Here is a 122,821-nt window from a genome sequence, read left to right on the forward strand (position 1 = left end):
TTGTAGATTTGAGTTTGTGGTTTAGAAATTAAGATCAAAGATTATTTGTGGATAGTTGAGTATTCTTTCAGATTTTTCATCAATATGTTGTATTTTTAATAATTTCTTAAAAACTGCTATTTTTAGAAAGTTTTCATTTTATAGAGAAATATTGTAGATTTGGTTTGTTATTTAGAAATTAGAATTAGAAGAATTTTGGGATGTTGAGTATTCTTTCAGAGTTTTTCATCAATATGTTGTATTTTTAAATAATTTTCTTAAAAACTGCTATTTTTGGAAAGTTTTCATTTTTTAGAGAAATATTGTAGATTTGAGTTTGTGGTTTAGAAGTTAAGATCAAAAGATTATTTGTGGATAGTTGAGTATTCTTTCAGATTTTTTCATCAATATCTTGTATTTTTAAATAATTTTCTTAAAAACTTCTATTTTTAGAAAGTTTTCATTTTCTATATAAATATTATAGATTTGGGGTTGTGATTTAGAAATTAGGACTACAAGAATATTTGTGGACAGATAAGTGTTCTTTCAGATTTTTCATCAATATCTTGTATTTTAAATAATTTCTTAAAAACTGCTATTTTAGAAAGTTTTCATTTTTTAAGGAAATATTTTAGATTTGGGTTTGTGATTTAGAAATTAGGATTACAAGAATATTTGTGGATAGTTGAGTATTCTTTCAGAGTTTTCATCAATAGTTGTATTTTTAAATAATTTTCTTAAAAACTGCTATTTTGGAAAGTTTTCATTTTTTTAGAGAAATATTGTAGATTTGAGTTTGTGGTTTAGAAGTTAAGATCAAAAGATATTTGTGGATAGTTGAGTATTCTTTCAGATTTTTCATCAATATTTTGTATTTTTAAATAATTTTCTTAAAAACTGCTATTTTTAGAAAGTTTTCATTTTATAGAGAAATATTATAGATTTGGGTTTGTGATTTAGAAATTAGGACTACAAGAATATTTGTGGACAGATAAGTGTTCTTTCAGAATTTTTGCATCAATATGTTGTATTTTAAATAATTTTTTTAAAAACTGCTATTTTTAGAAAGTTTTCATTTTTTCAGAAAAATATTGTAGATTTGAGTTTGTGGTTTAGAAATTAAGATCAAAAGATTATTTGTGGATAGTTGAGTATTCTTTCAGATTTTTTCATCAATATGTTGTATTTTTAAATAATTTTCTTTAAAACTGCTATTTTTAGAAAGTTTTCAATTTATATAGAAATATTGTAGATTTGGGTTTGTGATTTAGAAATTAGGATTACAAGAATTTTTGTGGATAGATAAGTATTCTTTCAGAGTTTTTCCTCAATAGGTTGTATTTTTAAATAATTTTCTTAAAAATGGCTATTTTTGGAAAGTGTTCATTTTTTTAGAGAAATATTGTAGATTTGAGTTTGTGGTTAAAAAGTTAAGATCAAAAGATTATTTGTGGATAGTTGAGTATTCTTTCAGATTTTTTCATCAATATCTTGTATTTTTAAATAATTTTCTTAAAAACTGCTATTTTTAGAAAGTTTTCATTTTATATATAAATATTATAGATTTGAGTTTGTGATTTAGAAATTAGGACTACAAGAATATTTGTGGACAGATAAGTGTTCTTGCAAAATTTTGCATCAATATGTTGTATTTTTATATAATTTTTTTAAAAACTGCTATTTTTAGAAAGTTTTCATTTTATAGAGAAATATTGTAGATTTGAGTTTATTATTTAGAAATTAAAATTACAAGAATATTTTTGGATTGTTGAGTATTCTTTCAGAGTTTTTCATCAATAGGTTGTATTTTTAAATAATTTTCTTAAAAACTGCTATTTTTGGAAAGTGTTCATTTTTTAGAGAAATATTGTAGATTTGAGTTTGTGGTTTAGAAGTTAAGATCAAAAGATTATTTGTGGATAGTTGAGTATTCTTTCAGCTTTTTTCATCAATATCTTGTATTTTAAAATAATTTTCTTAAAAACTTCTATTTTTAGAAAGTTTTCATTTTATATATAAATATTATAGATTTGGTTTTGTGATTTAGAAATTAGGACTACAAGAATATTTGTGGACAGATAAGTGTTCTTTCAGATTTTTTCATCAATATCTTTTATTTTTAAATAATTTTCTTAAAATCTGCTATTTTTAGAAAGTTTTCATTTTATATATAAATATTATAGATTTGTGTTTGTGGTTTAGAAATTAGGACTACAAGAATATTTGTGGACAGATAAGTGTTCTTTCAGAATTTTGCATCTATATGTTGTATTTTTATATAATTTTTTTAAAATTTGCTATTTTTGGAAACTTTTCATTTTTTTAGAGAAATATTGTAGATTTGTGTTTGTGGTTTAGAAGTTAAGATCAAAAGATTATTTGTGGATAGTTGAGTATTCTTTCAGATTTTTTCATCAATATGTTGTATTTTTAAATAATTTTCTTAAAAACTGCTATTTTTAGAAAGTTTTCATTTTATAGAGAAATATTATAGATTTGGGTTTGTGATTTAGTAATTAGGATTACATGAATATTTGTTGATAGATAAGTATTCTTTCAGAATTTTTTATCAATATGTTGTATTTTTATATAATTTTTTAAAAAACTGATATTTTTAGAAAGTTTTCATTTTTTCAGAGAAATATTGTAGATTTGAGTTTGTGGTTTAGAAATTAAGATCAAAAGATTATTTGTGGATAGTTGAGTATTCTTTCAGATTTTTTCATTAATATGTTGTATTTTTAAATAATTTTCTTAAAAACTGCTATTTTTAGAAAGTTTTCATTTTATAGATAAATATTGTATATTTGGGTTTGTTATTTAGAAATTAGAATTAGAAGAATATTTTTGGATTGTTGAGTATTTTTTTCAGAGTTTTTCATCAATAGGTTGTATTTTTAAATAATTTTTTAAAAAAACTGCTATTTTTTGGAAAGTTTTCATTTTTTAGAGAATAATTGTAGATTTGAGTTTGTGGTTTAGAAGTTAAGATCAAAAGATTATTTGTGGATAGTTTAGTATTCTTTCAGATTTTTTCATCAATATCTTGTATTTTTAAATAATTTTCTTAAAAACTGCTATTTTTAGAAAGTTTTCATTTTATATATAAATATTATAGATTTGGGTTTGTGATTTAGAAATTAGGACTACAAGAATATTTGTGGACAGATAAGTGTTCTTTCAAAATTTTGCATCAATATGTTGTATTTTTATATAATTTTTTAAAAAACTGCTATTTTTAGAAAGTTTTCATTTTATAGAGAAATATTGTAGATTTGAGTTTGTTATTTAGAAATTAAAATTACAAGAATATTTTTGGATTGTTGAGTATTCTTTCAGAGTTTTTCATCAATAGGTTGTATTTTTAAATAATTTTCTTAAAAACTGCTATTTTTGGAAAGTGTTCATTTTTTAGAGAAATATTGTAGATTTGAGTTTGTGGTTTAGAAGTTAAGATCAAAAGATTATTTGTGGATAGTTGAGTATTCTTTCAGATTTTTTCATCAATATCTTGTATTTTTAAATAATTTTCTTAAAAACTTCTATTTTTAGAAAGTTTTCATTTTATATATAAATATTATAGATTTGGGTTTGTGATTTAGAAATTAGGACTACAAGAATATTTGTGGACAGATAAGTGTTCTTTCATATTTTTTCATCAATATCTTGTAATTTTAAATAATCTTCTTAAAAGCTGCTATTTTAGGAAATTTTTCATTTTTTAAGGAAATATTTTAGATTTGGGTTTGTGATTTAGAAATTAGGATTACACGAATATTTGTGGATAGTTGAGTATTATTTCAGAGTTATGCATCAATAGGCTGTATTTTTAAATAATTTTCTTAAAAACTGCTATTTTCGGAAAGTTTTCATTTTTTTAGAGAAATATTGTAGATTTGAGTTTGTGGTTTAGAAGTTAAGATCAAAAGATTATTTGCGGATAGTTGAGTATTCTTTCAGATTTTTCATCAATATGTTGTATTTTTAAATAATTTTCTTAAAAACTGCTATTTTTAGAAAGTTTTCATTTTATATAGAAATATTATAGATTTGGGTTTGTGATTTAGAAATTATGACTACAAGAATATTTGTGGACAGATAAGTGTTCTTTCAGAATTTTGCATCAATATGTTGTATTTTAAAATAATTTTCTTAAAAACTGCTATTTTTAGAAAGTTTTCATTTTTTCAGAGAAATATTGTAGATTTGAGTTTGTGGTTTAGAAATTAAGATCAAAAGATTATTTGTGGATAGTTGAGTATTCTTTCAGATTTTTTCATCAATATGTTGTATTTTTAAATAATTTTCTTTAAAACTGCTATTTTTAGAAAGTTTTCATTTTATAGAGAAATATTGTAGATTTGGGTTTGTTATTTAGAAATTAGAATTACAAGAATATTTTGTTGAGTATTCTTTCAGAGTTTTTTATCAATAGGTTGTATTTTTAAATAATTTTCTTAAAAACTGCTATTTTTGAAAAATGTTCATTTTTTAGAGAAATATTGTAGATTTGAGTTTGTGGTTTAGAAGTTAAGATCAAAAGATTATTTGTGGATAGTTGAGTATTCTTTCAGATTTTTTCATCAATATGTTGTATTTTTAAATAATTTTCTTAAAAACTGCTATTTTTAGAAAGTTTTCATTTTATATAGAAATATTATAGATTTGGGTTTGTGATTTATAAATTAGGACTACAAGAATATTTGTGGACAGATAAGTGTTCTTTCAGAATTTTGCATCAATATGTTGTATTTTTATTTAATTTTTTTAAAAACTGCTATCTTTGGAAACTTTTCATTTTTTTAGAAAAATATTGTAGATTTGAGTTTGTGGTTTAGAAGTTAAGATCAAAAGATTATTTGTGGATAGTTGAGTATTCTTTCAGAATTTTTCATCAATATGTTGTATTTTTAAATAATTTTCTTTAAAACTGCTATTTTTTGAAAGTTTTCATTTTATATAGAAATATTGTAGATTTAGGTTTGTGATTTAGAAATTAGGATTACAAGAATTTTTGTGGATAGATAAGTATTCTTTCAGAGTTTTTCATCAATATGTTGTATTTTTAAATAATTTTCTTAAAAATTGCTATTTTTGGAAAGTGTTCATTTTTTAGAGAAATATTGTAGATTTGAGTTTGTGGTTTAGGATTTAAGATCAAAAGATTATTTGTGGATAGTCGAGTATTCTTTCAGATTTTTTCATCAATATCTTGTATTTTTAAATAATTTTCTTAAAAACTGCAATTTTTAGAAAGTTTTTATTTTATATAGAAATATTATAGATTTGGGTTTGTGATTTAGAAATTAGGACTACAAGAATATTTGTGGACAGATAAGCGTTCTTTCAGAATTTTGCATCAATATGTTGTATATTTATTTATTTATTTTTTAAAACTGCTATTTTTGAAAACTTTTCATTTTTTTAGAAAAATATTGTAGATTTGAGTTTGTGGTTTAGAAGTTAAGATCAAAAGATTATTTGTGGATAGTTGAGTATTCTTTCAGAATTTTTCATCAATATGTTGTATTTTTAAATAATTTTCTTTAAAACTGCTATTTTTAGAAAGTTTTCATTTTATATAGAAATATTGTAGATTTGGGTTTGTGATTTAGAAATTAGGATTACAAGAATTTTTGTGGATAGATAAGTATTCTTTCAGAGTTTTTCATCAATAGGTTGTATTTTTAAATAATTTTCTTAAAAATGGCTATTTTTGGAAAGTGTTCATTTTTTAGAGAAATATTGTAGATTTGAGTTTGTGGTTTAGAATTTAAGATCAAAAGATTATTTGTGGATAGTTGAGTATTCTTTCAGATTTTTTCATCAATATGTTGTCTTTTTAAATAATTTTTTTAAAAACTGCTATTTTTAGAAAGTTTTCATTTTATAGAGAAATATTGTAGATTTGAGTTTGTTATTTAGAAATTTGAATTACAAGAATATTTTTGGATTTTTGAGTATTCTTTCAGAGTTTTTCATCAATAGGTTGTATTTTTAAATAATTTTCTTAAAAACTGCTATTTTTGGAAAGTGTTTATTTTTTAGAGAAATATTGTAGATTTGAGTTTGTGGTTTAGAAGTTAAGATCAAAAGATTATTTGTGGATAGTTGAGTATTCTTTCAGATTTTTTCATCAATATGTTGTATTTTTATTTTTTTTAGAGAAATATTTTAAATTTGGGTTTACGGTATAGAAATTAAGATAACAAGAATATTTTTGGATAGTTGAGTATTCTTTCAGATTTTTTCATCAATAGGTTGTATTTTGGGAAATTTGACCCTATAACCAAAAAAAAAACTATATTTCATCATCTAACCATATAACCCTCTCTCTCTCTTCATTTCCCTTCCTATCTCTCTCTACCTTCTTACTACAAAACTAATATTTTTCCCATTATAATCATCTAGCAAATTAACCCTTGTATTTTTAAATAATTTTCTTAAAAACTGATATTTTTGGGAAGTTTTCATTTTTTTAGAGAAATATTGTAGATTTGAGTTTGTGGTTTAAATTTTAAGATAAAAAGATTATTTGTTGATAATTGAGTATTCTTTCAGATTTTTTCATCAATATGTTGTATTTTAAAATAATTTTCTAAAAAACTGCTATTTTTAGAAAGTCTTCATTTTATATAGAAATATTGTAGATTTGGGTTTGTGATTTTGAAATTAGGATTACAAGAATATTTGTGGATAGATTGATTAAAAAAATCCCAATATCTAATTATCTGATATAATATTTTAATTTTATATTATTATTATTTTAATAGTATATTATTATTATTTTAATAGTATATGTCAACTTTGTGTTATTTTTATAAATTTATTTTTATGGATCTGAATATATGCAAATATTATAGTGTTTAGGGAAATATCTGAAATATGTGGATGTGAAAACCACACATTCTAGTTCAGATAATTAAACTTGGATTTAGATATCTAGAATTATTTTGGATTATAGATCCATCCCCTTCTACTATACACTCTTACCTAATTTTAAATTTTAAATTATCAAACTTTATTTATTTAATTATTGTTTGATTTTATATTAATTTCAAAACATACAATTATAAAATTTTACTAAAATAACATGATTTAGTACTTTTAATATTAAACTATGCCCACATATAATGGAAGAGACAACAAATATACTAGTTGAAAATTATATTTTGACAATTATAAAATATAGAGTTTAAAATATTCTTTCAGACCACATGTTAAAATCCAATTCCATTATCGTATTTTACTATAAAAAATTGTTTTGGTACAAGAGATTTTAATAAATTTATTTTCTTGTCCATTTATGGTCAAAATGTATCCATAATTTATTGCTTTTCTAAAAAAAATTTACAAATACTTACTTGGAATAACAAAAAGCTAAATTAAATATATTGACGAAAAATTTGTTTTCACAATTGTGCACAAGAAACTTGAACATGCTTCGAACTTCGCTACAACATTCAAGATTCAACTCCTGTATATGCAAATATCTTTTGACTTTCCTCCAACCCATAAGCCACATACAACTTAATATTTTACATGCTCACGCTCACATTCAGATCGAACAAAATACATCATCACATTTAACTCATTCAAGCCACCAACAAAGTTCTTCACTACCACAGCTTTAAGTGTCTTTCTTTGACAGTTACTTGAAGTGTGCAAAACATGGCATATAATTGTTTGATAAAGACACTTAAAGTCGTGGTGGTTATGGACTTTGTTGGTTGCCAGAACTGAGTTAAATGTGTGATGAGGTATTTCATTCTGTCCAAGAGTGAATGTGAGCTGTTGTTAGAAAGTATTTTAGTTTTACGTGGGTTGTATGCGTTAGAGGATCTACAAAGGAAAGGAAAGACAAACACATGAAGACATTTATAATTGGAATACAAGAAAAACTATATGTATACTAATTTACAGTGGTCAGGGTTCTAATCTTTTGTTGCTCGGTTTTTGGTTGTACAGAGTTATCTATTTTTTGGTAGGGTGTTTGTGTTTACGAGGGAGGTTGATCCCCTATGGTGGTTTATGGTACTGATCTGTTGTATTGTCTTGGAAAATCAGTATATAAGAACTTTCAGATGAAAAAAAAACTGATTTACAGTGATTTAGGGAAAAAAGTATGCTGAAGTAAAAGATAAGGGTAGGTTCATTTGAATATGTTTTTCGTAACCATATGTTAAAAATCTAATTCCATGTTCATCATTCCACCAACCAACCTATTATATATAGACTGTATATATGTATCTGTATTCATTATCTGGTTTTCGATTTGGGCATTTCGATTTTTGGTTCAGTTTTCAATCCTTTTTTTTAGATATCTATGATCTTTTCGGTTATTTATAAAATTCAGTTTGGTTTATCATTGGTTATTTCGGTTTTCAATTTATTTCAGACAATAAAATTGGAATCTATAAAGTTTGTATTTAATTTCATTAATTTAAATACTTTCTATGGATAATTTGGATTTCTTCCAGAAAAGTTATCGGGTAATTCAGGGTTTTTAGACAATATTGGGTAATTTAGACAATTTTAAATATTTTGGATAAAAAAACATTTGGATAATTCGATTTTTTTTGGTAATTCGGTTTAAAAGTAAATTGTTAAGATATTTGGTTATTTTAAAACTAAATGACTTAATTATTTTAGGTAGATAAACTACTATGTTTGAAAATTTAAGTATTCATTCAGTTCTAATTTTTTTATTTCGAAAATATAAGATATGTGCAAATATTTATGAAATTAGTTTCGATTTCGGTTTGGTGGGTAAATGTGTCCATTGCCTACATGCATGATATATAGTTATTTTGTAAAAATGTTAGAAATTTGTAAAAGCATTTTCCCTATGCAATCGATTATTCATAGCTTATGTTGATTCAATCAATTTCAGCTTTGTTAATCAACAAGCCGATCAACGAAGACCTCTATGACATTGCAGCTAGTTTAACCAACTATAATTATACTAACATTTTATCTCGAAATTCATGCTTGATGTTACATTAGAAAAAAACAACGAAAAGGTCCAATTGCTAGAAGACATATATCCGCATAATCACGACATAGCATCTGCCATGGCATCTGCAGTTGACATGTTCCTCTTGTGATCCTGACGCCTAAGAAAATAAGTACAAGTGTCTTACAAATAAATTTAATAAAGTGGTGACTTTGATGAAGAAAGCAATCAATAGTTATGCAAATTGCAAATTCCGATAGAAAGAATCTTCGCTTAGTATATTCGTCTCTGCCTCTTATGAAATCTCAAGAGACATCTCTTTTATCTTCTTTCCCACTGAACCAAATCTAATGCCTCTATTTTATTCGCAAGCATCAACATTACTATTCTTTTCTTTTGGTTGAAAACATCACTTATATTTAAAAAAATTGTTCTTCAAAATTATTCTCCTATTAGTTTTAAAAAAAAAATTATTCTCTTTGGATTTCTTGCTGATAGAATAGTACTTCTGACAAATGAAATACATACAGTATGTTGCTGATATCAATAATAATCATAGAAATCAATAGTCCTGACGAGAGCGGTCCATGAAGCTGAACTCCTACTCACCTGGTCCACGTACATTGTTATTTCTAAGAGTTTGCGTATCCTAGATCTTTCCATCTTGAAGATCTCAGGCTCGATCTGGTTTAGTATCCAGTTCTTTTTTTTTCTATATGCAATATGGGTTCTCATGCAGCATTACAACGATATAGTGTTTCAATGTATAAAATAACATGCCACTCGATCAAATATACGTATCAACAATAAGATACTTATCAATAAGATCATGCATATTTGTAAAATTGAGGATAATCTCGAAGTTATTCTCCACTTTTTTATATAATACTTCTCACATTGTATAGGGGGGCGTCTTATTCTCAAGGGGACAATTTCTATCTCCAACTTTAGTTACAGAGAGGCAATCATCTCATTTCCCCAAAGTCAAACACTCGAATCCAAAACACTCGATTTTAAAAAAAACTGCCTAACACACTAAATCTTGTCTCGTCTCCATTCTCATCATTTTTTCTTCATTATTATTGAGAACACATATCTACATCAAGCCCTTCACTCCCGCTTTTAACCGAAATTAACGAGCTCAACATCGGACCGCAACACTCCATGTCTTGCCTTATCAAAGCTTTGCCTGCATGACAACCGGTTAAAGAAACATTAGAACGAAGACTCCAGATCTTTGAGTCTTCAACTATATTGCTCCAGAAGCATCCCAAACCAATGAACTAAGATGGTTCTTAATAATGTCGAAGAAGTATTAAATAGTCTCATCATGTGGCTGTGAGGTGAAGTCAAGAGACACTTATAATAGAGGGTATATCTGTAATTTTAAGGTTTGTGTGTTGTGTGGTATTACCTGGGAATACAAGAAGGTTCCAAGGATAGCAATGGCAGCTCCAAGAGCATTGACGGGCTGGACAGGAGTACGGAAGATAATGATGGAGGAGACGATGACTGAGATACGCTTCATGGTGTTACCAACACTAAACGTCAAGGGAGAGATTTGGTCTAAAGACATGTAAGACACTTGGTTGTAGAGGTGATAGAACACACTCTGCGCAGCCACCCACCTACAAAATTTAATAGAAACATGAAAAGACCGAAGGACTCTTAATGATTCGGATGAAAACAAGAGTCTTGAGAGATAAAGACAAGAACTTGATAAATGGGTCTTTTCACAACGCATTATAGGAACAGGACAAAACGTCAAACATACACTTTGAGTTTAAAAGGGTTCCTAAGAGTTGTTTAGAGGGAAGTTACCCGACAAACTGAGGTCCGATGTCGGAGAGAGCCTTCTGCCAGCCATCAGCCCACATCTGAGGTCCTTCAACCGCAAATGCAAAGGGCGTGAGGATCAAGAGTGATAGCATTGAGAGACATGCGTAGTAGTTCATTCCGCTCACAGACTTTCCCTTCATCCCCTTCTTCGAGAAGATGTTGCGGAAGACGAATGCCAAGTTCGATATCATCGCTCCCATGAAACCTGAGAGTATAAACCATTTCAATCATAACCAACAACAATTACAAAGACAAAACATAACATGTGAGTGTCTAAGAATATATATATTACCAGTCATGTTGAAGTTAAGCTCAGTAAGAGCAGAGAGAGCACAACCACCAATAATCGGAATGAGGGAGAGGTAAACCGAAGCAGGGAAGGTTTCACCCAAAAGGAACCTCGAGACAAGAACGCTAAACGCCGGCTCACCACTCTTGATGATGTGTGTGAATGAAACCGCAACCTTTGACATACTCACCGTTGCAGCCACATGACCAATTGTATGCGCCACAGCAACCTTAAACCAATCCAAAAAAAAAACACTTTCAATACAACAAAACACCAAAAAAAAATTAATACTTTCACCTATGAAATTAACACAATAATATGAACAAACACAGCCAAAAAGACACATCGTTTTCTACTCTCTCTCTCTCTCACCCAGGAAGCATACAAAACTATGCATATCGTTCAGGTAAAAAACAAAACAAGAAATATTCATGCAAGATCTAAAACTAAACCTAAGTACCCATCATTGTAAACATCGATACGTAACCTAAAGTTTCAACCTTTACTTCTCTAAGCAACAAACCCACAAGTACCCATCATCGTAAACATCGACATCTAACCTAAAGTTTCAACCTTTACTCCTCAAACCCACCAACCCACTTACCGGAAAAAGAGTTTTCCAGAAATCGAAATCAGTTTTAGGAGTCTCAACGATCCCAACGGCCCAGGAGATGAGCATCATCAACGAACCGGCGGCGAGAGAGAGCGTCGAGGTGAGCCACGGGTAAGGGTAAGCGTTCAAGACCTTCTTGTTGTAGATGTTGAACACGACGTTCAAAGCCCACCAGGTCGCGAAGTAGATTCCGATCTTCAGCTTCTTCGCCGCCTCCGACTTCGTTTCCGCCGCCGCCGCCGCCGCGTCGGTCGGCTGAGGCTCGGACTTGTCGGCTTCGTAGGCGGAGCATCTCACCGGAGACTCTGCTGTTAGAGAGGAGAGGCGAAGCGGCTTGGAGAGGGATAAAACGGTGCGTTTTGGAAGGGCCGTCGAGGGGAAGGAGAGAGAAGGGGGAGGTCGTTGGAGTGAGGGGGATGATGGGTTACGGCGTAAAAGGGGATTGGAGAATCCGATCTGCTTCGCCGCTAAAACCATCGCCGGAGTAAAGGAGGAAGCTTTATCGTCGAATTTAAAAAAAAAATTAAAAATATTTAGAAACTTCGAACACGTAGAAGCGATCAAGGGTTTGACCTAGAATCTAAAACGGAGAAGAATTCAAACAAAGAGAGATCTTAGGAGAGTTAGGTGGTCTTGTCCGTAATGTTTATGGAGAAAGAGAATTATATAAGAACTATTGCAAGTATCGAAAGTACATTATATGCGTTTATACGCTATTTGTCGTTTTTATTTTATTTTTAATGGAAATAATTATTTGCTGACGAATACAAAAATAAATTGTTTGTTATTTATTTATTTTTCAAATCAGTGAGACTGCCAGACAGGGGAACTGAGTTTATAAGAAGTCCCCCCTATTCGAGTTTAGGTTTTTTTTTTTGGGTCAAATTCGAGTTTAGGTTTAACTTCTACTTTTTTTCTTTTGTCATCAGGTAATATTATTAACAAACAAATTTACAACAATATATAGAAGAACAAAGACGGAAGAAAAACTTAACTCTCTCAAACCTCATATGTATCCTGAAGGGTTTGGTTTCGTGACTGTGGTCCTTCTGGTTAGGTATGGGCATTCGTATAACTGGTTCAGATCCATTTTTTTCAAAATGCTTATGTTTTTTGTGATAAAAATTAGTTTTTTACCAGAGGTTGTTGGACGTATAGCAACCCAAAAGTTCCCAAACTATAAAGATAACAATCATCTACAATTCTAATTTACCTTCTATTTATGTTATAAATATTAGTTTTCTCTAATTAATATATTAAAATAGAGATAAAAACTTTTTTTTTGAAACACAATAGAGATAAAAACTTTTTTTTAAATTTCTCGTTAAAAATATTAAATATTATTTTTATAAAACAGAAGTAAAATCTTTAAGCGATACTATTTATGAATAGAAAGAAGTATCTGTTATTTTTGTTTAATAAAAAGTGCTTTTTAATTTTAGTTTCATACTTTTCACATGTATAATAAGTGTAAATATTTAGGGTGTATATGGTTTTTACACAGTTTCTGAGAAAATAATAACAATAATGATATTTTGTAATTATTTGAAAAAAAATAATATTGTATTATAAATAAATGGTAAAATAGTAAATAGAAAAAAAAGACAATTAGCTTTGTGTTTGTTTTCAATTTCTAGGTCATTTTCGCAAATCATTCTTTAATGTGAAGTCAATTTCTACAACAAAAGAAACAATAATAATAGAGTACTAGAGCTTGACCCGCTCGCCCGAGCGGATGTTTATTTTTATTTTTTTATAAGTAAATTTTTGTTTTTTATAAATGGTATACATATATTTATAATTTAAATGTATGTTGGTGGTTGACCCATAAACCGCACATGTATTTATTTTTACATTTTTATAAGTAATTTTTTGTATAAATGGTATAATATATGTAATGAATCAATCGAAATAGTTGAGGTATATGTATATTTAGTCGTCTGCCTAAATCAATAGTATTGGTGATACTGTTATGAATATAATTTCTTGCGTGACCAGATTATAGAAAGTATTACCTAAAGGGTAAATCTATCGGACATGGTTTCATTTAGAATAATAATTTATTGGTAAGATAGATTATAAAGAAGTTTAGACCCAAATATATAGAAAGATTACAATTTAGCTAACAACTGATTGAGTTTTTAATAAATAGGAAATATTTTTAAATGTTTTTTGTGATAAAAATTGATTATGTTTGTTATTTACGATTTTAAATAAATAGCAAAATTTTGTAACAATAAAATTGCCAGTTATGATTTTAAAGAATGAGTGGAGGGATATTTTTCCTTGTTAGTTATAATAAGGGTAACCTAAATGAAGAGTAGTATATAGTACTTAATACTTTAAACACACATATAAAGAATAATAAATTTGTTATAACATTTTTTAAATGCAAAACATATATGTGTGAAGAAGAATAGTTTACGTGGGTGGACATTTGCAAAGAAATTCAGTTTTATTAGGAAGAATAGTTTGGAGGAGCTTGGCAAATCTTAAAATGTAAATACAAATTTTATATAAAAAATGTAAATACAAAATGAGAAAACATATACTAAGAACATTTTAACGCTATTAATTTTTTTTGGTCTGAAAAAAAAAATTAAAAAGCGAATTAATCGCGGGCTGCCACGTGTCGGTGGGGTCTGCAAACAGTGCAAAAACCCAACCAAGATCGGTTCTTATTTCATTACTTTTGTGATCGGTTTTTATGGTTTTTGTGGGACTCCCGGGTTAAGAAACCCCCTAATAACCCGGGATAAAGATGGTCTAATAAGACCGAAACTTTAAACATTCTTCTGTTTTGTTGGAGTTCACGATTTGGACCGACTGCAGGGTCTATTGATTGCTATTTTAATTTGTATTTACATTTGTTGTTATGAATTTGTGTATTTTGAAGTTGTAATGGTCGACATATTTAAAATTGAACTTTTGAAAACAACTTACAATAATGTTTTATTTGTGGACATAAAATTTTAATATTACTATATGTTAGTAAGATAATTAAACCAAATTGATTGTGTATTAGATTGAGGATATTATTTGTCAAATTAGGAAAAAACAATAGTTGCTTAAATTTAGGTTTGGTTATTACTTTAATGGCATAGATTCGTAAATAAGTTGTAAGTCTTATGGTTAATTCTAAATTGTACTTTTGTTTTAATAGATTAGATATAAAAAATCAGCCACATAAATTTCGAAAAACAATTTTATTCTATTTGATTTGAATTTTAACCTAAACTACTAACCTATTTTTAAAGAAAACTACTCAACCTAAAACTGGATCATCAACCATCGGGATTGGCTACCACCAGGAAAAGTGTTTTCATATGGCATGATCGTGTGCTAGAATTGTCGATATATGATGCCTTTTACAACTTGCCCTGTCGAGCCCATTAAGCCCACCAATTAGTTTATGTTCACTTTAATCTAATATCAGTTTTACTATCTTGAAGTTGCTTGTAGAGATATATTGGTTTTTTTTGATAAAAAAAAAAAAAGAGAGATATATTGGTTAAACTACTTGGTGACTAATTTATGCCAAAAAACATTATCTTTAACTTTAACCCGCAACATTCCTACACTGCACATGAAGGTCCAGTGGCTTCACTCAAAGTGTGATTTGTGGCTAGCACTATCTGTTCGAGTGCGTATAGAATATGCATGAGTATAAAAATAAATAAATAAACATATAATTTTTCTTATCGAAGTTAAATTTTCTACATCTCTGAAAAACAAATCTACTAGAACAAGATTACGATTACCATTGCTATGGTATCCAACACTACAATGCTTACTATTATTTTTAGATGGATGATTATTATTTTTTTTGAAAAAAGGCTTACGATGATTATGAAGCAACACTATCATTAACTACCATCCTATACATCTTGTGTGCATATCTGAGAAATACCCTAGACAAGTAAGCTTTCATGAGATAGAATTTTATATTTGTACTGATTGTTAAGTCCTAAGATCTCTAAGCAATCTTTCATTTTTCACCTTCTATAAATAAAGAAACTTTTTCATAATCTTAACTAAACTATTCATGATGATTATCCAGCTCAACATCATGTCTTGGGTTGGTCCTAATCGACCCCGTGTTGTTGTCCACTGATGTATTTCAGCAGTCACATAAGTTAGTATCTTGTATGACTTATTATACCCTTTCCTGTACTATTTCAAGATTAGTACATCAATCACTACAGATAACTAATACATCTTCTGGTATTTATCATGACCCGTTCAAACACCTTCTCAAACCAGGAGCAATACATCTTCATTCACGAGTTAACTTTCGTCCACCTTGACTGATTGTTGAACACTACCTTTGATAAAAGTCTGATTGTTGAACACTACCTTTGATAAAAGTCTTTTTGAAGTTTAACAGAGAAACCCATGACATAACTGTAGCTCTCAAAAAAATTATATTCACTATCAAATTATATCTTCAAATCACCACTGGAACATAAATTGTACCACTAAAAACAATTTCAATTAATCTAATTTTTTTTCTTATAAACTGACGAACGTGCATTTCCACCCTAATTAGCTAGTTTTAGATTTTTTATAAAAAAATTCTAACCTAAAATGCAGTAGTTTTATTGTCTGCAACAATTAAATAAGTTTTGGTAGTAGAAAATCTTTAAAAATCTAGAACACAAGAAACACACACATTCAGTAAAATATCACCGTACAATTGTATACAATTCTAGAATCTAATAATGATATCTAAGCACCATGGTAGAACTATACATAGATGATGTTAGAAGTTCTAGATTTTTGTAAAATTGTTTTAGGGGGTATAAATATTTTTAACGCTTTTTACCCAAAAAAATATCTCTTAATGCTTTTGTGTGTAACTTAATTTTAAAAAGAATCAAAGTAAACCGAAGCAATAAAATAATTTTGTTCTATGTTCATATATATTAACTCAAATGTTTTGCTAAGAGTTTTTCTAATATTTATCTTTATATTTAGCAGCTTTAGTCTCTTTGTTTCTTTTATATGTTTGGATATTAAACTGTTGAATTAGTGCTATTCAATGTAGTTTTGTATAATAACTGTTATAAAGAATGCAAGAAAATAAACATGAACAAATTAAAAAAAAAACAAAAAAAATTGCTGAAAAATAGAGACTAAATATATATTCTGATACACTGGTGTAATTTAAACACATACAACATAAATTTGAAACTTTAAAACTAATGAATTCGCATAAAGAGAATGACTTATTTATGTACTAACCAATTTGGCAATAGAAACTAAGTAACCATATTGATTTTGATGTATAATCTAACATTTATGCCAAAAGTCATCCGATTTTAACCTTTCTTTTTATAATTATCCGACTATGTGCAGAAGGAAATGACGTGGCCGATAGAATATATGGTAAAGAACAACTCGAAACTATTCCATATGAATGAGGAGGAGCCAGCCATGTCAGCCTGATATTTACTGCATATATATTTACTGTAGGCAGTGAAAGGAGTGATTTAAAATATAAAGATGTTGCAGTAAATGGTTTATTCCATTTAATAACATACATATGCACCGTTATATTCCATATCGCTGAAGTAGTATAAGATTATAATTCCATCCACAATTTTTAAATACTAAACATTACTTCAGCTCCTAAATACTAAATCCAAACCAAATGTAAACTATAATATATATTTATAATATTTAAATAAAATTAAAATCTGGAATAGCACATAATATATTGTAATATTAAACTATATTATATAAAATGAAAGGTAGAATAAACTTGTGAATTACAATCATTTGTTTGGATGTGGTTAAAGAAATGATAAATTGAGTTTGTAAATCACTTGTGTCGGTGTGGTTAACTCATAAACCAATATTCATATCAAGGATACAACTTCAAAAAATAGTACATACTTATTTATGATAAAATCACATTTATATTTTACATTCGTCAAATAGAATAGAGCAAAATATTACATTGAAACATTTAAAGGAGATGAGGAGGCTATAGTAGGTATGAGGTGGAAGAAGAGAGAAAGAGTGGCAGCAATAAAACAACTGGAAGAAGAGAGAAAGAGTGGCAGCAATAAAACAACCGGTGGTAGCACCAATGTTACAGGTGGAATAAAAACAATCATAACATATATTATGTTACACATCTATTTTATTTGTCTATAATATAATAGAAAAAGAATCAGTTATCTTCTCTGATATTTTATCACAGACAGAAATAACTAATACAAAATTATAGAATAAACATCTATATACAGTATAGTTTTTTTTCTGATCAACGGTATTCGACATCCTAGTGGCCATAGTTTTTTTTTTTTTTTTTGAAAAAAGGCTTCCTAGTGGCCATATATAGTTGATTTTCAATAATATATATCATGCAACATCTCCAAATGCTCGTTCTATTTATATCTGTTCATATGACATCAACATGTGCTATTCCATTTACAAGTACATACACAAAATAGAATGGAGATATATAATCGATGTGGAATATTTTTTTTAGATGTATTTACCTTTTCTCTTCCAATGGAATAAATAACGATTGGCGGAAACATGTATGTCTAACAGTGGTTGAAGAAGATATTTTGTTGTTGATACAATAGGTAGAAAAAGAAGAAGAGACAGTAGGAGAAAGTGAAGAAAAAATAGGTGACGACAGTGGTGGAAGAGAAGACCGGTTGTGACGAGTAAAACAATTAGTGGTGATGGTTCAATTATACAGATGGAGGTCATTATGGTGGAAATAAAATTGATGGAATAATGAAGGAGAAGAATCATTGTTCGTGGCTTCATCTTTTGATAACCTAACTAGATGTAAACATGTGAAAGAAGAATAAAACATGATGTAATGATTATCATTATCTAGAATATGTTGTTTAGAACGGACAAAATGACAATTATATAAAAAAATATGTTGTGTACTTTAGCTTATTAGGTAAAATTGTTAGATTTTGTATTATAATTTTCTCTTGGTTATACAGTCAAATTTCCTTAAGAAAAATGACTAAAAAAGAAACCATCACCTCATGGACCCTGACTTACCAAGTACCAACCGAACAGCAAAATTCTTGATTATATGCTTTAATGAGTCGTCAGTCGTCACTAATTCAAAATATATCAACAATAGCGTTACTCGTAAATTCAAAATTCTCTTTGTAATTTTTATTGTATTCTTGTAAATCTCATAATAGGTTTTTCAAGAGGAAAAAAAAGGTACACAACTATAACGAAATAAAAGTAAATAAAAGAGATGTTTCTCTCGTTCCTTTATTTTTGAACAATTTTTTTTTGGTAAACAAAAAGTTATTTTCACCTCTTTATCGGAAATTCAAACATTGTAAATAGTCATTTCTACCGTGAGTTGAATCCAAGTAGCAGAAGTTACAGCTGCAACCCCTTTACCACAACGTTGGGTTATTTTTGAACAATTCCTAATCCCTAATCATTGGATTTGACTTTTATCATAAATCATAATCATGTTTAGCTTAACAACTTGAGAATAATTGGTAGCTCACATGCGGATGTTAAAGCGGCATATACGTGTCTATTTGCAATTTCACTCTAGCATGTAAATCAACGCGATGTACTTACATGTCGCGTTATTCTTCGTATAAAGTCGATTTTGGTTAGGGTAATATTACATGACACATGAATATATTGATCGCTAAATATTACTCTTGTTATCGTTATTCATATCAATACACGTAAATGAGACAAGTAATTTGTTTTTCTGTTCTTTTAATCGCGAAAGCTGATTAAGTGAAAGCTATTTCTTTTATTTTCTTTTCAGGAGACTGAAAACTATGTTAATCTAACCGTATGACGTAACAAATTTTATTTTAATCGGAAATATATATATATATATACAAAAAGCATTGACCTATCTGTTTTTTTCTGAAGCACAAAGTAATATTCCGTTGAGCGTCATTTATTTATCTTTTGTAGCTTTACTGGAACCCACTAATTCGCCACGTAGATTTTATTGTACTATTTATCTTAAACACATCGATTATTCTAGCTATATTATATAGTATATCAATGTGATATACTACAAACGTATTATATACTTATATAGTATATCAATGTGATATATTACCTTAAACCAATAAAAACAAATTTTAAACTATATAATTTATTTTAAAAATTAAACAAAAACTAAATGTTTAATTATTTACTCGATAATATAAACCTATAAAGCGAAAAGTTTAATTTTAAATTTTTTTAAAAATTTGTGAAATGTTATAATATCTTTGAATATGACAATAAAACAATATTTTATTAATCTTTATATATATAGTTACAATTTTAATAATGAAATAATAATCCGAAAATATATATATAGAAAAAAATACAAATACATGTGAAAGTCTCAAACAATCTATTCAATGAAAAAATATATACAATAAACTTATTATGTTTTAAAAATTTATAGACACATATATATTATAAAATATACTAATTTAAAATTGAAAAAAATATTTATATAAAAATAAATGAAAACAAAAACCCGCGCGGTTGCACGGATCGAGATCTAGTAAATAATTTATCCTTAAGTTAGGCAGCTCAATAATAGAAATAATTCATTTTTAAATGAAATAAATCTTTGTGAGATCTTCAGTTGACGTATGTCAAGGAGTTTTACAAAGTCAATGATATTTAAGATTATTAAACTGGAAGTTGACAAATTCTAAATCTTCTTTGTTGGTTTAGTTTATAATTTTGGTTACCTAACTCTCCTGTAAATAACGTTTTATTTTTAGTTCTAGGATATTATTAGAGAAATTGCACCTAATAGCTAAGAAAAAAAACAAAATTCAATACACTACACCCAGTTAAAGTTGAATATGATATATGCAGTTCTTCTAGGATTTAACTCTATTAAAATTTTTTTTTTGGTAATCATGTTAAATTTTATATTTGGGGTATTTAACTTTTGTTTTGAGTGACGTATGCTATTTTTTTAAAATTTAACTGTAATTTGATCTTATAACATATATTCAAAAAGTAAATGTTTCAAAAAAAAAATGTTTCCATATAAGTGTATAACCCTTGAAAAAGGGATCGCAGGGATTCACATGCATAGACAAGAGTTTGCACAGAAGTACAAAAATGACGATTAAGATGGTGCAAAGTAGGGTTGATCGATTTGCTATATGTTTCTTTTTATTTTAGGCTTTTTAGCTTAACATGTAACTTTCTTTTTATACATTATACTCATTCACATAATTCATCAAAAATTCCGTTTTGTTTGGAGTTTGAACGAAAAGGTCTCCAAAAACGTACTGCATCAGCATGACTGCATTCGATATTCGTCTCTTAAATCATGAACCATGCTCCTCATTCCTCAACTCATTAACTATTTAATATATTATCTTCTTATGTGAACATTAAATATATATTTTAAATAAACAAACTATTTGAAACTCTTGTAATAAGTGGCTTGCCACAATTCTAAAAAACTGAAAATCTTGGTATAAATCTTAACATTTAAACCAAAAAAAAAAAAAAAAAAACTATTTGAAACTCGTCTACTTGTACCGTACGAATAACTAGTTTAGTAGTCATGTAGTTTTCTTAATATAAATTTTTTGGATAATGTGAAACCGGCGCATTTGCTCGTTGATTTATTCGTAATCCAGAACTTAGTGATAATTACTTAATTATCGGTTTCTTATGGACCAACACAACCAAAGTGGACAAACAAGAAACTAATTTAATTAGGAATCTAAAGAAAAAAAATGTTTCCGTCCAATCTATTCATTAACTTAGTAGGAACGAGCGAAAATGCGACGTAATAAAATTGACGGCAACTAAAAGCCTTTTCAGAATATGGAGCAGAATGTGACACATCTTCCTCGTCACACATAAATTCATACAAGATTATTTACCGGCTTCGCTGTAGATATTAACATATATACATTATTCTTAGGGATAATGCACCAAACAATTATTCGATAAAGAAGATAAAGTAATCACAGAGCAGTTCGACGGAATACACGTCTAAAAACTTAGATCCTAGAGCCGAGCACCATACTATATATAAATTAAAACAGATAATTATATACAGTATTAATGAATGACGCATATTAGTTGATGAAATAAGAACTTTTTAAATAAGAAATTTTATATCTTTTTAGTTATTCAGAAAGCATTAAGAATAAAAAATACTGTCAAATGGATCCAATCATAATATATACTTTCTTCATCGTATTTTCTTATTTCTATATTCTTGATTACTTATAAATTACCAAACAATATTTTAATTTTTTTAACCAAAAAACCAATATTTTAGTTGTTTATGTTTAAACAATTTAACTAGTAGTAATAGTTTGTATTATTCAAAAGATTCAATTTCAGATTTAATTTTTAATTATGTCTTTAAAATTCGTATTCATGTTTAAATCTGCAGAAGTAACAGTGCTAAATTGGTTTGAATATTTCAAATCAACTTTTTTTCCAACCAAATAGAGGGAAAATACAGATAGAGCGACCACACAAACCAGGATTCCAAACCAACATTCCCATCATTTTTAGCAAAATAAAAATTAATTCAGCTTTAAGTATTGTATATTTAATATTTTATTTTATCGGATGTCCGAGAAGTGACATATTTGATATTTCATTATATACTAATTTGTGCTTTAAAAGAAATACATTTTATCATGTATATAATTAACCCTTACGCATGTTTCATCTGTCGCTACCAATTAACAACCAAGAAAAAACTCCATTTCTTTCTCTTCGAAAATATTCATGGAGAGCTCAATGAACAATGCTTTCATTATGAGCAAATGCGAAACGTTGAAGTTTTCAAGCGACCAAACCCCGGAGGAAAGTAGCTGGTCAATGTACTTCGAAGATTTCTTCGAGGCTTCTTCAAGTGCTGTCCATATCGGAGATTTCAGTTCTTCCTCCGTCCCCGATGCAATGTCTTTCGTCGCGACTAAGAAGACCGTTGACATGTCTAAACAAGAAGGGCCTAACTATTACAACAATTTGAACTTCAAGAGGACAAGAAATAGAGAGGTTCCTTTTGGTCGTCATTGTGATCTTGAAGACACTGCATCTTCTCCTTCTCGTAGTCTTAATGTAAGTCTACCTCTCTCTATTTATATATATATGTGTGTGTTGTTCCAAAAATCATATTTTTAGAACAAAACGATTTATTCTTTATAATTCTTAAGAAAATACTTAAAGCGGTATGTGTAAGGTAGAATTTTCTATGTGTAAGTTAGAAAATATCAATCTTTTCATAATTCTGATTCTTTGGTTCTTTCTTCGTTGTTTTGCACTACTAACAGTCGAGTTTGGTAAATATTAAAGTGAATAATGTCATGAAACCGATATTTATAATCTATTAGTCAAATGCTGATTATATCTTTTATGGGACATTGGATCGATAAGGTTAGACGCCATTGAGACTCATAATTGAAATATTCTTGAAATGAACCACCCAAAAAAAAAACTTGATGAAACAATCAGTGCCATTGTGTAAGTTCCTATTTGACATTGATGAATATAATGAATAATCAATTTAACAAGTCAAACCTACCTTAATTAATTTGGTCCATAAATAAATAAATCAACTACGAACGATTTGTTGTTTTTTACAGGTCAATAGCATAATGAACATATTGGAGAACAACACGAGACACGGGGGTGGCGTTGGTGAAGACACAAATAATGTAAGAACCACACTAAGTCACTAACTATAACTTCCTATAGCTAACGTTTGAGTTTATCAATCAAAAGTTATACGAACTATTTTCTATATCTCACAGTAACTTACCATGCGGTAATTTTACATAGGTGAAAGGAGAGAGTGCAGTGCAAAACGAAGGTGAATTATCAGTAGACTTGAAGAAAAAAGGGCTTTGTTTGGTTCCCATGTCTATGGTCACCAACTTTCTTGGTTAATCATACATAACCCATTCATTTTTACAAATTTGTTTCCAATAATTCATTCCCACTTAGAATATTATTATTTTATACATTTCTCCAATCATGTGTAATGTATGTTATTCAGTTAATTTGTAACATATGCATGCATGACTTCCAAATTATATGCTACATGTGCATGAGTTGTATATATGGGCATTCCTGGTATTATCGGAATAAATTGACTCTCACTAATGAATTATAATCCTTCATACCAAAAATATCAGCATTTTTTAAATCAATAAAGTTGATTGCTTAGAGTTAATAAAGTTATCAGATTTTTTTATACCAGGAATTGAATAAAGTTAATCAGAAAAAATTGAATGCTGATAACTTAGAGTTATATATTTCTGGTATAAAAAAATTCCAAAAAAATCCCCAAGTTTTCTAATCAATATATAATTCAACTTTATTGATTAGAAAACTTGGGGATTTTTTTGGTTTAAGTGTTAAGATTTATACCAAGCTTTTCTGTTTTTAACAAAGTATGTGGCTAGCCACTTATTACATGCAAGAAGAAAACATTTAAACTAAAAGGAAGAGAAAGAGGAAAGGGAAAAGAAAAAGAAAAAGAAAATCTGCAGCAATGGAGGGGAGCTGGCAAGGACAGCAGACGGTCTCTCGGTCTACTCCAGCTACAATCACAGAAACAGGGGAAAAAGACTCCCGGAATATCCGAGAGTTCCACTCCCGCCAGGAAGTACACAATGACCTTCATTAGAAGCTTAGCGAAGGTACAAAAACCAGAAGAAGAAGAAAGCTGCGGCTGAACCAATAATCTAGAGACAGCGAGAAGTGAAACCGGAGGTGCCGTAGTGAAACCTCGACAGAAATGAGACCAGATCTCTGTTGAATAGGAGCATTTGAAAAACAAATGCTGATGAGACTCTTGCTCAGAATTTAATCCTCACATACAAAGACTACACATCTTTTTAACTACTACGAGACAAAACATGCAAATGAGTAAAGCATACCAGAAGATAAGTGAGCTGGTTTTACTAATAAAACCAATAAAGTATCGGAGAAGAACAAACATTACGAATGAACACATGAACACAATAGTTAACCGAATAAACATTTTCCTCCAGAAACAGAGACACCAGAACATTCAGAAACATAAATAGTCACTTACAAGTTTTAAAACCTAAACTCCTTTATTGCAACCACTTCCACATCAGAAGAATCAAGGGAAAAAAAAATTTCATTAAAAAACAGTCTTTAACCATCTAAGGTTTCAGTTGAATCAGCAGCGGCTAGAACCCGCCCCCGGCTTAGGTTTAGAGATTGACATTGAGACAAGACAAAAGCTTTCTCATGAGTGACAACGTAGTTGTCTACTTGCCTTGTTATCGTAGAGTCAGGGTACACCAATTTTTGTCAAAGCACAAGTGAGCTGATTTGCGCACAATCTGTTAAATACGAAAATGCAATAATCTCCGTTTAATAATAATCATTCAGTTTCAGTTCTAGACATAACTCATACATTTTAAAACTCTAGAATCAGAAGAAATTAACAGATCTCATATGCAAATCAATCTAAATACGACAGACCTAGCTCTTAAGAGAGATAATTTCAATTAAAACACAGAGGGAGAGAGAGAGAGAGAATGCTTATAATACAACCATATGATAGAAAAGCAGATCACAAAGCCACGGGCAAACAAATTGTTCGATGACTGCGACCTAAACCTTAGGGTTCTTTTTAACTGTTTGGGATTTACTGTAGAAAAGCAGATCCCAAAGACGACGACATCACCGTTTGGGATTTACTGTATTTGACTGATGTGTGATGTGTAAACTGACGTGTAATATTTAAATGATTTCATTGGTTTTCTTAGGTTTTTCATTTATTGACATGTCGTCTTCTCAAAAAAAAATTTGTGTTAATTTCTATAACCATATGATATTTAATTAATTTTTTATTAGTCTGGAGTATTTCAAGCCTATGAAAAGTTGAAAACACCTATACTAATTCTCAGGGGTAGGTGTAGTCCATTGATGAACCATCTTTTTGGGTATTCAAATAAAGTTTAGAACATCTCCAATGATCTCTGATAATATCTTACTTTGAGTATAAACAGAATTTAGAGTAAATATGTTATAATAGTACTCAAATTTTCATTTAATAATAGACTGAAAAATAAATTTATTCTATAAATAAAGTATTTTTTATTCATCATTATATTTTTTACTCTAAATATAATACTATTAGAGTATAAATCAACTCTAGTATATATATTTACTTTATTTAAAAGAAAAAATTGAGTAAACTATTGGAAATGATCTTAGAGTATTATCTTATATCCACGTGACAAAATAATAAAATATATTGGAGAGCTTTTAAATCTGGATTACTTTGTTGTCCAAAGTCTATCTAAAAGACCACCACCTTGTGGTTTATTTAGTTTTAGTAAATTACTATCAATTAAATTACAAGATATGAAAATAAGGATGTGTTAAATCTTTTTTTTACATCGATGTGTTAAATCTTTTGTTGACTGGTTCTTGACATTTAAATAGTCTCTAATATTAAAAATGGAGTAGAACTCGTTAATGGAGTAGTATGATTTATCATAAGATTCTCAATTAAAAGTCATTTAATTCTAACAACTCATGCTTAAGATATGCTGATTCATATAATATATACGTGCTCAGAACTATTAAGTAGTTTCTATATTCGTGGCAGGGAAAATCTCCTAGTCTATCTATAAATTACCATATTTCAAATTTAAATTAGTTATATAAACATCTTCTTTTCGGTTGAATCCACATCTCATAACAGTTCCATTACATACAAGAAGAGAAGTTACTATACCTCAAAAGAGACGATGGGGACCTGGGGACTAGTGGCGGTTATAGCTGTTTTTGCATGTTTGTTAATCTTAATATGCGCCGGAATATATGCATATTATTTAGACTTTTGGAAAAACGATGATGATTCGTAGTCATGATTGTAAGGGTAATTCAAATGATGTTTCTCTTTTATTTCTATAATAATATTAATATATTTTAACCAATTTAGTGTTTTGATCTATATGTTTTGTAGTGTGTAAATTCTTTTTCTCGTCAATAGTTTTCATAACCAGATAATTTGTTTGTCTCTATAGAAAAAAAATGAAGTACGAACAATCAAATATCACAAAGTCTTGTCTTTTCCCTAACATGACAAATGATTTCAATTTTATTAGCAACTACTGTCAAAGTGCTTATCTGTTGCATACGTCAAAAGTAAACAAATCAACTCCGCCGAAATTCCACGATTAGATTAGGGTTAGAATGGAAGAGCCTTCGAAGCGCACTCGTAACTACGCGCGTGTAGACGTTTTAAACCGAAATCCAAAACTAAATTGTACCGAATCAAAAACAAAAGATACCGAGTTGATTATTTATAAATATCTAGATGCGGTTTGTTTTTATACTTAAAATGAGTTAAATAAGCATCTGATTATCTAAAATTTGATTTATATTTCTAAATTTTTATATCAATCATCTAAAAAAATTGTTCAAAATTACCAAAAATTTAAATCAATTAAGAATCTGATTATGTTTGACCTGTTTCGAACAACTTTATTATTCAAACCGAAAAATAAAAAGAAGCTAAAACTGGATTAAATTTCATAGATATCTGAATGAACTAAAAAAATCAAACTGGCGCCATGCTTTCTAGTTTCTCGTAACATGTAACTTAATTTTCTAATTTGACTAGTATTTTTTGTGCAAACTTCTAATCATTAACGTAAACATTGGTTTACTTTTATAGGTAGATTTAAACTTAAGATTATCTCTAACTTATTTTGCTATTTTTACCTCTAAAATACAAGAACTCTATAATAGAAGTGAAATATGCTACAATGTATTAGTCTAAAATAGCAATCTCTAAATATAGAGTAAAATATAAAAGAATATTATTTTTCCTCTATAAATAGGTGAAAAACTAGAGATCTCTATTATAGAGAAAGAAATAAAAAGGGATTGAAATAATTTTATCTCTAAATACTATTATAGAGGTAAAAGTAACAATAGGTCGGAAATGCTAACTCCTTGGTCACGACAACAAAACAAAAACAGAGGAAATGGAAATAGAATAAACTCTCCACATTGCCGTGAATTACTTAATATTGTTTTTTTCTTACGAATTTTTTTAAAAAAATTTATATCACCAAGTCATCTTAACTTGTGAATTTAACAACCAATCCATATTTCGGAAAACATTTTTTACATAAAAACTTTACTCTTTTCATGTTGTGTGTTAGTATGAATTTTTTAAGCTAAAAATTGTTAGAAAAACACACAATTTGCATTAGAAAATATCTTAAAAAGAAATAATGGATTGAGTGCTCCTTTAGTGAATAAGGCTATTCTTTAGAAAGTATTGTCAAATTCACCTTTTATGTTGTACTTTTCAATAGAGGAAGTTCTAAATGTTGATTTTGTATTCTTCAACTTTTCATTAATGAAATTTGTTTTGCTTGCCATAAAAAAAAAAAAAATTAAACCGAACCAAACTAAGACATGAATAATTCTTCTCAACCAAGATATTGGAACTGAATCAGTATCAAAATATTTATTTGAACTATCCAAATTATTCACTTTTTTGTCTGAAATCAACGAAATCAAACCAAACCATAATCAAACTGAACTCGCGTCAACGTCCATGTTTACTCGTAACGTGGGACCTGTTTTTTCAAAGAACATGCAAAATTGATTGGTTTATTATTTATTATTCTTAAGAAGGAAAAAAAAAACCCAATATTGGTGTAAACCAAACCGACTCAGATACCGAAATCAAAATTGGACCGGGTCAAACATTGTACCGTCAACAAACACAACGATTCTCTGTTTCCTAAAAACGGAAAAGAAGAAAAGTCTAAAGGAGGAGGAAGGAGGATGGATCAACGAAACGATACACCAGTCAAAAAAAAAAAAAATCAATTGCATCTCGAGAGACCACTCAATTGAAAGGAGAAAGATGATTTGGTAGTACATTGAGCAATCCCTAAAAGAAAAGTTTGATCCTCCAAAACTGGACCCCCTCTTAAAAACTCCAAAGCAGTAGGACAATTGATCTTTTTGAGAGGGTTCCAGTTTCTTTATTCTTCTTCTCCAATCTTGTTTCCTGGGTTTGTTTGTTTTTTTTTTGTTTTTTTCCCGGGAAAGATTTCATTTTTATTTTTATTATAAATGTGGGGAGCGGCGGCAGAGCCAGCAGATTCTTATTACCAGATTCGCCCTGAGTGCACCGATGTCCCCAATACCAGATTCAAGATCAAAGTATCTTCCTTTTATATGTTTGGAATCATTTCTCTGTTTACCAATGAGATTTTACCATTCTCTCTTGTGTTGTTTGGATTCTTCTTGAACGTTTAAGCTGAATGTGTATCATTCTTTGAAAGTCTTTTATCATTTAGTAGCTATTTATTTATCATGAAGAGAACATTATTAATTTATTAGTTGTGAATTGAAATTGCCCCATGTTGATGTCTTTTTCTGATTGTGTGATTAAATGCCGAGGATTATTGATTCTTTCTGCTCTTTTAACTACGTTTGTGTTCACAGAAAAGCAGAACTTCTCATTTAATTTGTAAGATTTTTATGTGTTGTTAATTGTCATCAGGCACAAGATAAGATAGTATAACTAGTTATGAGATTAATGGGGGGTTTTGGTAAACACTAATACTATATTGTTGATCTTTGTGCTCCTTTTAATTCACAGATTTAAGTTGGTGATCTTTGCTTAGAAGCATCACATGATTAATGCTTAGAGAAAGGCAGAGTCTACTATAATTGCTGACAATACCTGTCTTTTTTCTTGATTGCAGCCTGGCAAAACTCTTAGTGTGAGGAAATGGCAGGCTGCGTTTACACAGGAAGGAGTCCTTGATATTGGCAAGACTCTTGGTCGTATCCAACGTGGGGTAAGTCTCTCAAAACATTGTCTACAAAAATACTGTTGTGATAATGCAAAGATCACTTGACTTGTTGTTTATAGGGGATCCATCCATCTATTAGAGGAGAAGTGTGGGAGTTCTTACTTGGTTGTTATGATCCAAAGAGCACATTTGATGAAAGAGAGCAAATCAGACAACGTAGAAGGTGGATTGTCTTGCATTCTCTTTGCTACTATTATATCTTTTTACTTAAAAAAGTATTTGTATTTCGCTTGAAGGCTGCAGTATGCTTCTTGGAAGCAGGAATGTAAACAAATGTTTCCAGTTATTGGAAGTGGTGGATTCATCACCGCACCTGTAATTACCGAGAAGGGTCAACCCATTCTTGATCCTCTTGTACTACAAGAAACAAATCTAGGTAAAAGAGTTTGTATCTTTTTTTGCTTGAGGACATAGTAGAACGTCATAACTTGGTAAACTTAAGCATTTCAAGAATCATGATCATAGGGGAGGATTCTGATTTCTTCAAAGAGCTTGAAAGCAGAGGACCTCTGGACAAGAAAGTTATCCAATGGATGCTAACACTTCACCAGATAGGTTTGTCATCTCACAACACAAACTAGTTCTAAGATTTTATCATTCATTTCACTTACCTAAGCTCTGGTTTCTTTCTTCAGGTCTTGATGTAAACCGCACGGATAGGACATTGGTTTTCTACGAGAAGAAGGAGAATCTGTCTAAGCTTTGGGACATTCTAGCTCTTTACGCCTGGATAGACAACGACGTTGGGTATTGCCAAGGAATGAGTGATCTTTGCTCCCCTATGATCATGCTTCTTGAAGATGAAGCTGATGCTTTTTGGTGTTTTGAAAGATTGATGCGAAGATTGGTACTTTGTTCTCTATACTTAAGTGTTCATAGTCAGTTTTGATTCTATCTTTTTTTTTTTAACTTTGTTCGAAATTGATAGAGAGGAAACTTCAGGAGCACGGGAAGATCAGTTGGAGTTGAAGCACAGCTTACTCATTTGTCTACAATCACTCAGATCATTGACCCTAAGCTTCACCATCACTTAGGTATCTATCTATTCAAGCTTTTCTCACCTCACTCTTTAGCAGATATAATCATATATTATCTTGAAATGCAGAGAATCTTGGTGGAGGTGACTATCTCTTTGCTATCCGGATGATAATGGTTCAGTTCAGAAGAGAGTTCTCTTTCTGCGACTCCTTGTACCTTTGGGAGGTAACGGTTGTTTTTATAAACTCAGAGATATGTTTTATTTGACAGGACACTGATAAAGACTTGTGGGCAGATGATGTGGGGGTTAGAGTATGACCCAGAGATGTATTCACTGTACGAGGAGCCTGAGTTCGAGGGAGAGAGAACGGAAGGTTCATCCAAAGGCAAACCAAAGTCGATAAAACAATGTGGGAAGTACGAGAGAGAGAACATGAAGAACGGTGGGAAAAGCAGCGCAGAAGGTCCATTGCCTATAGCGGTTTTCTTAGTGGCGAGTGTTTTGAAAGACAAGAGTTCTAAGCTTATGACTGAAGCTCGAGGTCTTGATGATGTTGTTAAGGTAATGCAGTGAGATATCTCATGGGAAGTTTTGTCTCTTTGACAGCTTTCATTTCATTTTCAATGAAGAAGCAAACCTCAGTAGTATGTGTGTTTTGTTCAGATCTTAAACGACATAACTGGAAACTTGGATGCTAAAAAGGCGTGTGCTGGTGCAATGAAACTACACAAGAAGTATCTAAAAAAGGTTTAAAATCTTTTCCTTCTCTCTTAACATGTCACAAAGTTTCTACTGAGAAGCTTGTGTGGGATTGTGTTTGATCCTTCTTTAACTGTCTTTAAAGTCTCTCTTATCGTTCTGCTTTGTGTTATTGCAGCAGGCCAAGAAATAGCACTGGAGAAGAGCCATGAGTAGCGTTTTTTGTATGTGTTTTTTTACATACTGTATTTGATAACTCGCAAAATCTGGCGACAAAAAAATTTCAGAGATTTATGATTCCTTGGGAGACAAGCCTTCAAAAGAAAAAGAAAAAGCAAGAGTCCTACACGCAACAACTTTTCGTTGTACAGTGTTCATACAGATCCATGTTGTAATATTTTATTTAACAAAAACTATGATTACCTCTTGGGTTTAAACTACATTTTTGTATTTGTCGGATTATTATGTAAATAAAGATGAAACATGTGAACTCCAATCAGAAATAAGATTTGAGGATCTTAAGAGTAAGTATTTTCGCAGCCACCAAAAATGTTTGTAGACTCTGTTGCAATGGGACCAGTCGTGGTGGTGGAACGTCTGTCTTACTTTGGAACATCGTAACTTTAGTCCTCATGTTAACGTAAAGGCAATGGAGAAAGCAACTAGGTCAAACAAGTTAATTGAACTAGAGAGGCAGAGCAAACTGTTTCTCTGCCTCTAGTTAATTTCATCTGTTTCCTACGGAAACCAAAGTGAAAGCAAAAGAGAGAGCGAGACTGAAATTTTTTAATTCTAAACATCGTCCTCGGATTTTGAATTAAAAAGTTATAATCCAAAGGATTGAAACCCCAAGTTGTTAGATGTAATGAACTTACGAAACTATAGTAACACTACACCTACACGCATACATGTTTGCTACGAAACAGAACATGCAAACAAACAAGTACAGCAGACCAAAGCTAAGTGAGCTGCTTGTGCTAGTTAAAACCAATAAAGGATCGGAGAACAACGCACATTAAACCGAATAAACGTTTTTATTGGGAAGAAACAAAGACACCAGAAAAGTTCATAACATAAATAGTCACAAGTTTTTTTAAAACACTCCTTTATTGCAAACTCCTTCCACATAAAGAAGTATCAAGGGGAAATTTTCTTAGTTAAAAAAAAACTTGTCCTTAAGCATCTACGGTTTCAGCTGAATCAGCAGCTGCTAAGACAAGCTCCGGGCTTAGGTCTCCGACATACGATCCATCAATAACATTGGGCTGTCCCAAAGCTTTCAGAGCGAGGTGTGCCGCCTTCTGTCCCGATATCATCATAGCTCCGAACGTTGGTCCCTGCATCACATATTCATTCACTCAGCATATCATCTTATTATAAATGATTGATTCAAGGAAAGGGAAACAAACTCACCATTCTTGGTGCACCATCGATCTCAGCAACTTCCATACCGGTCACAATCATACCGGGTACAACCTCCCTAGTCAACCTCACAATCGCATCCTCAGCTGTGTTCATGTCAAGAGCTTTCATCCCGGGAACATGGTCGATCAACCCAATGCTCTTCAACCTCTTCACACCGGTGGCTCCAAAGGGACCATCGTGACCACACGAGCTGACAACAATCTTGGCCTCCATGACGTTAGGGTCCATGCAAGACTGTGTGTCGTGGTTCATCGACACAAGGGCCCAGTTAGTCACCACACCGCCGACTCTGTTCCCTTTCACGATCAGATCCTCAGCGGCGACAGCGTTGAAGAGCTTGACGTTGGGACGAGCCAAAAGCTTGCTCATGATGGTGGATGTGAAGAGAGCAGCGTGCTTGATCACGACGTAGTTGTCTTGCTCATCGTAGGCTACACCAATCTCGTCAAGGAACAAGTGAGCTGGTTTGCGCACAATCTGTTAAACACGGATATACAATAACTTCAGTCTACTACACATTACCAATCACATGCAAACCAATCTATGTACTTAAACACATAAGAAGCTCTTAACACAGAGAGAGTTCGGATAAAACATTATCATGGGACAATCTGTCCAACACAAACACACACAGGGCCCGCTAAATCCCCCAGTATCTTGATAGCTTAAGGATCAAATATTTTTTGTATATACAAATTTTTATAGAGAAAATTTTAAATATTCACTAAATTTGGTTGAAAAGTAGGCATATTTTATGTGTACATAATTTGTTTTCATCACAAATTTTATAAAGATGTTGATGATAAAATAATTAAAAAATATTTTAAAAAACATAAATATTAAAAACTTCAATTTTTTTGCGCATGTGTCCAAATAAATATTGAGCCGTCCCTGAATATACAATAACTCCAGTCCAGAGCATACATATTCGCATATGACATCCAATATATTAATGGTTAGTATGTATTATATCATTCAGTCCTAAATGATTTTAAAATATATGTGTTTAGTAATTGTTTAAGCCTAATAATCTCAGAGCCCGCCTTGGCTTCCATGAACACAAATTAATTAAACCAAACCTTAGTAGTTCCTCAGTAGTGTGACATGCAAGTTAGTCTAAGTACTGAAACACTATATAGCAAGCTCTTACCACAAAGAGAGTTCGAATAAAACATTACCATGGCGGAGAAAAGCTGACCACCGAGCCACGCGCCACCACCAGGACTGACAGATTGCTCGATGATTGCGACCTGAACGTTAGGGTTCTTGCTGATCTCGTAAGCACACGATAGTCCAGCGGAGCCAGCACCAACGACGACGACGTCGGTCTCGGCGTAAGTGATCATATCAGTCATGTACCTCCTCGTCATCTCGCGAGACACGATGGACTCCTTGATGGGGTCAAAAGTGAAGGCGTTCAGATCGTAGCCAGCGGTGGCGCGGACGGAGAGGGAGCGCGGTTTGAGACCGACGGAGACAGGTGCGGCGGAGGAGATGGATGAGCCATGGAAATAGGAGTCGAAAAGGCGCTGAGGCTTGGTGGAAGAGAGGGAGAGAGTAGAGGTGATGGACGCCATATTTGAGAGGTGTGTTTATGTTTTGAGTGACGATGAAGATGATGGTGGTGAAGTGAAACTGTGGTGGCTGTTGAATATTTAAATTAGAAGATGAAGAAATATCTGGAGAGTGATGGCCACGTCAGAGATAAGGCATGAAGGGTCGTCGATTTTTTGTTTTATTTTTTATATAAATGAAATTATTAATTTCTGCCATTAATGGAAACATTGGAAAGTAACGATCTCCTTCCTTCACGGTTCGAATTGAATGAAGGAAGTTTTGAAAATTTTCATGACTTTTGAAAAAACCAAAGTTTAGTGAGAAAGTTAACATACTTATTTGTTTTTGTTACCCGATTAAACCAGAAATATTTGCTTGTCTAAGAAAGAAATAAATCGTTTTGATATATGTAGTTTATGAAACAATTAGATTCATATATTTTGTATTAAAATTCAGTTTGTGGTAATTAAGAAATATCTCGAGACTTTTGTCTGGAAGTTTCTGTAACCATTTGCACTGAGTGTGTGGTGACACGAACAACACCAGAAAGTGAGATATCTGTGTACGATAGATATGGATTTGGATTTTACTAGTGAAAAGATAGTTCACTATTATGGTGTCCAAATAACAAAAAAATATTACTACTTTATTATATCAATATTTTTTATTTATGAATTATGAGCGGCATGTTCTTTTTGGTCATAGAATCTTTTTTTCTTGTGGACCAAAATAAAATCTGCAATTCAAAGATTTCAAAATAAATTTGTAATCGAGAAACCTTAGTACTAAAATCATCACAATAAATTTGTAAATATGCGTTTTTTCTTCTATATTTATATATCATATGTATCATGTTAAACCTCTGGTTCCAGACCAATAACTTCCAAGTTATTACATACTTGCAGGTTTTTTTCTTTGTGCCTCTCTCTAAACCATACATTAGTGATTCGGTTGATGTGTGTGAATGTCCATAAACAAAGGCTAGCTAGAATGTCTAGTGAACATGTTGTTATAATTTGAGTCATTTGACAGCTTTGTGTTTTTTTTAAACTTAATTAGTAAGTTCGGATCTTGAGGTACGAGAGAGAGAGAGGATAACTTAAGATTACATGGTTATCTTTTTAGCCATGCAAGCCTGCCAAGTAATCTGAGTTTCAAACGTATATGTATAACGGTGTCTTAGTTATTTTGGCATCAAGAGTTGAAGAGGTTGATATAGCCCGAGCAAGGAAACATAAATGCGTATATATATAATATACTGTATATATATAGCTCTAATGTAAGGAGTGTTGTTGGAATTCAAAATTTGTATATACACACTCCAAACAAAACAAAGTCGGATCGAGCATGCACGGTGTTATGCGTGCCAGAGCGTCATCTCGATTATCCCCGTAACAACTTGCACAAATTTTGAAACTTAACAAAACTCTCATACCCGTGTGCACATACACCATCTCGTGCTCATTACACGTAAACACCATGCAAAACTCTCTCTTCCATAAATAAACTATTTCTCTTCACTTCGCTTCATCATTATCACTCACCAAGAACCTCAAAAACTCACACAAAATGGCTAATTAGCTCTTTCTCGTTTTCGCAACTCTCTCCCTCTTGGCCTTCTTAACCAACGCTTCCAATATTAGAGCTAATCATAGGTATCAATAGTTTCTTAACTCTTTATTAAGCATAAAACTCTCAGACTCTCATGTGTGTGTTCTAAGAAACTATTGATAACTATGATTTTGACCTAATACTTGGGACGTACCTGTACTGAATCAGGATAAGATTTACATGTCTTCTGTATTCGATTGAGACCTGGACATGGTTTTTGTTTACAACAAAAAACAAGAAACATGGTAAGGTTGTGTCACGGAAGAGCACTAATACTATAATCTGTATAGAAATTAAAATAGTCTTTTTGATCCAACAAATTGTCCTATTAAGCAAGTGTTTACAGTAACGAAGTGTTGATACATCCTAAACTTAAGAAACAAGACATGTGGAGTTCTCTTTTGATTTAATGGTTTAACTACCGAGTTTTTTTCAGCCAGAATCAGAAAGGGTAGGATACTATTACTTCACAGTTGCAAATTTATAAAACTGACCAACTGGTCACTGTTAAACTTACAAGAATAAGAAGCTAATCTTGGGGAGCTATATCTTTCAGGTAAGCACATGCACAGCTTGAGCTTGAGATTGCGGAATTCAACCACAGACATTCATGCCTAGACACAAGACAGAGATTCTTTCCTTCTCTTCATTCCAGATACTTGAATAGGACCCAAGCCTCTACATTATAATTATAATACATCTAAAAGGTAAATGAATAGAGAAACCATAAACATGGTGTGGAAGACTTCAAGCTGAACTGATAGATACCTTAGTTGATGACTTTGAGCTGTCAAAGGAAGATTGTTGACTGCTGAGATGGACCAATAAGAAGGACACTGCTGAGCTGAACACATAACCCACACCTCTCCATTATAAGAGCACTTCCATCAATAGGACACGAAGGTGGGTATCAAACAATTATTAAATTAAAAAAAGAGAGGGAAGTGGGAAAGTGATACGGTTTGGAAAAGTTAATTGCGACTCTTTTGCGTTCTTACTTTATAAGACCACGATTAACGCTGAAACCCCAAATGAATTATTTAAATTTTATTTTTTATTTTTTATTTTTATCTGAATAAAAAAATCAACTAATCGCGGACTGCCACATGTCAGTGGGATCCGCGAACAGTGCAAAAACCCAACTAACAGGGTTCTTTATTATGGATTTTCTGGCACCGGTTTTTTTCTCCCTGTGAACCACTCCCCCCTTAAAAAGCCCACTAAAACCCCCGATAATCTTGCTCTAAGTGGCAACCATTCATTTGATTAGTTTATTACATACAATTTTTTTAATTATTTACTAAAAAATGTACTAAATAATAATATAAAGAGGGATGAGAACCCTTGTGTATTTCTTAACCAATAATGTACTTCTTACCAATAAGGTTGATCTAATACATTTAAAACCTAAATGAATAGAGAAACAATAGATATAATAAGTTGATGATGGTGTCATGGTGAGCTGAAGACTGTTGACTGCTGAGCTAGACCAATAAAAAGAAGATTGCAGTTGGAGCTTTCTTGTATTGGTTGATTACTATAAAGGCCTTGACCATACCTTTCTTGTAGAGGATGGAAAGCTCATAGGTTAGGTGTGTGGGCAATTTTAGGGTGGTGGTCTCTAGAAATTGAAGGCAAAATTAGAGTGTTTTATTTCTTGAGAATCGGTTCCCCAATACTAGTGTACTTGGTTTCTTATCATCAACAAAGAAAAACATGAAGTTAGAATCCTCCCTTTGAGCAACTGCCAACTCCACATTCTACCGTTATGATTCTTTACAAGAAAGTGCTTATACATCCTTAACCTAAGATATAATGTTTTATATGTGTAGCATGAAAATCCAGTCGTTCAAAAACATAATTGAGTCATTTTGCTAGCTTTTCCAAACACTTGCTCGTTAAACTACGCTTTAAACACATTTTGATTCTTATCTCTCAGTACAATGTAAAGACTCAAGACTCACAGAATGGCAACATGCCACAGAACAATGACCGGTCAGAATATCCAACACGAGCGCAAAAAAGGTTCAAAAGCAAATACCTATTAACATATACAAATTTCTTAACCTTATCCAGTAGAATAATTGAAGTTTTAATAGAATACGAATACATAAAACACTTGCGTTCTCTTTCTTCTGTAAAAAAACAGCATCAGACTCTAAACTTCTCCCTCTATGAAGCCCACAACATGGTGGTAGTCAATAATAAAAGAAAGAAACCAGAGATCTTCGGTGGTGGTTGCAAAAACTCAGATTCCTCTGGAGAAGATTAAAAACCTGGAATTTTTTTTTTCAGTCTCACAACAACGCAAGATTCACATTTTCTTTTCACTTGGATGATAGACTTAGCCAATCTATTGGAGAACACACCTACATTATTTAGTTTAACATGGAACGACCAGCAGATCCCCGAGGACAAACAACAGATCTTACATGCTCCGAGATCTGTTGATGCTCCATGTTAAAACAAAATAACGTAGGTATCAGCTATCCAAGTGAAAAGAAATGAGAAACCAAGAGTTGCTGAGAAACTGAAAAATAAACAGTTGTGAAAAAAACGGAAGAGAGTGTAAAACTCGTATACATCTACTTCGCTTTTGTACTGGCTATACGGAACCGAGGAAGATTTCATCGTCAGCTCATGGAAAAATCTGACGCCATCAGAACACCACGCAGACTATCGCCAACATTATGATCATTTTATAGCTTAACGGAATATTCGAGGAAAGAAAGCTCCTTAGTGGGCCCTTACATGTCCCTAGTCTTTTTTGAACTCAAGTCTTTTTAGTCAGCTTTCTGAGCTAATGATATGTTTTACCTGGACCAGTCAAATTTGTATTAAACCAAGTTGAACCAAATTAGTCTATCTTAATTTTTTAAACCAATAATCTAATTAAACAAAAATATAATGAAACTCTTCATCTAATAAAGAGTAGTAGCGCACGTCATGGGAAATAATAACAAAAGACTGGCGCTGGAGCACGTCGAACTAATTTTGGTGGATTTGATTGGTTTGGCACGTCAAACTAGGGCTATGCTTGGTAATGGTTTTATGCTTTAGAAGAAAAAAATCCATCATGTAGTAAGGAAAAGTGGCTTTAAGTCTTTTTAAAAGGCTTTAAAAGCTTTTAGATCAATAAAGTCTAATTGAATAGTTAGACTACAACCGTAGAAATTTTACTACATAATTTAGTCTTTAAATTTTTTTGATAATGTAACTAATATAGTTGTAAAAATTTAATGAGAAACATAATAAAAAAGAAACAGATTCATACGTCAATATCTTTTTACTTTAGAAAAGAAAGTTCATATAATTTTTTCGTTAGTTTTTTTTGGCTCTACCTTTAAAAAGTACATAAATCATGATTGGTAAACTTTATAGTTATAGATAGAAACTAAAACTAAATAACAATCCAACCAATCAACTCGAATGACTTTTAAGGCTTTAGAATTATCTCAAAGCTTTGAGACATTTCACAACTAAAAACTGATTTTTATTTAAACAAAAATAGGGAAAGGGAGACGTGTCAGATACTAAAATGTGAGTCTATTCTTCTCTGTTAAAGTAAAAAGACTATACGTAAAAGAAATCTCAATCCGCTTTTTTGCATTTAAAAATCAGATATAAATAAGAAAGGAAGAAAGAAAGAAAGAAAATCATTAGTGAAGAAGTTTAAAACAGCTTTCGTCTCTTCTTCGCTCTCTCTATTATCCTTCAAATCTTTCCCCTTTTCTTCCTCCTCCTCCTAATCGTTTCCAAAGTCATAATCAGGTTCCTGCTTCGGGACTCGCTCTTCTTCTTCTTTCTTCCAATTCTTATTCTCAATTGCTGCTTCATTTGTTCGTTCTTTTCTTTCATCTTCTTCTTTAGCGCGATTCAACTTAAGCATTTTCAGTGGGTTTCGCAAATTTTCAATCTTTTTTTGCTTTGATTGTGTTTCGGTTGGTTTCTTGCTTCGTCACAACTTGAAGAAGCAAATTGCGATGTTCTGTTTCTAATTTGAGATTCCATTTATTCGTTTCTTGTGAGACTCCACCATGAAAGATTTTCTTGGAAAATTCTCAGGCGTACAAGTATGAGTAACACCGACGACGATCCTCAGACGAAGCCTGAGACTTCTTCCGACGGAGCTGTCTCGCGATCAGCTCGGACCTCCTTTCAAGCCGTCTCTGACTGCCTTCGTGCGATTTCCTCCGGCGCTTCCACCGTCGCTCGCTCCGCCGCTTCCGCCGCCTCTTCCGTCGTTAACCGAGACGCCGACTCTCTTCACGACAAGGTATAAAAAAAAAGTTGACAACTTTGATATAATGGGTCACGATAAACTTGCTTTAGGTGCAAGAATCATTAGGGTTAGGGTTGATAGCTTTTAAAGATTGAACCTTTAGTCTTTGTGTTGCTCTGTTGAGAAAAAGTTTGATAGCTTTAGGTGCAAGATTCATTAGGGTTAGGGTTGATAGCTCTTAAAAGATTGGACCTTTAAGCCTTTGTGTTGCTCTGCTGAGAAAAAGTTTGATAGCTTTAGGTGCAAGATTCATTAGGGTTAGGGTTGATAGGTTTTAAAAGATTGAACCTTTAAGCCTTTGTGTTGAGAAAAAGTTTGATAGCTTTAGGTGCAAGATTCATTAGGGTTAGGGTTGATAGCTTTTAAAAGATTGGATCTTTAGTCTTTGTGTTGCTCTTTTGATGCCTCAGGTACTATGGGCGGGGTTTGATAAGCTAGAGAGAGAGGATGGCGACACTCGGAGAGTTCTTCTACTTGCGTTTCGCTCTGGTTTCCAAATCTGGGACGTTGAAGACACTGGGAACGTCCATGTCATTGTCTCTGCTCACGACGGACACGCAGCCTTTATGCAGATGCTACCTTACCCGTTAGTCTCCGAGGAGATAGACGATGCGTTTGCTGAGAGCCGTCCGCTTCTGGCTGTGTGTGGTGACAGCTCTTGGGTGGAGATTTTAGATATAGAGAGCGCTTCTGATAACACTGAAAGTGAAACCATAGTGCCTACGCATGTGAATGTCTACTCGTTAAAGTCAAACTCTTATGTGCATAAGTTGAAGTTCGAGTCTGTCATCTACACCATCAGGTGCAGTTCTCGGATCGTTGCTGTGCTACAATCAGATCAGGTTCGAAGTTTTTTGTCATATTGTGTTTGATTTTGTATCTCTTCTGAAACTAACAAGTGACTTTTGCAGATTCATTGCTTTGATGCTAAGACGTTGGTGGAGGAATACAATATCCACACTAACTCCATCGCGTATGGCTCATTGGGTGTTGGATATGGTCCTCTTGCCGTTGGTCCACGATGGATCGCTTATAGCGGGAGTCGTATTGATGAGTCTAGCTCCACGGTTTTCACTTCAGAGCTTCTCCCACTGTCATCATCACCCGGTGTTGCACAGTTTGCAATAGAATCGAGCAAACATATTGTAACTGGGATAGCGAGGCTTGGAGGCAAAGGGTACAAGTCATTGTCTAACTTCTGCGCAGAGGGTCTGCCCAATCCGTATCTTCCTGGCTTTAAGGGCATTGGAGGCGGTGCTAGTGAGAAAGCGCAAGACGCTGGTGACATAGGAATGGTAAAACTCTCAAATATTCCCTCTCAAGTTGTGTTGAGTTTCCATTGATACATAGACTTGGTGGTGTGTGTGTGTGTGTGTGCAGGTTATAATCAGTGATGTTATAAGCAAAAGCGTGATATGTCAGTTTAAGGCACACAAGAATCCGATTTCAGCTTTGAGCTTTGATCCGAGTGGGATGCTTTTGGTGTCTGCTTCGACTCAGGGCCACAACATTAACGTGTTCAAGATAATGCCGAGAATCTCTAACACTAGTGATGCGCCGCCCATAGAGTGTTTTATGCATCTGTTCAGGCTCCATCGTGGCTATACTTATGCGGTAAGCAGAGAGCTCTTCACTTTCCTGTATTTTAAAAAGTATTATTATTGATATTTTTGTTCTTGCAGGTGATACAAGACATGAGTTTCAGCAATGATAGCAGTTTGATAGTGGTTAGCTCGTCAAGAGGGACAAGTCATGTGTTTGAGATCAATCCCGAGAGAGAGGCGCATATTCCTGTAACTCTGTCACCTGTTATTAGGATAAGAAGCCGAGACATCAGCGGATGGATGGGGACAGTGAGCGGTGCTGCAGCTGCGGCAGCTGGAATGGTTGGAGGAGGAGGAGGAGGCTCTCTTCAGGGTTCAACCACATCAACTTTCAGCTACTGCGTTGAACAGCAGAATAAGAACACTCACTATGGTTCTACTGCTTCTGATAATAGTAGCGTAACGAGGAATCTACTGGTTTTTGCTCCTTCTGGATGTATGACACAGTATGCGTTAAAGGCTGGGGAGGGTGGTGAGGCTTTGGTGATGACGGGGATTGATTCCGAGTCTGGTGCAGAGACTGAAGGACCGGTTGTGAGGATACGAAGGTGGTACATGGTCCAAAACCGATCTAGAAGAGAGATGCAAGATCAGCAGAGGGACGTATATGGAGGAGGTGGAGCAACTTCGGGTTCTGGAAGTAACGTGTTTCCGGAGATTGTTAGAAAGGAGAGTGCTGAGGAGGAACCTTGGAAAGCAAATAAGAAAGGAAAGGCCCGTCGTGTGGTGGATAACAACCATCAGCTGTACGTGTCTCAAACAGAGTTGCGAATGTATCAGCCGTCTCACCTACCCTTATGGGAATGGGACAATGTAAAAGTTTCCTTCCTCTTCTCTTCTTGTTTTTTTTTGTTAAGGATGTGTTGTGTGGATGTGGCTGAGACTGTGTGTTTTGCAACAAAACAGTGTAGGTTTGAGAAGTTGGTATTGGATGTGGATGAAGAGAGTAATGGGGAGATGGAGATTGAAAAAATCAAAGGTCAAACGATTGAAGCAAGAACAAGAGGTTCGCATCCAGTCTGGGGTTGAAGAGGAGGAGAGTTGCATTAGAAGAAGGAAGGTGATATGCTGCTTTTGGTTTTATTGTTTCTTCACCATAAACTCAGCTTCAAGTTCAGCGATAGGACTACAAAAATAACTGTGGAAAATTGTATAGAAAATTAGAAAAGTTGGCATACCTTTTAGATGTAAATAGCTAGCAGTATAGTCTTCTTTGGTTACAGGTTGACCCCATTATATTGATTCATGAAGTGCATCTTCTTTGGATGTAAGCGTAATAAGAAAAAGAAAAAAAAGAAGGTTTTTGCCATTTTTGCTGCACCTTTATAATGTGTGTGTGTGTGTTTACAAAGTAAAAAAAACAACAGAAAAGACTGTTACAAAATGAATAGAACAGACGCAAACAAGTGTTCCGTTGGGAAGTGAACTTCGGCAGCGCTATGAGCCATGGGGACAGGGTTTTCGCTGTTGCTGATAACGAAAGTCCTTCCAATCACAGCGCCTGAGATGGAGACGGTCACGCAAGGGTCGGGTCGCTTGTGATCTTGGAGGGCTTCTCATCTTTAGAACTGTTCCTCCTGGTTTAACCCAAATGTCTAAGTTACCGTGCAGCAGCCTCTACACGTAAAGATCCGCTGCTGGTGACAAAGGGCACGGACTGCTGGCCGAAACCGTGGCTTGATCCTCCTCTCATTGAGATTATCAAACACTTGGCGAGCAATCAAGATTGAGATTAAAGATTGCAGCTTTAATTAATTTAATTTAATTAATTAACGAGTGAGTGACGAAGAAGAAGACTTCAACTTTGGTTCGGCTGCTCATGATGATAGTCGTTTTTTGATTACTACACCATTATCTAAGTTAAATCACATAAGGAGAGTAATTAACAAATTTGGACGTTTTCTATTAGTGGGAAAGAAAGTTTCTTCGTTGAAAATTTTATTTAATTATGAACCATAGTTTTCAAACAGCTACGGATGGTATATATATGATGAATTCAAATTAAATCACTTGTTGTCCGAGCAAATATCATACGGAAAGAAAAGAAATATGACTTTATAAAGAACTAAAAGTTACATCCAACGGATGTACTTTGAAATTGAATAGAGGTTTGGAAAATATCAAATACCGTGTTGAAAAAGTAACATAGCTAGACAGTATGTAACCACAAAACTATAATTTTATTATATATAAATAAATAAACTGAAAAACTCCACTGTTTAATATTGCAGCGTTACATTATTGATATGCTATTCGATATAGATAAATAATTTAGAATTTTCATCACCTGTTAAAAAAAGACAAAATTTTCATAAAACAAAACAATAGTTAAACAAAAATACTTATAAACCACCATCATCGGGCACAACTTGTTGGCGGTTGCCGCCACACCAAATCCATCCAAAATGCCAGAGAACAGCCAAGATGATTAAACAGGCCACAATAGCGGCAGTTATGATGTAACCAATCGAAGCCCCCATATTATTTCTTCAAAAAACCAAAAACTTGTTCTTTCTAACTTTATTTTTCTTCTTTTAAGTTCAAGAGAGAACTAGCTTTATATATAAAGATGGTTAACCTTATTAAAATAGAAAAAAAGTTAGACATGGAAAATGAAAAATTCTATTTCAAAAATAAAAGAAATCTTCTAAATCTCTTGAAAGTCTTTGGCTTTTTTTTAAAAGAAATTTGGTAAAATATGTAAATCATGCATATATCATTAAGAATTATTAACCAAAAAAAAACTGGAAATTTTACATAAGTCATTCACAAACGTTTGATGACATATTTTTAAGCTATTTGATCGAATATGTCGTTAAAAAAAAGCAAGGACTACGAAAATTTGGAAATTTAACATTTTATGGTTCTCTATAAAAGTAAAGTATTTTTACTTGTTATTTTTTCTTTTTCTTGTATATAATGAATTCAAATTAAATCACTCATGGCCTTAGAAAATAATCATTGTCTTAAAAATAAAAACTAATGTACATAAGACAGAAGTAAAATTTGAAACTGAATAGAGGTTTGGTCCTTTTTGGAAACGAAGAGTAACGTGTTTGTATAATTTTCTTGACCTAGTGTTCGTATGTTTATCATAGTCAAAAATTTGTTAGGTTATGCTTTTGAATTCATTTGGCTTGCCTATCATATTATAAAGTCTTGTGGCTCATACTGTCCATCAAGTCCAACTTCCACAAGTGCCTTGTGGATGGTTTGATACATCATTTGCATGGTTTTGTGCTGCAATTATCATGAAAAAGATGTCAGTATTAATCGAGATTACATCATTTAGCAAATAATGGACAAACTATTTTACCTGCCAGTATAGAATCCTCTGTATAGGGTTACTTGTTGGAGCACCTTCTGGCCACATTGGAATGACAATGTAAGCAGCAAACTTCCCCCTTGCTCTAATTTTGTTAGCAATCTTTAGCGCGATTTCAATAGGGATTAGATTGTTTGCACCTGCAATACCAAAACTCCTTTGTTATTACAGCAACTATTGAGTAACTGAACTTTCCCTTAAAAGCTCACAGTTACTTACCCAAGTCCTTGTTTGAATCCCAGTTGAATGATCGATGATCCAAGAAAATATTGGTTCACAATGTAGATGAAATGCTGAGCAGATCTTATGGCCTTAACATAAGCTGCATGTATGCTCATGTTAATGAGTATGTTCTTCCCACACAAAAGATTCTGACCACAAACATGTATATATTAGAAGAAGAACCTTCTGATAGTCCTATCAAATGCAGAGTATCAAAGAGAGATTAACCATCAGATTCATCATTGTCCATCTAGTGTTAATTAGGTTCAAAGCCGTCAAGGCTCTGTGGTATCTGTAATGTAACTCAATTATCTGAATTCATAGAGCCTTGGATTGACAAGCAAGAAAAGATACTGTAAGAAAACAAACTCGAGTTTCCCTAAAAGAATCATGTTATAGAGTCTGTAACTTGTGAATATATTTAAGTGTTGGTAGATTCCTATATACGGCTTGCTTTGGTTACGTTGATCTCATTGTCTCATTCTCTTCATATAATGTATGTTAACATGATCTAACACATATAAACTGAGCTTTTATATACAAAATCATGCAAGATATTAGATTGGAACTTGTACGTTATCAAGGCTGTATTACCTAGGCCCCGAAGGTATCCATAACTAGCAGAAAACTGAAGCGTGCAGAACAGAACTAACCAAGGAAAGGCTAAAGTAGTACTACAAAAAGACCTGCGCTAAATTTACAAAATTACTTTGTTTTTGGTGGGGGCGAGATTGAATAACTCACGAGAAATGTGTAGCTGTCTAAATTATCGAAGAAATTAGTCCTCAAAAAGTAAATTCCGAAGTTGAAGCTCCAATGTCTTTGTTCAAAGACTTTATTTAGAGGTAAAGCTATGTCTTGTAACCACCGAATAGCTCCTTTTCATCTACACTCTATATAGGGGTGGGCGTTCGGGTATCCGTTCGGGTTCGGATCGGATATTTCGGATTTTCGGGTATTTCGGTATAGAGGTGTAGAACCCGTTCGGATATTTCTGTACTTCGGGTCGGGTTCGGATATTTTTATTTCGGGTTCGGTTATTTCGGATCGGGTTCGGATATTTAGATTTTGAAAAAAACAAAATTAAATTTTCATTTTTCAAATTTCTTGTATTTAAAAATATAACTTTCACTTCACTAATCTTTTATTTTTAATAGATTGAATGGTTAATAGATTTGGACATAACATTTTGAAACTAAAAAACATTAATTTGATTATTGTTTTTAAATTTTGGATGTAACTTTTTGTTTATTCTTGAAATAAAAAAATTGACATGTATTTTAAGTGAGTAGCAAATCATTTTCTCCGTAATTGTATGTATATCTTATGAACTTAAAATATGTGTAGTATCAATATAAATACTTTATATAAAATGAAATATGTAAACTAGAAATATAAGGTTAATTATACATATGTTCGGTTATTTTCGGATATCCATTCGGGTTCGGGTATTATCCGTTCGGGTTCGGATATCCAATCTCTCTTAATTCAATACCCGTTCGGATATTTTGCTACTTCGGTTCGGATTTCGGTTCGGGTTTTTCGGATCGGGTTCGGGTGCCACTTCGGATATCGGGTAAAGTGCCCACCCCTAACTCTATATATATTTTAAAACATGTGCTAAGTCTCCAAACTTAACCGGCTTATATCAAACTGAACCCGGTCTACGGTTAATCAAACAACGTTCTGTTGAGCTTCCGCGGTTATTTATGACATTCCGGTTTATAAATGACAAAAAAACGTGAGATTCAATGAATTCGTATACTTATAAGTTAAAAGACTACGTAAACCGGACAAAACCGAAGCGTTTCATGCAAATACAAAACGAAAATCACATCACATTTTAAACCGTAGTCTTTCTACGTCTAAGTTTCTAACAAACACACATAACCTTTTCGTCACATGAATCAGATACGATCTGCCATTAATAACCTCAACATAAAGCAAGGTTAGGTAAATGACGTAGACCCTTTTTGAATAATCATACAATACATAACAACGTAAGATCCTTTTTCGACATCCATCTCCTTTCAGACAAAACCACGTTCAGAAAAGAACAGAGACATAAACAGAAACAGAGAGATGCAGTTACATATATCTCCAAGCTTGAGACAAGTGACGGTCGTCAAAGGGAAAGGACTAAGAGAGTTCATAAAAGTGAAGGTTGGTTCAAGAAGATTCTCGTATCAAATGATGTTTTATTCTCTGCTCTTCTTCACTTTTCTTCTCCGGCTCGTCTTCGTTCTCTCCACCGTTGATACTATCGACGGTGCCTCTCCTTGTTCCTCTCTTGGTAACTAGTTCTTGCCCCTTCATTTATTTATTTTCTAAATCCAGATATTTTAATGAATGAACTATTGATTTCGTTTTCAATAAAAACTATTTTTTTGTTGCTCATTTTGTCACAATTTTTGCTAACTAAAATATGTAAATACGATTTCTGTAAATCATTTATGTAAAATATCAATATAATTTTTTTTTTATAAACAGCTTGCTTGGGAAAAAGACTAAAGCCAAAGCTTTTAGGAAGAAGGGTTGAGACTGGTGTAAGTTACTCTAACTTCGGTTTTAGTATCTCGAGCATATTAGTGTTAAAAAGTAAATTTTCTTTGGTTATTTATCTTAGAATGTCCCAGAAGCTATGTACCAAGTTTTGGAACAGCCTCTAAGTGAAGAAGAGCTAAAAGGAAGATCAGACATACCACAAACACTTGAAGATTTCATGTCTGAAGTCAAAAGAAGCAAATCAGACGCAAGAGAATTTGCTCAAAAGCTTAAAGAAATGGTGACACTGATGGAACAGAGAACAAGAACCGCTAAGATCCAAGAGTATTTATACAGACACGTCGCATCAAGCAGCATACCAAAACAACTTCACTGTTTAGCTCTTAAACTAGCCAACGAACATTCCATAAACGCAGCCGCACGTCTCCAGCTTCCAGAAGCCGAGCTAGTTCCAACCTTGGTCGAGAACAACTACTTTCACTTTGTCTTGGCTTCAGACAATGTACTTGCAGCTTCGGTTGTGGCCAAGTCTTTGGTTCAGAACTCTTTAAGGCCTCATAAGATCGTTCTTCACATCATAACTGATAGGAAAACTTATTTCCCTATGCAAGCTTGGTTCTCACTGCATCCTCTGTCTCCAGCGGTAATTGAGGTCAAGGCTCTGCATCATTTTGATTGGTTATCGAAAGGGAAAGTTCCGGTTTTAGAAGCTATGGAGAAGGATCAGAGAGTGAGGTCTCAGTTCAGAGGCGGATCATCGGTCATTGTGGCTAATAACAACGAGAACCCAGTTGTTGTTGCTGCTAAGTTACAAGCTCTTAGCCCTAAATACAACTCCATGATGAATCACATCCGTATTCATCTACCAGAGGTAAACTTGATCCGTGTGACAGTGAAGAATGCTCTGAACATTAGACTTACAACTTCTTTGTTGTTGCAGTTGTTTCCGAGCTTAAACAAGGTTGTGTTTCTAGACGATGACGTTGTGATCCAAACTGATCTTTCACCACTTTGGGACATTGACATGGATGGGAAAGTTAATGGAGCAGTGGAGACATGTCGAGGAGAAGACAAGTTTGTCATGTCAAAGAAGTTCAAGAGCTACCTCAATTTCTCAAACCCAATAATAGCCACAAACTTCGACCCTGAGGAATGTGCTTGGGCTTATGGGATGAATGTTTTCGATCTAGCAGCTTGGAGAAAGACTAACATAACCTCCACTTACTATCATTGGCTCGACGAGGTAAATCAAAACCACTAACTAGCCACAACAAACACTATCAAGCACTAGTAGTCAACTTAACTCAGCCCATTTTTCATGTATATGTTGCAGAACTTAAAGTCAGACCTGAGTTTGTGGCAGCTGGGAACTTTGCCTCCCGGGTTGATAGCTTTCCACGGCCATGTCCAGACCATAGATCCGTTCTGGCATATGCTTGGTCTCGGATACCAAGAGATAACGAGCTTCTCTGATGCTGAAAGTGCAGCTGTTGTTCATTTTAATGGAAGAGCTAAGCCTTGGCTTGATATAGCATTTCCTCATCTACGTCCTCTTTGGGCTAAGTATCTTGATTCCTCTGATAGGTTCATCAAGAGCTGTCACATTAGAGCAGCATAATAATAATCACATATCAAAACTCAGTTCACACGTTGGCTAAACGAACCAGAGAAGAGATTCACAGATCAATTCATAGGAGCAAACTTTTCTGCAAATTCACTGGTCATGTTTTTGCATTCTCTTCTGTTTCTAATTCTTTTGTACTTCCAAACTCTAATGGCGAGAAGAAAAAAACACATTCTATATATTAATTTAAGAACCATCTGCCAAACTCTACTTAAATTTACATGTAAATAGATAACATTGCACCAAGCAATTGGAGTTTACAGTTGTTCAGCAGATAACAGTTGTTCATACGACCATAACAAGATAAAACAAAAGCAACGATAAGACTAAGAAAGCCGAGAAAGTGGAGAGCAAAACAAATGGACTTTTCATTTCTTTTTTCAGCGGAAGCAAGAAGCAAACCAGTTGATGATTTTTTTTCCTCCAAGTTAAGCAACTGGTGGACGAAGGACATGATCCTGAGAGGTATCCACGGAAGCAGGAGGCATGAACTGCCACATGGCAACTCCCGGGTAACTGATGAATGGCACCATCTTGTTTCCGGGAGCTTGGCCTTGCGTAGCAGAAGCAAAAGCAGTTGGCATCATAGGTGGAGCTGGGAAGAAGCTTGGTTGAGGAGCATTCATGGCTTTCAGCTGTTGCTCCAGCTTCTCTTTCTCTGTCTTCAGCCTCTGTTTCTCATCTCGCAGCTCGTTTTTCTCAGTCTGTTCGAGATTCACAAGGAAACTAGTAAACATGCATGGTGAAAGTATGGATTACAAGTCGAAGAAAAATTTATACCTTTAACTCTTTGATTTTTTCCTGAAGACCTGAATTGGTGTCCTTCAACTTCTGAGCTTCGCCGCGTAGCTGTGTCACCATGCGGACAGCATCGACCAAGATTGCAGCCTTGTCTGTTTTGGGAGGGTTTCCAGGCTCCAGAATTACACTCAATTCCATAAACCTGTTATTCATTTCAAAAGGCGATAAACTTCAGTTCCTACAGTAGGGAAGAGAAGGATATACAAGTTGAAAAGATTACTTGTCATTCAGCCTGTCTCGGCGCTGCTTCTCTCTACATGCTTTTGAGCTAGTGGCAGAGGATGATTCACATCTCGCCCTGAAAAAAAAAAGTATTGACCAGGATTACTTTTTCTGATACCTTATCAACCCAAAAATATTCCAAGAAAGCCAAGACAGATCTACAGAAAAACAGCTTAACAATGAACTGATTTGCAGAAGTTGCTACAGTTACGTGGTCTTTTGAAAAAAGGTGCAACAGGTGGAGTTTACCAGAAGAAGGCTTACCTCTTTTTGGAGCCAGGTTCCTTGCTGGCTTCTGAATTTCCAGCCGAACCATCAACTCCCGCGCTGAATCCAACAAGAACCAAAAAGTTATTAATAAAATGAAAGCAATTAAAGGGATTTACCATAAATCGTTCTAACACTCATCTATGCCAAAGCGGAAGCTCAAGAACTTACATATACGCTCACTTTCAAGGAAAAAGATTCATTAAAAAAAATTACATGGTATACTATCCACAAAAAGAATCTAATTCCCAACCTAACAAAGTGAAAGAGATCACTCGATTCCCGAATCAAAAACATGTCAGGCACACACAGAGAGTTGACTTTGAGATAAACAAACACAAGAACTCTCCTGAAGACTTAATGTCATTAAAACCAACTGCAAGGATACCTCACCAGCTTAAAGAGTCAACCTTTAAGCTTAAATTGTATTTTTTTTTTCCGATGACAAAGAAAGTAACAATAAGATCTCAGCTTCTTCTCTACAACTTAGCCAATCAAATTACAAATTCCTTAATTTGACTCCCATTTCTTATGAAAAATAACATTTTTAGGCCGAATATGCCAACATGTGCGCAAGCAATTAGGGTTGCCTTTGATCAAAATTGAACACTCGCATGAGTATACTGATTCCTCCCAAATGAATCAGAAGCTGGTAAGATCAGATCGGAACCCTAATTGAATCAGTTAGAGAGAAGAGAAACCTGGAGTTAGAAGAAACGGCAAGAGGTTGGTGAACGGGCCAAGAGAAACCAGGACCTTGGATGGTGAAGCCCCCATAGTCCGCATCGATCAGGTCGGATATCCAATTAGCGTTTTCGGGTGACACCATCTCCTCCTCAAAACTCCACCGGTGGATCGATTTCTTCCGTTAAAATTTGATTGGAGCTGAAGAAAAAGAGAACTGTTGGAGGAGACCAAGTGTGGAATAATCTCAGGAGATTTAGAGTTGTTTTCACGCGCATTGCTTCTTCTCTTTTGGGCTTTCAAGGCCCATACATTATATAACACTCATGTTTTTTTTGTATTTTCTTTATTAGGGAATTTATACTGTAATTCATATTTGTATATAGAAAACCATTGATATTCAGAGTTCGTTCATGCCTTAAATATTAAAAATAGAATTTCTCATTAGTAGATTAGTGAAAAAATCACATATAAAATCTTCATAAAACGGTTCAGTATATGAAAATACATCTCTTTAAGGCATAAGTAAAATTGTTAAATGTGAATTTTTATAAAGTATGTAGAGTTATTGGTTTATAGTTCTCATACTTTATTATAAATAAATCCATATTAAAATTATTTTTATATATGTTACTGTTACATCATCATATATTCATTGAAAACAAGAGTTAAAACAAACACCTAACTTGTTTTTGGTTAAATCAGAATGTTTGAAGCTAAGCTTCCCAAAATAATAGCATTCAATTGATAAAATCTAGTGCTTCCAAAGACAATGTCAAAATAGATATGCTCGACACAATTTCAGTTTTGTCAAATAAAATTATGCAGTAGAAAATAGTAATCATAGTTCAACAAAAATGAATCCTAGGTATGGACTATGTGATGAGCAATAAACTCTAAACTGTATTTTTTTTTTCAAAATAGAAGTATATTTTTACGGCGAGCCCAAATTATATTGAATTAACTCTTATTTGAATTTATTTGAATAGCATGTGTTTTTCAATATAAATTGAACATATGACATCTTACATTCTTATTTGATGTCAAATTAATTCTCATCTGAAGAGCATATTATTCTCAATAGGAAATGAATGTGACTTTTTACACAATTATTAAATGATCTAAGAGTTTTACAGATCCATAACTATATATTACTATTTCTCAGCTGGTTTTAATTTTATATTCGTTTACTAACTAGTGTATTGTTTTTTTTTTCTCTACTTATATATAAATTGATAATGATTTCTGATCAGGTTGGTTGTATTTGTACCGAAATTTATTCGAGAACATGCATGGTTGGATGGTCGTTTTGTCGTGATCTAGGAGAGATCACATTCTTCTGCTTCCTCCCATACATACATGGAAGTTCCATAAGGAATTATTCCAAAATACTACGAATATATACATAAATATAACATATATGTTAGTCCGGCGTTATCTTAAGTTATATAGAGTTGTTCTGAATGTAAAATTTCAAACGAGGTTCAATAAGCAAACACTCCAACGATGTGTAACATGGTGTTTTTACGTATTGGTTTCATTGATAAGTACAGTACATAACATATTCTAGACACATACATGATATATGAATATAAGTAGCAATTTTTATATCCTTTTACAAAAAAAAAGTAAATACTTTTTTCTTGCTTTAAGATAACATTGGTATTTAACTATTCAACTAGCTAGCATTGTAAATATAGATATATTTGTTAGTGTCAAATTTTTTAAAATGTAAATATAAGATTCCCATGACATCTCAGGTTCATATAAAAACTGCTATATAGAGGGGTAAATTATAATAGCACCTCTTCTGTTTTATTTATAACAAAACTAGTTAATTCTTAAATTATAGCTGTATAACAACGAATAATAGCATTTAAAAAAAAAACGAATAATAGCATCGTGAGCTTTTCGCATTCGAATAAAATTTTGCATAAATGTATCACGTAGAAGTCAACTTATTTTCTTCGGAAAAGCTAAATTGATAAATAGACTTATCAACTACTGCTCAGGGGATATCCATAGACACCGTGGGTATATCCTCTTAATATATTATACTAATCTATTAGCAAATTTCTATCATGTTATTTATATGTCATCGTCCTTCTTGTCTTGATATCTTTTATATATAGTACATACACAAATTTAATCATATACAAAGTAATTACAGGGGAGATGATCCTCTTCTTCTTATTATTTGAAGAATCACAAAAAAACTATTCCAACTACATTTAGTTTGAATAAATAATTTATGCAAAGGTGACGTTATATACCAACTTGAGTATCTTATCTATGATAAACTTTCAATATTCTGAATCAAATGTAATATCATATGAGTGTTCTATATATTTTAGAGTTTGACTTATTCCGTTACCAAGTTCCGTGGAACGGTGGAAGCATGAATTGTGCCACTAGTGCTCCAGATGTTTCTTAGTTTACCTTATCCACTAATAGGAATTCAAGAGCAGTTGACTATATAAATCATACAAATAATTTATGTACTTTCTAGGCAACATTCGTTCATTATATTCTCATTATATCTGTAATTTGTAAAGTTTGATTTGATTTGATTTGGTATCCTTTTCTATTCAGTCAAAAATTTTGGATATGTGTAACTTTATGGAGAAAAATAAATAATAATTTGTTATATTTATAAGAAAATCACAAATATTAATATTTTTAAAAGTGAATTTTCATTTTGACATGTTATATGCATATGTATGTGAATTTTTTATATAGAAATTATAATTATTATATTTTAATGTATATTTTAATTATTACATTTTAATGTAAATTTTTACAATATTATCATTTATTAAATTGATTATATATTACAAGATTATTCTAAAAGTAATTAAAATATTGTTATTTTATATTAATCTGGATTTAAAATAATAATTTTATTTATCAAATCAGATGTTCAGTCAAAATATATATTTTCAGATTAGGAGACTACATATTTGGATGGTGGAATAGTTGCGGAGCGAATACAGACTAATTAGCCCAAATAAACCTTACCACTCCGCATTAACATTCATCGGTAAACACGAAGGGTTCAAATGGTCCCATAAGAAATTAAAGGGAAGAGTCAATTTCTACTCTTTTTTTTTTAAATTACACTATTTGTGAAAAGAAATTTATGTGTTTAATTCCTTGAATTTTAAGGAACTATAGAAAAAAAATATTTTTTTTATCAAAATTGATATGAAACCAAAAGAATAAATATTTATTTTCATTCATTTTATTTTGTTTCTATTCATTTCTTTTCTACTCATTCATGTTCTTATTTTAATGGTCACCGGTTAGTGCTGAAGTAAATATCCGAATTTATAGAGATAATTTTTTTTTTGTTTATAAAATAAGAAATACGACAGTGGAACATTGAAATACTATACATGTATGCTGTGTTTTGTGTGGTAATAATGGTATTCTAATTACTAAATGTTAAATTATTGGTATGACATTTTTTTTGTAAAAAGCATTATTTATCATGGTTTTTTTTCTGTCAATGGTATAGACACATGCAACGTCACTAAAAACGGTACATTTCCATGCATGACTTAAAATAGTTTGGTAAGTTTCTTTTCAACAGGAAAGTATACTAATATGAACTATCAATTTTTAGATCATATAGTATGATCCTATCACTATCAATTTTTCCCTTTTCTCAAAAAAAAAATCACATACGAATACCACAAACTGTACAAATCGAAATGAACCTATTGATAAAACAAGTTGAATTGTTTGTAATGAGAGCCGTGCTAAAGTTGGTGAACGCCATAACCAAGTTCTGACAAAAATACGAACAAGTGAACATTGTAATCTAAAGTAAGAGGTATAAAATTGATGTTTCACAACTTTTAGTTCAGAACAACCATAATCATTAGTCTCGATTTTTGATCAAACATTAACATTAGACTTTTACACCAGGTTCACTGATCAATAACAAAGAGAAATTAATGTTGTGAACCCCAGAAAGAAAGAAAAAACCTGAATCCAAACACAAGCTAAACCAAACAACATGTATATAAAAATGCTAAACCAAACTATACAGATTACAACCAAAAGGTCTTTGTGTGTTTTCCCGTTAGAATCATCTCATCCTTCCATCCAAAAGTACACACATTCATGTAATTAACTTAAGAGAATGATATGCCTTCAGCTTCACACATCTTTCTGTTTCTCTCATCCAAGACTCAAACGATCCAATGGTTTGATGATGTTAGTCTGCCTACGTGGAGTTCCAATCTCACAAGCATTCACTCTCGCTGCGAATCTCAGCGAGCAGAGAGACTCACCGGTTGAAGAAGATTCAGGCGCAATGTTCACAAACATCAGAGTCTTCGAGTCACCACCTAAGCAAGGCTGAATAATTACAAATGAAGACATAGTAAGAAACACAATCTTTTGATAATAATGTATGTTGTTGTTTTGTAAAGTAGTTTAAGTACCTGGAGAAGATAAGTCAGCTTCGAGTTACGGAATGGAACATGATCATCTTTCTTTGCTAAGGCGAAGATGACATCACCAAGAGACGACAAGCTTTTGTTGATTGCCTAAAGAAATAAAGAATTTTTACTAAGCTACAGTTACAAGAATCATAATGTTGTTTTATGTTTTTCTTTAAAGAGCTTACTTGAGTTTCTTTAAGTCTATCTCCAGTTGATCCACTCTTGGACAAACGTTCACTCCCCGCAAGATCAATCAGGTTCAAGACCCCTTGTACTTGCTGCTCAGTGCTCTTTAAGAAGAAGAACACAAAAAAAAACAGTTTGATTTATTACACAAAACAGAAGTCAATCTCTACAAGAAAAAGAACCAGTTTGGTTAATAGATACCTCGTTGACACCTGAGATTCTTAACGTGAAAACGAAATGGCTTCTTGAAGACTGCTCGTTCATCTGAGTCTTCCCCACCGATCTAAAAGAAAAAGAAAAGAAATCCAACGTTTATAAAACCATAACCCATCTGTTAATGGGTTTTTCACTTTTAGCTGTTCACCTGTTACGAGCAGCGTGATCCAAGAGGAATGAAACCTCTCTGGAGCTTTTAACATCCAAGATAGTAAGCTCAGCGACATGCGTGTTCCCATGAGCATCATGTTTAATAGCATGTTTCTGTGGAGATACACCATTGTCTGTTCTCACTGCTTCTTTGTTTGTCGACAAGAGATCTCTGATCGTTTCATTGTAAATCTCCAACATAGAAACCTATGCACATGAAACAAGACTAGGTAAGTTACATATTGATTTTAACCAAAAGGATGTATCTTACTTATTGCCACTTACCTGCAATTCATACTTCCAGCCTTGAGATCTAAGAGACTGCCTCGTTTCAAATATTTGCTCCAAACATCTTGGGATTAGTCCTTTCTCCTCAGCATTCCCTGGCTTACCCATCATTGTGTAAGTCTTACCCGAACCGGTTTGTCCATATGCAAAAATGCACACCTGCAAAATGAATTAGTATCAGCTTAATGCAACAAACAAACCAATTGGTCTAGTGGTAAAGGAGTGTTTAGTAAGCACTCCGCTACTCGAGTTTAATAATATTTGTTGAGAGAGACTATTTACATTGTTTGGATTCGCGGTAAAGAGGTGAAACCACTTTTTTCTTTCTTAGCAAAAAAAAAATGCAACAAACAGTATAATAGAATTTGTTTCCATTTACATTACCTTGTAACCATCGAGAGCACTTTGAACGAGCTGAGAGATCTCTATGAAAACGTCTTCTTGTGTTGTATTAGGCAGAAACACCTTATCAAATGTGAACGAATGCTTTTGCGCTGCCCATAGCAAACACACACAACAACAAATGTTTTTTTAAATAAAACTGTGTCATTTCCACAAGAGCCAGAGGTTTTAATTAGTTTCATACCATTTTGCATCAAGTCAATACCGCGACCAAGTAGTTCTAGAGATGCAGGGTAAGAAATGGTCTTCCCCTCATCACCGTTGTTCTCTCCTGGTAATAGAGGTCTAACTCTACAGAACACACGTATGTTCCCTTTCAGTTCCTGTAAGATGAGAACAAAAAAAACAATGATCAGACAAAAGCTTACACAAAAGGTGGCAGAGGTTACTTAAAGAGGATCATACAAGAATAGTATTGTGTAGCTTCTTCCTTAGTTTCTCTCCTTCAACGAGTTTAAGCTCTGCTTCTTCTACGCGGCTTTTCAGATCGATAATGGTTTGCTTCTGGTCCTCAAACTCGTTCATTTTCTCAAATGTAGTTAGATCAGACATCTAATAAACCATTAAAAAATCAAAAATGGTATCAGAAAACTTGGAAAAAATATAATGCAGTCACTTGAGAAATGTGATGAAACCTGAAGTCTCCTATCACAAGATACTAGTCGATCTTGCAGCTCCTTTATCTGGTTACTCTGGGAAGAACAAGTGGTCTGCACCAAAAATTTAACATCATCTTAGTAGAAAACATTCGGCAGTAGATCTTGGTAAGAAAATATGAAAGGTTATGAAACCTCGAGCTCGGTTATGGTGTCTTTGAAGTCATTGTACTTGTTTGCTTCTGTTTGTAAAGTTTTTAACTCGGTTAAATGGTGGTCACGTTCATCTTTAGCCTGCTGAAGCTCCACCTTGAGGCTCGCAATTTCGTTTACCAGTTCAGCTTTCTGCTTCATGATATCATCTTGAGAGGCCTAGCCAAGCAAAGAAACAAGACAGACAGTCACATTCTGATGACTACTAACATATACTCTCTCTGTTTCCGAGAGTAAGATTTTTTAGATTTTTTTTTGTTCAACAAAGATATATTTTCTATAAGGTACTTTTAATAATTGATGTTAATAAACTGTATACTTTCAATAAACACTAATTGAGAATATTTCAACTGATTAAATCTTATTGGTTGACTGTTATTGGATATAAATAAATAAAATAGTTAATTATAAACATTCATTATATTTTAATATGCTTGAAAACTTTTAAAAAAATCCTTCTTTTAGGAACGGAATGAGTACTATCTATTGGTCGAATTAAAATAGAGAGCATTGACCACCTTAGAAGCAACAAGCTGATCCTGCAATGCTGAGAACTGACCCTTCAAGTTGCCAATGTTCTCAACAATCTCAGTCCTTTCTTTCTCGCCGCGTTTTATAGTTTCATGAGCTTCATCAAGATCACCTTGTAGCTTGCTGTTATACAGCTGCAAGCTTGAGTTATACTCTTGCAACAGTTTGTACATGTCATTTACAGATTGTATCTGAACAAAACCCCACAAAAAAAATGTCATTAGGTGAAATCATCTTAACATTTCAGATCTTCTTTTTTTTTAGCTTCCTCACCCTTTGATTAGCTGTTTGAAGCTCTCCTTGTGCTTTTCCTAGCTCTTCAGTGAGACCGCCTTGTGCCTTTTCAACAGCAAGTCTTGCTTCTTTCTCTTTTCCAAGAGAATCATTTGCAGCCTAAAAGCAAATTAAAACATCAGACAACACAAGTGTTTTAACTAGAAAAACAAGCAGCTTTCTTACCAACTTCTCTGTTTGTTCCTTGGCAAGTTGAATTTGAGCAGATTCAAAATTCTTCCTCAGTTCCTCAATGATCATATTCAGCTCCTCTTCTTTGTTTTTCAAGCTAGCCTCTGTCATCAAATTGCAATAATTTTGAAGTTTAAATCCCAAAACTTCAACAAACTAAAATCTAATTTTTAAAACGCACCCATATCAGCACAATGCTTCTCATTCAATACCAAAGCGTTCTTCAACTTCTCTTGCTCAAAAGCGTAGTCCAGCTCAAGTTCTTGAAACCATCTGATGCAAAGTCTAAGTCTTTTTATATATTCCATCATGTTCTCACATCTCTCCTGCGAAACCAACCACCAAACCAAGGAGAAAATTCAAAATTCTCAGACCAAAAATGGTCAAACACATAAACAAAAAGTCTTTAATGCTCATATCAAACAGACAAAAACTATTTTGTCCCCACAAGTTGTCTTATAACATTTCAAATCTTCTTCAAAACCCAACAGATCCAATGAGAAAAGCCAGTAAGCAAACTGAAAGTGAACCCCCCTAAGAGATTGAACCACAAAGGATCAACACATACAACAAAGTCTTCAATGCTAATGCCAACCAAAGGTCCCACAAAATGAACCAACAAGAAAAGCCAGTAAAACTATATAAAACTCAAAAATTCTTTAATCAAGATTTAGTAACTTAAACTCTTTGGTATTAAGATTCCTAATTGATATGCTTATCCATTACCACAACACAATCAAATTCAAACACTTAAAAAAAAAAAAAGATAAAGATATATTCAGTGAGCGTGCAAACAAAAGGTAGAAACCTTGTAGTTGAACTTGCTCTTGTACTTGATTCGCTCATTAAGAAGAGCTTCAACGTCTTCTCTTGTGAACTCAACCTGACCACATTCAGATCCCGCCGTGCTCACCGGAGCACTGTCCGGCGTCAGATCTTTAGACCCATTCGCCACCGGAAAAGCTGGCCGGATTCTTCCATTGTTTGCCATCGTCCCCACCATAACAGAGGAAGACTTGTTCTCTCTTCTTGTTAATTAACTACTTCTCAAGTCTCTCTCTTTTCTACCAATCAAAGTATAAACCTGCAACAAAGGGTAGAGATCTTTAGACTTAAATGTAAATGATAAATTGAGTAAAAAGATTTAAATGAAGGAAAAAGAAGGAAACCCGTGAAGATGGTGTAACTAAACCATTGATTTGAACGAGAAACAGAGCATTTTGAGGATAAATATTGAGACTTTAAGAGAGAAGGATGAAAAGTAAAGAAACCCACTGATCTTAAAGAATGAATGTGGAAGACATGTTCAGATTTGTGAGAGCTGTTGAGAGTGGAGGAACACGAAATATTGGATCTTTGAGCATTTAAGAAGGTTTTTGTAATAAAGGATTTGGGTTTAGAAATGGAGGCACGTTTCAGTTCTGTTCTTCTGGTCTCTTCTTGCTGCTGCTGTGGCAACTTGTTTTCTATATTTGTTGGTTTGAATGTTCAAAGAGAGAGAGAGAGAGAGGTGAGAGAGATGAACGTGGGGCCGTTGATTGGATCTGAAGTCACCGAGGTGATGCAATCACAGCCGTTGCTTTGTTAAGCAGCAAACAGATGGACCAAAGGGCAGTGTGGGTAAGGTAAGTGGACTTGATTATGACTTTAATCCATACATCCAAATAATTAGTTAATTCTGATTAGTAACACAGAAAACGTAACATTCCTCAAGATCAGGATTTTATGTCAAGAAAAAAAATAAACAATAGTTTGCAAAATATTCATTATGAAAAATATTTTCTATATTGTAAAAATGATTCATCTAGGATTTTTTCTTCAGTTAAAAATTAGTTTACACAAGTGTTTATTTGTATTTTCTTTCCAAACAGATTTTTAAAAATATTTTTAAAATATGTATTTTTTTTTTTTGACAACAAAATATACAAACGCCGTCTGTGGTAATCGAACCCACGGCCACGGGATTAAAAGTCACGCGCTCTACCACTGAGCTAAGACGGCTTCCTTTAAAATATGTATCTAATAAATAGAACACACAAGTAAAAACCATATTCATAATAAAGGTTAAGTGATATATATATCAAATTTTTGTAAGTTATTTTAAATATCATTATTTATGTTTAAATTTCAAAAATAAGAATTTTATATTATGTTGTAATTTAATACTCCATCTTTTTTTATTTGGCATTGTAGACTTGTACACATAAATTAAAAAAATATTTAATTTTGTATATTTCATATACAAAAACATCATGAACTATACACTTAACCATAGTTCAATCAATTAGAAAAATAAACTACATAATATAAAGAGTCATATAACATGTAAAGTTAATAGATTTTGTATTAAATTTTAAAAGAGAAAAAGACTAGGATAGCACCAAACCAAGTTTTTGTTCCCAAAGTAGCACTCAAGGTTCAAAGTCACAAAAATAGGTTTCGTTAAAGAGGTAAATATACACTTATACCTCTTGGGTTAATTAATCCAAATCTTAGGGTTTAGAGTTAAGGGGTGGGGTTTTGGAATTAGGGTTTAAAATTTTATAAAAAAATAAATACTAAAATAAAAAATAAAAATTTTAAAAACAGTTTCAAAAAGTATTTTTAAATTATAAAAAAAAATTTGAAAAAAAAAATAAAAAAATTCGAAAAAAAATTTCAAAAAAAAAATTATAAAAATTTCGAATCTAAAAACACATAATCTGAAACTATAAAAAAATTTATTTTTTTTTTTTTTATTTTTATTTTATTTATTTTTATTTATTTTTGTTTGTTTATTTAATTTTAAACCAAGGGTGTTAGGGATATTTTACCCTTTAATGAATGTCATTTTTGTGACTTTCTCCTTCTAGTGCTATTTTGAGACATAAACTTCAAAAGGTGCTATTATTGACAATTGCCCATTTTAAAATGTCATTTACTTTGAAATATTAAAAAAATTCTAAAACGTTATTTATTTATTTTCTTAAAGAAAAAATCAGTTATTAAAAATGAAGAGAATATTGTTTAGTACACATTTTGATATTTAAGAGAAAGGAAAAAACTCAAAATGAGTCAAAGCCCAAAAATTTAGATGGAATCTTCTTGTTTGGTTTTAATTTTTAAACAAGATGTAAAATACGTTACCATATGCTGTATCGGTAATCTCACATATTTAAAACGATTTAAGAACAAAAATTAAGAAAAGCTAACAATAACGTGTCGGCAAAATGTGATATGTCAACATTTTTAGACAATAGATTCCTTTCAGGAAAAATGGATATTTTATTTTACCGAAATTACCCTTAGCATCGTTTCAAATTGCTAAAAGTAGTCACGTTTCTGGTTTGAAAAGGTATGGGCTAAAATTGTCCGAATGAAAAATTGTCTTTTGTCGTATAGTTCTTTAGATTCTGTCTCGAACCCTGACGAGATGTCAAATTTCATGTGAAACTCTTATGGTCCGAGGGGTCCGAGGAGCAAGCTCTATTGGCAGTTGAAATATCGTCGTTGATGAGGTTATGAAATTGACGTAATTGAATACTCTTAAGCATTGAATTAAAACGACATTTTATGGTAAGATCATATTACTATAGCTTTGGGGGTTCAAAAAAGGTAAATTGTATGATGTCAAGAAAAGAGGGTAAAATGTATATCATTTTATATATCAGCAATTCAAAATAAATAAATAAATGTTGCTTTTTTGGTTAGTTAATGGTTGACAAAGAATCATTTAGTGCATTCGAGACTCACTATAATCATTTTTAATTTATACACTCTAGTTACATTCTTAAAGTTAGCAATTCTTTTGTCTGTTTAGCACCATAGTGTTGCAAACTTTTTTATTCACCTTTTACAATTTGAAGCCATTATGTAACTAATTTTTTGATTATTGAGATGGGTTTTGAATTTTGCGCATTTTATACGGATATTAAAATGAAAAAATATATGTACCTGGATAACGCACACACTGATAGGGATGAGTTCGTATAGCCATTCGGGTTCGGATCGGATATAAAACCCGTTTGGATTTTTCAGACCGGGTTCGGGTAATTTTAGTTCGACTTCGGTTATTTTGTGTCGGATTCGGATATTTTAGAGTGAAAGAAAAAATTAAAATTTTCATTTTTAAGTTTTTGTATTTAAAAGTATAACTTTCACCTAACTGATTTTTTTTATCTTTAATAAATTGAATGATTAATAGATTTGGAGATAACATTTCAAAAATAAAAAAACAATATTTTTAAATTTTGGATGTAACTTTTGTTAATACATGAAATATAAAGTTTGACATGCATTTTAAGTAAGTATCAAATCATTTTGTCCGTAATTATATGTAAATTATATGATTTTAAAGTATATGTAACATCAATATAAAATATTTTAAATAAAATAAGAGATGTAAACTAAAAATATAAGGTTGAGTATACATATGTTCGGATATCTATTCGAGTTCAGATATTACCGTTCAGATTCAAATATCTTAATCTTTCCTAAATCAATATCCGCTTAGGTATTTTTACTATTTCCATTTGGTTTTTAGTTCGAGTTTTTTGGATCGGGTTCGGATACGGGTTCGGTATCGGATAAAATATCCAGGCCTGCATACTGATACTACTTCATGCAAAGGTGATTAATAGGGTGATGCAAGGATCTCGCCAAATCTGAAATAGTCAAACTGTATCCTGTAAATTACAATAAACTAATATAATTAAATGTATTAGATTGCGTTTTTCTATTAAAATCGTGGCTTCGAATGTCAAGTTGAAATGGTCTGGAAATCCAAGTTTGCTAACTGGTATAATATCTTAAAATAAAATGCGTTTCGTTGTGAACAAAAGAAATGCGTTTCGTAGTTATATTTATAATTTTAATGATTTGTGGTCTGCATGTAGTTTGTATTTGGAATTTTGTTGTTCCAGGAAATGGTCTACAGATTTTTTATAATAATTAAAATACTAATTTGATTCCTGGTTCCTGGTCGTAATATGTTTTAATCTCATTTACATTTAATCTTATGTTCTCCTTAGTTTAAGAATTTGTTTCATATAATTTATTTCTTTGCGTCAAATGGGTGCCAAGTATATTTTCCCTTTTTCTTTACAACTTTATTATAACGTGAATTTGTTCATACTTCAGTGTTAAGCCATGATTTTGTACTCCCACTCATCTAATTGAATCAAATTATATACTAAGTATTATATCTTCAGAATCTAAAATAAACCATGTATAACATGAAATCGTGATATATAGTTATAGACAATCTACTATTTGCAACATACTAATTAAATCATTATAGAAACAGACTATTCAATCTATAGCACACAAAAACTGTCAGAAAATGGATTTAAAAAAAAACTCTCAGAAAACTAAAATCCGTCATTTGAAATTCTTATATACATTTAAACTATTAAATCCAAAATATATGTCTAGACGTTTATATGGACAAACGGCAAGATAATGATATTTATTCAGAAATTTGTTTTTATTTTTGTTCGTGTACAGTTTTCTATATTAAAATAGAAGTTAAGGAAGTGCACCAAACACTTCACATGAAGAAAGGGTTGTTGCCAAATCTTTTTTCAATTTATGGTCGAGAGCTCCAAAGTTTTCATCGAAAGTCATTTTCTCACATCAAACCTAGACCTACTTCTTCGGTTAAAAATTTAGTCTAGTACTGTTCTGTTATATACTTAACTTGTTCCATTAACGCACTATGTCATACTTTTTAATATATGTAATAGTAATTACTCTTATTTCATTTTCTCCTAATCGGTATATCGACCTCCCGCATCTATTATAGAGTAGAAAAGTAACTACTGGATCGTTGCGTTGGAATGTAAGAGGGAATTGCTAAGATGGTGAAAAATGTATATCATGGGAAGAATGTTCAGATCTGAGATGGATTGTACTACTTTACATTTAGTTTCTCTATAATCGTAATTGAGTGTTTTCTTGAGTCTAGTTCCATTCTCCATATGCCTAAACAGTCCACACTTTGATCTAGATTCAGTGACTTACTATACTTGTTGCAGTTGTCCGTGTGTATACGTGGAAAGATATTCGTCGAACATATCAAGCAAAAAGTAATAATAATCGACAACCGTGATAAAGCTGACATTTAATACTAATAAAAATGAAGCATCTACTACATACCTCTACAAGTAGTTATTGATATGAGACAACAATTCGTTTGGATTTTGGTTTTATGCTCAACAGAGAATGAAAATGCCGATGGATATTTGAATATAGTCACAATTTTGTGGAAACAAGGGACTCAATACTTTATAAGAATTGCTTATATTGGTGATGAGTAATGTCTACTACGTGTAACTTAATTAAATTTGCAAATAGTTTTTTTCAACAGATTTTTCAATATATCTAGTGAGAAAATAGAATCCAATGCATCAATGTTGCCTGACCTAAAGACGCATGTAGTTTGAGACATACGTAATTCCAGTATGTTTGCGTCAATTTGGTTACGTTGGTGATTGAGTATTCTACCTATTAAGAATGGTTCCTAAACCTAATCATAATCTTTTTTTTGTTGTTGTTTTGGGTACATTGATTCAACGACCACAAACGTGAGTAAACTCAATTTACCAAACCAAACCAAACTAAAACCGAACCAAATTAATTTGGATTGACTTTTGTTAATTTTTTCTTAGACCCACGTAACTCAAACCAAACTAAACTCAAACCAAACCCGTAGCTAAACCGAAATGCCCACCCCTAGCACGTACTAGATTCAATGACCACAAACGTGAGTAAACTCAATTTGCCATATGTTTTGATATTCGCTGACCATTTTCACCGGTTCCAAGAAACATTGTGTTTACTGTCTCTGTCTGTAAGTAGAAGTACGCTGATACTGAAATCAGGAGTTAGGATATAAAAGATTATAGGCTTTCATTAGAAACTAAGCTTACTTCTTGTTGGGTTTATATATTTGTGTGTTAATAATATAAGTGTTATCTTTGAGGTATTAGACTAGGCTCAGTTTGGGCTTAAATGTTTTTCCAACTTGGGCTTGTTAATTCCGGTAAATACCTTCTCGTTTGATAAATAATTCGCATGCCATTTAGGCATTTAGGGTCCCTTAATAATACCCAAAACATGCATCTAGAGATATATGAAAAACATGCTTCAACACTCGCCGTGCCAGAATTTTGGAACTGACTGCAATGAGCTGATTGCAATGATAAATGAACTCCAGGAGTGGCCAACATTTGCGACAGAGCTGGAGAAGATAGAGACGCGGCAGATTTGTTTTCCGGATTTCAAAATCACCCATGTACCACGAGTGCGCAATCAGCTTCCTGATTTTTTAGCTAAGACTGCTAGGAGCTTTCGTAGAGAGTTATTTTTCATTGGTTGTTATATTCCGGTCTGGTTACCCAGACCACCTCAAGCTTGAGTAATAGAATGGCGTTTGACGTCAAAAAAAAAAAATAATAATACCCAAAACATGCATCTAGCGCACTTTCACCGTATGCAATAGTAAAAAATTACTCCAGTAACATGTGTAATCCCTGTAATGATTAGTCTATGATCGATATAATCATATAGTCTCTGTAACATATACGATTTTCCGCTCAAATATAGTATATACGCATGTATAGTATCGTTCATGATCTTTGTGTGTCCACCACAGAAAAGTATTACATATCATTCTATATAAGAAAAACTAAAATTAATGCTCATCAACGGATGACACAACATTATTAAAACTTGTTCTTGGGGATTTTGATCTCTAAGAAAGAGTAACCGTCTTTGTTTGAGATGAAAGCTTCGGAGTTTTTGAGGTCGGCATCGCCGGGAAGCTCGAGACGGCGGACGTAGCCGTATTCCCACCACCGGCCGCTTCTCCAATCGCCGTTGGCCGCCGTTTTCCATTGGCCGCTAATCTCCATCACTTTTCCATTAACGTCCACATACACCTGCACGTTATTTTTCCCCACCACTAATATACAAGAGTATCAGAAAAAATTTCTGATCAGTTTTTCTTGAACCCTCTAGAAAAGGATGACATATTATAGTTATTTGATATGATTTCATTTATTTCCGTATTTCTCATTAGATTAGTACGTAAAGCTGTACGATTCGATACACTTGATTAAAAAGATATTGTAACTAAAAAGAAAACCAATCTATTTATATATAGTATAAGTGTTCTGTTTATGTAAACGAAAACAAATTCAATTCATTTTTTTTGGTTATAAACTAACATCCAATTGATTTTTTATATCAGTTTTTTTTTTCTTTCGGATCAGATACATGTATAAAACAATATATATGTCATTTTCTCTTCAAAAACTAAAAAATAAATAGAGAATGGTAAGAAAATATATACCGGGGAGGTCAGATTTAAGGACATATGCTTGATCGGTTTCAGACCAGTCGACTCTACACTGTCCTAAGCTCCTGAGGCTCCCCAGCAAAACATCCGCCTCGAATTCCCATAAAGGAAACGCATCTGACGGATCAAAGTACTTTCCGAACAAAAACGGGCTGAAAATAGATCCCTCGCTGAACACAACCTTCTCCGAGCCTCCTCCGCTGCTCAAGAACCTCCGGAAAACGTCCTCGCCAAGCGGTACGCTCCACTTTCCCGGCGTCTTGTCGTCGGTGTTGATCTCTAATTTGAGGCTTCCACTACTCCTCGCCATGAGAGAAATCAAGAGAAAGAAATTAGACGAATAAAAAAGGAATGTGAGTTTGTGTGTGAGAGAGTTTTGGAATCAAGTTTTTGTTTTATAGTATGCGTTTTGACATAGCTGATAAAAAATGATGCAAAAAGCTTACTAAAACGAATTTGCAAGTAAGAGACGGAATAGTAAAATTTATCGTGCATAATAAAAAGAGATTATATTTTTTTTTATTTTCAAACAAAGATTATTTATATATAATTGAAGCAAATACATTATTGGAGGCAGTAAAGAGAGTTTTTAAGATTAATTAAACAATTGACTAATTGAGTTATTCTCATTTTGCATTACGAAACTCAAATGTGACTGGGTGTCCATTCCCTATTCTTGTATCCGATCCTGTTTGCAGTAATACAGTGATAGTAGTATTATTTTTGTAGTAAACGTAGTTGTATTATTTGCATGACTTACTTTTATTCATTATTTGATCTTTATCATGTGAAAAACTATGATGATATTATCAGGTTTAACATGTACATGGCTATTAACTAAATGTGGTATATTTTTAAAAATGGTAGGAATATATTTATTATTTGACGTATTTTTATCGTTTTATTTGTTTATTAGAGTTATTTTGTTGCCCTTTAGGTATTGTTTAGTTAGCAAATACTGAAATACAGATCAAAATATTAGTTAATAGTGAAGAGATCATGCATGTTATATACACACAAAATATCAAAAGACGCATCTTGTTGATGAAAGGAATGTTTATGTGGAGGTATATTTGTGGCATAGTTAAATTAATTTTACTTTGATTGAATGATAGGTCTAAAGTCAGATTAAAGAAGACACATATACCATGAAAATGGAAAATATTGGGGGCTTACATTTATTTGATGAATGATGATAATAAGGGGAAAAAGTTGGGATATATTCTCCTTTCGCTGTGACAATACTTTAGCGTGGTTAAAGTAAGAAGCGAATATGTTCTCTTTGACGTAGAAATTGCTCGAAGGGTCACAAAGAAATGTGCATTTGCTTTTAGCCATACCATTTTGATTCTTCATCTTATACCGAAAGATGATATATCATATATTTTTGTTTTTAATTCGGATGAAATTAAGAACGATGAATCTTTTAGGTAAACATTTAATAAGAATATATTTTAGATTACAGGGTTTTGTAGGACGATCAATTGCTAATGTCCACCAAATTAGAACAGTTTGTCTCCATGTGAATCATTGACATTAGTAACTCATGTAAGTAGGACATTGCTCAAAAAAATCATTTCACTCAGCATGTAGGGCTGAGATATTCTAGTGGCATTCTTGAAGCCCAAACCGTTCAACTCCCATTTGGTTTCTATAGATCTACCCAAGTCCACTGACCACCATGATTAATCTATGAGACATCAATTTGACAGGTCGAGATTAAGGGTTTCACGAGGAGAATCAAGCTAGGAGCCGGGACTGATGGTAGCCTAAGAGAGATCGTGATCCAAAGTTTGGAATTTCCATTGTTAACAAAACAAAATTGCAAAATATTAGTGAACTTTCGTTGCCAAATTAATATATATGCAAAGTCATTCAATTTATACGCGCGTATTTGAATTTCTCCAATGGCAAGAGGAAAAATATAGTTTCTTCTCGAATACTTCCTCCGTTTAGAAAAAGATCTATATTTTAGAAAAACAAATTGTTTCAAAAAAAAATATATGTTTTACATTTTTAATGTATAAATTAATTGCAAATTGTAAACTTCAAAAACACATTGATGTTTATAATGATTTTATTGATTAAAAATTGTAAAAATAGTTGATAACGAAAAATAATGCATTGGTATCTAAAATATGATATGTTTTCTTAATAAGTATGAAAAACCTAAAATATAAATCTTTCTGAAACGGATGAAGTAATCCATAACTCACTTTAACAAAACAAAAATATGGTTTTCCAACTCATCATTCTTTAACAATCTTTTAAGAAAAGTAAGAAACTAGATGTGAAAGGAATATCGTATATAAGGCATTGTTTCGAAAAGGGAATAGTAAATGCAAAATATCGAGATTCGATCGAGAGAATTCAAGATCATTTTTATTTTAACTCTGCTTTCACAAAAAAATTGACTATGAGAGATGGTCTATGCATCATGCATGCATATCTCCTCATACCTTCGAAAATGGTAGAAGAAACATGGGATAAGTTGTTTGTCATCAGAGTTTAGAGTTCATTTACTTTTTATTGATGATATACAAAATTTATCCAACCAAAAACACTTTTTATAATCAGATGCTTCTATTTTTGATAATTAATCGGTACGTGCATTATGAAGGTAGTCATTGCAAGTTTCTTAGGTCAAAAAAGCTATCTTTTTTTTGAAAACTGGTTTTCATATTAAAATCAAAAAATCAAGATAAAAACTATCTTGCGGAGGCTTCGTGGTCACTTCGTCGATCCTCTGTCGCAGACTCACAAGTGTGATTTCCAGTTCTAGTAGAGAACTAGAGATGAGAGCCTGTTCTAGAAGTTATTGTCGACAAGTTTTGTTAGTTTTGTCATCGGTAACGGTGTTTAACCAAAATTTTAATTGTTTTCCCCCGCAAAATATGATATTTTTCTTTCCAATTTATTGTGAAAGGTTAGCCAAGTGGAAAACTGAATATTTTTGGAGTCGCATATAAAACAAGACCCCTTTATTCTATTATTCTCTTTGTCAATCCACTCACATTAGAGCATGTCCATTGAAGGTATTTTAGTGCCCATTTGAGCGTGTCCATTAAAGGTATCTTAATGGATATTTCAACTCAAAAACAATTGTCAAAAAAATTATTTAGACGGTTCCTGAAGCTCCTAGAGGCGGTTCTTTAGACTGGAAACCGAATGAACGATGGTACATATAAGGGTAGTGCTCAAGCCTTCAAGCTAGACTCTCTTTTGAAATTAGCAGATGTGAAGGGAAGTAGGGAACTGATGGGAAACAACGCTCCTCAATTTCGTTGTTCAAGAGATAATTAGAACTGAAGGAAGGAGAGCTGCTCGTACGTTGGTGAAAAGTACAAGGGAGGGACTACTTTCATCTGAAAGCAGAAAAAGATGAAAAGTTGTGTTTCTTTGTGATTGTACTCTATTTCTTGGTAATCTTAGATAAGTCCTGCAAAATAGTCAGAGAAGCACGAGGAAAACCAGTAGAGATGGCAAAAAAACAAGGTTCAACAGACTTAGCTTCTTCTGAAATTTGAAGACAACCCCCTTCATTAGATCCTAGACGGAAACTGTTTCCAGCTTATTACAAAGAGACGCATGGACATGGACCAGTCTAGCTAAGATTATATTCAGACTAAACAAAAAAGTATAATCTTGGATTTTGTTAGATGTTAGGACGTAAATCCTCTGCGGTTTTGCTGAAAGCTTCATCAGAAGATCTTTTCTTCTGTTGGGAGTGGAATGCTGCAGAGATGCCAGTTCTTAGTAACTGATGATCAGATGAAGCCTGAAGGAACAATCACAAAAGAGGTTTTGAGGTGAAAAAAAAGCTAGGGACTCGTTGACTTCGCCAGAAGTGACTTATTATTATTCAGCCTTAGATTTAGGAAGAATCATTTTCATTTCTTCTTCTAGATTCTTGTAACATTATTATTCATGTTGAAGTTATAATCTTGTGTTCATTTTAAGTATAATACTTTCATAAGTTCACTCAAACTAAAAACTTGTTGTCCAAGCAATAGAAGGAAACAAAGCCCTAGACAAATAAGAAACCTGTGATCTAGCCAATACTATCTTAAGATCTTAAAACCAAACAGATTTACAGAGAAACGGTGTCCTATATCTTGAGTTAAAGACCTAATCTTCCTGTTTGTTCTGGAAAATTAGGTCTGGCAAAGTAACAGGCCGAATATGAGCCTGATTCTTTTTGCTGACAAGACCAGGCGACCCAAGTTGAAGACTTAAATAATCAGAAACAGTTTTCAGGCAAAGTAAATCGGATTGAATTACAAACTTAGCAGGCCGAGTATGAGCCTGATTTTTTTTTGCTGGACTCGCAACTTGTGTACATTGTACGTAGAAAAAAATTTCAATTAATTTTTGATAATTACCCTAAACATAATTTGATATACCAACTTCAATACACACAAATAATTCATATAGTCATATGTGGCTGAGACATTACCACTGAAATTTGAAGTGTGAGTACTCTACACGGTCTAATGTCTATATTACTACGTTGACGAACATACAAATCATATAAAACTACGTTGAAAATACGAAAACATCATTAAATAAAAGGATATGAAAAAGGTTTCTATATATATAAAGAGTTTACGATAAATAGTATGATAGTCTATTATACGAATAGCCGATTTTCACTCTCTCTCATGGATTATGGTGGGGGATTAGATCGGAGATCTTCTTTATAAATATAAAAAAGGAAAGTATTCACATGTTTTTAGTTTTTATTTCAGTAATATTTATTAATAAAAGTAATACTAGTAAGAAGATATCAAAGGTTGGGGCAGACCAGTCAGTGTGGTGTGGGCGAATGAAAGTCATGTTGGTTAGGGTTTAGAGCAAATTGGGAAACCCCGAAGGACAAATATATCAGTATGCTATATCAGTATGCTTCGAAATTCAATTTCTAATTTAATGTCTTACCTTCGAATTCAATAAGGCTATAACGACACCACACCTACCTCCACAACAACCCCACCCCACCCCACCCCCCCCCCCCCCCCCCCCCCCCCCCCCCCCCGCCCTCCTCTCTCTCTTCAATATCTACTCTTTGATATATCTACAACCAACATTTTAAATGCACGTTGATCCTTAAGATTTAAAATTCTCAAAATTTCATTCTTAAAGAATAAGCAAACCTTTTATTGTCATTAGTCAGTCCTGCTCCATGTTTGAAAACACTATGATGTAAAGACCAGTTAAAAATGTTGCTTCAGTACAAACCGGGAGTGAGTGTAAAATTAGTGTATGTGTATTGTTTTATGTAATCTTTCTGGTTTTGGTTTTATGATCTAAACACATAAATCTCATGTCTCATTCGGTTCAGAAGACCTTTTTTGTAGTTGCTTATTTAAATGTTAATACTAATTATAGTGATTTAACTATTACTACTTCCGTTCCTAAATGTAGGATGTTTAAAAAATAATTTGATGTTCCAATATATAAAATGTTTTCATTTTTCTAGATAACATTTTACTTTATTAAAAACTGTGCAACCAATCATATTTGATAATTTATTTTGTAATTGGTTGAATAACATTAATTTATAGTTTTAATGATACTTTTCTAGATAAAACAATGATTTTCTTTAAAACCGTGTTTTTACAAACATGGAGTACTAAACAGAGTATAGTTATTGATTATCTTCCAAGAATTGTCAGAATGCTTCATTTACCCTTATGGTTATTTAAGAGTGAAATGACAGATGCAAGCGGAAAGGAGTGAGTTGAAATCAATGTTCCTTTTTCAAACGTAGTGACTACATAGCTATGCTGCTACTGGAGAGTAACCCTATTATTTGGCTGTCACTCAAAAACAATAATCTTTCATCACTACTAGGATTAAACTTAGTTTTAGGCTTTTAGCCCGAGTAAGTTTCGGGCATTATAGAATCTGAGAATCGTTCATAGTCCACATTTAAAGATTCATCAAATATGACAATTTGTTTATTTTGTACCTTATCCGTGGAATCTCAGTCAAAATCATACAACTCAAAATTTTAATGTGAACCTGCCCAGTGCCAACACACAATCTCATTAATTGACGTTCTTATTATTTACGGTAATTAAATCCCCTATATACTAATAGAGAAACATTTAAAAATTTATAATATGTAGTTTGTATTAATTAAAAAAATGTCTTAATGAATTATCACGTAATTAGAATTTTAATTTTGCTTACGTGGTGATTCGAGAATCAATCGAGAATTTTATTAGTCTAAAATTAAATTGCTAGGGAATATTATATTATATAGTATGTCCATTATGGACCATTCATTTATCAAATTGAAATTATTATATATTTTTTTCCTTAAATAAAATTTATGGAATTACCTAATGCGATTAAAATATATACGCTAATTAATGATATAATAAAGATTTGCTAACAATATGTATACTTTTTATCATTTTTGTTTAATTATTTATTATTAAAATAAATTACACAATTATATTAATCATATAATATAAATTTAGATTTTTTTTGTATATGTTGTATTTTGAATTTTCAAAACGAGTATAAATTACTAAAACTGTTAAAAGTCTCACATAAACTTTTATGATCAAGGTTAAAAAAAATTCTATTAATAAGTCTTTATGTTAATATATATATATATATATATATTAAATATCGTTTAAATTAAACTATACATCATATGAAATTACATACTTATATTTTGATATCTGCGTTGAACATATATTGAAAAGTTAAAATTTTGATTTTGAAATATTCATTGTTTTTCTAAATAATTATAAATTATTGAAACCACTAAACATTTCACATTAAAAAATGGTTGGTGTAAAATATTGTTACACAAATATGCAAATAATCATAAAATCATATGAGTAGAAACTTCATTTAATAAATATCCATATTAAACATATATTATATATATATGTTAATATCATTTAAATTTAATTATATATCATATATGATAGATAAGATTGATTGTTTTGATTTATTTACCCTAAAATGATTGCGAATAAACAACAGTGGTCGTTTGATTTATATGCGTGCGCCAATTTATTAAATAATAGTAACTGATTTCTTAGTTATTTAATATATAATTATTATTTTATTATTTCATAATATGAAGAAAACATAAAATAAGTAATAAATATAAAATATTTATTGTGCACAAGGTGCAGATCTTAAGCTAAGTATGTATCTCTTTAATAATTTTAAATCTTAAACATTTTCTAAATCTCAGGCCAAAACAAAATAACGAAATGAGAATAAACTCAAAAATCAATATTCAAACAATAACCAAAATGAAAAAAAACACAAAAATGAAAAAAATATTGAAGATAGATAGGATTGACATCTGAACCTAAATTTCTCATAAGCATAATTAACTTTTAAATGGCTAAATCATGATATGAAACCGAGTTGACATAGTTTCATTGTAATTCTTGGGCCTAAATGTTAGGTTTTTATGCGATAAGTGATTTTTTGACCTATTTTTTTTTAAAAAAGGATCAGCTCATCAGTAAACAGACTATGTAATTAACAAAAAAGTTTTTAAAAAATTGTTTAAGGGCCAAAAATATTAATTCGATCAAGAATATAAATTTTATTTTTGCATACGATATTTCTTAAATAATTTTCATATAAATTTACCCAGCGCAAGGCGTATGTGTTATCCTAGTTTCGAAAGTATAATAAAAACTAAAGATTCTTTATTGCAAACTGTAAGGTAGGAAGATAGTGGATGTATCTTTTTTCAACCAAAATTTATTGCAAGTGATTAGAGTAAAAGAGATTTAGTTTAACTAGTATCTATCAAAGTAACACTAGAAATGAATAAAAATAATAAAATAGTAAAATGAACAATTTTATTCTATTATACTCTTTAAAAATGAAAAAGAATATTTTTTTTATTTTGTATAAATGATGTAATTTCTTTGGAAAGGTGAGAAATTTAATATTTCTCTTCGTTCTTTAATTACCATTCAAAATTATGAATACTAATTCATTATGGAAATTTTTTCATGTTTACTACATTGTTTTACTATTATTTATGTTTATCTTCACTAAACAGACATTGTTTTACTATTATTTATGTTTATCTTCACTAAATAGACATTTTCAGAAATATCTTCTGCATTAAGAGTCAAAATACTCTTATATTCTTGGTCTATAATATATATAATAAATAATCATTTAAATAAATAAAAAATAATTTATTTTTATGTTTTTGAATTATACTTTTTCAAATTCGATTTTTTTTTTAATTTAATTTTTGAAATTCACAAATTATTTTTGAAATTATTTTTAAAAAATTTTCTAAGTATTTATTTATATATTTATTAGAATTCTAAACTTTGCATTCCAAAAATTATACCCCACCCCTCAACTCTAAACTTTAGTTTAGATTAGTTAACCCTAGGGTTGTAAGTGTTTTTTTTCTCTTTAAAAATGAAGGTAAAAATTATTAAAGTAAACATGATTTTTTTATTAAATATGTGGTATTTTTGGCAATTTTCTTTCATTATATTATGTTAAGTAAAAAGTATTTTACACATATATAAATTTTAATTTGTTTAATATTTTATCTTTTTCTAATAAAATTTAACTTATATTTTATATTTGGATATACATTTTATTTAAAAATAAATATACTTGTTAAAATTTACAACATCAAAGTTTTAGATACAAAATAAAATATTTAATCATTTAATTTCAGAGAGAGTTCATGAAATTTAAATACATCGAATCAAAGTTATACTCCTTTGTAGAGTAAAGAAATTTTGTTACAAAATAAGCATTATTTTAGAATTTTATATTATTTTTTTCTTTTGCCTTTAGTTAATTAAAATACTATATAATTTTGATAGTAAATAATGGTAAAACTGAATATTTAACTATTTTAATTTGTATGAAAAAAATAGACTACAACAAATTTGAAATGGAAAGAGTATTACTTAAGAAACTTAAAATGCTCATTTGGTGTTATAATATATATAGTAGGAAATAGCTAAACTAGTCATGTTTAAGAAATGTATTCCTATAATAATTGAAAAACATTTTTTTATGCTGTAACATTGACTACACTGTTTAAGTGTTAACACTACAACTCTTTTCACAATTTATATTAAAAATGATGTTAATTATTAGAAATATTACATAACTTTCATTGTATATAATATAGCAGACAATCCATTAATTAAATGTTCAGAAATACTAACTCTTTTTCTTTCCGTAATAAAAATTACATGATTATTTAATGCAACTACAAATATGATAATTAATAATACTGAATCATTTTCTTCTGTCAACAATAATACTGAACAATAAATTTGATTAAAAAATTGTATATCATCTATCTTTTTGTTTAGTTGTATATTATTATAATAAATTAAAAATTCATATCATCCATATAATAAAATTTATATTTTAATGTATATTAAATACTTTGAATTTTTGTTATTAAGAAATATAATGATCATAAAAAAATATGAATATTTTAATATCATTTAATAAAAAATAGTATATATCTATATAATATCATTCAAGTAATTATATACCATATAAATATTTTATTTTTAATATTCATATCATTTTGAATTGATAAAAATTTAAATACTTTTACAATTTTAACTTGATTAAATCGTAAAATTTCACATATCTTTATTATTCTTTTAAAAAATATTTATTTAACAATATTTTTAAAAATATCATAATCTGCACATTATTACCTAGTAAAATACTATTTCACGATCGTTATCCACATATAGTGAGAAGAGAAGTCTTTTTTACTCATAGATTCGTAAAATGGTAAATGAAGGAAACATTCTCTCGTGTTATATATTTACATAGGTGAGTTGAGACATTATAGACCTCTTTTAGATTCATATGGACGTACATGCCTACTAACAAAATAAATACAAAATTTTATTCTTACCTATTACATTTTATAGTTTTTATTACTCTCAATTAATTGACTTAAGTAATAAAGACATTCTCATTTAATAAAAACAACTGTAGTGTCTTCATAAAAGACGAAGAAAACATATTTACTTGCATATTTTGCATCTTCTTCCTTATTTATTCTATTAAATTAAAATATCACTTCCAAAAAATACAAAACTAAAAATTTCAGAACAAGATAGAGAGAGAGAGAGAGAGAGAAAGGGAGATTACAACCACAATGGACGATTCAAACACAAGAAGCCAAACTAAGAAGACGAAGAAGCTTCAGAAAGACAAGAACAAGAACAAGAAGAACAACATCCCTACTGTTTGGTTCTCTCTCAAGAAATCTCTCCACTGCAAATCCGAACCATCCGACGTCCACGTCCCCAAATCCACAAAACACCTCACCACAATCTCCACCAAGCGCATCTCCACCGCCAACTCCTCCCTACCCTCCGCCGGATGCGGCGGCGGCTTATCCGGATGCTCGAGATCGATAGCGAATCTCAAAGACGTGATCCACGGGAGCAAACGCCACTTCGAGAAACCGCCGATAAGCAGTCCTCGCTCCATCGGAAGCAACGAGTTCCTCAACCCCATAACTCACGAAGTCATCCTCAGCAACTCCACCTGCGAGCTCAAAATCACCGGCGTCGGAGACATGGCTTCCCCCGCCGGAGCAACGGAATCCGGCGGTGGCGGCGGAGGAAACGGACGGTCGACGACTTTTGTGGGGATGCTGAGGCCGGGGACGCCGATGCATCATCTGAACCACTCTGCTTCTCACCGGAGCCATGCTTCGTCGACGGCGGCGAAAAAGGGATCCTTTGCTTCGTCGGAGAGAGAGGTAACAGGAGAAGGGTTTCACACAAAGAGGAGAGTTTCTTTGGAGATGAACAGAGACTCCGCCGTCAACGGAGGCAAATACTCTGTTTCTTGCCATAAATGTGGTGAACAGTTCAGCAAACTCGAAGCTGCAGAAGCTCATCATCTCTCTAAACACGCCGGTAAACTCGAAACTTTAACCATTGGGATTATATAATTAATGAATATATTATAAAGTTTTCACCTTTATGAAGATTTTGTCGCATTTTTATAATATACTCTCTCCTGCTTCATGAAAGATCCATGTTTAAGAATTTTCAGATTTTTTAATAAAATATATTAAAATTTATCAATAAGTACATATTTTTTTATAATTTTATATTTTCTATATTCTTAAATCAATAAAATTTTAAGAAATACAGTTAATATTCTTAAACTTTACAATTTTTTATTATTAATTAACAAAAATTACATTGAAAATATAAAATATGTATATTTTTGAAATATTTTTTTTTTTAGAATATGGATCTTTTATGAACTGAGGGGGAGTATAATATAAAGTTGAACATTTTCGCATATTTAGATTATAAAGTTATAAACTTTGCTCATAATATTACAGTGACGGAGCTCGTAGAAGGCGACTCGTCGAGGAAGATAGTGGAGATAATCTGTAGAACGAGCTGGTTAAAGTCAGAGAACCAATGCGGGAGAATAGACCGTGTCCTAAAAGTACACAACATGCAGAAGACACTAGCTCGGTTCGAGGAGTACAGAGAGACGGTGAAGATCAGAGCGAGCAAGCTCCAGAAGAAGCACCCGAGATGTCTCGCCGACGGCAACGAGCTCCTCAGGTTCCACGGCACCACCGTGGCTTGCGGTTTGGGGATAAACGGGTCGACGAGCCTCTGCACGGCGGAAAAGTGCTGCGTCTGCCGGATCATACGGAACGGGTTCTCGGCGAAGCGGGAGAAGAATAACGGTGTTGGGGTTTTCACGGCGTCGACGAGCGGGAGAGCGTTTGAGTCGATTTTGGTGGAGGAGGGAGATGGGGAGAGGACGGTGACGGTGAGGAAGGTGTTGATTGTGTGTAGGGTTATAGCCGGGAGAGTTCATAGGCCGGTGGAGAATGTGGAGGAGGTGAATGGGTTGATGATGAGTGGGTTTGATTCTTTGGCTGGAAAAGTTGGGTTGTATACAAATGTGGAGGAGCTTTATTTGCTCAATCCTAGAGCTTTGCTTCCTTGCTTTGTGGTAATCTGCAAGTCTTAAAAAATATTTAGCATTTTTGTTTTGGCAGAAAGGTCAAAATGTTCTTGTTATTTGTTTATAATTTCTAGTTTTTACCATCTTGTTCCGAATTTGTTTTCAAGGTGAATTTGGAATTTAAGTTTTTAATTTTTGGCTAGTTTATGTCTGAGTTCTTAATTATTCTTACCTAGAGAGACAAAAATATTTTGTTCATATTATGTTAGATAAATTTGTATTTTGGCGTATTATACTAATGTAAAAAGATGTAGTAAGAGATAGATTGTAAAGTGTGTCAGAGTGAGAATTTTAGTTTCACGGGTGGCCTGTTGGTAAAAGTGCTACTATAAATGCCAAGTTTTCATTCAGTAAAAAGTTCTTACAAAATCGATAAATAAGAAAAAACTCATCAACAAATTAAACAAACATGATAATTTTTTTTGGTCGACGGTAAACCTTTCAAAGATTTGGAACATGAACGTTTGCTTCATTGCTTGTTTGGTTGAATCGTGTTAATTGTTCAATATGGATTTATGTTGTTTAAAGTGTTTTCATATTTTTTTTAACTTCTATTATATACATATCAATAATACATAATATATGATGTACAGTAGAACATATCATATATGTATAGTACTCAGACGACCCAAAGACATTTGGTTTTCTTTAGCTTCAAAATTTTGTTTGGAACCATCCCCGTATAGTCCTAGATTACATACAAAATGAATATTTATATAAGAAAACATGGCATATAAAAACAAAAATAACATTAATGATAATTAGACATTTTGCTAAAACGAATAAAATGGTCCATACTAAATTACTCGATAGTTTTCATAATGTCAGCGAGACAAAGCTTACGTCAAAGGTGTCGACAAAATTCTATCCCATGCAAACATTTATTTGGAGCTTTTATTAGTTCTATCTGCAAAAGCCACCCTCTCATCAATATATATCCGCCGAGAAAAGAAAAATCAGAATATGCGAGCCCAATAATAATAAAAGTTTCAAATCTTGAAATTTCGAATTTTGAAAACAAATATACATTTTGTTTTTTTTTTAGATATATTATTTCAGGGCTCTGCAAAAATATTTGTGATAATACATTTTGTACTTAAAGTTGTTTGTGGACAAAGCAAATTTTGTTTAAGAGGGAGCATAGTCTAGTGAAAATGAATCATAGATATCTCAAAATGTGGCTATTTCGATATTTGATTACGTATACATACAATGTATGTTCATTTTTCTTTTTTGAACTGACACATAATAAATGTATATTTGAGAACGAATGAGAAATGACGAGGCCTGAAATGGACAGTGTATCTATATCAACCGCCGAAGTAACGGTGGGATCATACCACATGCCGTCTCAGAAAATTGTATTCTATACAAACCTTGTAATTAATTATCTCCACTCGACAACAATCTATGTCGTCATTTTCGGATCTTTTATATAATGACGAGAACGCATTAGTAATCCCCTAAATATGCGAAATATACAGAAGCTAAAAGCGAGCTGATTAAGGCTTAAAGACCATGGTTTAGCCACATATGAAAGCGTTTGTAGATTCTTTGTTCCCTGTAAAAAGTTGATTGTTAGAAACATATTTCGTAGCTTTGTAAGTGGAGAAAGTGTTTATCTGGTACGATTTCTACACTTTTAACTTAAAATGGATTTTCAATATATCCATCATCAAATACATAGGTCCATTAGTCTACAAATCAAAAGTGCAATGAAGAAGAAATAAGGGAGATGCTAAGATGCTGAGCCAGCTGCAACTTGAGTTGTTTCTTTATCCTTAGCCTCCTTAAGTTGCTTCCATTTCTCAATGGTGTCGATAAGTTCCCCAGTTTTGATCAGATATCTCACCTTCTGTCCATCTTCGAGGACCTTGTGACCCACCCGGCTAACCACCTCCTTTTCTTTCGAATACAGCATCACATTTGAGCTGTGAATCGGTGCTTCAATCTGGAAAACATAATGCATTTTAGCACAATCCTCAATCATCATCACTGCCAAAGGCAAAGTGAAGGGAGCTACACGATGTGGTTTCTGTTTTGCAAATTATTTTTAAGAGAGTCATGTGAGTGGTGTCTGACCTTGAGAATTTGGCCAGGCTCTCCCTCTTCACGGCTCTTCATGTGTTTGGTCTTGAGGTTGACATCTTTGATGACAATGGTGCTGTTGTGGGTAAAGATCTTAGTGACTTCTCCAATCTTGCCCTTGTCTCGTCCAGATATAACTTTGACCGTATCACCAAACTTGACATGCATTTTGTGCAGAATTGGAAGACTGTTTGGTTTGCATTTCTTCCGTTCCCAACGCTTAAGCTGAAAGAAAGAAAAAAAACACACATCATAATCCTGTTAATGCCCTTAGGAATCAATCAAGAGATGAAACTCAACAACATTACCAAAAGAATGAGGTAAAGGATCTTGGTTACTAACCTTTGCGTAAACAAGACATGGGTTCTGGGCGGGCTTGACCTGCAATGAGTTACAAAAGAAAAGCAGAGTAATTAAGGAACCAAACCCCACTCCAACTGCAAACACTTTGCCTAAAAAAACGCTAAACCATTCTTCTGACTCAGTATAAGTTCGTTCGAGCAACAAAACCATAATCAACCAAAATGTACATCACCAGGTGCTAAATGCATTCTTTAGATTCCAAAAGGTTCACCAACCAATCAATCAAACGAGCACACAAAAATAAGAGATCCTAACTTAAAAGTTTTAGATGCATCGCCAAGCCAAGTAGAGATAAACAGTTGTCTTTTGAGAAAAAAATCAAAGTTATAGAATTTAAAGTGTTCATAACTTCATCTCAGTTCAGTACTAACACAGAAAAAGACAAAGAGACAATTCACATTCTCCAATCCATTCTCCACTAAACATAACTCATAGCGCAGAAACACACAACAAAGTTTCAATCTTTACTCCTTTTAGAGAAAAAATTTAGAATTGGCACCAAAATTCACCATACCAAAAGCTTAATAAATGAAACTAATCAACAGGTCCAATGAAAGATATCAAACCCGTTACAGGGCTAAATGTTCGAGCTAAACGTGGCAATGTCTTTGATTAGAACGAGAAATTCGAAAACGGGAGTTACCGGAGAAGCGGCGGAGAGGGAAAGCGGGGAAAGGAGACGCTGGCCGAGGAAGGAGGAGTTGGACTTGGAGGATATCGAAAGAGATGTAAACGAGCTCTGAAGAGAAGTCATCATGGTCGCCATTTTATTTCAGAGTAACTCCCGCTTGCTAACACTTCATGTCTCTGTTCGTCTCAAGGCGATAAGACGAGGATAACAATTATCTCTTTACTGTTAAACGACACCGTTTTAGTACCATGATTAACTTCACTGGTGGGTTTTTGGCTAAAGGTTTGGGCTTAAATATTGTCTGCTTTGGTGTAATACCCCAAACATATACTCCCTCCGTTTATGATGTTTTAGAAATTTTTTGTTGTTTCGAAATAGATGATGTTTTGATTTTTTATGTTATTTTTAACTTTATTGAAAACTGTGTAATCAATTAAATGTTATAGTCATTTCTATAATTGATTGGATGATTTTTAAATTATATTTTTTAAACTATTTTAAGAATAACATCATCTATTTTATAGAAGTTCTGTATTTTTTTAACTTTTTTTTGATAATTCGGCGGACCGAAACCTAACTGACTAATATCATGGAATCTGTCCACCGGTACTAAATAGATCCGGTTATTTGCAATGAGAATTAAATATCCATATCACTTTGACCACACAAGCGGACAGTGGCGGATCCAGACTAATTATTTGACGGGAGCACATAATAAATATATATATATTAAATAATATAAATAATTAATATAAAATAAATAACTATCTATTTAAAAATGTCGTAAATGAGTAATCATTAAAAATTTAATATAGACTATTAGCAAATTTAATTTTGTTCAACTCAGAACAGACTATATAAGATTTTTTTTTACAAATGTATAATCACAATAACATATTGTCGCAGTTAAAATTAACTTGAATATTTATAAAAAATAGTCTTCAAGTTTACACATATACAACAGTATATCGATATCACACACAACTTGTTTGTAGTCATTATATCATAAGGTCTAAACTCTAAAATATTAAATAAAATGAGTGGATTAATTAGTTTTATTTCTTTATTAGCAATTGCTAACTAGTAAAAGAATGGACTTAAAAATGCAAATTTTAAGATAAAATATAAACTATAATAGAAAGAATGATAAAAAAGACAAATAAAGAAAAGAAAAGATATGCTAACAAGAAAAAATAATAATATTAACAATAAAACAAAAGGTAGGATAATCTCACTAATATATAATAGCTTTACGGAAATTGTAAAAGTGGAGAAGACATTAACTATACAGCAAGAGATAAACCAGGAAAAATAAAGGTGTTGGGCTCGAACCATGTAAATGCTGAAGTAACCGGACATCTTTACCAATCGTTCCAACAAAATAAATAGTCACCGAGCTACAAAATAATATTTGAAAACTAGTCGGGGGCACGTGCCCCCGTTCATGGTACTGTAGATCCGCTCCTGCAAGCGGGTAAATTTAAATTTAGTAAACTTCTAACCTAGGGTGCTTAACACCATTCCAAGCCCGTGGTAGCACTATATAGTATATAGTTAGGTTCCATATTACTAAGATTTTGTTTTTATTTTCTTTTCCTCGTTCAATATTTATAAGTTGCAGAATTTTTAGTTCCCAAGTGTTTTATTTTTTCCAATGGAAGACACTATTACATATATGGTTTTTTTTTGGAAGAACAAAAAAATTGGATTAAAATGTATCTAAAAACCAAACATTTCAAATAGTTGTGCTAATTGCAACTAGATTATAATTTTTGGAATGAAATGATATGGAACGGTTGATCCGTTAATTCTACATTTTTAAACCATTTACTCTATATTTTTTTTTACCTTTTATTATATTGTGAATAGAATAAAATCTTTATTAAATAAAAATAAATAAATAAAATACAAAGAAAATGATTTTATAGCAATTTGTTTATGAATAAATAGAATAAATCTATTCCATTTTTGATGTATTCGGTATTCCACTCCTATTATTCTATTTTATTTAACTACATTAATTCTATATTAGTTTACCAGTTACTGTTTACAGTGGTCTCCATTATCTAAATGCTAAATTTCTTTTACAACAAACCCCCTAAAAATTAACATAAAATAATTTTTCCATTCACTATTTTCAGTTACCATCAACATCCTCCTAACAATACGTCTATAAATCATCCTAAAACCCACCCTCCCAAAAATATAAAAAAAAAGCCAATTACAAAGGTAATAAATTACAATTATAAAATATCTTTTTTCTTTTTGTTTAAACAAACAACAATGCATCACTAGTCTTCAAGTGTACTGTCCATGGAATTATCTCTCCTATGATTTTCCGATAGTCCCGATCTATCTCCAGTCCGCTCAACACTATACGCCACCGTAGGTGGAAGCAAGGGAGCCTTCTTCTGATGTTTTCTGGCATGTCTCACCTTAATGACACGTGTCAAAACCTGCACAGCATCCCTCATGTTGGGGCGTTTCCTTGGGGCATGAGATATGCATTTATATGCAAAAGCCGCAACTTCATTCACTTCTTGTATATCAAACCTCCCATCTAATCTCGAATCCACAATCTCTTCCCACCCAACCTTCTCCTCTGCATTCATAGCCGCCTAAAACAAAAACTTGTCTTAGTAATGTTTTCTTCAAAGAAACAAATGTGGAGTTGAGGATCATGTTGGTGCCTCTTTTACCAGTTCAACATATTCCATTAGACCTTGTTGAGGGTTTCTTCCAGCTATAAGCTCAAAAAGCAAAACCCCAAATTTTAATTCTTTTCTTTGTCTTGTTTTATTTCCCTTTTCCCCCATCACAATAACATATATATAGATTTATACTAACTTAATTTTAAATTGAATTTGATAAATTAATCATTAACTTTTTTTCATGTTCTTTTGAAATCCATATTGTCTGCCATATATTATTTCCTTCATTATATAATAGATGACTTTAAATATTCTTATATGATTTCCTTCAACAAAAATGTTGCTAAATACGGAAAAGGTAACAAAATATATAATAAATGACGTATAATATTCTTGATACTGAAATCTAATACAATCGGAAAAATATGCACCACACGAAACGAAACATTTTGGCAGTCAAAAGATTGGCGTACAAAGAGAAGTTTTAAAAAAAAAGTCTTACTTTAATTGTATTGATTCATTAATATCATAAAGGAAAAAGCAATAAATAGTAAATATCCGACCTAAAACTTGCCGTGGTGGGCAAGGCTACCCTCTGTACTAATGGAAAGGTTTTAGGAGGAGAAGATGGAATATTATCAATTCTCTTAGAGCTGTCTCAGTTTTTTTTTTCCTAAGAACATTCATGACTTGTTTCTTAGCCGGCTCTTGAGGCTCCGCCTTGTGAAACCTGCGTTGGTGAGAAGATCATCCTCTGTTTCTCTTCTTATCTCTAACGGCTTCTCAACTACTTCCCTGCGGCAAACCCCTCCTTGTTCCGTCATGGGCGCTAGACCTTGTGGAGACGATCTCGGAGGACTCATAGTTGCCTATGCAGATACACATGCCTGGACTGAACTGGACAAAATGGTACGTCTGGAGTTGGTGTGTAACAGTATTAATCATGGAAAAACGCTAACGATCGGGGCATCTCATGGGTGGGTAGCTAGTTTGAAGGAAGATGGAACCCTGTGTCTCCAAGATGATATAAACCCGTATGCATCGTATACAGATCCTAAACGCATCCCTCTGCCTCCTCTTGTGACTCTGCCACATTGTCAAACCAAAATCATCACCAACGTTTCAATGTCCTCATCTTCTCCAGAGGACGATGAAGACTGTGTCGTGGCTGTCAAGTTCTTGGGACCTCAGCTCAGCTTTTGCAAACCAGCCGGTAAGAGTCGTAAACCAAAGTGGACCAGCATCAAGCTCGAGAACCCTTGCTTCTACTCCTCCCGTGTCATGTTTTCCAAGAAACACAACATGTTTCGTATTCCGGGATCTGGAGGCCACCTCATCAGGTCATGGGACCCCTGCAATCCCAGCGATGACCCTAAGCTTCAGAGCGTTCGGTTTACTAACATTCCCAAGCTGACCAACGCTGAACATAATGTTATGGATTCGTGCAGCAAGAGCGAGCACTTGGTGGAGTCACGACCCACTGGTGAGACATTCTTGGTTAAGCAGTACAAGCAGCTAGCCGAGAACGATGAAGGTGTTGCCATAATGAAAACAAAATTTTTAAGGGTGTACAAGCTAGATGATGAAGGAAACGCAGTTCAGACTCGAGACATGGGAGATCTCGTCATGTTCATCTCAATGTCTGAACCTTTTTGTGTGCCTTCTACTTCTTTTCCTGGCATGTATACTAACAACGTTTACCTCTATGATTATGATGAAAACGGATATGTGGATGTGGCTGGCACCCCCTTCGACATGGCTAGTGCAAAAGGTCCACTTTATTCCCCTTATCATATTCCACCTCAAGATATCGGCAACTAGTTTTGAAACTGTCTTGTTTATGTTCTCTGTGAGATGTTTAATGTATTCTCTTTGGAGATATTTTTAATCTTAAGACAAAGAATCATAAGTTAATCTTACGCATAGTTGATCAATAATAAATATTATTCATTAAAAAAAATAAGAAAACATCTGCCATTTCTCAAAGTTAAAAAAAAAAAGATTAGAAAATAAAATATAATAACAAAAGTATAATATTTTCTTTTTAAGAAAAAAAATATTTTTGAAAATGGACATCTTGTACTAAAATGTATAGTTTTGAATTTGTTTTTCCACTATTAAAACATGTCTGAATTTTATTGTGGGAATTGTTTGTCTGCTGTGACAAATAAAAATAAAAACAAAAATTAACATTAACATCACTGACACTAAGTTGACGAATTCCCAGTTTTGTATTTAAAACATTAATGGAAAATGTTTTCCAAAGGAAAAGAAAAACAAATATCTCCCTTTCCGCTAAGAACATCCAATAATAAATTACCAAATATATTCAATTACAGTAAATTCATTAATATCATGAAGCAAAGAGTAATAAATAGTAAATATCCCACCAAAACCTTGCCTTGGGGTACAAGGCTCTTTCTGTGTATTAATGGAGAGATTTTAGATTAGAGAAGATGGAACATCATCAATCTCTCTCAGCTTTTTGCTTAAAGAATTCTCATGTCTCTCTTTCTCAGTCGGCTCCGCGTTGGGGTGAGAAGATCCTCCTCTGTTTCTCTTCTTCTCTCTAACGACTTCTCAACCTCCATACGGCAAACCCCTCCTTGTTTTGTCGTCGCCGCTAGACCTTGGGGTGAGAAGATCCTCCTCTGTTTCTCTCCTTATCTCTAACGGCTTCTCAACTTCCTTGCGGCAAAGCCCTCCTGGTTTTGTCATCGCCGCTAGATTTTGTGGACACGATCAAGCAAGACTCACAGTTTGCTATGCTAATCAACGTGCCATAACTGATCTGGACAAGAGGGTACCTATGAACTTGGTGTATCCTCACATTCATAATGAATTAATGATGATAAAACGCAAACGTATCCCGCTGCCTCCTCTTGTGACTCTGCCAAACCAAAATCATCACCAACGTGTCAATGTCGTCATCTTCTCCAGAGGATGATGGGGACTGTGTCGTGGCTGTCAAGTTCTTGGGTCCTCAGCTCAGCTTTTGCAGGCCAGATGAGAGTAAACCAGAGTGGACCAGCATCAAGCTCGAAAACCCTTGCTTCCACTCCTCCCGTGTCATGTTTTCCAAGAAAGACAAGGTGTTTCGTATTCTTGGATGTGAAGACCACCTCATCGCTTCCTGTGGTTTGTTCAGCAAGAGGGAGCCCTTTGTGGTCGTAACTACATTCACATCCTCGATGTTGATGAAATCGTAGGTTATGATGTAGGTGACATCTCCATCGCTACTACAAGTGGTACATTTTATTCCCCTTATTATTTTCCACCACAAGATGTTGTTGACAACTAGCTTTGTAATGTTCTCTCTGAGATTGTTATGTGTGTTCTCTTTGGAGTAAAACAGTGACTATATTAAGCTGATCATATATGTTTTCACTACTCCATCTCATTGTGTACAACATGTCATTGATGTCAAATGTACAACAGTACAACAATGATGCATAGTAAAGCATCTATATCCAAGAGATAAATGGAATTGTTAAATATATATTAAAAATAATTTAGTAAACACAGTTTCTATACTCTGTCTGCCAATGAAGAATAGAGTTGTTAGCAACAAGTCTTATATAAATATAAATATTATTAAGCCAATCAAATAAAACCAATTTAAATTAATTTTTGAGTTGATTGGGTGAATATAAACAATAATCATATTTAGGTAAATGGTTATCATGTCTCTGAAATTAGGTAAGTGGTCATGCACTTTTGGAGTACAAACGTTTTAGTCCTTAAGTAATCGTTATATGCAGGCTACAAATTGATGATCTCCTTTTGCAAAAAAATCAACATAATATAACAGTTGGTGAAGAGAACTCATTCTTTATTTATTCTCTCTATATATCTCTTTCTCTTCCATTCATTTTTGTGTTCACTTTTCATTGTTCCTTCTGATCCTCACATTAAACAATTATTGGAGCTTGTTGGAATAGCAATTTTTTTTATTTTTTTTGTGCAACTTTGGAATAGCAATCATACTAAACAATTTCAGTGATCTTACATCATGCAAGTCTCATGAACATATGAAAAATAAAGAAGGAGGATAAGAAGTTGAATAAAATTCTTAACAAGTCAAAAGAGTAAACACCAACATTAACTAGTCTTTTATAGTTAAGGAACACATGCAGCATGAAATGTGGTAACAAAACACAGCAATATATGTTGAGGTAGCATGATTACTGATCATGATTACTCAACCCTAACGTAGTATTAGACAATATTTTGAGGTGGAATATGGTAAGGGGCTAGGTAAGGACAATTGCCACCAATGATGTTGGAATAGGGCACACTAATATAGACGTTCTCGTCAAAATCCAAGAAGGCGACCCGGTTAGAGGGCATGCCAGGGAATGAGCTAGCAGGAACACAGAAAGGTTCAGACTTTGAGATGAAAATGCAGAGATCTCCAATGTCTTGAGTGTAAACTGCGTTACCTTCATCGTCAATCTTGAACACCATCAAGGCTTTGGTTTGCATTTTCTCTGAACCGCTAGCCCTTGGCCTCCTGTACAGCTTAACCAAGAAAGTTTCACCGGTGGTTCCTGACTCCACCAAGTGCTCGCTCGTGCAACACGAACTCAAAAGCTCACGTTTGGTCTTGCTCAGCTTGGGAACGTTTCGAAACCGCAACCTCTGGAACTTGGGTTTGTTCTTCTTGTCTGTGCAGGCATCCCACGATCCAATAAGGTATCCACCAGACGCGAGAATGCGAAACATGCCGTGTTTCTTGGAAAACACGACAGGGGATGAGTAGAAGCAGGGGTTTGCGATTCTGATGTTGGTCCACTCGGGTTTACCTCCTGGTCTGCAAAAGCTCAGCTGAGGTCCAAAGAACTTAAGAGAGACAACACAGTCCTCGTCCTCGGGAGAAGACGAGGACATGGCCATGTTGGTGACCATTTGGGTTTGGCAGCGAGGAAGAGTGACAAGAGGAGGCAGGGGAATGCGTTTAGGGTTTGTATCAGATGCAAAAGGGTTTAGATCATCTTGGAGACGCACTATGCCGCCGTCCTTCAAAGTAGCTACCCACCCATTAGATGCCCCGACTATTAGCAACCTCAGTACGGACAGGCCCAAGACTCTGAATGAAGCAATCTTCAAGCCCAAGCCCATTCCGATTATGACTGTGCCAAGTCATCAATCCTCTCCAACGGTTATATTGAGCAACGACAAAGACATTAGCATAAGAAGAGAAGAGAAGAGAAGAGGAAAGGAGATTGTGACATCATGTACGGAACCGTGTGGTCCTGAGCTATATAACTCATTCTCAGCCCTTGGATCACTTGGAGAAGAAGGATGATGACAAGTGTTACAGAAGCTAGGGTTTTCACTTAAGTTTATGTGTCTATTTAAGCATGTTGATGAACAATGTAGAACGGCAAGAATTGAGAAATAATAAAAGTTATATTTTCATCTCTGTTCTTCACTCTTTCATGGTATCAGAGCCATGGAAGCTCTTGAACTTTACTCTCCTCCATCACTGAAAATAGTGAACTCAGTTACTGTAAAACTCACTGAAAGAAACTACTTGTTATGGAAGAATCAGTTTGAAGCCTTTCTCAACGGTCAGAGACTCCTAGGGTTTGTCACCGGCGAAACACCAAGACCAGCGGCGACCCTCCCCGTTCCAGGCATCAACGGCACAACTACTCCAGTCACAAACCCTGATTACCACACGTGGTTTCAGACAGATCAGGTTATAAAGTCATGGCTGTTGGGTTCTTTCTCGGAAGATATACAAAGTCTAGTCGTGTCTTGCAACACTTCTCAGGAGATCTGGCTTACGCTGGGAAGACACTACAACCGTCCAACATCTTCTCGTTTGTTTGAACTTCAACGCAAGCTGCAGACAGTAACAAAGCAGGATCGGTCTATGACCGACTATCTTACTGACCTTAAGCTCATATGTGACCAGCTCACTTCGATTGGGAGTCCGGTACCCGAAAAGATGAAAATCTTTGCTGCTCTCCAAGGCTTAGGAAAAGATTATGAGCCTTTGATAACAAGTGTGGAAGGATCTGTTGATATGATGTCAAACCCTACACTAGAAGACCTGATTCCAAGGCTTCACAGCTATGACTCTCGCATTCAACGATACAACGCACCAACAGAAGCATCTCCTCACCTTGCCTTTAACGTTGAGAGATCCAACTATCAGACTGGTTACTACAACTCCAGAGGAAGAGGACAGTCAAACAGGCGTTTTGGAGCAAACAGAGGTAGAGGATCTTTCTCAACAAGAGGAAGAGGATTTCATCAACAACTGTCATCTTCCGGCTCTCAATCAGGCTCTTCCGTGTCCTCTGTATCGTCTGATGAGAGACCATCATGTCAGATCTGTGGAAGATATGGTCACAGTGCATTGAGATGCTGGCACAGGTTCAACAACACCTATCAGGAAGAAGACAAGCCTACGGCTCTAGCTGCAATGCGCATTACAGACGTATCTGATCATGGTGGGGCTGAGTGGTTTGCTGACTCTGGAGCTACTTCTCACATAACAAACTCACCGAATCACCTTGCCTACACTCAACCATACAGAGGCAACGATGCGGTTCTCATTGGAGATGGAAACTTCTTGCCTATTACCCATGTTGGATCAGCAGACATAGCGTCAACCTCAGGTACTTCCCTACCTCTTAGAGATGTACTGGTCTGTCCAGGGATCACCAAGTCTTTGTTATCTGTCTCTAAGCTTACCAATGACTATCCATGCTCGTTTGAATTTGATTCTAACCGCGTGTATGTTAAGGACAAGCAAACGCAAAATCTGTTGAAACAAGGAAGCACCCGTGAGGGTCTATACAGTCTCAAGTCTCCGAAGCCTCAAGTCTTCTACTCTACCAGACAAGTTGCTGCGAGCGATGAAGTGTGGCATAGGAGGTTGGGACATCCACAAGAGCAAACTCTCAAGTTCCTGAGTCATAACAAATCTATTTTGGTCAATAAAAGTACCTTGAGGATGTGTGAACCATGTCAGCTAGGGAAGAGTTGTAGGTTACCGTTTGTTGCGTCTTCTTTTGTTGCGTCCAGACCTTTAGAGAGAGTCCATTGTGATCTCTGGGGTCCATCTCCTGTAACATCTAATCAAGGATTCAGATTTTATGTTATCTTTATTGACAACTACTCTCGTTACTGCTGGCTGTTTCCTCTAAAGACCAAGTCAGATTTCTTCAACGTATTTGTCTCCTTTCAGAAGCTTGTTGAGAATCAGTTGTCAACCAAAATAGGAGTGTTTCAGTGTGATGGAGGCGGAGAGTTCATCAGCAACAAATTTCTGGCTCACTTGAAGGAGAATGGAATTCAACAGTTCATCTCATGTCCGCATACTCCGCAGCAGAACGGTATGGCTGAACGAAAGCACCGCCACATAACAGAACTGGGATTGGCAATGATCTTTCAGAGCAGAGCGCCTCAAAGATACTGGGTCGAAGCATTCTACACGGCTAACTTCTTAAGCAATCTGTTGCCATCATCAGCTCTGCAAGACAAGAGAAGTCCGTTTGAGTTGCTACACGGAAAAGCTCCAGACTACTCTGCATTGAGGACTTTTGGATGCTCCTGTTATCCTATGTTGCGAGAATACGCTGCTACGAAGTTTGATCCACGATCTCTTCACTGTGTATTTCTCGGATATAATGATAAGTACAAAGGCTATCGATGTCTTTATCCACCAACAGGACGGGTATACATCTCAAGACACGTCCTGTTTGATGAAGAGAGCTTCCCCTTTGGATCAGTGTATCAAAATCTTCACTCTCAAGCAACTACACCTTCTCTGGCAGCTTGGCAAAGAAGTTTTATAAAGGATAGTTCAGCTCAAGTTGAGAAACGGTCAAGCGTTTCGTCACCAGTGCTGACTTCAACGGTTCAGATAGCTAAGTCTCAGGTGTCATCACAACCGCCTCTGTTTTCTCAAGATGACTTTCCCTACCTCTTAGAGATGTACTGGTCTGTCCAGGGATCACCAAGTCTTTGTTATCTGTCTCTAAGCTTACCAATGACTATCCATGCTCGTTTGAATTTGATTCTAACCGCGTGTATGTTAAGGACAAGCAAACGCAAAATCTGTTGAAACAAGGAAGCACCCGTGAGGGTCTATACAGTCTCAAGTCTCCGAAGCCTCAAGTCTTCTACTCTACCAGACAAGTTGCTGCGAGCGATGAAGTGTGGCATAGGAGGTTGGGACATCCACAAGAGCAAACTCTCAAGTTCCTGAGTCATAACAAATCTATTTTGGTCAATAAAAGTACCTTGAGGATGTGTGAACCATGTCAGCTAGGGAAGAGTTGTAGGTTACCGTTTGTTGCGTCTTCTTTTGTTGCGTCCAGACCTTTAGAGAGAGTCCATTGTGATCTCTGGGGTCCATCTCCTGTAACATCTAATCAAGGATTCAGATTTTATGTTATCTTTATTGACAACTACTCTCGTTACTGCTGGCTGTTTCCTCTAAAGACCAAGTCAGATTTCTTCAACGTATTTGTCTCCTTTCAGAAGCTTGTTGAGAATCAGTTGTCAACCAAAATAGGAGTGTTTCAGTGTGATGGAGGCGGAGAGTTCATCAGCAACAAATTTCTGGCTCACTTGAAGGAGAATGGAATTCAACAGTTCATCTCATGTCCGCATACTCCGCAGCAGAACGGTATGGCTGAACGAAAGCACCGCCACATAACAGAACTGGGATTGGCAATGATCTTTCAGAGCAGAGCGCCTCAAAGATACTGGGTCGAAGCATTCTACACGGCTAACTTCTTAAGCAATCTGTTGCCATCATCAGCTCTGCAAGACAAGAGAAGTCCGTTTGAGTTGCTACACGGAAAAGCTCCAGACTACTCTGCATTGAGGACTTTTGGATGCTCCTGTTATCCTATGTTGCGAGAATACGCTGCTACGAAGTTTGATCCACGATCTCTTCACTGTGTATTTCTCGGATATAATGATAAGTACAAAGGCTATCGATGTCTTTATCCACCAACAGGACGGGTATACATCTCAAGACACGTCCTGTTTGATGAAGAGAGCTTCCCCTTTGGATCAGTGTATCAAAATCTTCACTCTCAAGCAACTACACCTTCTCTGGCAGCTTGGCAAAGAAGTTTTATAAAGGATAGTTCAGCTCAAGTTGAGAAACGGTCAAGCGTTTCGTCACCAGTGCTGACTTCAACGGTTCAGATAGCTAAGTCTCAGGTGTCATCACAACCGCCTCTGTTTTCTCAAGATGACTTTCCACCTCTATCAAGAAACGTGGTGTCGTCGCAGATCACAGGAACAAATGAGACTTCAACTAGTCAGGCTGTGACAAGATCATCGGAGAACAGTAACAATCAAAGACACACTGCTCCAATCTCGACTTCACAACATTCAATGGTGACACGGTCCAAAGATGGAATAAGGAAGCCCAATCCTAAATACGCTTTGCTAGCTTATAGATCAACTGATCCACTTCCTACAACTGTGACAGCTGCTCTTCAAGACCCGAACTGGAACAACGCAATGGGAGAAGAGATTGAGAATTGCACCATCACAAAGACATGGTCTCTAGTTCCTAAAACTCCAGGGATGCATGTTTTGGGAAACCAATGGATATACAGATACAAGCTCAACGCAGACGGAACAGTCAAAAGTCACAGAGCTCGACTGGTAGCTCACGGTAACAAACAAGAAGAGGGAATAGACTATCTCGAGACATACAGTCCAGTAGTCAGGACAGCCACAGTCAGAACAGTTCTTCATCTCGCGACAATCATGAATTGGGAAGTGAAGCAAATGGATGTTAAGAACGCCTTCCTGCACGGTGATCTTCTGGAAACAGTGTATATGAAACAGCCTGCGGGTTTTGTTGATAAGACGAAGCCTGATTACGTTTGCCATCTTCACAAATCTCTCTACGGTTTGAAACAATCTCCCAGAGCCTGGTTCAACAAGTTTAGTGACTTCTTGATTGAATTTGGGTTTATCTGCAGCATCAAGGATCCATCTCTCTTCATATACAACAAAGATGGTAACATCATCATGTTATTACTCTATGTAGATGATATGGCGATTACCGGTAACAGCTCTGCAACTTTAACCAAGCTCCTTGAGGAATTAAACTCAAAATTCCGAATGAAGGATCTGGGGAAGCTACACTACTTTCTCGGAATTCAAGCAACATTCCATGATAAGGGATTGTTTCTGTCTCAAGAGCAGTATGCAGTAGATCTGTTAGGAGTTGCTGGAATGGAAAACTGCTCTCCAAGCAACACTCCTCTGCCGCTTCAACTCAACAATGCTCCAGATCAGGACAAGATCTTCTACAACCCACAATTCTTCAGGAAGCTGGCAGGAAAACTTCAGTATCTAACACTCACTAGGCCTGATATACAATTTGCGGTTAACTATGTGTGTCAAAAGATGCAGGCTCCGTCTGTTGCTGACTTCAACAATCTAAAGAGAATTTTGCGCTATGTTAAAGGTACGATCTCGATGGGGATTTCGTTTGTCCAAGACTCTGACTGCACTCTTAGAGCCTACAGCGACAGTGATTGGGCTGGCTGTCGAGCAACAAGACGATCCACTGGAGGGTTTTGCACGTTTCTGGGCCAAAACCTCATTTCCTGGTCTTCCAAGAAGCAACCCACAGTGTCCAAAAGCTCTACGGAGGCAGAGTATAGATCTTTGTCTGAAACAGCATCGGAAGTGGCTTGGCTGAGCATTCTACTCAGGGAGTTGGGTATTTCACTTCCGGTTACACCCCAATTGTTTGGAGATAACCTTTCATCGATCTATCTCACGGCAAATCCCGCCTTTCACAAAAGGACTAAACATTTTGAAACTGATTATCATTATGTTCGAGAGAGAGTGGCTCTCGGATCTTTGGTCGTCAAACATATTCCGGCTCAGCTACAACTTGCTGATATCTTCACCAAATCACTCCCCACTGCTTCATTCTGTCGACTACGATTCAAACTTGGCGTTGACGTGCCTCCCACGCCTCGTTTGAGAGGGGGTATTAGCAACCTCAGTACGGACAGGCCCAAGACTCTGAATGAAGCAATCTTCAAGCCCAAGCCCATTCCGATTATGACTGTGCCAAGTCATCAATCCTCTCCAACGGTTATATTGAGCAACGACAAAGACATTAGCATAAGAAGAGAAGAGAAGAGAAGAGGAAAGGAGATTGTGACATCATGTACGGAACCGTGTGGTCCTGAGCTATATAACTCATTCTCAGCCCTTGGATCACTTGGAGAAGAAGGATGATGACAAGTGTTACAGAAGCTAGGGTTTTCACTTAAGTTTATGTGTCTATTTAAGCATGTTGATGAACAATGTAGAACGGCAAGAATTGAGAAATAATAAAAGTTATATTTTCATCTCTGTTCTTCACTCTTTCACCGACCAGATGATCTGTATCCACCAGATCCAGAGGTACCTTCTTTTCCAAGTCAGTGATGCAAAACTCATTAGCATTCACAATCACAAGTTTTCCGAGATCCTCTCCACAAGGAGAAACTGTGAGGACGAAGCAAGGAGGGGTCTGAAGCAATGAAGAAGATGAGTAGCTATTATAGCTAATAAGAAGTGATGATCTTTTCACCACCGCCGCTGCAGGTTGCCCATGGAAGAGCTTCCCTAGCCGTCTGAGAAGCAGAGACATTAATAGAAATAGAAATAAAAAAGAAAGAAAGCCTTTTGATATTTAATTAAGAATCCCTAGTCTCTTCCTCCATTATTAATACAGAGAAGATGCCTTGCCAACCACGTTTTGAGTTATATTTTAAATATTTGCAAAATCTTTTTTTATTTTATTGTGCGAGAGAAAAACGGAAATAAGATACACTAACTTTCCATGACCAAATAAATGAAAATTTATTACACTTTATATATTTAAGAAATGAAGGAACATTGTGTTCAGATTTATATCCTTGTCAACTTCGGTAGTCTTTAGCCAACATATTTGTGACGTGACTCGAAATGGATTCAGTTGCCATGCTACGTCGTTTTTACAAGAAGGCGTTCTCTTCTAATTTCTAAATCACGAAAATATTTATTAACCTTCTTTATGCTTTCTGTTTGTTTTGGTATGCAAATTGCGCACCAGGAATCTGATTAATGTTGCCCTGTTGGACGTATAATTTAAAGTAGAAATCAGCTTAAAACTTCTTTTTTTTTTTGTCAAAAAAATCAGCTCAAAACTTTATAACTTTTAAAAATTAATTCTTTCAAATAAGTAAAAGTAATAATATGGGAGTAATCCAAGTAAAAGAAACTTGACTCATCTGGCTAAATGAACACATGTGATTTGCGGCATTAATTATTACTAAACTTCCCTTAACTAAAACCGGTTACAACAACCTATAACATGAATACGTCACATGTCCACGTAATAATGAAATTTTGTTGAATCTCCAATGTTGGTGATTGTTAAACCGGACGTTATGATTCATTTGATATAACGCGGACAATGTATTGTATACAGTATGTAAGTAGGACAAATGCTGTAATTATATTCAGTATTTAACGGTAAAAGGTACATGTATTTTGATAATAGTAATATAGTTGCCAATTTGTGAAAATAAAGCCATAGGGACACACGATTATTGTTTTGAATGGGTTCGTTTTGGTAGAGTGGTATATAGTATACACACATTCATTTTACATTTGTCTTTATTGAATAAAGGTTTTAATAAATAGCACATGAAATGATTAAGTCTATAAAAGGAGACATCATAGCCCTCACTCTGACGATCATATATTTTCTGATCTTTCTCTTTCTCTCACTTAACAACAAACCCTTTTGCTCTCTCCATTTCTCTCATCGATCATGTGGAAAGTTGTTGCCTCCTTTGCAAACCGAGGACGTTCTTTGTTCTCCGGTGGTTCTGGCCATGGAGTCGAAGCTTTCACCTCCAAAGCAAACAAGATTCTCCAACAAATCGCAGAAGCTGAAGACGCTGAGAAGAAACGCCAGAGGGAAGAGAAGATCGCAAAGGACAAAGAAATCGAAGCTGTATTTCGAGCGCGAAAAGCCAGGGATAAAGAAGAGAAGAGGAGGGTGAAAGAGATGAGGAAGGAGAAGGAGTGGAGGAAGACGGTGATGATGTCGAAGCTGACCGGGAAGGCGACGTCGACGGTGGCCGTGACAACAAAAGAAGTTGACATATGGACGGTGACTAACACAGTTGCGATCTCGACGGAGGACACGGAGGAAGTTGAGAGTCTTGAGACCTCAACGACGGTGACGAAAAAGAAGGTTGCGATCTCGACTGAGGACACGGAGGAAGTTGAGACCTCGATGACGACGGTGGTGAAGGAAGTAGCAACCGTGGAGAAGACGACGAGTGAGTAAAAAGTTCTTTTCTCTTGTTCTTAAACTCTAGAGGCTCTAAAACCCTAAAACAAAAAAAACCTCTAGAGACGTATAGCTAGCTACTAGTACTACTGTTGTTTTCATTTTAGTATTCTGCATGCTTTTCATTTTTTTCCTATTCTGGAACTCTGAAAAGACACACTGAGAGTGTGGAGGACCCCTTATCTACGCCGCCGTTGTTCCGTACCGTTTTATAAAATATTGCTTTGCTTTTGTGTTTCAGTGAACCTTGATTAGGATTTGTATCTATGCTTTAAAAAATATTATAATTAACAAGTTATATTATCTGCATTTGCGTTTCCGTTGTCCGAGATGATGTGGGCCTAATTACGGTTACATGATATTAAACTATGAAACCATATGTGAATTTTTACTTTATTTATGGGACCACCTCATTAAAAAAAAATGATAATCTGTTTGTTACCTCTAGTGCTTTTATGCACATGAACAAATCATAAATGTCTACGACGTTAATGTTTCCATATAAAACAAATAATTGATTCTTATTCCATTTCTCTCATGAACGAATGATTTTTAAAGAAATACTACATTTTATGGTCGATAAATGCAACGTTTATAAGAAAGTATTCACATAAATATATGTGACTATAAGGAAGTATCTTCTAGAAACGTTTATGGATGCCAAAAAAATAAAGTAATAATTCGCATGAAATCAAAATATCATTAACCAAGTTAATTATGAGAAAACAAAAGTTTTAACATGGTACCGAGAATAAAACCACTTGTCATACTTATATATAATGATGACACACAACCTCAGACTACTCAAACGCGTTGGTATGATATTTTCCGTGAGTTGACTTTGTACACATTTTTGAAATGTGGACTGTTTCGGTTAAGAAAGCAAAACTTCAGACCCAATAGGGCCGATGGCTTCATTCAAAGTCATCATAAAATTGTTGCATTTGTTAAAATCATTCGTAATTGTTGTTCCATTTTGAAAATGTTCAATCATCTCAACCATTTGTGATTTGTGAGTTAGTGATTGGCTGATGGCTACGGACCCATTGGGTTTTACGAAAATGTTATATCAGTCATTGTTTAACTGGATAAAGATCAACAGATAGGGTCGTCAAAAAAAAATCAACAGATAGGACCGGATATGAATTTTTTGCGACTCTAAATTAGTAAATAGTAACATAAATCTCGATTAAACCGGCCCATATAAAATCATCCCGGTTAGGAATAAATCAATTAAAAATATCTCGCTACGTACATTATAGACAATGTGTGCAAGTCATTCAGACCTAACCATATAAAAAGCTGGATTACCATTTTTTCCTTAGTACGTCGTCTTACAAATGAGAGTTTTTGGTAGAGCTATGCAAATAAAGTGAACCCGAAAGCCCGAACCAAACTTGATCCAATAAATTGAATCCGAATCACGAATCAGACATAAATACTGAATAGATTTTGTTTTATTATCCGAACCGAACCCGAACCTAAATGGATACCCGACGGAGCTAGAAACATTCAAATTCTCAAAAATAACTTGTGTCAAATATGATCTCAATTCATAATATGTATCCAAAATACAATAAGATATTATTGAACATCCAAAATAATTATTTATTACATGAAGGTTGATGGTTGAAGGTGTCGGTTGAACTTTGAAGTTTTAGATTTTGGTTTTGTTTTCATTGAATAATATTTCTCATTTCATGAGAATTTGGTTTTCGTTTTATGGTTTTATTTATTTGGTTTTATTTCTATCACTAACTATGTTTACGTTCGTTTGATTTTGAATGATTACGTTTGATGTTTCTTTTTTAAATTTTGAATCGATTTTACTTATGTTTTTGTTACAAAATAGATACAAATCAGGTACTTTTAAAGCGAAAAACCGATTGAGATCTGAATCCGAATGTACATCGGGTTATACCGGTCCTTTGAAGATTTACTAACCCCAACCCGATAAAACCCGACCGGTCCCAAATGGAAATTTCATATAACCCAAATGAGACTGATTTTGATAAACTCAAAAACCGAGATCTATTTGAAAAAAAAACCAAAATTCGATTGGGACACCGAATGCCTATGCCTAGTTTTTGGGTTATTTACTCAAATAAATAATTTTAATTTTATGAACTCATCAAAGGTAGACAAAAATAAGAAACAGTCCATGAATAAAATTTAATATAAATATTCGTCAAAGACGAAACGCCCAAAGAAGACTTCATCAACAAGCCTGTTCTGGGTTGATAGATATGATTGAGGTGTCTATCTTGGTCTAGCGCATACTCGACGAATATGACACCCAACCATTAAAAAAAAGTGCAAAAGAACTCAAAGAAGAGAATTAGCCCTAGAAGATATCATTATAAATTAGACGGTAATTAGTCCTAGAAGATATCATAGCAACTGACCAAAATAACCGGATTGATGACTCCATCAAACCGGTTCTCTGAGCTCATAATGTAGTTGTTGTATTGTTGTGATAATCTGATGCAGGCAAGGACGGTGCTAAACAAGTGTCAGGGAACATAGAAAGAGACTGGCCGAGGCAGAGAAGGAGATCCTGAGAAGTTGTACATGCGATCCTTAAAGGATGTGTATCCATAAGCTTCCGTTGGACGTATATTTCAAGATTCAATGAAATGTTCCTGTGAACCTATTAAAAATTATATAAATGCTTGTCAATGATCTTAGATCATACAAGTCTCATGAACTAGCATATGATTGATCACTAAACAAACGAGAATAAGAAGTTAAATTAAATTATTAGTCAAAAGAGTAAACACCAACATTAACTAGTCTTTTATAGTTAAGGAACACATGCAGCATGAAATGTAGTAACAAAAAACAGCAATATATGTTGAGGTAACATGATTACTGATCATGATTACTCAACCGTAAAGTAGTAATTAGACAATAGTTTGAGGTGGAATATGGTAAGGGGCTAGGTAAGGACAATTGCCACCAATGATGTTGGAATCGGGAACACTAATGCAAACGTTCTCGTCGAAATCCAAGAAGTCCACGCGGTTAGAGGTCATGCCGGGGAAGGAGCTAGCAGGAACACAGAAAGGTTCAGACTTTGAGATGAAAATGCAGAGATCTCCAATGTCTTGAGTGTAAACTGCGTTACCTTCATCGTCAATCTTGAACACCATCAAAGCTTTGGTTTGCATTTTCTCTGAACCGCTAGCCCAAGGCCTCCGGTACAGCTTAACCAAGAAAGTTTCACCGGTGGTTTCTGACTCCACCAAGTGCTCGCTCGTGCAACACGAATTCAAAAGCTCACGTTTGGTCTTGCTCAGCTTGGGAACGTTTCGAAACCGCAACCTCTGGAACTTGGGTTTGTTCTTCTTGTCAGTGCGGGCATCCCACGATCCAATAAGGTATCCACCAGACGCGAGAATGCGAAACATGCCGTGTTTCTTGGAAAACACGACAGGGGATGAGTAGAAGCAGGGGTTTGCGATTCTGATGTTGGTCCACTCGGGTTTACCTCCTGGTCTGCAAAAGCTCAGCTGAGGCCCAAAGAACTTGAGAGAGACAACACAGTCCTCGTCCTCGGGAGAAGACGAGGACATGGCCATGTTGGTGACCATTTGGGTTTGGCAGCGAGGAAGAGTGACAAGAGGAGGCAGGAGAATGCGTTTAGGGTTTTGATCAGATGCAAAAGGGTTTAGATCATCTTGGAGACGCACTATGCCGCCGTCCTTCAAAGTAGCTACCCACCCATTAGATGCCCCGACCAGATGATCTGTATCCACCAGATCCAGAGGTACCTTCTTTTCCAAGTCAGTGATGGTAAAAAACTCATTAGCTTTAATAATCACAAGTTTTCCGAGATCCTCTCCACAAGGAGCAACTGTGAGGACAAAACAAGGAGGCGTCTGAAGCAATGAAGAAGATGAGTTGCTATTAGAGCTAAGAAGAAGTGATGATCTTTTAATCACCGCCCCTGCAGGTTTCCCATGGCAGAGCTTGCCTAGCCGTCTGAGAAGCAGAGACATTAATAGAAATAGAAATAAAAAGCAACGCTTAATCCGTAGTCTCTTCCTCCATTAAAATACAGAGAAGATGCCTTGCCAACCACGTTTTGAGTTATATTTTAAATATTTGCAAAATCTTTTTTTATTTTGTTGTGCGAGAGAAAAACGGAAACAAGATATACTAACTTTCCGTGACCAGAAAATGAAAATTTACTACATTTTATATATTAAAAAATGAAGGAACACTGTGTTCAGATTTATATTCTTGTCAACTTCGGGTGTCTTTAGCCAACATATTTGCGTTGTGACGTGGCATCCATAGTTCAACTTATCACAAATTCATATTGAACTATAATAAATACATCGAAGGTTCCATAACTACTATGTACACTCTTAAGTCTTAACATATGTTTTGTCTAATATATAAGTGTGAAAACTAGGGTTCTATCGCGTATCTCAGCAGTGATGGATCTTCTTTCCAGTAAGATTAAGGCATACACAAATCTTACAAGAACAAGACCCAACACGTCCTGTCATCAAATACATGGAGGTGGTCAGATTGGTTTAGCTCCTCTTATACTCTTCAGTCAGAGAAACTTGTGGATTGGCTGATTCAACAAACTCTGTTCACTGACTTAAAACCTTGAGAACATTCTCCAAAAAGAGTCGCCTTCATTTCACCCTCTCATGGTAGACTATGACTTTTGAGATGACATATTACCCTAACAAATGTTGGATCATCCAAACGATATGCTCACAGCAGGCTCCACTCCATAAGAGTAATAACCAAAACAATGTCGCTTATATAACACCATAGGAATAGAAATATTATGTACATCTATAAACAAATGATCTAATATGCTAATTAGATGCTGATGAAGACTAATCTAACTTCTCTTAACAATTTCCAGACGAAAAAGTGATAAGAATACTTAAGAAACAACCAAAGGTTCCTTCTATACATATCAAAACATTCCGAAACAATAGATGTTAAAAGTCTAAACGATAACGGAGTAGCAGAAAGAGATCACAGAAGTTTTTAGTTTTGCTATGTCGGCAAGTTATAAAAAACTATGGAGCTTAAGCACGTTTCATAACTACCATGAAGATAACGCAAACAGCTAATCCAAAGAGAGAAGTAGGGTCGTTGAGCAACGTCCGTTTCCTCTCTTCTCCATTCTCTGTAAAAGATTCTGACCGGAACAAACCACCAAAGTAGGAAGAGACGTTTTCCATCAACTGAACAGCTTTTAGCTTCATGTCCTCCAGAATCTCCAAGAGTTGGATTGGCTTTGCTTCACTGTCTTCCTCACTTTCAGTTTCGCTCGAATCTTCAGCTTTATCGTCATTGTCAGCAGCTTCAACCTGAGTTGAAGCAGCTGCAAACGGAACAAAAGGTTTCTGTTAAGTTGCTTTGCTATTAAAAAAAACATTGCTAGTTCTCGTACCGGTAGTGTTGGTGTCGAGAAATTTCATGAGATCACTGTTTTCCATTACAGCATCCCACACTTTTGGGTCAGACGCAATGGAAGCAACAACAGACTGTTTAAAAGGGAAACGATTAGAGTCTCAAAACTTTGGTTTTAGGCAAGCGCATGTGAAAGAGTCGTGTCAAAAAGCGAGGAGGAGGAGATGGAGATATACTCATATACCTGTGCGGCAGAGCTTTCACTGAGAAAAGCAAATGCGTTAAGTGCAACTTGTGGAACAGCTGATTCAACAGCTCTCTTGTCAGAAAGATGAAAACTTGACAACATTCTGGAAACAGAACCAGCTTCATTTGAACCTTCCGTATACACCCTACCACATGTTGGATCATCCATCAACAAACCAAAACAAGAACCAAACATACGCACAAGTAACGATGTACATGTAGCTAGTAATAATACGCATGGATGTAAGAAACATAAAATCAAACTAAGAAGTTTCAAAGTAACAGACTTTAATTTTCAACTAGGTGTGGCATAATTTTCTGAAAATTACGAATATTTATTAATTTATATTATATTAAAAAAACAATATGATAATTTTTATTTATGTTTCCAAAAAGATTAAATCAAACATTATTTTAAAAAATCTTATTTCAAGATAACGACACAATATATGAAGATTATCTTATTTTTATAAATTCTAATATTATTAATATAAAATTTGTCTTTAATTAAATTATATATAAAAATTCAATAAAGGTAACAACGATATTAACCAGCTTAACTTTTAACTTAAAACTTCATTGATAGTATAGATAACACAAACCCATACTTGTTTATTGCATCAAACCGAACTAAACCAAGAAAATTCAATCAAGATTCCTCCAATTATAAACCAGAACCTTAACCAGAGTCAAAATTAGAAGTAATTAGGGTTAAATTTCTCACATATTGATTGCGTCTTTGAGATCATCGGTGGCTTCTTTAGCTTCCTCCAGAGAAGGAGGTTTGCTGAAAACAAACCTAGGAATCGTCGTCGTTGTCTCCACTTCCGCGAACTCCCAATCGTCTTCCCAACTCGTCCTTTGCATAACCATCGCGTCTGCTTCGGCGGAAGGATGAAACGCCGATGACAACGAAGCCGAGACTGGTTTAGACACGGAGGTGGTTCTAACGTTAAACTGATCATTCGCAGCCGCGGCGGGGACTCCGAGTCCTCCTCTGAACCCACCTTTGGCGACTCCGATTCCAGCTACCTTAGCTGCCGTCGCCATCACTCTTCCTCCTCCTCCTCCCATGGTTTGATTTTGCACAAGACGAAAGATTCTCTCTCTCGATCGAAGAGTTTTTGAAAGAAAGAAAATGTCTTGTCCGTTTGAAATGTGCGGCCGAGTTTATATAGTATTAATTAAACCTAATTATAGTCCCTAATCCCAATCAATATCTACTTTAATTACTCGAAAGGTTCATTTCTTAATTCAGTACAATCATTAAATAAACAATTTGTTAACTGGTTTTAAAGTTTCATTATAATACGTTTTGTGTGATAATAATAAGAAAAATGTTAAAAAATAGTTGGGAGAAGTTTTATATATTATGTTTCTAAGTTTGGGTATAAACATCAAATCAAAAAATATTTATTACATACATATTTACCATCCTATATTGGAAATTTTACTTGTCGTGAAGATAAAGTTGTACTAACAACTTTCTTAAACCATTAACATCTTTACTTGATAACATATTTCTTTTTACTTGATACATATTTACTTTCCTTTTTTTTTTTTTTTTTTTTGTGCACAACATATTTACTTTCCTATATTAGAAAATATGTATAGTAAAATTTTCAAGAAAAGAAAAGAAATGTACATTCTATATATTATCCACGTTAAGATTTAATCCATTTAGCAATTTTTGCCAAGACCACATCATTACACGAAGGGATACTGCACGGGAACACAATTTTGTATAATTAAGAACCTAATTAATTTACCTAATTAGTTACGATACAGAGTGTATATTCTGTATAAATGTTATTCCACTTTTCTTGACAACCAATATAACCTACTATTAAAAAATATATTAAATAATTATTAAATAACTTAATTAATAAATTATGTGTTATTTTTCTTTTTAATTTCTTTTTTCCCACATAATTTTTCTCATTTACTATTCCATGATTCCATCTCCTCTCAGACCGCCTCCTGTCACTCCGCTTCAGATGACTTTTTCCGTTAGTCCGGAGAATTTAGGGAGCCGAGGTCCAAACTGACGTATTTGTTGGAGTTTCGTCACTATGCATATCCAGTTGTTCTCAGTTGAAATTTAAATTTACATTTCGCTTGATCATATTAGCGAATATGTTTGAGATGGTAGATTTTACCCTTAATAATTTTATTTTATATATTAATAATTGTCCTAGGTTTTTTAATACCTTTCCAAACTCTCGACCATTCTTATGTGATTTGCAAATTGCATGTACGTTATTACACCCTCCATATCATCGCTAGCTTCATAATCATTTTCATGCGATTGATCATTAAGAAAGAGTCTATGACGATATATATTTGAACTTGTAGTGTCAATGCATTTAGGTATATTAGGACGACAAAACGTCTGCACTTCTAGATCTAGTAGTTTACGTCTGCACTTCTAGTAGTTTTTTCTTTTAAAAAAAAATAGGCTTTGCACTTCTAGTTGTTGCTAGTTGTAATTAGTAGATCATGAAAGTTAACATGAAATCATTGATGTTTTTTTCTGCGCTCAAGAAATCTAATGAATCTTTGTTTTTGTCAAATTAAGCACCGCATTACATTGAAAATCATAACTAAAATCAGGATTAAAAAAAGGAAAAATGATTGTTGACTACAAGAAGTATCGGTCAGCACATGGCTAACCATGCAAACTAAACAAATGTATACTTAGCTACACGGAGTATATATTATGCATGACAACATCCCTCAACTTTATGATGTTATGTAGTTAACATCACGAGTTTAATTTCATATCAAAAAAATTATGTGTATGTCAGAGACCGTTTACATCTCTCGTTACATCAATTAAAATGTGACGTACCTGACGGTAATTTACTTAAATTAGATTTTGATCCATATTTTAAAAGCGTAAAAATATTTTTCACAAAATCTAATTTACAAAATCAATATGTTTTATAAATTATGATAAGTAGTGTTTTAACATTTTTATTTTAGTGTATCTTAAAACAATATAATTATATTATTTTTATTTACATTAAATATAAAATTTATATAAGATATTATTTAATTTATTTTTAATTCTTTTAATCTGTTTTGGTATGAATTTTTAATAAAATTTATGTAATTCATTTGATTAATTGTGTGATATATACTTATTTGATAAAACAATTTACCATAAAACTTCTTTGATGTCAATTTATTGACTCTAACATTTTGTTTGTTTAATATGAAATTATTAAGTTAATGAATTATTTTATATATTTTTTCATAAACAAAAATTTCATTCATTTAAATTTAGTAGACCTTTCATATTAGATTCTTATTCTTTGATTTTTTATTCTTAAAAGTATATAATTTGTAATTATATACACAAGATTATGTTTGGTTTAAATTGACATCAAATAAGTTTTAAACAAATAAAATGTTAAAGTTAGTAAATTGACAGCAAATAAGTTTTATAATTAAAAAAATTATCAAACAATTATATATCATACAATTAATCAAACGAATTACAAACTTTTTAGAAAAAGTTCATAAGATAACAGATTAAAATAATTAAAAAAAAACAAAACAGATTAAATAAAAATAATAGAATTATATAGTTTTAAAAGACACTAAAACAAAAATGTCAAAACACTAAAATAAATTTTTTAAAACATTACTTATTAAAAGTTCATAACAAAACAGATTATATGAATAAAAATAATACAATTATATAGTTTTAAAGTACACTAAAATAAAAATGTTAAAACACTAATCAAAAAAGTTCAAACATATTTATTTTGTAAATTAGAGTTTTTGAATAAATATTCTTACGCTTTTAAAATGTGGGTGAAAATCTAATTTTAGTTAAATTATAGTCGGATCGATCATATTTTAATTGTTGAAACAAAATATTTAAACGATCTCTAACATTCACATCAGTTTTTGGATAAATGAAATTAAACTCGTGGTGTTAACTACATAACATCATAAAGTTTTGTCATGCATAACATATAGTTTGTGTGGCTAAGTATACATTAGTTTAGTTTGCATGGTTAGCCATGTGGTGACCAATACTTCACGTAGCTGCAATCATTTTTCCTTAAAAAAACCCCAAAAATACATCACATGTATGAAAGTCTTATAAAAAATATCTAATCGCTTTTAAAAAAAAATATTAATATAAACTATCCGAACTTCAAAATAAAATATTCGTCTGCAACGTAACATAGATCTCCTTAATTAACTGGTGCGGTTCACTGAAAATATTAAAATATAGACAAAATCATATTTAATTTGTTTTTTCAAAAATTGAAATTAATATTTTAATTCGAAATTAATTTATTTAAATTTTAAAAATATATACAAAATTTAGCTACTTTTGTTCTTAAACTTTAAGATAAATTAGAATTTTTAAGATTTTTTTGAAATTCAGAAATTTTTCAAACTTTGTTTGTAAGTTATATTTAAAATAAACATTATTTTGGTATTAAAATTAGCACAATTTTAAAAGTTTATGTATTAAAATGAACAAAATAATCAGTCCTAGTATTAATTTTTTTTTGTCCAGTCCTAGTATTAAATTGGATAGCAGAAAAGTTTAGATATTAAAAAACATAACAAAACTTAGTTAAAGAATTTGTATGAAAATTTTACTTTTGTATGTATAGTGAAATGACCGAATTTATGATTGCATCGATGTTTCTTCACCTAAATCATAAAGCCAAAGCCCTTCAAAGTTTTCTCGATGAACTGTATCTGATTTCATCAAAGCTTGTGATGGGCTTTAATTTTTTCCCTAGGCCATATATATTTATTCTTACTTTTGTTCTCAATCTAATAATGTAATATCGTTAACTTAACAAAAATAATCATGTTAAGCCTCTGGATCGAAAGACCATAAAAAAACTAATGATGTGGTTTCAGGCACGTGGGAATTAAAGAGATTCGGCCGCGAACTTCTTAGTATTAAAAAAAAAATGTAATGATTCGTTTAAATATGATAGGAACTGGCTTATGCTATCAATTTTCTTAAAATCCTTCTTTTAATTTCTAAGACTATGTAAAAGGTACTAACTAATAAGGCATTCATACTTTCAAGGAAGATCAAGTTATTGGAGTTGTTAAGTTCCACCCATATAACTCTCAACATCTTTCTTTCAGGAGGATCCAAGGGAAGTCTTAGGTAGGAACAACAAAGTTGTGCAAGAATACATCTGATGTCTAGGTCCAGCTCTTGATGTCGAGATTATTTCTGGTGGGAAGCGGTTCGTATCTTCAAGTGATGTTTCAAGCAGAAATATAAGTGAGAATGATGTTATAGTTTGGAATGTTTTGAAAGAGGTTCTTCTGTCTAACCTTTTCTGCCAAATATGTGAATTCCATTTAAAAATGGGATGAGTTTGTAACAAACTTACGATAGGTTAGTAAAAATTCTGAACAGGCTAAGGTTAGGTCCCATAGATCCCCAGTCCACTTACAACGAAGAAACAGATTATCTCTTTCCTCAACATAATTATCGCAAAGGCAACAAGATTTGGAGATATTGAAACCCATCTCGCCAATCTTGCTCTTGTGGGTAACTTTTCAAGATGGGCTAGCCACATTAAGAAAGAGTGTTGGGCTATTGCATCTTTAAAACAGACATGAAAAGTCCAAATTTGAAGAGGATCTCGTTGAAGTAAAGTTTTCCCGTGCTTGGATGTGTACTTGTCGAAGGGGACCTCATTAACAAACCAGTAATAGCTGTCCATGGCATGTTGAAGCCATGGTAATGGAATTGTTGTAAGAAAACGTATATAGCTCGACAGCAGTGTGAGACCGAGCCGGTGAAAGATCCAACCGGAAGAGTTGCACGTTTCTGAAACAGATGCATGGATGAGGACTGACCTTGGACCATCATGACCAAAATGCTCAAAAAGAGGACCCAAGTGAGTCGGTATATATCACACCAGATGCTAATCCTTTCACCATTACCAACTCGAGCAGGTAAGAAAACGTGAAGCTAAAGGACGAAGATGAAGGAGAGATTTCCAAGTCCAAGACCATGCTATATCCAATTCACAACTCCAATAATTGTTCCTTTTTTCTATTTGCTTTTATCCATTCAGCCCAAAGAGAGGATCCATTACCGAACAATAACAAGATCAACCCAAGTACATTATCTTTTCTTGTTGTTTTCCGGTGGCTATCAGGCCTTTGCATAAGAATACACATGCCCTTGCATCAAATGTCACCAGAAAGACCAACTCTACACAGCAATCTTCTCAACAAACCTGCTTTCCAAGCTCAACAAATACAAGAGATATGAAGGTCAACGGGTCTCAGGTTTATCAACTTCAGCCCGGAGGGAGAAACCTTAGTCTCTGGCTCATTTGATAGGTTCCATATACATATACATTGACAAGAGTAATATCACAGTGACCACAGTGGTTTGTGTATGATTCCAAAGATATTCCACAAAATAAAGAAAATATTCTGATCAACTAATTGTTTATCATCATCATCTTGTTTACCATTTTTTAATTATCTCTTAATGTTGATTATACATTCCTTAATTGGGGTATATATATATATATATTGACGACAGCAGAATCTTGAGTTGGGATATTATCTGTTAAATTAAAAGAGTGTTCAAACTTTGAATGGGTTTAGTGTCAGAGTTTCTCTCAATTATATGTGAGCGTGAGACTGACTCACTGACACATATGACATAACGAATATGTTCTCTAAAATGTTTCAGGTTACTAATGAAATTTCTTGAACTTTTTATTTATTTATTTTTGGTTTGTATTGTCTATTTCACAGAAAGGTCTCTCTAGTAGATCATGAATTCCATATTACGGGAAATTAATCTAAAAGTTACATGACAAACACACAAAAAATGTAATGTTATAAAAAGCTACTTGGAATGTTGATCTTAAAAAAAAACACTGCATGTACAAGGTCTTGCAGAGCTTTTTTTTTTTTAAAAGAAATCGTAAAAGATGATGGCCATGCAAGTGTAGAGCTGAATAAAAAATTTAAGAGTTGTAATAAGGTGCATATAGTTTAAAGAATTTTGTAGCTCTGCCTTTAAGTTATTTTATCTCATCGTTAAACCTGTGAAATTGTATAACATATACTCTCCCCGAAGAAAATTCAAAACAAAATGTGGTTTGCAAGCAATAACTTTTATTTGTCGCCACAAAGATAATAAAAATGTATTGGACAAAGAAATGGAACAAAAGGCATGAAACAGGTGTTACCCAATCAATTATGTGGCCACTAACAAGTGTGTCAGCTCAACTTAGTTATCCCACCATTACTTATTATATCATATATGTAAAGGGCTATAACCCAAGTATCAGCTTGCAAGTAAATGACTGGCACACTATAAAAAAAACACTGATTGTGTTTCTTACCTATAATGGAAGTACAAAGAATCATGACCATATATATGCGACGTAAAGTAATGCATATGTTACAATTGTAAATATTACATTTAAAAAAGGTAAATATCACATTTTTATACTCGTGAAATTCATCAAATAACCGTATAAAAACAACTGTTCACATATACAGAAGTACAGCAGATATAGTGCTTATACCATATAAGTATTGTTTCTCGCAATGTGTCCGAATTTTTGGTGTATATATATTGAAGCTCTCATAAAATTGTAATCACAAAAGGATAACGAAATGGTGAGACATATACCTTTTCATGGGGGAGAAATTGAAGAAAGTGGATACCAACACAAAAAAAAAAAAAGAAGTCTCCTTATCTTTCACACCCACTTACACATAAACAATAAAGTTATTATTGACACAATAAAAATGATCATGCATCTGTGACCAAAACACAAACGCCACAACACAACAAAAAGAGGAAACGTCTTCAGGAAAAAATTTAGAAACATATTCATTTGAAAACAAAACAAAAAAAATCTACATCTTATCATGATTCATCACATTTTCATCTTCTTCGTCTTCCTCTTTGTCTTCTTGATCGCACTAAGTAGACAGCCATACAGTTAATTTCCAAGACATTACTTGGTCCACAAACACAAACCCTTTAAAGCTTAAAGGTTTTCCATTACCAAAGTTTGTCTTCAAAATGTATATGCTGTATTGAATGAATCTAATTATTACCAGATCTTCAATTTGCAGGTGGCTACTAATTATTCAAATGCTCATATATATTTAGCCAATAGAAATAAATCATCCTAATAATATGTAAAAAATTAAAACCATGTCCCTTAGTCCCGATGATTTTCACACATTAAAGTCAGCGACGTACTTAAAGATTTGTTTGTCATATGGTGTATATTGTTAAAATCAAAAAGATTTGTTTGTCATATGGTGTATACTGTTAAAATCAAAATTAATCTTAACCAAATTAATTCTCATTGCAGAATACATTCGAAAGTTCTACCCAAACGACACGTACTATGCGCATATAAATAAGTTCTATAAACTAGCTAATAAGAGCCTAAAGACTATGCCCTAGTCCAACATTGATGTTCTAAATAATAGTCAAATGTGATTTGATCCGATTTGTTTGCCTTTTAGTTTTCCTCTTTACCTTTTAATTTTCATAATCAAACCCTTTTTCGCATACAATTTTATATTTTCCCTTTTGTAGATAATTCAACTGGAATTTTCCAGATTAGGGCCGAATGTATGGGTCTATTATCTTTACTGTATTTCTAACCCCTCGTTTTATATTTGAATATATTGTGTTGCTCAAAATTGTTTTGTGCAAACATATTTATGCACCCTACTTGCCTAGCTATTAAGACTACATCTATACAACTCTATGTTTTCCACTTATGTCTTGAGTTTGTTCCCCACCTTCTTTGGTTTCCAACAAAGGATCTTCTCCTTTCTTTTTTCTGAACAATTCCTTTTCTTGTATTATAAAACAATATATTATTTTCTGTCGAAATTAGTAGAAAGGGCACTAACTATATCCAATCTACAAAACTTCATTGCATCATCCAAAACCTCACAATCTAACTTATTTCCCATGCCCTCAACCCCACACATCTAAAGTTTTTTCAATGATGCGACAAGAATCAGCAGTACTATTGTTTTTTTTATAACTTCAGCAGTATTATTGTTGCTAGGACTAACTCTGCCAACGCTCTAGCCAAGTCATGTACTATGCATGGCATCGTGTTTTTTTTGGCTAAAATCATGGCATCGTGTTAATGAGGTAAATGATGCCTCTAGTGACCATTCTTCACATATGATGGAAAGACCGTTCGCGAAAATGTGTATGGCGTCCATCCAACGTCTAAAAAAAAAACTCTTGATCGGATGTAAAAAAAACCTTGATCGGAGTTTTGACTTTAAAACAGTTTATGTATATAAAATAGGATTAAAATATATAAATAATGTATATATATATATATATATATATATATATATATAATAAATTCACAGACATTAAAATCTTAAAAATAGACTGAACTTTCGGAATGAAAGGAAATAATATATATAGCTTAAATTTCAAAATTTAAAAGTGAGTAACTACCCAAAAGAAAAACTCTCAAAACTGAAGATTAGATTTATCGCATTCTTGTTAAATTAATACCATTACTTTCAAATTTTACAATGAACAAAGATGCGTTTATAAAAAAATAAAAATATGCACTTATAAGTGAAATGTTGTTAAAAAAGATGCAAAAGTGAAATCCACGAAAACAACCCCATGTCAATTGAAATGAACGACATGAATTTAGTGTTTTTATGTGACATTCATGAAAAGATCTAGTATTTGGTTTCAAGGAAAATGATATAAAGAGTACTTGTGGTCAAGCCGAGTATTCGATAGGTATATGGACCCACCGGATCGGGTTATTGGAGACATGAACCGATGGGCTTAAAAGTTCTTACGACTTAATTAAGAGTTAATAAGTTTCTTGACTTCTCATTGGATATTAACTTTATGGTCTCGAGACATTTTGATGCATCTTGTATATATTTATAGATACTAAAGAAACTAATTATATACTCCCTCCGTTCATAAAAAATATATTCTAGAGAAAATTTTTGTTTTAAAAAAGTACATATTTTATATTTCCAATATAATTTTTATCAACTAATAATGAGAAATTGTGAAGTTCAAGAACATTAATTGTTTTTGTTTAAATTTTATTGGTTTAAAAATATAAAAAATATAAAATTACAAAAAAAACTATGCATTTATAACTAAGTTTTAATATGTTCTAAAACATAGATCTTTTAAGAACCAAAGAGTATCATATTTACTTGGTTTGCTATTTGTCTCTAATTACGATTCTTATTTATTTGCTTACCATGATTCCAATAACCGATTTAATAAAAAAACACAACTTTGACTGGAAGAAAATAACATGCTTTAATTTTTCTCTTAAAAAACATTAATAACTTCACTTTCTGGAAAAGTTAGTGTTACATAAACTGAACATGCGTCACACACACATAAAAGTGTCAGATTAATCCAGAAATTTTAATAGGACATGATTGACAAAATTTTAATGGAAAATTTTCTTGCTAATACTAGAAGAAGCTAGATCAGAATCGATAAATCATATTAGTGATATAAATCGTGCATATGAATGGATAATTGATAATGGTGAGTCACACCATATGACATGTGTATTAAAAACTTTAGCTGATATACATCTAATCTCACTATGTATGGTTGGATTAATGAATGAAAAGACTGTATTAGCTTATTGAGAAAGAAATTCCGTGCTAACAGAGACTTTGACTTTGAAACGGATTTGTTTGTTGAATAGCTGAAGTTTAACATGATACACATGTCACAAATGATTGATGAAATGGGTTAAATGACATTGTTTGATAAGACGAGTTGTCTCATGTGTAATTATCGCTCGCAAATTGTGACTGGAGTGGATAAAAAAAGGATATATATTTCCTTCAAGGTATTCAGAAGAGCATGAATGTGAAGAAAGTTGTCATGCTTGAGTTAATAGGAGTTTGACTTAAGAGGAAGGGTCATCTTTCTGAAAATGATTAGGAGACCACAAGTGGATGATCGTACAAGTATGGATGTTTAGGTTGTGACTTATGTTTCTTAGCAAAGCAATCGCAGTAAGTTTTCTTTAAATGAAGATAAAAGTAAAGAATGCTTTGAGGTGATAAATTGTGATCTATATAAGTTATATAGGACACAAAGTTCTTCATGAGCCTATTACTATTGTGGATAACTACTCTAAAGCGGTATGGGTATACATGCTTCATGATAAATCACAGGTTGAAAAGAATATTCTTGATTATTTTACGCTTGTTCATAGACAATTCAACAAGTGGGTGAAAATAGTGAGGATCGACAATGGTACTGAGGTCATGCGAATGAAAGAGTATATTCGGAGCATAGGTGTGATTTACCAAAAATTGTGTGTAGGCACTCCTCAACAAAATTGGAGAGTTGAAAGGAAGCATAGACATACCTTAAATGTGGGTAGGGCACTGATGTTTCAAGCAAATATACATGTTGATTGTTGGGATGAATGTGTTCTAAGTGTTGCATATCTTATTAACAAAGCCATCTGAGGTACTTAAGGGAAATAATATTTATGAAATGATCTTTTATAAAGCTCTTTCATATAGTGAAGTTTGATATTTGGATGTCTTGCTTATGCACACAATCAGAAAAGACACTGAGATAAATTTTCCATTAAAATTAAGAGTGTGTGTTTGTTGGTTTTTTTTTTTTTTTTTGTCGACAACATTACAGACTCATATAGACTCTGTAAACCACCCTGGGAGACATTGATCCATGTGGATGATGAAAGACGGCTGTTTTCTCACACTGCGTGCTAGACTATCCGCCTTTGTATTTTGCATCCTTGGTACATGTACAATCTCTGATCGTGTAAAACTCTCCTTCAAGTTCTTGATATCTTCCAAATAACTTGCAAAAGCTGGCCATTCTTCTGGTTCCGAAACCATCTTCACCAATTGAGAACAATCCGTTGCAAACGTAACCTGAACTTGTCTTAAATTCCTCATACATTCCATTGCCCATAGTAAGGCTTCGACCTCTGCATGTAGAGGCGAGAGGGAAGCTCTTACATTCCTTGCTCCCATCAGACCTTCAAAACCAGCTAGAGTACTGAACCAGCCCTGGCCAGAGTACCTATCTCCCTTTTTCCACGATCCATCTGTAAAGCACTACCTACCGGGAATTGACGGGAGAGGCGTAACCTGAGTCTCTGTCCCCCTCTTCTGATCTTTTAGTAACTGTGCATCAGCCCAGAGTGTCGATTCCGTCTCAGCCAATTTAAGAGTTTCCCTCGGATCTATATCCAAGTTACTAAAAACCTTATTATTCCTTCCTTTCCAAATGTACCAAAGTATCCAAGCAAATTGATGATCCTCCATCAGTGGAACGACTCTCCAGAATAGGTGATCCATATTTGTAAATATAGAACCTGTCGGGAAAGTAGCTTGATTTGTTGGAATCTTTGACAGGGCCCACACCTGAATAGCCGGAGGACACTCAAAGAAAACATGATTAATCGATTCTTCTTCCGCTCCACATCTTGCACAGCATATATCCCCATGCATCCCTCGGGCCTGTAAATTCTTCTTTACTGCTACACATCCTGAAATCAATTGCCACAGAAAATGTTTGATTTTTGGTGGACACCGTATTTTCCAGCAAAAAGCCTTTAGAGCATCAACAGAAGGACCAATTAATAGCGGTAATCGATCCATATCCGGATAGATCCTCTCCACTTGATATCCTGATTTAATTGTGAATTTACCATTATTCGTGAAGTGCCATCCATTCCTATCCACCATCTGATATCTACTCAAGGGTATACTTTCTATAATTTTCACATCCTGTGGATCTACCAAAGTCCGAATAACCTGCGAATTCCATCTTCGCGATGTGGAGTCAATAAGGGCATCCACTGTAAGGTCAGGAAACAAATTATGTTGATTTTTATTGGCTGGTCTCGAGCGAGTGGTTGTGTTTGTTGGTTATCCCTATGGAAAGAAAGACTGACCACTATTTGATCTTTAATCTAGAGAAATATCTGTCGCACATATATTTCTTTTATCGAGAGAAAAATCATGTTTTCTAAGAAGGTGTCTACAACACAAGAGGAACGAATCACATGCATCTCTAATGTATCTAGACCGTAGGTTGATGATAGGATGTTTTTGAGATAATTGAGATTGTTGATAATTGTGTTGTCACATAGGGTGTAATACAAAATGATGGAAATGTGACACATTATGTGTCTCAGATGGCTGAAAGTGAACTGAGAGATGTAACACAATCTAAGTAATGTATGACACAGACAAAAGAAGAACCAGAGACTGAAGTGGAAGAACATACATAACCTACAACTGTTTCAGAGGGTTTAGAAACACATGATGAATAGGAATGAAAAGGAAAGAAGCATCAGTTAATCTATGTGATTATGTGTATATTACCACAATCAAGTCATCGACAATGAGTCAAAAGTCTCGACTTGAATATAGGATTGAAACTTTTCTGAAGTGCAGATTTCTGATTTACAAAGAGCATTTTTGGTGAGCATAAAATAAGGTGTGACACCTAGGACGTTTTCTGAAGCTATGTGATGCCCACGATGGAGGGACACAATGCGATTGGAGATTGAGGCTCAAGAAAGAAATAAAACTTAACTGCTTTGAGAATTACCATCTAGTAAGCGTTTTATTGTATGCAAATAGATTTATACAATCAAGCATAATGAATATGCGACTGTCAAAAGGTATAAAGTAAAGTTAGTTGCATGTGGTGTTCGGCAAAATGAAGAGATTGATTATTCAGAAACATTTTTTTAGTGGCAAAAATGACTACGATTAGATTGCTAGCTCTTTCAAATTGTTGCTGAAAAAAATTGGAATCTAAATCAGATGGATGTGCATAGTGCATCTTTTTTGTGTAGACTTGCAAAAAGATGTGTATATGAAATTACCAAAATCATTATATGGGTTAAAACAGTTTCCAAGGTGTTGGTTTGCAAAACTTACTAAAACGATTTTTGGTTATGGATTCAAACATGGTAGGGCTGTTTACTCCATTTTCTCATTAGTTCGTGGTAAGGTTCCTTTACAAAATCTAGTGTATGTTGATGATCATATAGTGACTGGAAGTTTGAGAGAGGTTATCCAAGAATTTAAAACATATTTGAGTAGTTGCTTCTCTATAAAAAAATGAAAAAATTGAAATACTTTCTCTGATTGGAGATTGCACGACCCGAAGGATATCTATTTGACACAAGATTACGAGAAGATCCTTGAATGGATGGTTGGTTCAATTGGGAAACTCTTTTGTCTCATGAAAATCAAAGAAATAGTATGTGGTTTCGTGTTCATCAGTTAGAGGCTGAATATCGATCTATGGTTGCTTCATTAAAAGAGCTGAAGTGAATTAAGAGTGATGTTTACAGTGGGAAATGAGCATTCTAGAGCGTGTATTTGTATTATGACAGCGAACCAGCATTTCATATCGCAGGTAATCCTATGTTTCACAAGCATACTGAATATGTGGAGTTGGACTATCACTTTATTAAAGATGATATATAAACTGGGATTGTTCGACAAAATATGTACCTACAATGATACAGTTGATAAATATCTTTACCAAGCACTTGATGGATGACTTTTTCAAGCACTATTATTCAAGTTACGCCTTTGTGATATTCATGCTCAAATTTGAGAAGAGATATTAGGAGATATATCCTGTAAAAAATGTTTTGTACATTTTTAAATAAATAAAATAATTATTTTCCATATTTTTTTATTCATTGATATGCTCAAATTAACCTTAAACTACTCTCTAAAATAAGAGGTTCAGTTGTAGCATTTAAGTATCGTATCCATAGATACTCTGAGATTGCTCAATACACTTATTGTTTTCGAAGTAAAGCTAGAATGTGAATAGTAAAAATGCAGTAAACAGAAAAATAAGAAGTAGTGTTTGTAAGTTATCAAGATAAGGGGACGCTAGACTTATGTGAACTCGCAGGTACAATAGGAATGCAAACTAAATAGATTATCAAATATTTATTATAGAACCATTCTTAAACTCAAACTCAAATCATAATCAATCAACTCTCGCTTCAAAGATTATCTGATGTCTAAACCTAGAATTCCAACTCTCATATGTGAATCAAGTAGAGTGTCGACCGTCATTCTAGGGGTGTCGTGTCGACCGTCACTCTAGGGGTGTCGATGGATACTACTTTTATACAAGCTTTATCGTACATGTTTGATGTGTTCACTAAACATCTATACCAACTCTCATATGTGCCTAACTGATTAGCTCATCTAGGTTTATCGTACATGTTTGACTATGCTCTTGCTTGCACCAATCATCCTAGGATCTAGCTTTAAGGTGATCAGTCCTAAACTTAGCATTAAGATCAACTAGATGAAGAACCTATTGATTTCCCTAACAATAATATCAATTTAGCAAACCATTAAATAACCTTTGAAGAACCTTAAACCTAATAATGGAATTACTCATGCATAATCATAAAGAACATAATAATAGTCTAAATAATTTGCATAGATAAAGTAGAGAAATAAAGAGAGTTCAAAATATTCTCTCTGAAGGGATTCAGATTTCTCTCTTCAACTCTAAGCTCTCTCTGATAATAATATTAAGCACAGGTTGCAAAAATTTTAAAAACCCTAGTATATGGTCTAATTTTTGGTCATGGATTTGTTGTACAATTCTTAGAACTTCTAGGAAAATATGTATTTTTCTCTAATCATCATTAAACTCGCGGGTAGACAGAGTGTCGATCGACATTGTAAATGGGTATCGGTCGTCTTCTTGCATGAACAGACTTCGACTTCATGTTTTCCAAAGAGCTTTCCTCAAAGCTCCAAAAGTTCCATTCACATCCAATAAGTACCTAGACCTGAAAAAACTCTAAAACAACTTTATATGCATATAAAATACTTTATAAATAATTCATTACATGGATAAAATAGGTAAAACTCATGATATATCATTCATATAAATAAATATATATATATATATATATGTACGATCAAAATCTAGAAGTTAAAAACAAATAAGTACAATCATAGAATTAGAATCTTATTTCAACTAGCGTGGTTTTGTATCTTTTGAAAGGTTATCATTGTAATCATGCACCCTGTTTCAGTTAGTAAAATTGTTGTCTCCATTTTCCACTGGCATATGATTTTAATTAAGGTAATGTGAACTGTAAAATTTTTTGAAAAATGTGGTTTAGTTTTATTCTTAATTGTCTATAGTATAATTTGACTCGAAATAACTTGGATTCAGAACCGGTCATGGATAAAGTAAGATGAAACATTCGTTTAGAATCCTACTCCCAATTTTTTGAAAAAATTACATTGATATAGACCCTTCAAATTTGTAAAAAAGAAATATTTAAATTTTTAATAAGTCATCTAGACCTCTAAAATTTCAGGGCTGGTCCTGACTGGTTTGCCGCTTGTTGATTTTTGTCTATCATTTCCATTAAAGATAACAATAAAATTAGGAAAATTATCATAGTTAATTACAGAAAGCTAATGCCTAGCTTCTTCTTTTCTCATCTAAGATTTCATTAGAATAACCAAGTCTTACCATAACCCAACCATGGGTAACTAAGCCGGTTAAACGTATATATATCGTCAGAATTTTCAACTCAGCATTGGGCATCTAATACAAAGTCATATTACAAACTGAACTTAAGATTTTAACCGAAGCTGACGGAAATCAGTTGAATAGCAAAAAGAAAACAGAAAATAAGACATCATAAAAAAAAGCTGGGACAGAATCACAACAATCGTCAAAGAAAGCGTCAGATAGATAAATCATTCATAATAAAGAAAACGTCACATAGATAAATCATTCACTCTACAACTGGAAGGAAGAAAGAAACAACAGAGTACAGAATATCCATATGGATGCCTTCCTCTTTGCTACAATCAGAGCTTGGTTCTTACGAACTATAAAATTAAAAGTTTAAAACTTAATAGTTGGGTTCTTTTGAGATTGTAAGGATCTATCCTTAGAGTTTTAACTGTTCTATCTTTTATTGACCCATCTTGTCAAACTTTAATTTCTTGGATTTATATGAATGTTATCTTTTCCGAAATTGCTAATCACCCGTGCTATTCATCGTGCCACTAATTCCAAACCTAAGTCTAAGTCTACAATTCATGAAAATACATAATCAGTGTGATAATATATAATATCAAATAGAAACTATTCACATAAAAATTAATATCAAATACTCTAACATATTAGTGAAATGGAAACGTGAAAAGGTAAAATCGACACACTCATTTTTTCATATTGTAGAAGCATGTGATTTGTTTCCATACAATCCGTTTTTCTGCTTTTACTTCGTTGTGTTACCAACTTTTTTTTATATCTTTAAAGCGTCTTCCAAAAATCATTGCGTTAATATTGTAAATGTGACATTTGCCCCTATACATAGAAAATCGCAAGTTTGAATCCATTATCACTCAAGGGTTTAATTAAGCCAAGAAAACTAAACTCAAATGAAATTAAGGGATACAAATATTTGTAAGCTGGTTAGAAAATAAAGGGAGTCCGAATTAATCTTCTAAGCAAATCTTATAGCATGCGTACATATGCACCTTATTTTTTGATAAGTCCTATCGACTCATCCGGTCGGTTCCGGGAAGAACATACATTATGGATTAACTCATAAACGTACCACATTATCTGATCCGAGTTTGAAATACCTGACTAATGCCAGAAAATGGACTGATCATCTGTTATTTATCTGTTATGATCGTAATGGAAAATTATGCCCTCATTATATTAAACTTTCCTGTCAAGGTAATGAGATCAACGATGTCAAAGAGATACAATTAGTAACAAGTTACGTTACTTTCCTAGATATCAGTTTAGTCAAACATATCAGTTTTTTTATCAATGAAAATAGCATTCCACGAATTCGTTCACCAACTTTTTCATCACAAATTGTTTACGTTTTGTAGAACAATAATTTATTCCATTTATGATTTAATTGTGTACCTAAATACTAAACGGATTTAGTATTGTTTTGTGTGTAAGTTTTAACCACGTTGTAAAAAAGCTTCAGTGATATAAAATTTTGAAAAATCGAGTGGAATTTTTTTCTGAATTTCCAACTTAAAACCAATTGGTGGTAAATAAAACGGTCTAAAAGTTTTATATATCACTCATGTCCCATCGAAATTTTCAGATATAAATTTTTTTTCTCAGTCATCCTCCCTCGAGATAATTATGCGTATAACCATTAATCTAAACATATTACGTTATACCTTCTCCGAAATAATATTTTTTTAACTATTTCGACGGAATTAAGTTTTCTTCGGGCCGCAATAAGTGGGATGATCGGATCATTTTTCGGACAAAATTAATGCGATAAAGTGTTGGCTAACTCTAATACCATATTAAATTTGGATTTATTATGAAATTTTAATTTAAAACTAATTTACGGTATAACTGGAATAGTAAATCTCTTATATATCATTCATGTCTCATCAAAATTTTCAGCGTAAGATATTTTCTTCAATACGAATTCAATGATTGATTGCCAGATATTTTCTTCAGTTAACATTTTCTATTTACTACATATAACTGTGAACCTTTTAACCAAAAAATTGTAATTCACAAATCGATCTTGAGCTCAATTTTTCAAAATTTTATTGTGGTTTTAAACCTTTTAAAAAAAGCTTGTGTGGTTTCAACTTTGAATGGAAATGAATGTGTAAGAAAAGTTTCATATAATTTATTTATGTGTCCACAAAAGCATGTGGTGGAAAGGTGGAATATACAAAGCTTAAGCTTTTGCCCCAACATTTGATCTCTTGATGAACTATTTTACTCACACAAAGGAATAGGATGAAACATTTTTAGATAACGACACCTATAGACTAACTATAACACTATTTGGAATGCATTCATT

General features: G+C 33.2%; 15 protein-coding genes, 3 long non-coding RNA genes and 2 other non-coding genes across 24 annotated transcripts; 6 read left to right on the forward strand and 14 right to left on the reverse strand.

Annotated features, from left to right (window-relative positions):
• Positions 1 to 9,750: 9,750 nt before the first annotated feature.
• LOC103851937 (glucose-6-phosphate/phosphate translocator 1, chloroplastic) lies at positions 9,751 to 12,364 on the reverse strand. The gene is made up of 5 exons (XM_009128816.3): positions 11,668 to 12,364; positions 11,067 to 11,292; positions 10,757 to 10,979; positions 10,350 to 10,563; positions 9,751 to 10,124 (listed from the first exon to the last, which is right to left on the reverse strand). The coding sequence occupies exons 1-5, from the start codon at positions 12,151 to 12,153 to the stop codon at positions 10,113 to 10,115; spliced, it is 1,161 nt and encodes a 386-aa protein (XP_009127064.1). The 5' UTR covers positions 12,154 to 12,364; the 3' UTR covers positions 9,751 to 10,112.
• A 1,674-nt stretch (positions 12,365 to 14,038) lies between these two features.
• LOC117131681 lies at positions 14,039 to 19,996 on the reverse strand. Its single transcript, XR_004454854.1, has 2 exons — positions 16,033 to 19,996; positions 14,039 to 16,001 (listed from the first exon to the last, which is right to left on the reverse strand). It is a non-coding gene; the product is annotated as an uncharacterized LOC117131681 (long non-coding RNA).
• Positions 19,992 to 25,563, forward strand: LOC103851938 (vascular-related unknown protein 4). Its single transcript, XM_009128818.3, has 3 exons — positions 19,992 to 22,761; positions 23,286 to 23,357; positions 23,482 to 25,563. The coding sequence occupies exons 1-3, from the start codon at positions 22,426 to 22,428 to the stop codon at positions 23,587 to 23,589; spliced, it is 516 nt and encodes a 171-aa protein (XP_009127066.1). The 5' UTR covers positions 19,992 to 22,425; the 3' UTR covers positions 23,590 to 25,563.
• LOC103851939 lies at positions 24,592 to 27,301 on the reverse strand. Its single transcript, XR_629840.2, has 2 exons — positions 25,234 to 27,301; positions 24,592 to 25,019 (listed from the first exon to the last, which is right to left on the reverse strand). It is a non-coding gene; the product is annotated as an uncharacterized LOC103851939 (long non-coding RNA).
• A 1,490-nt stretch (positions 27,302 to 28,791) lies between these two features.
• Positions 28,792 to 31,721, forward strand: LOC103851940 (TBC1 domain family member 15). 3 transcript variants are annotated; one of them, XM_033283841.1, is made up of 12 exons: positions 28,792 to 28,881; positions 29,430 to 29,525; positions 29,600 to 29,703; positions 29,777 to 29,916; positions 30,006 to 30,095; positions 30,176 to 30,387; positions 30,469 to 30,574; positions 30,646 to 30,743; positions 30,814 to 31,080; positions 31,183 to 31,266; positions 31,397 to 31,449; positions 31,508 to 31,714. In XM_033283841.1, the coding sequence occupies exons 1-11, from the start codon at positions 28,792 to 28,794 to the stop codon at positions 31,409 to 31,411; spliced, it is 1,302 nt and encodes a 433-aa protein (XP_033139732.1). In that variant the 3' UTR covers positions 31,412 to 31,449; positions 31,508 to 31,714. The 3 variants fall into 3 exon arrangements, with proteins under 3 accessions (XP_033139732.1, XP_033139734.1, XP_009127068.1); XM_033283843.1 differs by having other exon boundaries at positions 31,400 to 31,449; XM_009128820.3 differs by having other exon boundaries at positions 31,400 to 31,721.
• Positions 31,722 to 32,233: 512 nt separating this feature from the next.
• On the reverse strand, positions 32,234 to 34,351 carry LOC103851941 (thiamine thiazole synthase, chloroplastic). The gene is made up of 3 exons (XM_009128821.2): positions 33,822 to 34,351; positions 32,632 to 33,120; positions 32,234 to 32,555 (listed from the first exon to the last, which is right to left on the reverse strand). The coding sequence occupies exons 1-3, from the start codon at positions 34,218 to 34,220 to the stop codon at positions 32,394 to 32,396; spliced, it is 1,050 nt and encodes a 349-aa protein (XP_009127069.2). The 5' UTR covers positions 34,221 to 34,351; the 3' UTR covers positions 32,234 to 32,393.
• A 3,834-nt stretch (positions 34,352 to 38,185) lies between these two features.
• Positions 38,186 to 38,285, reverse strand: MIR6032 (microRNA MIR6032). Its single transcript, NR_128655.1, has one exon. It is a non-coding gene; the product is annotated as a microRNA MIR6032 (primary transcript).
• Positions 38,286 to 38,517: 232 nt separating this feature from the next.
• On the forward strand, positions 38,518 to 43,008 carry LOC103851943 (autophagy-related protein 18f). 2 transcript variants are annotated; one of them, XM_033285656.1, is made up of 7 exons: positions 38,518 to 39,582; positions 39,877 to 40,087; positions 40,504 to 40,935; positions 41,005 to 41,388; positions 41,474 to 41,707; positions 41,776 to 42,510; positions 42,604 to 43,008. In XM_033285656.1, the coding sequence occupies exons 2-7, from the start codon at positions 39,887 to 39,889 to the stop codon at positions 42,724 to 42,726; spliced, it is 2,109 nt and encodes a 702-aa protein (XP_033141547.1). In that variant the 5' UTR covers positions 38,518 to 39,582; positions 39,877 to 39,886; the 3' UTR covers positions 42,727 to 43,008. The 2 variants fall into 2 exon arrangements, with proteins under 2 accessions (XP_033141547.1, XP_009127070.1); XM_009128822.3 differs by having other exon boundaries at positions 38,518 to 40,087.
• Positions 43,009 to 43,872: 864 nt separating this feature from the next.
• On the reverse strand, positions 43,873 to 46,284 carry LOC117132103. Its single transcript, XR_004455600.1, has 3 exons — positions 45,242 to 46,284; positions 45,014 to 45,162; positions 43,873 to 44,937 (listed from the first exon to the last, which is right to left on the reverse strand). It is a non-coding gene; the product is annotated as an uncharacterized LOC117132103 (long non-coding RNA).
• Positions 46,285 to 47,285: 1,001 nt separating this feature from the next.
• On the forward strand, positions 47,286 to 49,559 carry LOC103851946 (probable galacturonosyltransferase 12). The gene is made up of 5 exons (XM_009128825.3): positions 47,286 to 47,537; positions 47,735 to 47,790; positions 47,871 to 48,620; positions 48,690 to 48,992; positions 49,083 to 49,559. The coding sequence occupies exons 1-5, from the start codon at positions 47,327 to 47,329 to the stop codon at positions 49,365 to 49,367; spliced, it is 1,605 nt and encodes a 534-aa protein (XP_009127073.2). The 5' UTR covers positions 47,286 to 47,326; the 3' UTR covers positions 49,368 to 49,559.
• A 12-nt stretch (positions 49,560 to 49,571) lies between these two features.
• On the reverse strand, positions 49,572 to 51,622 carry LOC103851945 (transcription factor ILR3). The gene is made up of 5 exons (XM_009128824.3): positions 51,365 to 51,622; positions 50,661 to 50,723; positions 50,395 to 50,472; positions 50,154 to 50,316; positions 49,572 to 50,077 (listed from the first exon to the last, which is right to left on the reverse strand). Exons 1-5 carry the CDS (start codon positions 51,490 to 51,492, stop codon positions 49,802 to 49,804), a joined length of 708 nt encoding a protein of 235 aa, XP_009127072.1. The 5' UTR covers positions 51,493 to 51,622; the 3' UTR covers positions 49,572 to 49,801.
• Positions 51,623 to 55,171: 3,549 nt separating this feature from the next.
• Positions 55,172 to 60,675, reverse strand: LOC103851947 (kinesin-like protein KIN-14N). 2 transcript variants are annotated; one of them, XM_009128827.3, is made up of 17 exons: positions 60,121 to 60,675; positions 59,654 to 59,929; positions 59,027 to 59,171; positions 58,840 to 58,949; positions 58,654 to 58,773; positions 58,368 to 58,571; positions 57,832 to 58,008; positions 57,676 to 57,750; positions 57,446 to 57,592; positions 57,225 to 57,363; positions 57,023 to 57,132; positions 56,636 to 56,797; positions 56,349 to 56,557; positions 56,186 to 56,267; positions 55,984 to 56,088; positions 55,799 to 55,903; positions 55,172 to 55,712 (listed from the first exon to the last, which is right to left on the reverse strand). In XM_009128827.3, the coding sequence occupies exons 2-17, from the start codon at positions 59,846 to 59,848 to the stop codon at positions 55,533 to 55,535; spliced, it is 2,265 nt and encodes a 754-aa protein (XP_009127075.1). In that variant the 5' UTR covers positions 59,849 to 59,929; positions 60,121 to 60,675; the 3' UTR covers positions 55,172 to 55,532. The 2 variants fall into 2 exon arrangements, with proteins under 2 accessions (XP_009127075.1, XP_009127074.1); XM_009128826.3 differs by having other exon boundaries at positions 60,015 to 60,675.
• Positions 60,676 to 60,774: 99 nt separating this feature from the next.
• TRNAK-UUU lies at positions 60,775 to 60,846 on the reverse strand. The gene has a single exon. It is a non-coding gene; the product is annotated as a tRNA-Lys (tRNA).
• A 5,500-nt stretch (positions 60,847 to 66,346) lies between these two features.
• LOC103851948 (21.7 kDa class VI heat shock protein) lies at positions 66,347 to 68,437 on the reverse strand. The gene is made up of 2 exons (XM_009128829.3): positions 67,178 to 68,437; positions 66,347 to 66,787 (listed from the first exon to the last, which is right to left on the reverse strand). Exons 1-2 carry the CDS (start codon positions 67,491 to 67,493, stop codon positions 66,549 to 66,551), a joined length of 555 nt encoding a protein of 184 aa, XP_009127077.1. The 5' UTR covers positions 67,494 to 68,437; the 3' UTR covers positions 66,347 to 66,548.
• An 8,368-nt stretch (positions 68,438 to 76,805) lies between these two features.
• Positions 76,806 to 79,396, forward strand: LOC103851949. The gene is made up of 2 exons (XM_009128830.3): positions 76,806 to 78,117; positions 78,555 to 79,396. The coding sequence occupies exons 1-2, from the start codon at positions 77,346 to 77,348 to the stop codon at positions 79,202 to 79,204; spliced, it is 1,422 nt and encodes a 473-aa protein (XP_009127078.2). The 5' UTR covers positions 76,806 to 77,345; the 3' UTR covers positions 79,205 to 79,396.
• A 1,380-nt stretch (positions 79,397 to 80,776) lies between these two features.
• On the reverse strand, positions 80,777 to 82,538 carry LOC103851950 (50S ribosomal protein L24, chloroplastic). Its single transcript, XM_009128831.3, has 4 exons — positions 82,293 to 82,538; positions 81,629 to 81,667; positions 81,281 to 81,511; positions 80,777 to 81,149 (listed from the first exon to the last, which is right to left on the reverse strand). The coding sequence occupies exons 1-4, from the start codon at positions 82,413 to 82,415 to the stop codon at positions 80,937 to 80,939; spliced, it is 606 nt and encodes a 201-aa protein (XP_009127079.1). The 5' UTR covers positions 82,416 to 82,538; the 3' UTR covers positions 80,777 to 80,936.
• Positions 82,539 to 84,596: 2,058 nt separating this feature from the next.
• Positions 84,597 to 88,734, forward strand: LOC103852250. Its single transcript, XM_033284932.1, has one exon. The coding sequence runs from the start codon at positions 85,754 to 85,756 to the stop codon at positions 86,750 to 86,752; it is 999 nt and encodes a 332-aa protein (XP_033140823.1). The 5' UTR covers positions 84,597 to 85,753; the 3' UTR covers positions 86,753 to 88,734.
• On the reverse strand, positions 86,542 to 90,097 carry LOC103851953. The gene has a single exon (XM_033284936.1). It carries the CDS (start codon positions 90,050 to 90,052, stop codon positions 89,150 to 89,152), a length of 903 nt encoding a protein of 300 aa, XP_033140827.1. The 5' UTR covers positions 90,053 to 90,097; the 3' UTR covers positions 86,542 to 89,149.
• An 8,583-nt stretch (positions 90,098 to 98,680) lies between these two features.
• On the reverse strand, positions 98,681 to 102,896 carry LOC117131899. The gene has a single exon (XM_033284931.1). The coding sequence runs from the start codon at positions 102,272 to 102,274 to the stop codon at positions 101,177 to 101,179; it is 1,098 nt and encodes a 365-aa protein (XP_033140822.1). The 5' UTR covers positions 102,275 to 102,896; the 3' UTR covers positions 98,681 to 101,176.
• Positions 102,897 to 103,185: 289 nt separating this feature from the next.
• Positions 103,186 to 105,101, reverse strand: LOC103851954. The gene is made up of 4 exons (XM_009128834.2): positions 104,632 to 105,101; positions 103,906 to 104,053; positions 103,702 to 103,795; positions 103,186 to 103,632 (listed from the first exon to the last, which is right to left on the reverse strand). Exons 1-4 carry the CDS (start codon positions 104,979 to 104,981, stop codon positions 103,334 to 103,336), a joined length of 891 nt encoding a protein of 296 aa, XP_009127082.1. The 5' UTR covers positions 104,982 to 105,101; the 3' UTR covers positions 103,186 to 103,333.
• Between the last annotated feature and the right edge of the window lie 17,720 nt (positions 105,102 to 122,821).

This window comes from Brassica rapa, chromosome A02, assembly GCF_000309985.2.
Source record: "Brassica rapa cultivar Chiifu-401-42 chromosome A02, CAAS_Brap_v3.01, whole genome shotgun sequence".
Taxonomy (NCBI): Eukaryota; Viridiplantae; Streptophyta; class Magnoliopsida; order Brassicales; family Brassicaceae; genus Brassica; species Brassica rapa.

Coding starts and splice junctions, on each gene's coding strand:
- LOC103851948 (XM_009128829.3), bottom strand. CDS start 67,493: ATGGCGAGGAGTAGTGGAAGCCTCAAATTAGAGATCAACACCGACGAC. Junction 66,788..67,177: donor CCTTAAATCTGACCTCCCCG/GTATATATTTTC, acceptor CTTGTATATTAG/TGGTGGGGAAAAATAACGTG.
- LOC103852250 (XM_033284932.1), top strand. CDS start 85,754: ATGGGCGCTAGACCTTGTGGAGACGATCTCGGAGGACTCATAGTTGCC.
- LOC103851950 (XM_009128831.3), bottom strand. CDS start 82,415: ATGGCGACCATGATGACTTCTCTTCAGAGCTCGTTTACATCTCTTTCG. Junction 81,668..82,292: donor CCCTCTCCGCCGCTTCTCCG/GTAACTCCCGTT, acceptor AACTCATTGCAG/GTCAAGCCCGCCCAGAACCC. Junction 81,512..81,628: donor CATGTCTTGTTTACGCAAAG/GTTAGTAACCAA, acceptor TCTTTCTTTCAG/CTTAAGCGTTGGGAACGGAA.
- LOC103851940 (XM_033283841.1), top strand. CDS start 28,792: ATGTGGGGAGCGGCGGCAGAGCCAGCAGATTCTTATTACCAGATTCGC. Junction 28,882..29,429: donor ATACCAGATTCAAGATCAAA/GTATCTTCCTTT, acceptor TCTTGATTGCAG/CCTGGCAAAACTCTTAGTGT. Junction 31,081..31,182: donor GTCTTGATGATGTTGTTAAG/GTAATGCAGTGA, acceptor TGTTTTGTTCAG/ATCTTAAACGACATAACTGG.
- LOC103851937 (XM_009128816.3), bottom strand. CDS start 12,153: ATGGTTTTAGCGGCGAAGCAGATCGGATTCTCCAATCCCCTTTTACGC. Junction 11,293..11,667: donor TCTGGAAAACTCTTTTTCCG/GTAAGTGGGTTG, acceptor GATTGGTTTAAG/GTTGCTGTGGCGCATACAAT. Junction 10,564..10,756: donor ATCGGACCTCAGTTTGTCGG/GTAACTTCCCTC, acceptor TAAATTTTGTAG/GTGGGTGGCTGCGCAGAGTG.
- LOC103851938 (XM_009128818.3), top strand. CDS start 22,426: ATGGAGAGCTCAATGAACAATGCTTTCATTATGAGCAAATGCGAAACG. Junction 22,762..23,285: donor CTCCTTCTCGTAGTCTTAAT/GTAAGTCTACCT, acceptor TGTTTTTTACAG/GTCAATAGCATAATGAACAT. Junction 23,358..23,481: donor TTGGTGAAGACACAAATAAT/GTAAGAACCACA, acceptor AATTTTACATAG/GTGAAAGGAGAGAGTGCAGT.
- LOC103851941 (XM_009128821.2), bottom strand. CDS start 34,220: ATGGCGTCCATCACCTCTACTCTCTCCCTCTCTTCCACCAAGCCTCAG. Junction 33,121..33,821: donor GTCAGCTTTTCTCCGCCATG/GTAATGTTTTAT, acceptor CGTGTTTAACAG/ATTGTGCGCAAACCAGCTCA. Junction 32,556..32,631: donor TCGATGGTGCACCAAGAATG/GTGAGTTTGTTT, acceptor TATGTGATGCAG/GGACCAACGTTCGGAGCTAT.
- LOC103851943 (XM_009128822.3), top strand. CDS start 39,887: ATGAGTAACACCGACGACGATCCTCAGACGAAGCCTGAGACTTCTTCC. Junction 40,936..41,004: donor CTGTGCTACAATCAGATCAG/GTTCGAAGTTTT, acceptor TGACTTTTGCAG/ATTCATTGCTTTGATGCTAA. Junction 41,389..41,473: donor ACGCTGGTGACATAGGAATG/GTAAAACTCTCA, acceptor GTGTGTGTGCAG/GTTATAATCAGTGATGTTAT.
- LOC103851947 (XM_009128827.3), bottom strand. CDS start 59,848: ATGGTGGGGACGATGGCAAACAATGGAAGAATCCGGCCAGCTTTTCCG. Junction 58,774..58,839: donor AGGAACAAACAGAGAAGTTG/GTAAGAAAGCTG, acceptor ATTTGCTTTTAG/GCTGCAAATGATTCTCTTGG. Junction 55,713..55,798: donor AGCTGACTTATCTTCTCCAG/GTACTTAAACTA, acceptor GTAATTATTCAG/CCTTGCTTAGGTGGTGACTC.
- LOC117131899 (XM_033284931.1), bottom strand. CDS start 102,274: ATGTCTCTGCTTCTCAGACGGCTAGGCAAGCTCTGCCATGGGAAACCT.
- LOC103851946 (XM_009128825.3), top strand. CDS start 47,327: ATGCAGTTACATATATCTCCAAGCTTGAGACAAGTGACGGTCGTCAAA. Junction 47,791..47,870: donor GAAGAAGGGTTGAGACTGGT/GTAAGTTACTCT, acceptor TATTTATCTTAG/AATGTCCCAGAAGCTATGTA. Junction 48,621..48,689: donor TCCGTATTCATCTACCAGAG/GTAAACTTGATC, acceptor TTGTTGTTGCAG/TTGTTTCCGAGCTTAAACAA.
- LOC103851945 (XM_009128824.3), bottom strand. CDS start 51,492: ATGGTGTCACCCGAAAACGCTAATTGGATATCCGACCTGATCGATGCG. Junction 50,724..51,364: donor GCCGTTTCTTCTAACTCCAG/GTTTCTCTTCTC, acceptor TGTTGGATTCAG/CGCGGGAGTTGATGGTTCGG. Junction 50,317..50,394: donor CGAGACAGGCTGAATGACAA/GTAATCTTTTCA, acceptor AATGAATAACAG/GTTTATGGAATTGAGTGTAA.
- LOC103851949 (XM_009128830.3), top strand. CDS start 77,346: ATGGACGATTCAAACACAAGAAGCCAAACTAAGAAGACGAAGAAGCTT. Junction 78,118..78,554: donor TCATCTCTCTAAACACGCCG/GTAAACTCGAAA, acceptor ATAATATTACAG/TGACGGAGCTCGTAGAAGGC.
- LOC103851954 (XM_009128834.2), bottom strand. CDS start 104,981: ATGGGAGGAGGAGGAGGAAGAGTGATGGCGACGGCAGCTAAGGTAGCT. Junction 103,796..103,905: donor GTGAAAGCTCTGCCGCACAG/GTATATGAGTAT, acceptor CCTTTTAAACAG/TCTGTTGTTGCTTCCATTGC. Junction 103,633..103,701: donor TCTCGACACCAACACTACCG/GTACGAGAACTA, acceptor TTCCGTTTGCAG/CTGCTTCAACTCAGGTTGAA.
- LOC103851953 (XM_033284936.1), bottom strand. CDS start 90,052: ATGGGCTTGGGCTTGAAGATTGCTTCATTCAGAGTCTTGGGCCTGTCC.